The 131306-nt window shown below is 40.1% G+C and overlaps 4 protein-coding genes across 4 annotated transcripts; 2 read left to right on the top strand and 2 right to left on the bottom strand.

Moving 5' to 3' along the window:
* The first annotated feature begins 10872 nt into the window (after positions 1–10872).
* LOC127658178 (transmembrane protein 65-like) lies at positions 10873–59846 on the top strand. The gene is made up of 8 exons (XM_052147324.1): positions 10873–11266; positions 11404–11689; positions 30847–30891; positions 33499–33566; positions 34086–34140; positions 47657–47699; positions 52912–53017; positions 55429–59846. The coding sequence occupies exons 2-8, from the start codon at positions 11437–11439 to the stop codon at positions 55561–55563; spliced, it is 705 nt and encodes a 234-aa protein (XP_052003284.1). The 5' UTR covers positions 10873–11266; positions 11404–11436; the 3' UTR covers positions 55564–59846.
* A 6770-nt stretch (positions 59847–66616) lies between these two features.
* Positions 66617–101479, bottom strand: LOC127658434 (lysophospholipid acyltransferase 1-like). Its single transcript, XM_052147725.1, has 13 exons — positions 101208–101479; positions 99559–99704; positions 97117–97194; positions 94268–94363; positions 88131–88186; positions 87956–88010; positions 79274–79466; positions 78536–78728; positions 78350–78453; positions 78147–78211; positions 76109–76241; positions 75062–75213; positions 66617–68363 (listed from the first exon to the last, which is right to left on the bottom strand). The coding sequence occupies exons 1-13, from the start codon at positions 101295–101297 to the stop codon at positions 68240–68242; spliced, it is 1485 nt and encodes a 494-aa protein (XP_052003685.1). The 5' UTR covers positions 101298–101479; the 3' UTR covers positions 66617–68239.
* Positions 101480–103197: 1718 nt separating this feature from the next.
* On the top strand, positions 103198–120627 carry LOC127658193 (transcription factor E2F3-like). The gene is made up of 7 exons (XM_052147341.1): positions 103198–103650; positions 110319–110421; positions 110740–110959; positions 113955–114115; positions 114227–114339; positions 114668–114809; positions 117677–120627. The coding sequence occupies exons 1-7, from the start codon at positions 103381–103383 to the stop codon at positions 117922–117924; spliced, it is 1257 nt and encodes a 418-aa protein (XP_052003301.1). The 5' UTR covers positions 103198–103380; the 3' UTR covers positions 117925–120627.
* Positions 120628–121657: 1030 nt separating this feature from the next.
* On the bottom strand, positions 121658–129577 carry LOC127658337 (uncharacterized). The gene is made up of 6 exons (XM_052147576.1): positions 129496–129577; positions 129191–129344; positions 128233–128393; positions 127725–127931; positions 127317–127498; positions 121658–127207 (listed from the first exon to the last, which is right to left on the bottom strand). Exons 1-6 carry the CDS (start codon positions 129548–129550, stop codon positions 121658–121660), a joined length of 6309 nt encoding a protein of 2102 aa, XP_052003536.1. The 5' UTR covers positions 129551–129577.
* Between the last annotated feature and the right edge of the window lie 1729 nt (positions 129578–131306).

Here is a 131306-nt window from a genome sequence, read left to right as displayed (position 1 = left end):
CATTTGTAATAGTTCCTTCATTTCAAATCTAATTTTTTCTTTTCTAAACCAGTCTTTCAGACTCATCCTTTCCTCCTTATACTTATAACAATTAATAATTACATGTTCTACTGTTTCATTAATATTACAGACCTCACACATCCCAGTTTCATGCTTCCCTATTAATTTAAGCGTACTATTCAAACCAGTATGCCCAAATCTCATTCTTGAAATAATGTCCTCTTCCCTTTTATTCCTACTATTTTCTCTCATACCTCCTACCCTCTTCTGGATACTGTAGTACCTTCTTGCTTTTGTTTCTATATCCCACTCCACTTGCCACTTCTTTCTCATTTCTTCTTTGATTATACTTTTAACTTCCGCCTTACTATAACTTATTACCATATCTATCTCTGTTTTTTTTGTTGCATTATTGGCATATTTATCTGCCATTTCATTTCCTTCTACTCCTATATGGGCTGGAATCCAGATGAATTTTACTATTACTCCTACTCTATTAATTCTATAAACAGCTTGGACTATTTCCAGCAAAATATCCTGTCTTGCTTCTGATTCCATGTTCTTAATACTGGTTAACGCACTACTTGAATCTGACCCTATTAACACTTCCCTTGACCTACTACTTTCAACCCACTCAAGGGCTAAGAGAATGGCCAGCATTTCTCCTGTATACACTGACATTTTATCATTTACTCTCTTATTTAACATAACATTCCCTTCTGGTATAATGAATGCAACTCCTACTCTATTATCTTCTGTTTTTGATGCATCTGTATATATCTTAACAAACATAGAATACTTCTCCTCTATATATCTACTAACCTGACTCCTATCAATACTATTCTCTTTCTTCCACTCTAAAAGGTGCAAATCTACCTCTAACTCCCCTAATATCCAAGGTGGAACATTAGATAATGGCACAGTTGGACTTACCGTCAAATCTCCTAACCCTATCTCATCGACTGCATACCTTATTATCCAACCAAAGCTCTTAATCTGTCAGTCTTTCCCTTTCTTGACATGGTTGTAACACCTTCTGAGTCAGGTGTGTTTCCTTATGCCCTTTTAAATTTGCCCAGTACGTTAATGCTATCTGATTTCTTCTAATCTCCAATGGCATCTCATTCATTTCTACTTGTAATGCCGCTACTGGGGTTGTTTTAAAAGCACCACAACAGAGTCTCAACGCCTGACTTTGAATCACATCCAACTTTTTTAGTAAAGTTCTTGAAGCAGACTGGTAAACTGTACATCCATAATCAATAACTGCCCTAATTAATCCAATATAAACTATTTTCAATGAGGTCCTATTTGCTCCCCACTCTCTACCTCTCAGACATCTTATTACATTCAATATTCTTTTACATTTTTCAACAACTTTCTCAATATGTATTTTCCAGTTAAGTTTTTTGTCAAACCATATCCCGAGATATTTAAAACATTCCACTCTCTCTAGATTTTTGTCATAAAGTTTAAGTTGAATCTGTTCTTGATTTTTCCTTTGAGAAAAACAGATTACTTTGGTCTTTGCCACTGAAAACCTAAAACCCCATTCCATTCCCCAACTCTCTACCTTCCCGATTGCCTCTTGCATCTTCCTCACTATATATTCTATATTTCTTCCCTTTTTCCACATAACACCGTCATCTGCAAATAAAGCAACACTTATAGATCTATCAACTCTACTAAACACTTCATTTATCATAATTAAAAACAAAACTGGACTAACTATACTCCCTTGAGGAGTTCCATTTTCCACTAAATACTTTGTACTCAATTCTGTCCCTACTCTTATTGCGATCCACCTATCAGTTAAGAAGTTTTTGATCCAACTATACATTCTCCCTCTTATTCCCAATTTATAAATCTTAATCATAAGTCCTTGTTTCCACAACATATCGTACGCCTTCTCAACATCAAAAAATACAGATAATATACTTTCTTTATTAATTTGAGCTTTTCTAATTTCACTCTCTAAACATATAGCCGGATCTATTGTGCTTCGTCCCTTTCTAAACCCACTCTGGTAATCCTTTATCAATTCATTTGTCTCCAAATAGTACTTTAATCTTTCATTTATCATTTTTTCCATAATTTTCCCTACATGTGAAGTTAAAGCAATCGGTCTATAACTTTCTGCCAAACTCGGATCCTTACCTGGTTTACATATAGGGACAATAATTGATTCTTTCCACTTTTTGGCAAACATCCTACTTCCCATACCTTATTATATAACTTTAATAACATTTCTTTACTCTCATCATTTAAATTTTTATCATAAAATAACTTACTTGATCATTCCCTGGCGTTGTTTTTCCCGATTTTCTTAAGACATTATTCAACTCACCCATTGTAAACATCACATTTATGGTACTTTCATTATCCCCACCATCCTGTATTTCTTCAACACTATCTCTTATTGTTTTCTCCCTCTGCGTCTTTTCCTCATTACTCAAATTACTATTACTATGTATTTTAACAAATGTCCTTGCCAGCAACTCTGCTTTACCTTTGTTCTCTATTATTACTTTCTCTCCTTCTTTCATTATAGGATAACCATACTCTTTTTTATTTCCTGACATTCTCTTTATCATACCCCATACTCTATCTAATGGTGTACTTCTTCCTAGAGATTCACAATACTTCCCCAAAAGTTTTTCTTAACTTTCTTTATTGTCATCCTTACTACAGCCTGCTTCCTCTTATAATCAATTAAATTCTGGAAGTTATGCGTTCTTTTCAGGATTTTAAATGCTTTATTTCTCTCTTTAATTACCTTTGAGCATTCTTGTGTCCACCACGGAACGATTTTCTTTCTAATACTGCCTCCTCTTTTTGGTATCGACTCTTTTGCTGCACCTAAAATAATACTACTTATTTCTTCATTCAGATCTTCAACTCCCTGATTTATACAAACCTCCTTTAATTTTTCTTTGGACAATATTCTAAACTTGTTCCAATCTGCTTCCTCAAATTTCCACCTACTTACTCTCTCTTTCTTTTGCATATCCCTTTCTATTCCAATTTCTGTATATATAGGATAATGATCACTCCCTATAGTACTTTCCTTATTTACTTCCCAACTACTTATCCCTACCAAAGACTGGGACACCAACGTAAGATCTATTGCAGTCTCTATACCCTTACTTAAATTTATTCTTGTACCAGACCCATCATTTAGACATACTAATTCCTTTTCATCCATTATTTCTTCTAAAATTTCTCCATTTAAATCATCTTTTTCACCCCACACCTTACTATGTGCATTAAAATCCCCGCACCAAATAATTTTTCCTCTCCACTCCTCCAGTATTGATTCTAGTTGTACTCTCTCTAGTTTTTTACATGGGTTGTAGAAGTTAATCACTTTGATCTTTTCTTTCTTGTTCCACATTTCAACAACTATTACCTCTAATTCTTGTATTGTCTTTAACCTCCTATATACTATACCCTCTTTAATAAATATTGCACATCCCCTCCAACTCCATTTCGTCTATCTTCACGTATGGTATTATATCCTTTAATAATGAAATCCAGATTAGTTTTGAGCCATGTTTCCTGAACGCAAATGATATCTGGCTTCTTTCCTAGTTTATCAATATATCCCTTAAACTCACATCCATTTGCTATCAAACTTCTAGCATTCCATTGAATTACCAACATTAAGTTATGCTTTGAGAAGCTGTATCTGTGTTCCCTTCTCCATGGTTAAGATCAGCATGTATCTTTTCCCATGACAAATCTTTCATGTTTAGGAATTTAGCTGCTGCCTTAACTACGATTTTTATCTTCTCTGTTTTTGTTTTTGCTTGTTCTGAACAATTTATGACATATGCTACAAAAAGCACTATCCTATCCATTGACATTCCTGTACTTTCCTGTTTTGACCCCGTTCCTTCTTTATTCGTACCAATGCCTTCATTTTCTCTTTCATTATTATATATTTTCACAGCCTCTGCATATGTTACTTTCTGATTTAATTTTACTTTTTGAACCTCAACTGCCTTTTTTCGGATTTCACAGCCCCCATATGCTGCTGTGTGGTTCCCTCCACAATTACAACACTTTATTGTAACATTACTCCCACATTCTCCATATGCATGTTCTCCTCCACATCTACCACATCTCTGTTTCCCTTTACATACATTTGCAGTATGTCCATATCGCTGACATTTATAACATCTTAATGGAGGAGGTACATATTCTCTGACGTTAAAGCTCATATATCCTACCATCACTTTCATAGGAAGTACATCATCTTTAAACTGTAGCAGTACAGACTCACTATCTGTTTTTTCTCCATTTCTGAAAGCCTGCAATCGAGTGATTTCTGTGATCATTCCTCCTTTAATTACTTTCCTTAGTTCTTCCAGATTCTCTTCTACAGGAATTCCTGTTATCACTCCCCTAGTCCCTCTCTTCTCACCAATTATTTTTTTCTCCACTATTTCTTTCTTACATACTGATTGCAATTTCATAGTTTTATTTTTCTGCTCAATATTTTTGCATTTCACCAATAGGCTCCCATCACGCAACACTTTCGCCATTTCTATTTCCCCAATCGCTTTCTTCAATCCATTTGTAAGAGTGATCGGGCTAACTGATGTAATTTCATTCCCCACTTTAAATTTAAGAATGATCTTAAACTCTTCCATCATTACCTTTTGCCTTACTTCTCGAATTACTTCATCCTCTTCTAATGTTCTCTTCTTTGTCATCTGTCTATTTTCTTTTTTTCCTCCTCCTTTCCTACTCGTACTCTTTTCCCAACCCATCTGCATATCTTCATCCTCTGACAATCCACTATAGTTTGCCATTCTGATCCAGTCACAAATCAGATTATGCCATGAACCCGCAAACAAAACAAACAAACAGAAAAAAAAAAAATAAACTTAAACCAACTAAGTAAACAACAAAACAAAAACTTTCCTTTTCAGCTATGTCTCTGCTCGTCCTCGCTGCCCGCTGCAAACCTTTCGAACGGCGTCAAAACACGTCTACTGCGGCTCTTGTCAACATTTTGACGCTTTATTAGCCATGACTACAGGGGTTTCACATTCCATAATTCTCATATTACAACATATATATATATATATATATATATATATATATATATATATATACTACACACAGATACAGTTAAGTTGCATGTGTTCTTTGAAAACAAATGTTTGTGGTTTATTATCAAAATATGGTGACAGACATGTGTTACAGGACCTAATTATGGATACACGTGTCTTTTAACTGTTTTAGTTATAAAAAAAAGATTTCAAATAGTCAAGAAATCCCATTTAACCTTCATACACTGTTATCTGAGTGGTGCAAGACTTAGAGGCTTTTCCTCCATTTACCATTTGAACACATACAAAATTGGACTTGATTCAATTAGTATAATTGTTCCGGTATTTATTAATTATTATTTTTAATTAAAAAAAACACCTTTACTGTTCACAGTCAAAACTGACCGATCATAGGAAATGAATGGGACTTAAAAAAAACACTACTAAAAGACTAAATAACAGAGCAATTTCCTTTTTGATCTTTCAAATACATTCTATAAATCAGCCGCAATAGAGAACGCACAGAAATGAAGGGGTGAGACTACACTGTTAGACCTAACTGTGTTTTTTCTACAGTATCATACTGGCAACACTGTTGATTTGAGAAATCAACTGCCTCTTTATGCTGACAACCACCTGCTGCTGTCATCTAATGAATAGGGACTACATGAAAGCCTCTCCATTTTAGAAAAATATAGCAGTGATTTGGCTTTACCAATAAACATGGAGAAATCCAAAGTCGTGATTTTTCAGGAAAAAATCCCATTATGAGCAATAAATATATTTTTTACAATCGGTGGAACAATCCTTCATCATGCCAACTACTATACTGTAATTATTTGGGTCTTACTATCTCTGCTTCAGGATAATTTGATTTGGCAATAAAAGATCTGACAGAAAAAGCCCGTAGGACATATTATAGACTAGTTAACATTATTTAAACTCAACACCCTCATTAAACTGTGGCTGATATCTTTGACAGCATCATCAAACCTATACTTCTATATGGCTGTGAAATCTGGGGGCCCAAATATAAACTAAATTATAAATCATGGGATACAAGCCCTGTTGAAATGTTCCACCTAGAATTCTACAAAAACATCCTGGGAGTTCACAAAATTGCTTGTAGAGCAGAACTGGGCTGGTTCCCTCTCCTCACTGAGATCCAGAAGAGAGCAGTTAAGCTCTGGTTCCATTTGTCAGACACATCTCCAGATAACTACCATCACTGTGCCTTTACACACAGGACAGGACACCCAGAGAGTGACCCTTTGCACTATTTAGTAGAAAAATATCAACTAAATTCATCCATCCAGTTCAGTCTGGCAAAACTGAAACAGAGAGAAAGAATAACTCAGGAAGAATACATTCATGATTGGCAGCACAAAGTCACACAAGTACATTGTGGCAGGGCGGAGGGCGGGGCCGGGTCGTGATTCTACACACCCGGTCCCTTATCAGGCTAATCAAGCCTCCGAGAGGGATAAAGGCCGACTGCGGAGGATTGTGCGGGAGAGAGAGATAGTTTACGGACATGTCCGTCATGTGTGTGTTTGTGTCTTTTGTTTCAGTTTATAATTAAAATGAATTAATATTGCCAAGCTGGTGCTAGCCTCCTCCTTTCCATCTAAATCATGTTACATACATCAATTCAGCTACTTCCACAGAATCAAGACTGTCCATAGTCTTAAATATGGATCAAATATGGTGTCAATTTATAATCAAAGAAAGCTACTGTCAAAGTATCGTCTGAGTGAGCACAGTCTGTTTGTAGAGACGGGTCGACACCGGCAGAACTGGAGACCCAGAGAGGACAGATTGTGTTCACACTGTAGTAGTCTGACAGACTGTGTTCACTACAGAAGTAGTCTGTAGAGATGGGCCGACACAGACAGAACTGGAGACCCAGAGAGGACAGACTGTGTTCACACTGCACTGAAGGAGTCTGTGGAGACGGGTTGACACAGACAGAACTGGAGATCCAGAGAAGACAGACTGTGTTCACACTGCACTGAAGGAGTCTGTGGAGACGGGTTGACACGGACAGAACTGGAGACCCAGAGAGGACAGACTGTGTTCACTCTGTAGTAGTCTGACAGACTGTGTTCACTACAGAAGTAGTCTGTGGAGATGGGCCGACACAGACAGAACTGGAGATCCAGAGAAGACAGACTGTGTTCACACTGCACTGAAGGAGTCTGTGGAGACGGGCTGACACGGACAGAACTGGAGACCCAGAGAGGACAGACTGTGTTCACTCTGTAGTAGTCTGACAGACTGTGTTCACTACAGAAGTAGTCTGTAGAGATGGGCCGACACAGACAGAACTGGAGACCCAGAGAGGACAGACTGTGTTCACACTGCACTGAAGGAGTCTGTGGAGACGGGTCGATACGGACAGAACTGGAGACCCAGAGAGGACAGACTGTTTTCACACTGTAGTAGTCTGACAGACTGTGTTTACTACAGAAGTAGTCTGTAGAGATGGACCGACACAGACAGAACTGGAGACCCAGAGAGGACAGACTGTGTCCACGCTGTAGTAGTCTGACAGACTGTGTTCACTACAGAAGTAGTCTGTAGAGATGGACCGACACAGACAGAACTGGAGACCCAGAGAGGACAGACTGTTTTCACACTGTAGTAGTCTGACAGACTGTGTTCACTACAGAAGTAGTCTGTAGAGATGGACCGACACAGACAGAACTGGAGACCCAGAGAGGACAGACTGTGTTCACACTGCACTGAAGGAGTCTGTGGAGACGGGCCGACACAGACAGAACTGGAGATCCAGAGAGGACAGACTGTGTTCACACTGCACTGAAGGAGTCTGTGGAGACGGGTCGACACAGACAGAACTGGAGATCCAGAGAGGACAGACTGTGTTCACACTGCACTGAAGGAGTCTGTGGAGACGGGCCGACACAGACAGAACTGGAGACCCAGAGAGGACAGACTGTGTTCACACTGCACTGAAGGAGTCTGTGGAGACGGGTCGACACAGACAGAACTGGAGATCCAGAGAGGACAGACTGTGTTCACACTGCACTGAAGGAGTCTGTGGAGACGGGCCGACACAGACAGAACTGGAGATCCAGAGAGGACAGACTGTGTTCACACTGCACTGAAAGAGTCTGTGGAGACGGGCCGACACAGACAGAACTGGAGATCCAGAGAGGACAGACTGTGTTCACACTGCACTGAAGGAGTCTGTGGAGACGGGTAGACACAGACAGAACTGGAGATCCGGAGAGGACAGACTATGTTCACACTGCACTGAAAGAGTCTGTGGAGACGGGCCGACACAGACAGAACTGGAGATCCAGAGAGGACAGACTATGTTCACACTGCACTGAAAGAGTCTGTGGAGACGGGCCGACACAGACAGAACTGGAGATCCAGAGAGGACAGACTGTGTACACACTGCACTGAAGGAGTCTGTGGAGACGGGTCGATTGGATTTGATAGGATTGCTATTACAGTTTTTTTTATTGGATCCACACTGTGACTGAAACAATTCACCAATTTGTCAATTTCTCTTGCTAATGCATCAGAAACATATAGCCGTTCTGCAAAACGATTAATACTTTTTCATGCTTCCAGTTTGCAGTTCTCATGCATTCTATTTGCAAAACTCTTCATACAACTCTCAGAAGTCCAGAACAATTGTCATTGTAATACACCTGCTCCAAATCTAAAACCAAGGGAGTCAAACAAACAAAACTCAATGAGATAATGCAGCAAACACAATCAACCAAAACTGAATACTTCATTGTCTCAAATATATAAAAGTCAAACAAGTGCTCATTAAAACAACATGGAACAACAAAGAGCATGAGGAGGTCGAGGAAGACAAAGACACAGAGAAATATCAAATAAGATAGTAAGGGCTACTGTGAAAGATCGTCAAACATGGTATGAGCTTTAGGGAAGCAGGACAGAGAGTGCAGCCACATCTCAATTGTTATACTGTAGCTAGAATAATTAGGGCATTTCTTACTGAGAACAGGAAAATAACAGTATTTTTATTTGCACAATCACTTTAAAGATGAAAATTATCTTATCATTATCTTATCTCACCCTCATGTCATCCCAGATGTGTATGAATTTCTTATGTAGAACACAAACAAATATTTTTAGAAGAATATCTCAGATCTGAATGTCATTTCAATTTAAGTGAATGGTGACCAGAACTCAGAAGGTCCAAAAAGTCCATAAAGGCAGAATAAAAGTCATCCATAAGCCTCCAGTGGTTAAATCCATGTATTCAGAAGCGATAAAATAGGTGTGGATGGGAAACAGGTCAATTTTTAAGTCCTTTTTTAAGATCAGCCTCATCAAAATGTTCATATTCTTCTTTTGTTTTTGATGATTCCCGTTCTTTGAGCATATCACCACCTACTGGTCAGGGAGAAGAATTGAGAGTAAAAAAGGAGTTATTGGCGTGTTTCTCACCCACACCTATAATGTAGCATCAGAAGACATGGATTTAACCACTAGAGTTTTATGGGTTACGTTTATGCTGCATTTATGTGCTTTTAGAGCTTCAAAGTTTTGGTTACCATTCACTTGCACTGTGAGGACAGAGCTGAAATGTTCTTCTGAAACCTTTATTTGTGTTCTTCAGAAGAAAGGATGGCATGAGGGTGAGTAAATGATGAGGAGAATTTTCCTTTTTGGGTGAACTATTCCTTTAAGAATGCATTTTCCAATTCCAGCCCAAGTGCTACATTTAATTTTTTGGCCCAAAGTGAATTATTTAACTTGGCTGATTTTTACTTTTTTTGCTGGAGAAAACATCTTGTGTGCAGAATTAGCAATGCAGGAAATTATCCTGCTCATAACACAATAACATATTTCAAGTTCTGTCATCTGCATGAGTATTCTATGTACATCACATGCTTATCTTTACAGGAAAATGTACAGTATATTATCTCCTGTTTTCCCTGCAGATATTTGTCCACATCATCTATTGTATGGTTTGATGTATGTCAAAATGTATATTGTATATACTATATAGTGTAGCTTCTCTTCAATGCATTTCCCTTCAGGGATCGATGTTGAATATCTATCACTCAATTTCTCTGTCACTCTGCAGTTGCTCTGCAGATCCAAGATAATTAGTGCTGCCAGTTAACTTTCATCAAAGTGGGAACACATCAGAGCCAATGTGACATTTATTTGGAAGAAGGGAGGAAGCAACATGCTGGTGGATTAAGAGGTTGCATCTTTGTTTGGTGCTGATCTTTTCATTTCATTATTGTTCCAGCATATTATCCATTTATTTCCCTTTTTATGTTTTCCTCCACATAACCCTATAAAATAGCTGTAATGTTAATATATGTTATGGTATCCTGGTAGATCTAAAAAAAAAAAAATATTATGTCACTCAATAAGTCAACCACAAGTTGAAATCATTAAAATCCCACAGTAACAATGGACAAGATGAACACAAGGTAGCACAATTTTTCACCCTTTTCTTTTTTTATTTTTATTTTGAGAGGCCTTGGCATTTCATTCCACTTGCAAATGTCATTTAAAATATTATAAGAAGTAAATTAAATTAAAATCGTATTAAAGCATTAAAATCACTTGCTCATCAGCTCTACTGAAATAACCTTACGATACCATAAAGACATCATTCGCTCACAATACTAAAACAATGATTATTGGGAAATGTAGTTCCGTATCCTTAGTATGATTTAGGCCACGGATCCACAGAACTGCCAAAAGAACTACACATCCCAGGGCAACATCTCTTCACAGGGGGCGTAGCCTGCATGTTCTATAATAATAAAAACAGTCCAGTAAAGGGAGCGCTGAGTTTGCTAAGAGACAATACATGAATGACGATCGCACTCTACTGTAAAAAAGAGAGAAGAACTGGAGCGTCAGACAAATGTCGTCATCACTACGCACAGGCTTTGGCTTTTATTCCAGCGGTAAATAAAAGCTGGCGATTGAAGGGAGGACAGGACAGACATCACGCGGCAGCACGAGCAGGCAGGAGTCAGTTTACACCCTATGGACATGAAATGAGAAATGTGACAGTTTGTTTCAGTTGACCCGGGTGGAGATATATATAAATAATGGACGTATGAAACCGTGCACTACGTCAACCCAACTGTGCTTTCGGTTTTAATTAAATGCAGAAGAATTATCCATTATAATTTGTTTTGACGGGACACACTAGAGATCTCGTCGAGGTAAGCGATCTTTGACTGTTAAAATAAAATATACAACTGTCTACTGTATTCACAGTCATGTTTTATGTAAACTACACAGCTGTTGTGCACTATTTACATTACAACCGTGCACTGACAGCCTTAACTTTTCCTTCAAGGTTGCCCGACATCTCTCACCCTCCTTCGCACAAATGCTGCCGTGTTTGCGTAGTATCCTGAGGTCGAGCGCGCTGCTGGGGCGCGTCCGCGGAAAGAGTCCGTGTGCTGCGCTGCTGCTGACGCGGGTGCACGCATGTGGTTTGGGGACGCACACACACAAGGAGCCCATGGAGCCCTTGAACTCGCCGCAGGGTGCGAGAGACTTCATCTACGGCCTACATCCCACTGAACGCACATGCCTGCTGCGAGAACTGCACAAATTTGAGTCTATGGCCATAGCTCAAGGTAAACAGACACATGATACCTCATAATAACCATTTATAGTTAATGCATGAAGGACATACTTTCAGGCTGAAAAAGCTATAGCAATCACATTGAATAGAATAGAATAGAATAGAATAGAATAGAATAGAACAAAGTGGATTACAGTCAAGTGGAGGAGAATAAAGTATAATACAATTAATTAAACTGGAATAGAATAAGATGAAATAGAATAAAGTGGGATAGAATATTAGAAAAGGAGGAATATATTACAGTGGAATACAGTCAAATAGAAAAGAATAGAAAAGGTTGAACATATTAAGTGGAATGCAACCGAATAATGAGAAATAGAATGAAGAGGAATACAACTGGATAAAATGTAATAGTATAGGTTAAAGTGGCATAGAATAAATAAAGTGGAATGCAATCAAATATAATAAGTTGGAACAGAATAAAATAGAATGAAATGGGAAAAAATGGAATAGACTGAAGTGAATTAGAATAAGGTCAAACAGAACAGAATACAGTGGAATGGAATGCAGCAATGAGAAACTGAATAAAGAGGAATGAAATTGAACAAAATGGAATAGTATAGAATAAGGTGGAATATAATAAAATAGAATGGAATAGAAAAAGGTGGCACATAATAGAATGAAGTAAAATATTGTCAAATAAAGTGGAATGGAAAAATATGGAATAGACAAAAGTGAATTAGAATAAAATAGAAAAAGGTGGAATAGAATAAAGGGGTTCAGTCAAATTAAAGTGAAATAGAATAGAATGCAATAGGGTTGAATGGGATACAGTAGATTATAATACAGTAGAATAGAATAAAGTAAATAAGAATAAAGAGGAGTAGAATAGAATAAAGTAAATACAAATAGAGAGATAATAGAATGAAGAGAAATAGAAAAGTAGAATAGGGTGAAATACAATATTATGGAATTAATACAGAGGAATAGAATACAATTGCATCTGCTCTGACTCTATTTAGTGGTACTTAAAATGTAGTAACATGGTAATAATAATTACTATTGAACATTTAACGGAGGTTGACCCCTTGAGAATGGTGTTGTGATTTTAATTATTTTTGTGAAAGAATTTGATGACACAAGCAGTTGTTTACTAATACACCAAACCTTTCTCATGCACTACACACTGTGAAATTAACCATCAATATGAACATGTCATTCCTATGAGCCCACAGTTTTTTGGGGCTATAAGAATGAGTGTTCCCGTAGCATGCCTATTCTAAAGCTATTTCCTCTTCTCAGTCCGAACATCCTCTCCGCAGAGCTCATGGACAGTTGAAGGTCTGCGTGGCTGATGTTTGCTGACTGCCACTTCAGGTGTCTTTAAGAGAAGGCATGGACAGTAATGTGTGGTTTTAAAAGGATAGTTCACCCAAAAATAAAAATTTAATAATTTGCTCATCCTCATGTTCTTCCAAACTCGAAGGAATTTCTATCTTCTGTGAAATACGTAAGGAGATGTTTAGCAGAATGTCCAAAACTGCTCTTTACCGTATTACAAAAGTAAATAGTGACAGAATTTTAATTTTTGGGTAACTTTTCCTTTAAGGGTAACAGGATACAATGATGCTTACATTTGTATATTCATTTTAATTATTATAAAATAATGCATGAGTGCTCTTTTTTAGAGAAATGACACATAATATGGAGTGATGAATTTTACATATGAAAAAGCAGGTAGTTGTAGATCTATGGATCTAAAATCTGGATCAATGTTTGAAGTGCATTATGTGAAGAGCCAGTAAAAAAAAAAAATGGCTCGCTTTAAATTGTTTATACTCTAAATTCTCTTTTTGATTTAATTTTAGGTTTTGAAATGTATTTCAAATTGCTTAAATGTTGTGTTTTTAAGTATAACCATTGAACATCTGTACTGTAGGAATATAAAAAAGGCCCCATTTATTTTCTCCTGTTGTTTGGTATTTGAATTTTCATTAAATTCTTGAAGAACGAGAATTAGTAGTAGTATTAGCAGTGTGTGGTAATCCAACTGAAAGTACAAATGACTCCCTCTTGAGATGGTGTGGCTTAACGATCTGGGCTAGTATCCCAAATGTTATGTGATCAGACCTCAGAAGGTGTGGCCAATGTGTTACTTGCATTGTGCCCCTGATCAAGACATTTGATCAAACCCAAGATGCTTTTGGGGGCTCTCCCTAAAGGAAAGTTACTTGGGATATGGAAGTATCTGCTAATTGAATAACAATTACTAGATTTTTACGTTCACTGTAAAACTCGAGACGTTGCCCATGCAAAACTCGCCTCTGCCATGTTGTGAATAATTAGACTTCTAGGAGGTTGCTAGGGTGTTCTGGGTGGTTGCAGTCAGAGACCATTTAGCTCAAGATGGACCGCTGGTATTAAAATGAATGGAAGAAATTGGAACACCCAACGGATATAGAAAAGGAAGTTCCGCCTTACAGGTAAAATAGCCAATCACCTTTTAAATAGAGACATCACTTGTTCAGTCAACTCGAAAACGACCATGCACATTAGGTGAACCAACCTGAAAAATTTCAATCAATTGTTGTCAGATTTTACTGATGTTCTTTGAGCGTAATCTTGACCAACCGTTTTGGAAATTTCACTCTTTCCCTATTCAAGTAGGTAGGAGCTGTATTTTTATGCTGCTTACTTACATAGAAAATAGCTGCTCAGCCTGCCCGAGGGCATTCTAAAGATGGCCGCCAAGTGGACTGACTTGTCTTGAAAGGGACTTTTGTTGCTAGGTGGTTTTTCACTGGCCTAATTCAAAACAGCTCACCCCTTAAGTGTCTATGAAATTCTGGTCTCTGGTGCTATGGCTCGGTTCTCTCCTGTAATTGAAGTATATGCATATTTTTTATCCGTTTTATCATCCTCCAGGGGACAAATGTAGGTCTGATCTCTTAAAAAAGTAATAGCACATCGCTCCTCATCAAACAGCTGGACTTGTAGCACAAATGGTTTGTTCAATATTGATAGTATGATATTATATTATTGATATTATTAAAATCCCTGATATTATTGTTTTGAGGACTGTTATTAAAGGGAATGTGTTTGGCTAATGTAATTGTGATAAAATGTATCTGCACATTTTGGCTAATAGGACATACCCAAACATAACCCTAACCCTAAAATGACAAATTGGAAAAATGAAATGACAGCTCTAATAATCACAACAATCTTTGTGTAACAATAATCATATTTTTATTCAGCAACATATTGTCCACCTATTGGTGTGGCGTAGAAATTAGTAGGGATGTGCACAAGTAATCCATTAATTGAGGACTTGTTCATCTTTAAATATTTGACTAGTTAAAACACTACTTGAATATTTCAATTACATTTTCTTTTGTGCCTTGGCCTGCCGTGGGCTACAATGAAACTGCTTTACTCACCTAAACCTTGCGTTACAATTCAATGCATTAGTTGGCGCTGTGGATTGTACATGACATTGCTAAAGGAATAGTTCACCCACAAAGGAAATTTTGTCGTTCTGCCATAGATTAAACATAACCTGTATTTAATGTATCCTGGGTTGCATTTCATTTTATGTTGCTTATTTTTGTTCATGGTTTTCCAGTACAAGGACATGCATCAAGTGTCAACGTTTTTGTTGTCAACAACAAAATCTACAGGAAGTTATCTCGCCCCCTTTTAAAAATTGTAGAGAATATTTACTTATATGAGTCCATTATCCCGTTTGTTACCTAATATTAAATATTTGTACACATATTACACAGAAGGAAAGGCTCCTCATTACCATGGTTAGGTCAGTGAGCCAGTCTTAAATAATAGTAATAATAATAATAAATTAATGTATTTATGAAAAATAAATACTAGCTGAAACACATCTTGAAACTTTAACTACAGCTGCCTCTGTTAATATAAAATGAGGTCTAATAGATTCTACTTTTAGATTATTTCATATGAAACTGAAACATTTTGTCAAAATATAACAGTTACTTTTACTCATGTAAAATCCTGAAACAAATTTTTAAAAGTGATGGTGTGTAATATATATTTTTTTTTGGCGCATAGCACAGTGTTGCGCTTTTCCTCCTCAGTGCTGTTTGGCATGTCAGGGCTGCTACTGTTTGAGAGGTTTGAATTGACAATCTCTGTAACACTTTAAACTAGAAAAGTCTCGCTAGAATTGAAATTGGTCACAGTTTTGATGTCTGGGCTCCGTAATATCGAGGGATGCCCAGTTGTTGAACACGCGCGCCAGAGAGAAGAGCAGATCATTAGCGCGAGCGTTACACTCGCAAAAGTCTTTAGCTGTTTGCGAGATTATCATTAAATCTGCCTCGGCAGTCCTAAATAGTCGATCACTAGGGCAGCTGCCGAAATATCTTCAATGGGAGAAGTTACCATGGCATTGTTATTTCCCTGCTGTCCGCGAGCGACCCAGTCCGAATAGACCAGTTGAGAAACACACTCACACACTCATGTCAGACCCCCTTGCCTCACTTCTCTCTGACATCTGCTGCATGTGTGTGTGTGGCGCAAGTTGGCGAGTCTAACAGACAGTCGAGAAGGAAAGGTGATGCGCACGCACGTGTGAGAATCTCCGTCCGGTTGCATTTTTTTTCTCAATACCGTAGATAAGCAAATGTACATGGTATGATTACCGGCAGTTTTCAAACCGTGGTATACCGTGAAACCGGTATACCGCTGCAACCCTATTGTGTTGTTAAATGAAGTTTTTCAGTGCCAGGAAATGTGTAAATGCTGTAGCACTGGTAATGTCAATTATCACACAGCCAGTCATGAAAAGACTTTAGGGAATCATTAAGCTGAAATCAGTCTTAGTGGATTACACTTCATTATAATAAAGTGGCATTCACATTTAATTCACATCACATATGATGGAGTACAATAATATGCCATTTATTTTCCATCAAGTCATTTTCTGTAGATATTAACAAGCCTATTTTTATTATATTGCCAGTTATTTCATATTTTAATAACTTAGTGTATTTCTTAGGCCAGCAATGGATTGCTTTAGTTTCAGAAACAAGACATCATCATAATTGTCATACCATGCTATATATATGTGCAGTATGGTTGTATTGACATTCAGGCTGTCGGTTGATAGTAAGTTGCCAGTGTGTTGTTCAGAGAAATATAATTTATGACAGTCCAGTGTGAGATTAATAAAGTGTAGTGCTGATGTATATTGATTGTGAGAGATCAAGAGTTCAAAAGTCTGATTGCTTGGGGGAAGAAGCTGTGTTGCCACACAGTCATGTGTGTACAGGGAATACAGGAGTGGGCTGAGAACACAGCCCTGCGGGGCTCCAGCGTTGAGGGTCAGTGATGAGATGTTGCTGCCCATTCTAACCACCTGGCGTCTGCCTGACAGGAAGTCCAGGATCCAACTGCACAGCGAGCTGTTTAAGCCAAGAGCCCAGAGTTTCAAATCAAGCTTGGAGGGCACTCTGGTGTTGAATGCTGAGCTGTAGTCTACAAACAGCATTCTCACATATGTGTTCCTTTTTTCCAAGTGGGAAAGAGTAGTGGATGTGGGAAGGCAGAAATCATGATAACACTTAAATGAAATAAGTCTCCGCTGCAGGGTTCAGGCCAGGCTGTGAGCCTTGTTATATATGCTGCTCATTTATTAAACTGCAACGTTTTTAATGGAAGAAATGATGAGATAAAATTACAATATTTAATTAATCAGATAATAAAGCAGATTAATTAAAAAGTTATTACAATCCTGAGAGATTTTTGATTAGCTGTGAAATATTTATTACCATTGGTTGATATGTTTAGTTTACTTATGGATATATCTTACATTTTAAATGATAGAGGTGAAGTGTCATTTCTGTCCCAAACAGCATCAAATAGAATTGCAAAATATGGCACTCCCCCATCTGCCATTGGTAAAAAAAATACAGATAGTCCCATCCCACACTCACGCCATTGGTTGAGCCAATGTAGTTTTGTTCAACCCAGTCGGGCTGCTCAAATAAACAGATTGCAAATGATGTGGTTATCTTATGATTCGGTTCGATATACGAAATGAGGTTCACGATTCGATATGATCTTCATTCGATTTAATAACACTCATTTTCAAGCAAAGAGGCACTGAGTTTGAAGGTAGACCATAAAATACATCCACAGGTACACCACCAATTCAGTACACCTCCAATCAGAAGCTAATTGCCTAAAGGCTTGACTTTATTTTCTGGTATTTTCCAAGTGTATTTCACCTTAGTGTATGTAAACTTTTGACCCACTGGAATTGTGATATAGTCAATTAAATGTGAAACAATCTCTCTGTAAACAATTGTTGACAAAATTGCTTGTGTCATGCACAATGTAATGTTGTCACGATCCCTTGTTGTCCGGCCCGTGTTTTCACCACGCCTGTCACTGTGAGCGAGCCCGCGCCCACGTCAGCCACGGTGAGCGACCCAGCGCCTGTAGCCTCGACCATCCCTGAGCCAGCGCCTGTAGCCTCGACCGTCCCTGAGCCAGCGCCTGTAGCCTCGACCGTCCCTGAGCCAGCGCCTGTAGCTTCGACCGTCCCCGAGCCAGCGCCAGTAGCCTCAGCCATCCAAGAACCAGCGCCAGTAGCCTCGACCGTCCAAGAACCAGCGCCAGTAGCCTCGACCGTCCAAGAGCCAGCGCCAGTAGCCATGACAGTACAAGAGCCAGCGCCAGTAGCCATGACCGTCCAAGAGCCAGCGCCAGTAGCCATGACCGTCCAAGGGCCAGTGCCAGTAGCCATGACGTCCAAGAGCCAGCGCCTCCCGAGCCTTCCAGGGCTCCGCCTCTCAAGTCTCTCGAGCCTCCCAGGGCTCCGCCCCTCAAGTCCTCCTTGGCTCCGCCAGCTCCCCCAGTGGCCACTCCTCCTCCCAGGCCCCCTGAACCGGCCCTTGCCCTATGTCCATCTCCTAGGCTACCTAAACCTGTCCCTGTCCTGTGGCCACCTCCCAGACCTCCTGAACCGGTCTTTGCCTTGTGGCCACCTCCCTGGCCACCTAAACCTGTCCCTACCCAGTGGACGCCCCCCAGGCCACCTGACCCTGGCCCCGTCTCACACCCCATAGACTGCTTGCCTGCCTCCTCGGCCTCCCTCTACCTGTTTGCCCTTTGTGTCCCCGTGGACCGTCTCATTGCCCTTTGTGCCCCCGTGGACCGTCTCATTGCCCTTTGTGCCCCCGTGGACTGTCTCGGTGCCCCTTGTGCCCCCCTTTGGACTGTCTGTTGTTACCCTGTTCCAGCCCCTCACTCCTTGGACATTTTCTGTTGTTTCTGTTGTTGTTATTGGTGTTAGGACCGTCTGGAATCCGGTCCTTTTGAGGGGGGGCTATGTCACGATCCCTTGTTGTCCGCCCGTGTTTTCTGTTTCACTCAGCACGTCACACTCCATGTCACGTTTCCTGGTTGTCCGGCCCATGTTTTCACCAGTCCTTGTCTAAGAAAACTACACTTCCCATCTTTCCTTGCCCTCACCACCTGCCAGCACTCACTCATTGTTTTCACCTGTTTATCGTTTAGTTCCATCACCTCGTGTATTTAAACCCTGTTTGTTTTCCTTTCCCTTGTCGATCGTTGTATGTTATGTTTCATGTTTTCCAATGTTTTATGCCTGCTCTTGTTCCCATGTTTGTTCGTTCGAGGATAGCCTTGCCCTTCGTGGATGTTTCGTGTTTGTGTGTTAATTTCATTTTCCCATTGTGGACCTTTTATTTGTTCCAGTGTTAGTGTTCTTTTCACCCATGTGTTAGTTGGTGTTTGAGTTTCTTTTCCCATCGTGGACCTTTTATTTTGTTCCAGTGTTTTGTGTTCCTTCTATTATTATTTAATAAAACCGCAATTGGATCCAAACCACCCGTCTGCCTTCTCCTGCATTCCACACGTTCATAACAAATGTACACAAAAGTAGATGTCCAAACGACTTGCCAAAACTATAGTTTGCTAATATTATATCTGTGGAGTGGTTAAAAAATAGTTTTAATGACTTCATCCTAAGTGTATATAAATTCTGAGTTCAACTGTATATATAATACGAGCTGTCAATGTTTGAAGTAATGTGTACAATTTACAAAACAACATTGAGTTAAATATTTTTGGACCGTACAATGGTACTGTCACTTTAAGAGTTCAATGAGCATGTCACAGACTCACGCAGTGTCCCGATTCATTTATTAACAAGAGAGAAGTATTCTCAGAAGGGGTAAAATAATGTGATTAAAAGATGATGATATTTGATGGGTCATTTTTATTTATGATCACATGGACGGAAAACAATGCTGCAAATTGTCCACATTACAGACAGACACATTTAGATGACTGAGGTCAAAGGTTGAGGAAGGATCAAGGAATTCATGTTCTTCGGCTTTCCCTGCCTCTTTCAACCACACAAACCCATGTATATTAGCTTTCCCACTTGTTAGTTTTGCTCTCAGCTCAATAAACAGATGCAGAGCAGATGAGAGGAATCCCAGAGACAGTTTATAATAATGTGTCTCTCCATCAGACAGTCCTCTAGGGTACCTGCACACTGACTGCATGTGTTTAAGGGGGAATTCACTCAGTCCCTTCTTCTTTCAGTCCCTTCAAGCGTGTTAGTGTGTTTGTGTGTGCGTCCACTTTTTGTGGCACATCTCTCATCCTGGAATCGCTTTGAGGATGAAGGCAAACATTATTATTTTCTCCTTTTGTTTTCTCTTCCTATTAATTGGTGTCTTGGAAATATGAGGACATTTATACCTGTGAAAAGTACTGGGCCTCGTTTCCCAAAAGCAGCGTAAGCCTAAGTAGAACATAGAATCCATCTTATGATTCATCTTAGATTTGCAGCCCATTTCCCAAAAGCATCGTAACTTAAGTAGTACTTGAAAATGGTCATAGACTTACGAGTGCTCTGGAGTACTCCTACAGAGCAAAGAGCATCGTAAGCACATAGACGTATCGACACCTGCAGGACAATCACAAAATTACACCTGATACAATTTAAACACCTATAGCTACACTTTATGCTAAAACTTTAATAGCATGTTTTATTTTGTACTGTTATTTATAACTGTATAAATTGAAATCAGAGAGAGAGATGAAAAAAGTAAACAACTGCATGTAAATCATCAGTATATTGGCTCACCATTCTTGTCTTCGCTTCCTATCTGCCACCCAAAGGCGCTCTCGACAGCACTACGAGTTGTGTTGCACCGCACATGCAGATCTCCGCTTTGTCGGTGAATGTCCCAAAAGCACATCTTCTAAACGTCTCCTTATTTTGCACTGCGTGATAATATAGTGAACCTCGTAATATTCAATGAATGCTTGTAATTAGCAGGAGCATACAAAGGGCCTCTGCTGTCTTCACTAATCCTGGAAGCTTTCATATCGAGATAAATTTGTGAAAATAAAATATTACACATGCACACCTGATTATGGAAGCAGATTGTGTAAAAGAAATAGATTTTTATGCACAAAATTATTGTAAAAATATACTTAAATATGTAGTTAATTAGGTTGAATATTTCAAAAAATATTTTTAAACAAATATTAGCAAAGTAAATTACAAATTATTGTAAAGTTACGCACAAATATATTGAAGTTACAATGACGGGCAGCTCTGTACGGTCACATCTCAGCACTGTCACACGGTCAGCGATTCTCTTAAGTAGCACTTAAAATGCTTCCTCGCTCGTTCATGTTAAGTGCAGTTAGTTCTGCTTGTACACTGCTGAGATGTTGGCTTTGCCCAGAGGAGGAGATCTCAAAAGGAGTGGAAGTTGTTCAGAGCTTCGAAAATACTAGGAGAGCTTTAGTAGTGTTTACTAAGGCATTATTATTACCGTACTGTTGCTCATACTTATTATTAGGGTTTTTTCAATACACCTATCTCTTAGTATCAATCTTACCTGCCACACACTGTTTTTGTTATGGGACATGAATGATATCTCAAATCATGTGGTGGCAATCAGACTTACAATTTTCAATTTCTAGCACAGAGTGATCTCACAGTAGGTTGAAAGTTCTTCAGCTGAAATCGATCTGCGCTTACCAAAATGTAAACTACTGCCCCCAGTGGCGAGGCCGGAAGTGCTGTTAAACTTATGGGCACATGTAAGCTCCAGTATCCTGGTGAAATGTCCACAGAATGGGGCTCAAAGGGAGTTGTATTGTTAGTTGTAAATTATGTAATACAGTAAATAGGAATGAATGCTTTTTTCACTTATCCCCCAACCCTAAACTAACCATTAGTGAAATAAAAAAGTATTTTAGCGTGAAGATGCAAACTCCAAATCGCATTCAACATTGATGATATGAATGCAATTACTTCCTGGTTTCCATGAGACCAGAACCTTGCCTTGCATATTTCCCCTCAAAATGTAATTTTTGATTTAATTTGTTTAAATTTTTAAGTTTTAGCTCAATAAAAAGTAGGACAACAACTTGCTGTGATTAAAAACAGTCGTGAGCAAGGCTCTTTTTTTATGTACATTTTACTTTTCCGTTTAATGTATAGTTACTTTCAACATTGGATTGCTAATTTTAGATTATCTATTTCATGGGTCACATTTCTATTTTGTTTTTATATATTTTTGTTTTTCATTTACTTTGGATAATTTTTTTTAAATGTAATGTAAATCAATCATTTTCATTGTATAGTTTAATAAGACAAAGTTTAGTTTTAGTTTGGCTTTAGTTAGTATACGATAATAATTGTTGTAGTGTGTCTTCAGTGCATTAGCTAATTTAGTTATATTTAATATTGTCATGCTTCAATCCATATTAGTTTTTTAAATATTTTAGTAGAAAATTTTAAATGTGTTATTAGAACTAAATTTTGAGAGCTAGTCAATGTATAGACTGGCCAGTGGCTATTATGGAGGATATGTGAACCATTATAGCTGTATTGTAGGTATGTTTTTAATGATCAGCACTATTTCTCTGCTTATTATGACTTTACGCTTTGTGGAGTTCAGTGCATTGGATGACAGCTGGGCCATATAGAAACCTTGCCATTAGTTGTTTTATGTGCTTATCCGTACAGCTCTTTAGGGTTCAATTCTCTATCGATTTTCTCCATTTCAGGCTCAGAGTGTAAAAGGCTCCAGTGTTAGCCTTTTCTTTGGATGGATGCTCATTTATATAGAGATTTAACTGGACATAGAATTAGATGTGGACTCTTTGGGGTTTTTATTAATATAAGAATAGTAATATGGTATTGTAATGAGATTTATAATGAGAATTTGTGGTTTGATTTCTTGCAATTTAAGTTTGAAGATGGTGTGTGTGAGTTCTGTGCCACTAGTGTCACCAGACAGCACTGTAAAAGATAAAAGATAAAAAGAAAATGCTGTTTTCAAATGGTCAGAAGTTAACAGATTAGTCCTGCCTCAAATTCACACTATCGGTTTAGCCAAAGTCACTGTGTCAGGTTGATTGTGAAGCTAAAAAAAAAAAAAGGAATGGGTTGAAAGCACTACATTGTTTACGATGGGGAAACATTGTAGTTGACTGCATATTAAAAGGTGAAAAGAACATGCTTTTTAACATTAAACAATTACACATTTAAAAGTAAAGAGGATACCCAGAAAACCAAAAAAAACTATAAAAGGTATAAATAGCAATTCAGTGTTTTAGGCCATGATTTATTATGCCAATTTCCCTAAAGGAACAATGACAAAAACAATGAAAAAACTCATCAAGCCTTTGAGGAACATCTAAGCAAAAAATTAGCTCAGCAGTAATGGTCATTACAGAGCTATGGTGTTTGGATTGATGCACTGATCAAACTGCCAGCTAAGAAAATTAGATAATCAGGCAATTTGAATACAGATTTGTTTGTTGTGTTTACACCAGGTTGTGAATAAACTGCCATGAAATGTAAATATAGAGGAAAGGTAAGCATGAATAATCAACGACACTGCCTATGGTTACATGCACAGACTTTTTGCCCACCTGAATAAATTCAATCCAATCGCAGATTCCAAATGGGCTTTTTATGTGCACCCTTTCTGTTATAAAATGACAAATATTTAACTAGGGTTGAAGATCTATCCTCTCAAAAGGTTTTAAAGGCACTTAGAAAGTCAGCAGGTCACATCTAGATTGTATCCATTTAGGCTTTCTGGGTTTTTTCTGAAGACTGACTAGCAAAGTTATAAAGGCTGAAATAGCAAGTTTTGCATGCCATGCAGAGCAAAGTAAAAAAAAACAGAAAGGTTTAATTTCCTAATGGCCAATTCCTAATACCAAAGTAGAGGAGGAATAAAGGAATGCTGGGAGGAATGATTATGTGAAGCTCAAGACATTAGTGTGTCTGTTCTCTTTGGGTTCTTAGAGGGCAACTGTGTTTAATTTAATCAATAGAAAATGCTGCAAATTTTAGTGTGGAAGACTATTATGCCATACATAGTACAGCTGTATATGAAAAGACAGACACTCTCATTCCTGACTCTCATAGAGTTATTATCTCTAAACAGTTGTTGATTTGTTTGTTGACAGATTTCAGTTTCATAGAAAAATAACAGATGGAGTTTTATATATGCATATGGGAGTGAATCACACATTTTTCTGACTCTTGGCAGATTTATAAGCTGTAAACTGTAATGCCTCTCCTATGATTTTGGCAGATCCTTGAAAGTCACATCATTTTAGTATCACTTGTTTTTTTATTCAGTTTTCTCGAGTTTACGGTAACATTTTGTTCTTTCATTATTTAAAAGCAGAAGCAGTGTAACGAACGATAGTGAGACAAACAGACCCAAGAGCAGAGGAAACGTTCAAAGGATTTATTAAGAATAATAATGTACAGTTATTGGGTTGAGGAATGTAGAAAATCCCGACACTGGCTGCAGCAGTGGAAAGCGATCTCCAATAGTGGGCACATCATAGTTGCGCAAGAGGCAATCTGAGAAGAGTGTGTTTGTAGGATGAGTGTGTGCATTGTGGAAGTCAGGAACAGATTCGTAGAATCATCCATTGAAGTTAGTGAGATGCAAAACAACGCCCAGCAGAGATGAGCAAACCTAATTCCTGAGACGAGGTATCCTGATGGGTGTATGGTCGTGTGTCTGTCTGTGGGAGAGAGGGAGTGGTGTGGTGTGGCTCGTCAAGTTGGTTGACATGATTTCTAACTGCTATTTCTCATTACAGTGATAGTGGAGAGATGCCTTAAAACAGCCAAACACATCTCAAGGAGTGATGTGGCGTAGTGGGCTAAAGCACATAACTGTTAATCAGAAGGTTGCTGGCTCGATCTCCACAGCCACCACCATTGTGTCCTTGAGCAAGGCACTTAACTCCAGGGTGCTCTGGGGGGATTGTCCCTGTAATAAGTGCACTGTAAGTCGCTTTGGATAAAAGCGTCTGCCAAATGTGTAAATGTAGAACGACACCAGAGTGCAATGGTTGGTGCACCTTATTGTGTGTCTTATTATTAGGATTGTTGTGAAGCTGAAGTATTTCAAAAGTTACTGAGAGTTCAAATAAGAAAAGCCTGAGAAAACTGCACTCAAACGAACTGAAGGCAGAGAATAAAAGCTACCTGAAGCGTGTCACTGCTCCCCGTCAACTCCTTTTCCATACCTGAACCTGAAGATCCATTACAGCAGCGGTTGGAGGAGCCCGGCTGAGGTTTCACGGGACGTCTTATTAGTCACACAAATGGGGCAAGTGGCTACAATTCGACCTGTGTCCTGCACTAATGATGGCCACCAGAATTGCTGTCTAATGAGTGTCTGAGTGCGAGTCACTCTTGGATGACAAGTGGTGTTGGATGACTGACCCCACTGTAGGACGTGCGTCCAGGCAGATTGCAGAAAAAATAACCGGCCCACTGGGCATGTGGAGGGATGAAGTGTTTCATAGCGCCACAAGGACTTTAGCCTCCACCTCCCAGTATACCATGCCCACCACGCGAGTGGCGAGTAGAATGGTATGCGGTGGAGGTCTCAACCTAAAAGCATTGAGATAGGGAGTCATGCTTGACGGTTTTAGAGCCTGGGCAATAAGACCGCACAAAGTTGAAACATGTGAAAATAGTGCCCAGCAAGCCTATCTAGAGTTGAGTATACAAATATACTTCTTATGATCTGTCCAGACCACGAAAGGTACCCCCGAACCCCCTAACCATTGACACTTCTCGACCAAGGCCAGCCAGACAGACAATAATTCTTGGTTGCCATTTTCGTAATTCCATTTAGCTGGTGTTAATTGGTGCGAAAAAAGCACAGATGCATATTTCCATCTGTAAACAGCTTGGAGCTTGCATCCACCTCCACCACAAACTGACATCAAGGATCGGGAGTAACGAGCTTGGTGCGAAATTCAATCGCATAATTTGATACTCCTTGAAAAAGTTCAGATAAAACCATCCCTGCCTCCCGACCTTGATCCGAGCAACATTACAAACTTTGATTTGAAGCAGAACTTGTTTGAAAATTAGAAAAATTACAAAGGTACAAGACTGTGTACTTAAAGTCTTTAATGAAGGAATGAACTACTTGAAGCATTGCAAATGATTTAATAAAAATAAAAAACTATGTAAAATAGGTTGCGTCATGTGCAGTGTGTCACATGAGTGGGTGGTCGCTGCAGAGCTCTTTTGCTGTGTTTTTATGCTGCATGGCTGTGGATTTTCCCCCTCAGGATCATGGGTAATGTAGTTATTCACTAGGAATACAGCTACCACACTTAATTCTTAACAGTTGTATTAACAAAGACTGATGGCTTCAGTAAAAATGTATGCCATTGATTAACAACCTCAGGGCTCACAGTAGCTCTGCCTTTAAAGGTCCAAAAGTTATTATTAAAAATCAATTACCATTTGGGAAAAAATATATCAGCTTTTTACGTAAGGAACCACACTGTTGCACTCTGTAGTGATGCTAGTGAATTCTGCAGCAGGAATAAATAAAATAGGCCCTATGCATGCTCACTTTTGTTGCATGATTTAAAGTTTACTACAGTAAATTTAAATCCAGACAACACATCTCCACCTTTTGTGTTTAATCTGGCAGGATCTCTGCTGTGCTGAGAACCCAGTTTTCACAGGAGCCTGTTTTAGAAAGCTCAAGTCATATCAAACGTATCTTTGTACTGTGGCTGTCTCTAGAAAACTGCTGTAAACAGTGCAGTGCCTCTCGCAGGCTGCTCCCTTCAAAACACTGCCAATGCTGCTGATACAATAATGCTGAAATATCCTCAAGACAGACTCTGAAGAGCAAAGTGATGGTGTAAGCACCGGTGGCTTCTTTCAGAATAAGCTCTTTACTTTGACTGATCAATAATGTATTAGAGAAGCCTCCAATATTTGTGCAGTAGGGGAGACGTTTAAATGGTATATAATTACAACACTTAGCACCCTACATTCTACATTAGACATTTTAATAGTCATTTTGTGAGAACATCTGTGAGATGATACCAGACATGCTTTGGGAAGAGCCTGTGCCAGAATGTTTTGTGTTAGAGCATCTAAAATGTATAATTGTGTCCTGCAGTATATACATTTTATGCTTCATCTAAAAAGAATTTAGACAAATAATCTTAAACTTGATTTATAATTATTCATGCTGTTTTTATAAAATAATATGAATTGAAAAATGAATAATTAAAAGGTGACTAAAATGGTGAAGTGTGTGTCTGTGTGTTCGAGGAAAAACTCAGCTTAATGTAGCCTACAGTTTGCTGTAATGACCTGCTGACTGTATATTATTCTGCTTATTACACTGCTAATTACCAAATGATTAAACAAATGGTAACACTGTACAGTGTGTTACACATTTTACATGCTACTAATTTTAATTACTATAGAAATAACAAATACAATATGTAAGTACAAGTGGCTTTATGAAAGAAGTACACAGTCATTACATGTACTGTTGTTCATTTTTATTACTCACTAATTATCTAAATACACAGTAACATGAACACTAAAATAAAATGTGACCAAATATATTGATTTGGAATTAAATTATATTATTAACTGAGAAAAAAAGAGACTGCTGAGTGATGCAAGAGAGATGAAACTAGAACAGACATGACTGTTGCACTGTTATTATATAGCTTATTTTTGATGACTTTTTAATGCTTAATAAATTGTATGATCAGTATGTTGTCAGTTCGCGAAGTTGTTTTGTTGTCTTTGCTAAAATATAAAACATTTTCAACAGATTTTTATGTGCATGGAAGGCGTTTATATATATATATATATATATATATATATATATATATATATATATATATATATATATATATATATATATATATATATATATTCCCTCCATCAGGGAGCATTTGCGTCCATTGAGGCAGAGCTGCCTAGACTTTGGAAGCTGCAGGGGGACGCCCTCGGCGAGCAGAAACACGGCATGATGTGGGAAATGGCCTCCATCTGTTTCTTCACCACAGAAAACTGCTTGGCGTAGTTGTCGACAATGTTGCTGAAAAGGCCGAGCTGCGAGACAGGGGTGTTGAGAAAGCGGGCTTTGTCTACCTCTCGCATCTCGACCAGGTTCAGCCACAGGTGACGTTACTGGACCACGAGGGTGGCCATCGCCTGCCCGAGTGTCCGCGTTGTGACCTCCGTGGCCCGGAGGGCGAGGTCTGTTGCAGAGCGCAGTTCCTGCAACACGTTGGGGTCAGGACTACCCAAGTGCAGATCTTTGGAGGGCAGTGAAAGGACCTCTTCAGCTCGTCATGCACCTCCAGGAAGAAAGGGACCCGGTGTGGGCGTGGCTGTTAGTGGCGTCCAGACACGAGGAACCAATCATCTATCCGTGAGGGCTCGGGGAGGATGGAGGGATCCAGTCCAACCCCACCGCGACCTGGGCAAGCATGTCGGCCATCTGGGCGTCATGCCGACCTAAAGGTGGCAGTCCAGTCGAGTCTTCTGCGTTAGTTGCCGGGACAATCTCCGATGCAGCAGCGAATTCATCATCCAGCTCAGCGGGTCCGAGGGAGTAATCAGACAGGCCGTGAGGCGAGCCCCTCTCACCACGGGCCTGGACGGAAGTCAACAAGCGTTCCGGGGGATGGGTGGTTTGTGGGGATCTACCTGGCTAAACCGAGCCCTCTGCCATCCCCAAATCGCCTCCATCGTCCGCCGGGTCATCCTCAATCCTGTGGAAAGAAGGAGCGATGCGGGGGGCAGCTGGAGTGACATTCCTTTTATGTTAATTACAAATGTATTATTTGTATGTGATAAGTTATTTTATAAAAATTTTAGGTTGCCTTTTTAAGAACTGGCTCATTTACAGTAATTTTTCTGCTGATTAATAAGCGCTGTCGTTTGTCAAAATTTAATAAAAGTGCTTATGTAAAGATCCTCACAACATAATACAAAACACAACCTTAGTCTTATTTTTGTAATATAAAATGCTGTACAACAGAGCATCACATTATAAATTAAAACATTCTATTATAATTTTCTATTCAGTACAACAGCACTCTTAACGGTGAGATATACAGTAGGTTAAACATAATAATAATAATAATAATAATAATAATAGAATACATTATACTAAGCACTAGTATTATATTTCTGTTGCAATTTCTAAAATTTTAAGTGTCAAGCTTTTATTTTGAAACCAACTTTTATTTTGAAACAAACTTTTATTTTGACGTGAAGGCTTTTCCGGTTCTTTGATTGTGATGGTCATTTCCACACTTTAAGACAATGGTTATATTGTGATTGTTAAAGTGCTTAATGCTGTGATTTCATTTTATAAATATATTGTCTGCAGATGCTGCTCACTTCACAGTGTATGTGCACTCTCTTTTGTCATCTTCTGCAATAAGCACAATGTGTGATGCTCATAAAATTGGGTTGTTTTCAGTTAATGAGCAGCTTCACCCATTCACTTTGCAGTGCACAGTACATGTAGACTGTATATATATTTTATTAAATTGCATGCATTTGCAGTTAAATAATCACATTAACCATCACAATTTTAATTTGATTAATTGTGCAAGGTCTTAGTTTTAGTGTAAAACGAGTAACCGAACACATGCTTAAATAATTGTGTGAGCATTTGTATGCAGTCATCTGTATACCAGACAGCACATTGGGACTGGGAAGTTGGTGCTCGAGACTAACGATACTGTAGAAACACTGGTATAGTTACCTTTTTTTAAATTTTAGTATGAACTTGGTACCGAAGTATCGGTACTTTTAACAACACTACCCAAGAACATGTCTACTGTTGACTCCAGTACATTTTTGATCAGTTTTTTTTATTATTCTTCAGTAATTTTAAACAGAAACACAATCAGTGACCTTATTTGCCTTCCATGACAATCGTTTTACCAACAGAAAAAACATTGCATATCTGTGCATTTTAAAGGAATAGCTCACCCAAAAATAAACATTCTGTTTACTCACTGAAATGTATTTTCTCATGTTCCAAACCTGTATGGCTTTCATTCTTCCACGAAACACAAAAGCAGATAAGGTAGTGTTAGAAATAATTTTCATATAGAATGTTTGAGCTGTTCATTTTCAGACAACAAAAAATATACAATGACCAGCATTATACTCCTGCATTATATTCCAAGTCTTCTGAAGCCATACAATAGCTTTGTGTGAGGAACAGAACGAAATTTAATTAAAAATTCACTACTAATCTTTCCCTCTGCCGTAGATCTCAAAACACATTTGTGCTTTTGCGTATTCAAGCTTGCCTTGCCATTTGGTTATGAGATACACAAGAACAAGTGCATTGTCACTTCTTCATGTGTCAAGTTGCTCAAACTTAAATGTGGGTCTGTTTCTTACAAAAAGCTATCACACTAAGTCATGTGGACCCTGCTTTTAAAGTGCTTTTCTTGATTGGAAAAGAGTTTTGTGAACATTCTCCAAAATATTTCCTTTTGTGTTGCTTAGAAGAAATAAAGCCAGGAAAGTCAGGTTTAGGAACAGCATAAGGTTGAGTAAATGATGACAGAGTTAAAAAAATTGAAGTGAAAAATACCTTTGTCATAAAGCTTTCTGAGATTGATGCCTGGTTCAGGATGCAGCCATATTTGGACTCTTGTGGATGTCTTGTTGTGCTGCATGTCATTATATAGGCCTTTCTGATATCACAGCAATCAAATCCATATTCCCTGATGTCACGTGCCATCCTCCCTGCTCAGGAATGACCCTGAGGTCCTTTCATTTCTCCTTGCTGACACACAGTTTGTCTTCTCTTACAGAGCAACTAGAGATGGCACCCCCGACAACAGCACAGCTGAGATATGGTAAGTTAATGTGTGTCAGTGTTTCCTACAGAATTATTTAGTTTTTTCAGAAAAAAATAGTTTGTTGGCAAATCAACATGTCTACTTTTCTATAAATTGCTATTCACAGACAGGCTTCAGTCAGAATAGTTAACTTTTTTCAAGTGAAAAATTAGCACTTGTAAAGATGTGTGTGTGAAAAATTAAAGAGCTAATTATTAAATAGTGTTTCTACTGTTTTATCACTGAACACCTGCATATTTTCCTGCACACATCTTCTTGCTTCTGCTTATGCTTCTGTGCAACAGGACGTCTGTCTCTGATGGAAAGAACGTGGAATTGTTGCCGTAGTTACCTGCCTGTTTCTTAAAGACCACTCAGAGTGAAGGGGCTACACACACAGCAACAGCCCCTTATAGTTACTCTAATAGAGGCTTAAAATAGATCCAGACCACACTGAACTTACCTCCACAGATCTGAGGTTTATTGGCAAGTCATGCGGTCGATATGTGTGTGGTTTGGAAGACTTCCTATATGTTATCAGCGGAGAAGTCACTGTTTTGTGTTCATTATTTTATGAAATAAACAGGCACTTTTTTTTCTTTTTCAGTGTCATGACCAGACCTGTCACAAAACAAACCGACTTTACATGAAGCTCTAAATGAAAAACAGGACGATTTTGTTCATTTAAGTCCTGTCAATCACATTGCAAGGCCTCACTCCTGTGAGGGTTCTTCCAGTACCTCTCCACTATCCCATATCATACTTCTATTCAGTGGAATTTTTTTTTCTCTCCTTTTCTCCCCAATTTGGAATGCCCAACTCCCACTATTCTCTAAGTCCTTGTGGTAGCGTAGTGTCTCACCTCAATCCAGGTGGCGGAGGATGAATCTCAGTTGCCTCCGTGTCAATTTTTAAGCAGCAGATGCTCTGTACACAAGCTTCTAGCTAAAAGCTCATTTGCAGCACCTGTCCCTGATTAGGCTTTTAGTTCAAAACAAGAATAAAAAAAATGAAGAAATAAAAATAAATGCAAAGCAAAATAGGGGTTAAAGAGTATGTAATAGAAAATAAAGAGACTGTGTACAACCATCAATGTTCGCAAACATGATTTGTTTTTCCAAGACATTTTTACAGTTCAATTGGACACTTTCAACAATGTTTGTCTTTTGATTTCTATTGGTAGATTATTCCATAACTGTATGCCTATTACTGAAAATAATGAATGTCCAAAATGTTGTTTAGCATATAACTACTCTACAATTGTGACTTGTTATGTACTACATTTGATGAAAACGTATTTCTCTGCCATTAATATAGTACGTTCTTGAAGTGTGCCCGGGAATGTATTCATACTATTCACCTGCAGTGCATACCTTATCCAGGATCATGGGCATTGTCCCATGACCTGGATGTATGTTGTAGAAACCACAACCACAAAAGTACTACTTACTCTGGTTTTGTTAAAGAAATGTAATGTAACCACTAGGAATGACTTTCTTGGTCTAAGTAGCACATACAGTTGAAAAGAGCTGCCCGACTTGCAGTTTTCCACCATTTTATTGACATTTTCCGTTGGCTCCTGGAGGCTGTTTAAAGGAATGTTCCAGGTACAATACAAGTTTAGCTCAATTGATACTGTTTGTGGCATAATATTGATTACCACAAAAGTTAATTTCGGCTCGTCCCTCCTTTAACAAAAAACACAAATTGATGTCACATTGAGGTACTTACAATTAAAGTGAATGGGGCAAATGTTTTAACATTTTTAAACAGTATGTGTGGAAACATGATTTTAGTTTGAAAAACATTTCTTACTAACGTTTTCTGTGTAAAGTTGTGGCCAATTTTACAACTTAGTTGCCATGACAATGTCAACAAACCCTAAAACAACTGTAAAAATTACTTTACTACTGAAATAACACGTGAGTTTTAACAGAAGTTATTAATGTAAGTGCTTTTTTACAATTATAAGCTTCACATATCTGTTTAAACACTCCAAAAATGTGCCCCATTCACTTTAGATTTTTTCCTCTTTTTTTCTTCTTTTTTTTTATAAAAGGACTTATTCTGACCTTAAAAGTACATTTTTCTTTGTTGTTAAAAGGATTTCTGTTCTATTTCAAGCACAGAATAAAAAAACCACAAAATAACAATACATTTGAGTGATGCTGACTGTTATTTTCATGTGATGGAAATTATGTTGGAGTTGTTGGCTACAGAATGGAATACAAATGCACTGCAATAAAAATAGCAGAATGCAGTCTACTGTTTTTAATAGAATGTGAAAACAGTACCAGAAACGATTTGATCCAGTTTTGTGTAAAACGTCTTAACTCTTGGCAATCAGATAAAATAAGTTAAAAAAGAGATATTAAAAAGTCATTAATGCATCACTCTGGACATAGAAGGTCAAATTGAGCACATTACATTGTAGGATATTGTTTTCTGTGCTCTGTTTGTATACATTTTGCCAAATGTAATAGGTCATCTCGGTGTATACACGTACTGCACTCAGGATGCAAGATGCATACTGCAGAAATAGTAAGAGTAGCTTTTCCAGCTATTCCGGCTCCCATCACTTAAAATTACTCCATTCTAACACTCTTTTCTACTTTTTTATTTCAGTGCTGTTCCATAATGCCATTCCATTTATTGGGTTTGGGTTCCTGGATAATGCCATCATGATAGTTGCGGTAAGTTTCTCCATCCAAACAGGAAATAATGTGACTCTTCAGTTCTTTATTATGTGTGTGCATTGTATGCTGCTGTCATTGTGCAGTATGATTATTGAAGTCAAAGAGAATATAAAATCACCTTAACCTTCACATTCAAACAACATGGATTTTGCTGTAATCTGGCACCTGTGTTTCTGCTATTCAGCAGGTTACCAACAGCTCATCAAGCTCTTCCAATGGGAAGAAATGTTGTTTGATCACGGATCATCCCCAGTAAATTTATAAATCAAACTCATTTATAATTTAAAACTCCTTAAATACCTATTAGATGCCAATCACTGAATTGTAAAGCAGCATTCACACAGTTCAAGTGTAAAGTTCTTGTATATATCCAGAATCTAATAATGCAGCACTCACAATGCTTGACATTTAGATCTGAATTTCAGAATTATGATATCTAGAATCTCAAATAATGTCTTCTGTCAGTCAGGCTTCAGACTGGAATGAAAACTAAACCTTGGATGGTTTTCTCCACAGGGCACCCAGATTGAATTGTCTATAGGAGTAATACTGGGGATCTCAACAATGGCTGGTAAGTGATTGTACGACATGACTCGTTCCGCATGATTTAATAACTAGTGAATCTGGAAATTGTAATGTTCACAGGGATCAAGCATCTGCAGGTTAATACCACCACTCTATAATATCAGTGGTTAATACTGAATGTGGCAGGCAGCCAAAGATGGAGAGGAAGAGCGAGAAATAAATAATAATGAATTATTGACAAAATACGGCAACCTTTTAGTTCCTTCCGTGTCTGACTCTTATGTCTGATATTACCTTTATTTTGAAAGGTTATTTCAAATTTTACACAACAGATTGTCTATAAAATTACATAAAATCTGTTGTCGTAGTTTAATTCAAGAAGCTACAGGACCCACACAGCTTTCTTACACATTAACATATAGTGGGGTTGGGGGTTTCCAAAAGATGTAGGCTGATACAGTTTTACCGATTAATCAGTGCTGATAGTTGCTTTTTGGAACTATCGTTATCAGCATAAATCTATGCTGGTAGTTGCCTATCTTTTTTCAACATTTCAAAATAATAGTCCCCGCTGTGTTTCAGGCTTGTTTAGACTATACTTGAAAGTCCCACGTTATGCACCACATCTTCATGTTTTCTGGTTGTTTTAGGGATTTTGGTTGAACAATAAAATGCATTTGGCATTTTATTCATTTATGACTCTTTGTATGTCCCCATCATAGCAAGGAAAGAAGATGATTTTTATGACAGAAGAATATTACATTCTATGCATCAATTTTAAAAACTATACGGCGATTAGTCATTATCAGCCTATCCTATCACCTCAGTTGTCCGTATGGGCAAAATCCACTATCGGTCGACCTCTAGTTGTCAATTCACTAAACAGTTACCTTCATGCATTTGGCAGACGTTTTTGTCCAAATGTTTTACCTTGCATTCAATGTATACATTTAATCAATATGTGTATTCCTTGGTAACTGAACCCATGACCTTAGCATTGCTAGCACCATGCTTTAACAATTGGGCTTTGTATTTTAGCACGATAATCTGTATCATGTACACTAACCATCCACAATCTATTTTAACCTGGTGCAGTCAGTGTTTACATTTTGCTACAAAGATTGTTCCTTATTCACAAATTTCCAAGCTATTTGCCTGTTGCAATTAATGTTGCGCTATTATTATTATTATTATTATTATTATTATTATTATAATAATAATAATAATAATACATTCTTTGTGAATTTCTTTTGGGAGGTTTTTAATTCAAAGCTGAGCTGTAGGATGAAATTTCTGTTCCATGTCAGAAGATGAGAGGAACGCAAGGCCATTGATTTTTTTTAAATTATTATTCAGGTTTTTAACGCTCTGCTGTGTTCCTGCATTGTGGTGGTGCAGAGAGAGCTATTATCTCAAGCCCACAAAACACACAGTCACACACTCTCTCTGCAGTGTTGTTACCCGCACAAGAAGAGACAGTCACAATGTTGTAGAAAACTGCTTTTTATTAGAAAGAGCAGGCAAACGAACAATAGGGCAAATCCAGAAGAAGAGTGGTCAATGGGTGCGTAGGGTCGGAGCCGGGGAATCAGGATATAGTAAAGGGGCAAATCTACAAATAGAATAGTCGAGGAAAGCGGGAAGTCGTAGCCGGATAATCAGGATAAGAATAGCACGAAAACTAACGAGTAGAATCACAGGGGAACTAGGGGAACACTAGTGTGCTGGCAAAGTGCAGGGGTAAACTATACGATAACCAACACCGGAGAAATGAATGTGCCGTGGTAGTTATAGTGAAACAAACAGAGGTGCAGGTGACACGAATGACAGGTGATGGGGACTAAAGCAAGTGTGTGCAATGAGAGGCTGAAAGAGGCGAGTGCGGAAGTGTCTAATACTCTGGCGATCGGGAGCGGGCATGAAAGCTCGAGGAAACAGAACGAGTACGGGAACTCGAGCGAATGGGTTGAACTGAAGGAGCGGGGTTCGTTACAGTACTCCCCCCTCTGCTACGGACGGCTCCTGACGGCCGCGCTTGGTTGCGAGGGGCGCGACCTCTGGGAAGTGGTGCGGGACGATCGGGATGCAGGCGATGGTAGTCCAGTTTAAGGGCTGGATCTAGGACATCCCTCGATCGTACCCACGACTGCTCCTCAGGTCCGTAGCTCTCCCAATCGACCAGGTACTGCAGCTCGCCTCCTCGACGTCGGGAGTCTAGCAGAGCCCTGACCGTATAGGCGGGTTGACCACCGACATCGAGAGGTGGGGGGGGTGTCAGGGCTGCCGTGGGTGGAAACATGGGACTGTAGTGCACTGGTTTGAGAAGGGAAACATGGAACACAGGACAGATTTTGTATCGTGGTGGTAAAAGTAATTTGTATGTGACAGGGTTAATTCTTGACATGATCTTAAAAGGGCCGATATATTTGGGACTTAGCTTTTTTGACGGCAGTCGGAGACGGATGTCACGGGTGGAGAGCCAAACCCTTTGACCGGGATGGAACAGGGGGTCAGGACGGCGTCGGCGGTCTGCCTTGGATTTCTGGGCTTGCACAGAACGTTGTATCCTGTCGTGGGTGGCTCTCCAGACCTGGGCACTTCTCTGGGCCCAGGCATCTACTGCCGGAACGTCACTGGGGTTAGCTTCCCACGGGAACAGAGGTGGTTGGTAGCCCAGAACGCATTGGAAGGGGGTGAGGTGTGTGGACGCGCTGACAAGGCTGTTCTGGGCGTATTCGGTCCAGGGGAGATAGGTGTGCCAGCTGCTCTGGTTTTGGGCGCAGTAGGCCCTCAGGTACCTGCCTATCTCTTGGTTGAGACGCTCGGTCTGTCCATTGGTTTGGGGGTGGTATCCCGAGGAGAAGTTGAGTTGGATACCCAGTCTGTCGCTGAAAGCTCGCCAGAAGCGAGATGTAAACTGGGTACCCCGGTCAGAGGTGATCTCCTCGGGAATACCGAAGTAACGGAAGATGTGGGTGATTGCTAGGTCGGCCAGTTGTGTCGCGTTGGGCAACCCGGGCAGAGGAATCAGGCGGCACATTTTTGAAAACCGGTCTATGACCACCAGGATCTCGGTCCGGCCGTCGGAGGGGGGTAGGTCTGTGATGAAGTCCATAGCAATATGGGACCACGGTCGGTCTGGTACTGGTAAAGGCTGGAGGAGACCTGCAGGAAGGTGACGAGGCGTCTTGGACTGGGCACAGACCGGACATGAGAGGACGAAGTCATGAATGTCATCCTTGAGTGAGGGCCACCAATATCTCTGTGCGAGCAGCTCGGTAGACCGGGTGATACCCGGGTGGCCAGAACAAAGTGAAGTATGTACCCACTGCATCAGTTGAGGGCGAATGATAGTGGGTACGTATACCTTGTTGGGGGGTGTTTGAGGGGGCGCGGGCTCGTCGCCTTGAGCCTGCAGGATGGCTTCCGTGAGCTCCCACTGAACGGGTGCAACGACGCACGATGTGGGAAGAATGGTTTCAGACTCGGGGGGGGGTTCCGAGCCATGGAAAAATAGGCGAGAAAGTGCGTCTGCCTTGAGGTTCTGGGAGCCTGGACGAAAAGTCACTGTGAAGTTGAATCGGGTGAAGAACATAGCACACCGGGCTTGGCGAGGGTTCAGTCTCTTGGCTGCGCGGAGGTACTCTAGGTTCTTGTGGTCGGTAAAAACGACAAAGGGGAACCTAGAGCCCTCCAGCCAATGGCACCATTCCTCTAGGGCCAGTTTGATGGCCAGCAGCTCTCTATTCCCGACGTTGTAGTTCTGTTCAGGAGAGGACAGTTTGTGAGAGTAAAAGGCACACGGGTATAACTTGGCAGGAGTCCCATGTGGTTGGGAAAGCACAGCTCCTACTCCTACCTCAGAGGCATCTACCTCTACCACGAACGGGAGAGCGGGGTCTGGTTGCTGTAGGACTGGGGAGGTCGTGAAAGCTTCCTTAAGGGCTTGGAAGGCCTGCTGGGCAGGTGCATTCCAGGTGAGAAACTTCGGGTTGCCCCGTGTGAGGGACGTGAGGGGTGCGGCGATCTTTCCGAAGTCTTTAATGAATCGCCGGTAGTAATTGGCAAAACCCAGGAATCGTTGGAGCTCCTTGAGCGTACTGGGTTAGGGCCATGATAGAACTGCGGCAACTTTGTCGGTCTCCATCTCCATAGTTCCTGCCGATAGGACGTAACCCAAGAAGGAGACGGAGGGGCGGTGAAAGGCACATTTCTCTGCCTTTACGAACAGGTCATGCTCTCGGAGTCTCTGCAACACCTTTGAGACGTGGACGGTGTGTTCAGAGAGGGAGGCTGAGTAGATTAATAGGTCGTCGATGTAGACGATGAGGAAAAGGTCCAGCATGTCTCAGAAGACGTCGTTCATGAACGACTGGAACACAGAAGGGGCGTTGGCGAGGCCGTACGGCATCACCAAATATTCGTAGTGCCCCCTAGTGGTGATGAACGCCGTCTTCCATTCGTCCCCCTTACGGATACGCACCTGGTTGTGCGCACTCCTGAGGTCGAGTTTGGTGAAGAATCTAGCCTTACTGACCTGTTCGAGGGACGGCTGGATGAGAGGTAGGGGTAGGGACTCAGGCTTAACGTTCATAGTGGCCTTCATTTGCCCACGGGGCCCGAGGTGCGTGAATCTAATCAGTGCCACGAGTCCCAGCTGGTTTCAGGTAGCAGGAGCTCTCAGGAGTGGGACGGAGCTCGACAGTCCACACTACGGTGGGGAGGAAGGCTGACCTGGGTTCTCTCAAACACGTCAGTGAAGGAAGAGTAGTCAGGAGGGAGGGAGACAGAGGCTTTCACTTCGGGGCTCTCTACGGAGGTGGAAGACACAGGAAGGGAAATGCACTGTGATAGGCAATGGTTGGTCCAGCGCAACAGCTCCCCCGTGCGCCAGGAAATGTGGGGGTCATGACGCGCCAGCCAGGGGTGGCCTAAAACCACAGGGTCTCTGGGTGAGTGCACGATAAAAAACTGGATTACCTCCGTGTGAAATAAGCCCACTTGGAGGGACAATGGCATGGTCCGGAAGGAAATGAGACCCGATCCGAGGGGTGCCCCATCCAGAGAGTTAACTCGGAGAAGTGGCACGACCGGACAAAGCGGGAGGGATAGCTTCTGGACCAAGCCATCGTCTAAAAAATGTCCTGCTGCCCCGGAATCCACTAGGGCTGAGGTGGAAAAAGAGACATCGTTAAAACTCAACATAACAGGGAGACAGACTTGTTTTTGGGTTACGTTGAGAAACACGGATGTTCTCACCTGGCTTCTGGAGAGGGAACGCCGAGGGCCGGCAGGGCAGGAATCAATACGGTGGCCCGGAGTGCCACAGTACATACAGAGGTTCAGCGTCAACCGTCTAGTCCTCTCTGCCAGGGTTAGCGGAGCGCGACCAAGTTGCATAGGTTCGGCTGGGGGAGAGCACTCGGGAGTCGCGGGTTTGGACGGGTTGTGGCCAGTAGAAGGCTCGTGGATGACAGAGGGGCTCCGAACAGAACGGTCCCGCAGAAGGTTGTCCACAGTGATGGAGAGCTGAATGTAGTCCTCGAGTGTCAGCGATTCTCCGTGGCACGCCAATTCCATTTGGAGCCGGTCATTCAACCCCAGACGGTATACAGTGAGTAAAGCAGGGTCCCCCCACCCACTGCCCGCGGCAAGGGTGCGAAAATCAAGTGCGTAGGCGGTAGCAGTGCGTGAAGCCTGTTTTAAGAACATGAGACGGCTGCCCACATCTCTACCAGCTGCGGGGTGATTAAAAACCACAGAAATCTGGCGGCAAAACTGGTCATATGACGACAAAATGGGGCTATCAGCAGTCCATAATGCGGTGGCCCATTCCCGTGCTTTACCGGAGAGAGTGAAATTAAAAAATGCACTCTCTCACGGTCAGTGTGTAAAATGGGGTGATAAGTCATATACACTGAACATTGCATTAAGAATCCCTGACATGCGTCTGACGAGCCGTCAAACCGCTCGGGGGTTTGAAAGCTCGCCGCGCTGGGAAACACAGTGGGAGCCTCAACGGGCACAGGGACAGACACAGGGGGAGCAGGCAACAACTGATCGGAAATAGTATGTACCATCTGCAGAATCTCCTGAATTTGCTGTCCCTGAGCCGTGAGCGCTCGGTCGTGGTTGCCAATGGTGGATCCTTGGGCAGAAAGCGCCGTGCACATCCGCTCTAGTGAGCTGCGGAAATCCTCGGCGGCTTCCATTGTGACTGCCTTCGGTGGGGTTGGTTATTCTGTGACCCGCACAAGAAGAGACAGTCACAATGTTGTAGAAAACTGCTTTTTATTAGAAAGAGCAGGCAAACGAACAATAGGGCAAATCCAGAAGAAGAGTGGTCAATGGGCGCGTAGGGTCGGAGCCGGGGAATCAGGATATAGTAAAGGGGCAAATCTACAAATAGAATAGTCGAGGAAAGCGGGAAGTCGTAGCCGGATAATCAGGATAAGAATAGCACGAAAACTAATGAGTAGAATCACAGGGGAACTAGGGGAACACTAGTGTGCTGGCAAAGTGCAGGGGTAAACTATACGATAACCAACACCAGAGAAATGAATGTGCCGTGGTAGTTATAGTGAAACAAACAGAGGTGCAGGTGACACGAATGACAGGTGATGGGGACTAAAGCAGGTGTGTGCAATGAGAGGCTGAAAGAGGCGAGTGCGGAAGTGTCTAATACTCTGGCGATCGGGAGCGGGCATGAAAGCTCGAGGAAACAGAACGAGTACGGGAACTCGAGCGAATGGGTTGAACTGAAGGAGCGGGGTTCGTTACAAGTGTGATCCTGTAAGATGCATTTAAGAAGCATTCCTTTAAGACAGAATAATCACACCTAAGATCTCTTTAATATTTTAAATGTTTTATTTTCCTTGCAGTGATTATACAGAGAGCAAATAAACACTTTTGCTTAAGTGCCCTGTTTCTAAAATATTGCAACTGAGAAAAAGATCCAGTAATCTCACATGTCTCCTAGAGTTTAGATCAGGGGTGCCCACACTTTTTTGTGTGATGATCTACTTTTACATGACCAACTCAATAATATCTACCAACAAAAAAAACACAGTTTCATTTAAAATAAGAAAATGCTTGTTGGGACTGCATGTATCCCTACATGGAATTCATCTTCTACTTAATAAAAAAATATATAATAATGTTCAATGTTGATATCATTCAGTTTTAAAACTAAACCCAAAACACCTACAGCACAATAGATTACAATAGCCAGGGCATTTACCTTATTCTGATGACTTGCACTGAATGGAATCAGACAGTTTTGCCTATTCGGGCAGTAGCATCGCAATTTCGAGCTCTGTTCTCAGAAGTCCTTGGAAGGCGCGTATGCGTGAACCTAATTGTCATGGCAACTGAATAAACAAAACCTCGCCTGGTCAATATTTACTCGTCAAGTGCAAGTCAGACAGAAACTAAAAGAAGGAAAGACATTATATTTATTTGTATTAAAATTTTACGAAAGTACATTTACATTTTGTGCGATCTACCAGCATTGCCTTTGCGATCGACTGGTAGATCACGATCGACGTATTGGGCACCCCTGGTTTAGAGTTTCCATCACAAACATCAGCGCTCCTTTTACTATGATTATTCTAATAGTACTCACTCACGCATTGCTTTCTGAAAGGGTCAATTCATTTTGTGCAAGGCCATATCACAATTTGGAATGCCCAATTCCCAATGCGTTCTAAGTCCTTGTGGTGGTGTAGTGACTTGCCTCAATCCGGGAGGAGGAGGATGAATCTCAGTTGCCTCCGTGTCTGAGGCGTTAATCCGCACATCTTATCACGTGGCTTGTTGAGCATGTTACCGTGGAAACATAGTGCACGTGGAGGCTTCACGCTATTCTCCGCGGCATCCAGGCACAACTCACCACAAGCCCCACAGAGAGCAGAGAGCGAGAGCCATATTATAGCGACCATGAGGAGGTTAACCCAACATGACTACCCACCCTAGCAACCGGGCCAATTGGTTGCCTAGGAAGCCTGACTGGAGTCACTTAGCATGCCCTGGATTCAAACTTGTGACTCCAGGTGTGGTAGTCAGTGTCTTTACTTGCTGAGCTCTGTGATTGGCCAAAATACTCTGTTAGACTTCTCCGAAACCCTCTACTTTTCCTTGGGAACCCGGATGCTTGACCTCTCTGTAAGATCCCAATTTCTTCATTTTGAACTTTAGAATACTGAATTCTATATTGAATTTTTAAATATTGAATTTCTTCTTCAGCTGTAATTTTATAATTTGAATATTTACAACTAATTTCACCTCTAAAAAATTCAAAACACATTATTTAATATGAAACAATCAAATTTGATCAAAATATCACAAATAACTGTTACTATTGTAAAATAAACTTTATTTTGGCATATAGTGTTGCTCTGCTCCACCTCAGTCTTGTTTAGCATGTCCGGGGTGTCTAATGTTTTAAAGGTTTGACTTCCTCCATAGTGATTTAAACTAGAACAATCTCACTAGACTTAAAATAGGTTGCATCAGTTTTAATATCATGACTTTAATATCGAGTGTCCTAACCTGACGGCAAACGACATGTGATAAAATGTATATTTTCTATGTTTATCTGAGTTTTTGTCCTAACCAGCCGTGATGAGCGACAGTACATTCCGTTGATTGCTTTGTTTCAATTTTAAGCATCGCTGTGAACTGGCACCGGTCCAAAAACTTTCTCATAACATTATATTGAAGCCAGCATTTCACTAGCCGGTTAAAAATGACTTGATTTTTGACAAGAATGTCACACCTGAATGTTTTCGCTGAGGTATCGCTCTCTTCAGTCGAAGGTCTGTCACAAATACTCACGGGTTCAGAATGGAGAAAATAAATTCCCGCCTCCTCTATCTCTGTTTGGTTGAGGACTTTGTTTCAAACAAATAAGGCTGGGCATAGAAATGCATCTACTCATCAGACATATTTAGTAAGTTCAGTTCTCTGGTTTGTTTGTAGCTGTGTTGTGTTCTATTGTTAATATCGCTGTGGCGGACCTGTTTTTAGATAAACAAAATTAGTTTTCGCTTGAACACGCCATCTCACGACATGCAGTCTCATGAATACGCAGAGTGGAGCAACAGTATGTCAACATTTTCACTAAATAATTAATTCGATTTCAGTTTGTTTCTCACCAAACCTTAGCATATGCTTTTATAACAATCGTGAGTCTCATGGAATAATTGATTAGACTTCGGAATTATAGTTTTGTGTGCTTTTGTTTATTGTGAGTTAACGAATTTAGTTAACTAATGTTAATGAATATAACCAATGTAAATACTATGCTATTTTTGATGCAGGCTGTACCTTTAAGAACTTATACTTTCATGAGCTAGGTATAGCCTTTGTGATAGATTCATCCACTTTTTTTAAACTTTTTCTTTGCATCTGGGGCAGCGTGTGAGAGATATGCACTGTGGAATACAGTACCTTGTGAGAAGTTTCAGTCCATACTTCACTGCAGAGCTATTTCAAGCATCCCAGCTTATAAGAATAAGTGCTAGAGCTGAGAGGGACCAATCAATTCTGTCTCTCCCTGTCTTCCTATTCTCTGTGTGTTGGAGGAACAGGGATTGATGCAGTCTGAACATATGTGAATCTCTTTGGAAAGCCATAGAGTTGATAGATTATGCTGAAAGAGATTCTACTTGATATCCAGCCTTAAAGGGATAGTTCACTCAAAAATGAAAATTCTCTCATCCTTTACTCACCCTCATATCATTCCAGATGTGTATGACTAACTTTCTTGTGCAGAACACAAATTAAGATTTGTTTAAAAATATTTTAGCTCTGCAGGTCCTCACAATGCAAGTGAATGGAGACCAGAACTCAAAAGTGCTGCCGAGATCTAGCCCTAAAACCTATTTCACATTGACCTTGTTAAATTCAAGATGCCGTAACTCTTCAACAGTTGTAAAAATCCTACTGAAGTGAAGTCAGATCTGTGCAGTTCATTCTGGAGATTATTTTGAGCAATTGTTTGGGTAAATCAGACCAAGTTTAAAGGATGTGATAGGATGTGTGTTTAAACTGCAAATGTCATAATCTAAGGTGGCAGCCACTGTAATGGGTGGAGTTTTAATGTAAGGGGTCCATTGGAATCATCAGGAGCAGAGTAATCAGATGCAAAAATAATTGCTTTGAACTGTTCAAAAGATATCCGCAGAGGAAAGGTAAGTTTTGAACTGGTGGTAGTGCTATGTATTTTGTCCTAGAGACCAGATTTGCTATGGGTACTATTCATACCCACCCCTATCAGTGTGCCAAATGTAATAATTTTTTATTAAACATGATTTCAAATATTAGTTGTCCCTACTAAGGCAAGTATCACTATTACAATCATTGTTGCTCATATTTAGAATCAGAATCAGAATGCCATGGATGCTTACACACACAAGGAATTTGTCATGGTGACAGAAGCTTCCAGTGCAAATGCAACCGTATGTACATACAAACAGATACATTTAAACATATATACCTAACGTGACATAAAAATCTTAAAGATATAACAGATGAAAAAAGAGAAATATATAAGTAAGCAATAAGGTATGAGAGGCTGTGCTGTATGGTGAATAAGTAACGGCTGAAGGGCGTTACTTATTCACAATACAGCACTTGCCTCGAGTACCTTATTGCTTTTATAAAACGGTTACCACACAATATTAAAGAAAAAAAAATGTATTAGTGGAAATTTCATGAAGTTAAATCAATAAAAGCATTCCTTCCGCTAGAAAAAAAATAGTCCCTGACCGTGAACAACAACGTTCCAATATGTAATATGCATGAAAGCTCAAATAAAAACAACAAACCGTTGCGGAATGAGTCTGGAGTGAGTTCTCGGTTCCCCTCTTTTCCTCTACGTCCGAAGTGTAACTGCACGTCAAACCAGACTTTGTTTACGAGTCCTTCAGGTGTGTTAGGATTAAGCGCATCGGACAGATTTATGGTGCTGAAATCTTTAGTAGAAATCGGTGTGTGATGCTCCGTTTTATCACGACCCTCTCTTCTCATTGTCTTTACGACTCCAATGAAAACATTATTAGATGAGGTGAATTCGCTGTCTCTCATCAGACACCAGGACAAACTCAAAGGTGGATCATTCAGGAATCTGTTCAGACCCGCACGTAACGCTACATAGCTACTGATCCCATATTTTTTGCCTTTTGGAGCTTCTGACAGTTCCGTAGAATTCACGGAGAAGTGCATTGAGTTCCCTCTTGGTGATTTGTTTAAAATCAATGCTGCAACCCTTTTCACTACACCAGTCACCGAAGCATTTCACTGCCCATTGGGTTTGCTGCACGGTATTTTTTTTCATAACGAGTCTTCTCGAATGTATCAATGTTACATTTCAGCACTTCAGCATGACGGCTCATATTTGTAGAAGTCTCTACAAATTGTTCCTCAAACCACTTATCCATCGTCATGCCACCTAGTAAATCAAAATTTACTTGAAACATTTTAGCCTTTTTAATTCTTACGTTTTTTTCTATGTTTATGTTGATACGTGTGGTTGCTAAGGGTGTTGCTAAGGGCGCAGTGATAAATAGAACCGTTGGGTGAAGCGGTCATAGCCGTGTTTTATCGTGAATAAAGCACAGCTATTGACCAATCAGAATCAAGGATTGGAACTAACCGTTTTATAATAGAGCAATAATGTTGTTCAAATATTTCATATACAGATATACAGTTATGTGGAAGTGATGTAATGCATTGAAGAAAATGTAGCATATGTTAAAGAATATAAATGAAAAATGGGTAAAATTAGGAACAGATGGATTAAAAATTGCACATGGCTGTATTGACAAAATAAATGTATTTGTGGCAGTTTTAACTGTTCATGAGGTGGATTGCCTGAGGGAATTGGCTGTTCTGGTGCTCAGTGCTCTATAGCTAACAGTTCGAAAAGGAAGTGTGCTGGATGAATGGGGTCAAGAGTGATTTTACCAGCCCTTTTCATCACTCTGGATGTGTACAGTTCTAGCAGGGGTGGGTAGGGGAGCGCCAATAATCCTCTCAAGAGTCCGAACTATACTTTGAAGTCTTCTGATGTCTGACTTGGTAGCTGAACCAAACCAGACAGTTATAGAAGTGCAGAGGACAAACTCAATGACTGAAGAGAAGAACAGTTTCAGCAGGGCCTGTGGGATGTAGAACTTCCTCAGCTGGCAAAGGAAGTATAACCTCTGCTGGGCCTTTTTCAAAATTGAGTTTACGTGGATCTTCCACTTCAGGTCCTGTGAGATGGTAGTGCCCAGGATCCTGAATGACTCCACTGCTGCCACAGTGCTGTTCAGAATGGTGAGTGGGGTCAATGTTGGGGTGTTCACTTAAGTCCACTATCATGTTTTGAGGGTGTTCAGCTCTAGTTTGTTTTGACTGAGCCAGGTGGCCAGCTGTTCAACTTCACTTCTGTATGCAGACTCATCGGCCGATGACTGTAGTGTCATATGCTATCTTCAGGAGCTTAATAGAGGGGTCCTTGGCGGTGCAGTCATTTGTGTACATGCAGAAGTGTAGTGGGGAGAGCACATATCCCTGGGGGGCACCAGTGCTGATTGTACATGTGCTGGTGGTGAATTTCCCCATTCTCACTAGCTGCTGCCTGTCTGTCAGAAAGCTGGTTATACACTGACAGATAGAGGCAGGAACGGATAGCTGGGTTAATTTAGCCCATTGGAGAGTGTGGTTGATGTTAAAAGTCGAACTGAAGTAAAAAAAATTGTATCCTTGCATAAGTCCCAGGTCTGTCTAGATTTTGAAGTATGTAATGCAGTCCCATATTGACTGCATCATCCACTGACCTGTTCGCTCGATAGGCAAACTTCAGGGGATCCAGAAACATCCTATCAACACTCCTAGCAACATTACATTGTAGGGCCAAGCTGACATTAAAATATTAGTGGGATATTACTCAAATACTCTTGACATCAACCTGCTGTATGGCATTATTGCAAAGGCATTTTGTCATCCTGCTTTATTTCATTACGGTACCAGACACCCTTTCTCCTCCCTTCTATATTGTCACAGCAAGTTCATATATTTTGACACAGAAAGGTGTGTAAAGGCGCTGCTTGTCTGAAAGACTCCACAGGCTCCATGACACTTTAACATTTAGATCAATATCTGTTGATTGGCTAGCTCATTCCTACATCCCAAGATTACCCAATTACCCAGTCTGGGGCCATGATCAACCTCAGCATACCACAGCAGCCCTTAATAAAAATGTATTTAAGAACATGTTGAACATCCAGTTTTCTGTGATGGAGTACTTTTGCCACACAAATCTGTAAAGATTTCTGTCTTATTGTAGACATACATAATGCAAACTGCTTGTATCGTATTTCTGAATGAATAGTGTGTCCTTTTTCTAATGTGATCACCCACATTTGTGTGTTTTACTTCAACACAGATGGCATTGATATGGAGTTGGTCCTCCCAAACAGCTTCCACTTTTGGCCAAATAGTGTAATTTGGTTGGTTCTGCACCTAAGGAATTGACTAACCATATTTGTATCTTCTTGTCTCTGATATTTTTGCAGCTGCTGCTCTAGGAAACCTTGTATCGGACTTGGCTGGACTCGGGTAAGAGCTCATGTGCTTTCTTTATTAAAATAAAGGGTCTGGTGTATCTAACTTCAGAAATTATTACATACAACCTCTCTGCTCACTTTGTGACTTCACAACTCACAAATTCATCCTCACAACAGAAGTGTCCCAGTATGAGCTCTGAAGTTAAGAATAATTGTGAGGTTATTATAACAAAGGGCTTTCTTCATCTTAAATCTCAGCAGCTAAAGATCCAGTATTCTTTTGCTCAAGAATGATCTTTTTTTAGATGTTCCATTAGGAATGATGAGTAAGCATTTTATGCATTTTTAAAGTTACAGGCTTAGTGTTGAAGAAGAGAGCTTAGGGAAGCAAATATTGAGAATTAAAGGAATAGTTCACCCAAAAATTATAATTCTCATCATTTAAACACCCTTATGCCGTCTCAAACTCGATTGACTTGGGAGATATTTTGATTTGACCACATCACTCCATCTCCTCTCCATCCCCTCTGTGCCTGTTTAGCCCCCTCAAACTGGCCGAACAAAAGCTGTTTAGGCATGCGGTGGCTGGGCATCCAAGCTCACTGATGGGACTTTGTCCACATCTTTCAAGGATTTGTGAGCTCCTCATACAATCCAGCCTGGTTAAACCCAGTATGGATCGTAGGCAGACTAGCCTAAATGTTTCTAACTGGCGAAGATGTTCCATTAACGGGGTCCACATTTCGCAAGCATAGAGAAGGGAGGGAATGACCGTGGCCGAGAAAACCTGAAGCTTCGTGCGGAGTGACAGACCAGGTAGCTTCCACATAGCGTGACACAACCGATGAAAAGATAATGTCGCTCGACTGATTCGGAGTGAGATCTACGATGCTAAACCGGAGCCGGTCTTGAGCACACTGCCCAAGTATGGGAAACTCTCCAGTCTCTCCACAACTGCTTTATCATCAATTGGAAGCTAGGGGGGTGGAGTTTCCGATGGCACAAAGTACCCAGGCAGGTGCTTAGTTTTGGTGGGGCTGATGGTAAGGCCCCACCTCTTAGTGGCAAGCTCCAGGTTCAGCAGAAGCACCCCCAACTCCTCCTGAGTGAGCAGCAATTATCAGATCATCGGCATACATAACATGGTTGAGCGACAGGGAGGCATCCCTTGACCGCACCTGGGCATCGATCAGCCTCCCATTGTATCTGTACCAGATGGAAATTCCTCTGGTACAGCTATTTAAGGCTTCACAAACTACGTGGTCAAAATAGATGTTAAATAATGTGGGAGCAAGAGGACATCCCTGTCGCAACCCAAGGTATACAGGGAATGGCTCTGACTCCCAGCCACGTAGTTTTACCCAGGCCCGCTCACCATCATGAAGGTCCTTAATGATCGTGAGCAGAGGGTCAGGGACTCCGAAAGCATGAATAACAACCCAGATCCCAGGTCAATAAAGCAGATATGTAGGTCTTTTTGGAATTCCCTACACCTCTGCTGTAGCAGATGGACAGAAAATATGGCATCTGTGCAGGACCGCCCTTTCCTGAAACCGCATTGGGGATCCGCAAGCCTCTCCTCATCGTGCCTAGCGAGGCAATATTGAATAATCCTTGCAAGGACCTTTCCCGGCACACTGAGGAGTGAGATGCCCCTGTAGCAGTCTGTGCGGTCCGCTCCTCAGTGTGCCTCTTTAAGAAGGGGGACCGCACAGACTGTAACAACTACAGGGGCATCTCACTCCTCAGTGTGACTCTTTAAGAAGGGGGACCGCACAGACTGTAACAACTTAAGGGGCATCTCACTCCTCAGTGTGACTCTTTAAGAAGGGGGACCGCACAGACTGTAACAACTTCAGGGGCATCTCACGCCTCAGTGTGCCTCTTTAAGAAGGGGGACCGTACAGACTGTAACAACTTCAGGGGCATCTCACGCCTCAGTGTGCCTCTATAAGAAGGGGGACAGCACAGACTGTAACAACAACAGGGACATCTCACTCCTCAGTGTGCCGGGAAAGGTCCTGGCAAGGATTATTTAATATCGCCTCGCTAGGCACGGTGAGGAGAGACTTGCAGATCCCCAATGCGATTTCAGGAAAGGGCAGTCCTGCAGCAATTCACCTGGGAGATCATCTCTGCCCGGTGCCTTTCCCGGTCTCAGACTCTGGATCGCTTTCAGTACTTCTTTAACAGATGGCACATCAGCCAACCACTCACAGGGGGTGACTTCTTCCTCCAACATGATGACTATCCCAAGGGGCCACTTTAGCTAGCACCTGTGACAGGAGGTCATAGAAAGCATCTGACTCATCTGCCTTACCTGCATCCCTCCACGGATGTTCGTCTTCAGTGGGTTCATAAGTAACCATGACCACCACTCCTCGCCTCTGGTTGATTACAGCTTCCCATACCTCACCGTCACGCTTCCACGCCCCCTTCATTCTTTTGTTCAAAAGAAGAGCCACTCTCTGTTGTTTGGCAGTCTCCTGCCCAGAATACAGAACTGACCACCCCTCATGGTGGCAGGAGCCAGAACCGGTCCACCGGACCACCTGAATACCACAGTGATCCAGGCGATACCAGTCCAGCTCCCGACAGATGAGTGGCAGCCTCTCCTCCGCAGTGAGCGTTCTATCATTCCATGTGGCCACCCAAAGTGTTTTTTGTTGTTTCTGGAGGAGCCCCGAGGGTAAGAATTCAGGCTCCTGGTTCCGCCAAATGGGGTTTGGCTAGGAGACGTCATAGAGGCCTGTCCCCCTGGGGCCTCCTGCACAAGCTTAACACATATTTTACATCATAGTTTAGTGGTAGTTAATTGAAAAAGTGGAGGGATTACTAGCCCCTCGCATGCTTCCAGAGGCCAAACGCCATGAGGAGGAAAGGCCAATTAGAATTGAACCTCCCCCCACAGCACTGTCCACGACAGCGTTGCCCATCCGGCACCACGAGGAGGTAGGAGGTTGTTTGCCGGTTTGTCACACACACACACACACACACACACACACACACACACACACACACACACACACACACACACACACACAAACACAACCTTGCTACTCCAGTAAGTGCTTAAAACCAGCACAAGCCTATGTTACTAGTTCTAAAACAGAATACGTTTTGAGATAAAACCCTGAACAGGGTAACCGTGGGAGAAGTTGAATAATTTACTCAATAATGCACACCCATGCTGCGCGGCAAGGTATATCTTGTATAAATATATAAACAGACACAGATAAGAGGTTGATTTCTGTAGCAGTACTCTTTACTCATCACGTTGTTGCACTTTTCTGTTCATCAATATAACATCAAAATAAGATTTCCCCCAGCTTTCTCATTAAAGGGAGAGGAAACTTCATGGTGTGGATTGTTTTTAGTTTTAAAGCAAATCACTGTAATAATGACCTATTTGATCATTCTAATTATAAAACTAAATTATATCCAGCATAACATTTTAAAGGAACACATTTCCTTTTGGTTTTGGTGTCAATAAATTGGCACTTGGTAGTAGTAGGGCTTACTGCTAAGATCAGTTTCCTGCTGTACATGTCTATCTCAGAGGCAGCTGTTCTATTCCTTTGAAGGGCTGGAATGAACTTGTGCTATTTGTAAGGAATAATCAGAATTAATTGTGTAGATGGTAATAAGCTGATTCTCCTACGATCTTTAATATCCATATTAAAACACCCTTGTTGATTTCACCCCAGGTTCAAATCCTGGACGAACTCCCTTTTATCAAGGAGGGAGACACAATGGATTGCTCTTTAAAATAATTTTTATTAAAAAAGTATTTAACATAAATTTGAAATAACTAATTTAACTATGTAAAAGGTTCAGATGAGACATGATATCCAACCCAAGCATCTCATCTCCAGCACTAAACAGGTTGGATTGGATCTGAAGATTTGTTAGGAGCTCAAAGATCTTTCTCTTTCCATTTCAGTAACAATTTTTCATCATTATCTGCTAATGCATCTCCACTCCACTGACTGGTGCTCAGTGGGGTTTGCATCGAAAGAAACACCTCATCTCAGCCAAACTGCCCAGTTCCTCCTGAGTACAGAATCGACTGAGAAATATTATTGATCCAGGAGCCCCTCGCCTCCTCAATGTGCTGTTTACTGCAGGACTTGTTTATTTCCAATCACAGCTGCACCTGAGTGCAATTATTCCTCTATATTGACATGATGAGTGAGGGTATGGGAGCTTAAAGCTCTCTGGGGTAGAGTTCAGGGCCCACACAATGAAATGTGAAGTAATCTAAACGTCCCTAAAACAAGTTACACTTACTTTAAAAGCAAAAATGTTCCAAAATAATTTTACATTTGGGATTTCAAGGCCTAAAAAGATGTGTGTGTGTGTCTGTCTGTCTGTCTGTTTGTCGTATCTATCTATCTATATATATTGTTAAAAAAAAATACATTTGTAGAGTAAAAAAATTGCATTCTTTTTCTTCTTATTATTTTATTAATTGTATTTACATTTATTATTTTTTAATTACTTTTAAAAAATTATTTGTAAAATTTCTCTGAAAAAAGAAAGCAAGATACATTGCTTTTAATTAAACATATTTTGTTTTAAATACCGTTTTGTAATTACAAAATACTGATTAGGAAAATTCTATTTTGTGATGGTCGGACTTGTGTTGATAAGGTTGATGCTGATAAACTGTGGTTATTTTTATTTTTTAATTAAGTGTGATTTTTATTAGCTTGGTGTGAATCAATTTAGTTTCATTGACCACATGTTCCAATGCTGCTTTAATAAGTTATTTGGATAACACTTTACAATAAGGTTCCATTTGTTAACATTAGTTACCAAAACTAGTTAACATGAACTAACAATGAACAATATATTAAGCATTTATTAATCTTTCTTAAGTTCATGTTAATTTCAATGTATACCAATACATTTTTATATCAAAAGTTGTATTTGTTAACATTAGTTAATGCACTATGAACTAACATGACATTTTATTTTTATTAACTACATTAAAAATATTAATAAATTATGTAACATATATATTGTTTATTGTTAGTTCATGATACCTAATGCATTAACTAATGTTAACAAATGGAACATTATTGTAAAGTGTTACCATTAATGAATGGTTTCCATGAAGAGAAAGTGTCATCTGTTTGATTCTGTCATGCAGTGATGTGTTTCTGTCTTTCAGTAATGAAGTACTTTCATCTGTAAAACAGGCCAAGTTTTGTCTCTGACATAAAAAATAGTTTGTATACATATGTGTTTGTGTGTTTCAGTCTTGCAGGTTATGTGGAAGTTTTGGCCTGTAGGCTGGGGATGCAGATTCCTGATCTAAGTCCTAAGCAAGTAGATATGTGGCAGACCAGAGTTAGTTCTCACATTGTGAGTAGTTATTTCATACTTTCCTTGGAGCACATTGTTTTGAGCCGATGACAAACAGACAAATCTTATCTATGAAATTAGACACTTGAGTGTTGCAACAGAGGACTGCTAAGGAAGAGGACATTTTTCCTCTGTTATTGTATTTACAAGACCATCACTTTCGAATCAGTAACATACATTTAGTGTTTGGTGGCCTGTATTGTGAGATAAGCTGTTCTTTTTTTGGATCTGTCTACAGCGACAAAGTGCCTCTCAAAGCATCTGCCAAACTTTCTGCTTTTTTTTACTGAATGCTTTTACCTTTTATGAACATTTCTGTTTTCAGAAAATATACAGTAATTTCTCTTATACAAATTTTTAGGGGATTGAACAAAGATCCCATTTCACACAATTGAGCATAAACAGGCAATCATTGCTGCTTCTTTTTAAACCTCAGAGGACTAAAAAGTAAAAGTTATTTTATAGTCACTTTTTTCTACTACGTGGTATTTTTCTACAAAGTGGAGCCATGGTGCAGATAATTTTAGGGGCCGTTCACATAGAATGCATTCTTTCAAACCATTGCCACTGTTTTATAATTGTTGGTCTATGTACACATGCGGCAGATGGGTGTCTGTTGGTCATTGCACTGCGTCTAGCTGGATTTGATAGGTTGCGTACCATGTGCACTGCATTTTTAAGATGCATGTTAAAAATAGTTCAACATTTGGTCAATGTCGGCTTTACAACAGTTGTCCAATCAGATGAATCTGGAGGCAGGATAAGCTTCTGTGTGTTAATGGGCCAATAAACGCATCTTCTGTTCAATTCCTTTGCACTTAGTCTTGTTGTTTTTAATGCATGTTTGTGTCCCCCTAACAGGACAAATACTTAACACCATGCCTGCTACAGTAGCAATAAACACAAACACTTTAACAGAGCAATAAATACAAACAGTAGATAGAGTTGGCTATGTACAGGTGTGCCGATGAGGTAGGAATGTTTTTTAAAAGTAGTAAAATGGGATGGTACAAATTATATAAACAATGGATGACCTAAAATATAAGGCGTTTTCTTAAGTGAGTTCTTGTCATTCGAAAACACAGAATATAATTAGTTTGGTCTGCAGAGATTAATGTTATTTAGCACTCTGATATGCTAGATATTAGCAGCTCTCACTGTAAAATGAAATATCTCCATGCTTAACCACATTTATTAGAGTGGAACAGGCTAACATGACAAACCCACTGAACTGTGAAAATCGAATTAAAGGCCTTTTTTTGTCCCGATGTCTGTCAGGATGCTAGAAAAGGTCACTGTTACATGTTAGGCTAAACATAATTTGACATAGTGCTTCCCACCAGAATTAATTCTTCACTTTTATTTATTTATTTTTTGGAGGGTTAAAATGCTATGTAAATAAAGTTAGATTAGTTAGACTAATAAAAAGACACATTTTCATCTTTCACAAATACTGTCAATACTGCAATGCTGCCTCATAGGAAACAATAAAATCTACAGGGACATGTAGTTCCCTGTAGGAAAATTGTTCTGTGGTAGTACTAGACAGTCATTAGCAACTTTCATATGAAACACACTAAATTGCAATAAGTTGCCAGCTTCATTTATATATTTTTAAAGAAGAAAAAACATTTGTTAGGTTTATGCTTACAGCAAAAAAAAAATGACAATGGGGTAAGAAAATCAACTAATTCAAAGGAATATATTTATATATATTCAATTTGAATTAAGTTTATTTTTCTTAAGCCATTGAAAATGTTTTTTTTCTTGTTCTAAGCATAAACATTGCTATTTTTTAATTTTTTTATTTAATTTTTTTACATTTTAATTGAAACAAGATCTAATATAATATCTGGTTTTAAAGGAATGTTCAGGGTTCAGTACAAGTTTAGCTCAATCGACAGCATTTGTGGCATGATATTGACGACCACAATAATTTTGTTCAACTCGTCCCTCCTTTTCTTTAAATAAAAAACAGAAATCTGGGTTACAGTGAGACACTTACAGTGGAAGTGAATGGGGGCCAATCTGTAAACGTTAAAATACTTTTTATTTAAAAAAAACCTAAAATACCAGTTTTACATCTTCATTGCCATGATGCTATAAATGTCAACAAACCCAAAAATGGCTGTAAAAATGACAATTTAAACAACTTTACAGTTCTAATAATACAACATTTTTAACAGAAGAAATAATGTAAGGGTTTTTTGTTGTACTCAACATTATGTGACTGAGCTTAACTTGTATTGAACCCTGAACATTTCTTTAAGAATGTTTTTCTGAATATACTAAATATTGATATGTTGATTGGATTAGTTTAATTTATTAAAATGTATATCATGTAATCAATTTGATAATTATTTGTAGTTTATTGCCAGCTCCAATTTAATAAATTTTCTTTGATCTCTCAGGGTAAAGCCATCGGTGTGGGCATTGGCTGCATACTAGGCATGTTCCCACTACTTTTCTACAAAAACGATGAAGAGAAAGCGAAAAAAGAAGGAAAAGAAGGTCAACCAACTTCCAAGGACACCAAAAGTGCTTGAGCAGCCTGTGTATAGGGCACCGCACGTAAAGACTGACTCGCCAGGAAAACAAAATAATTCCAGTCGGACTCCTCATGCCAGCGGCTGCAGCACATACTCTGATTAAACTAAGGTGCATGAGATTTTAATGATTCTGTTAGTTGTGTTGAAACCACCCACAGCGGTGCATAAATGAAATATTTATTTCAAACAGCTCTAAAGCATAATATTTGCCTCGAACACTGTTGTAGGTGGTTCATGTTTTTTTCATTGTGATGTAGTCACTCCTAGTAGAAGTGGGTTATTAGGAGATCATAACTTAAACCACCCCCATTCATGCACCAGTGATGCAAAATTATTTAAGCCACGGAGGCCTGAGTGCTGCTTTTTAATATTAAATACTTACTGAAGACTGATTAGAGTGCACAACAGTATGTGCAGTGCTGTATTTTGCTGACGCTTCTCCTGTGTAGTGTGAAGATGAACTAATGGAAAGAATTTCAGAATCTTCCAGTCCTAACCAGACATGTGGAGTGATATTTGTGCCACGAGGATCTGAATTCGAATCTTAGGACTTTGATTTAAATTCTTTGATTGTTCGTATACATGAAATTAAATATGCAGTTCTGAACTTGAATTACATAAAACTTGAAATTCAAATGTACGAAGTGAGGGTCAAACGAGAGTGGATTTGGCTTATAATGATAACTATTGTGGAAAAACATGATGAAACAATGATTCATCGGCTGATAGTTTAAATTATTACTATGAAAGTAATGTAAAATACTGCTGAACTTTATGACAAAATTAACAATAATGACTGAACAATTTTAATCAAAAATAATAAATACATATAGTTTCATACAAAAGGAACTATAGAAAGAAAAACAGATTCAATAACACAGATCTTAAAAATTCTGATTCACATTTGTAAAACAATCATTTAGATTGCAAAATTTCAGATATTACAACACATTAAATGTGCTACACATTAAATGATGTTTTTCCTTGTGAATTTTATTGTTTTTTTATGTACAGTAATTTCAAAATTGGATGATTGCGACACGCTACAAAAACATTGAGACGGGCGATTTAAGACTAATAACCATTTGAAGAGTTGAAATAACAAGGCATTGTGAAACAGGAGATGTTAAACAGGTGAGGCAATCATGTCATAATACTGAATAAGGAGCCTCCAATAACAGCCTAGTCCTTCAAGAGCAAGGATAATTCGAGACTTGTCAATTTGCCAACAGATGCTTAAATAATCCAGCAACCTGAGAACAATGTTTTGGACATTTCACCCTCTACTGTGCACAATATAGTTAAAAGATTCAAGGAATCTAGTCAAAGCTCGGTGTAAAGGCAAGACGAAAACCACTTCTGAATGCATGTGATCTCTGATCCCTCAGACATCACTGTGTTAAAAAAACATCCTAAATCTGTAATGATTTCATGAACATGGGTTTGGGATTACTTTAGTAAACCTTTGCTAGTCAACACCATTCACTGCTGCATCCACAGATGCAAGTTTAGACTTTACTATGCAAAGCAGAAGCCCTACATCAACACGGTCCAGAAGTGCTGCTGACTTCTCTGGGCTCGGTCTCATCTTAGATGGACAGTGGAACTGTGTTTTTTGGTTCGACGAGTCCACATTTCAAATAGTTTTTGAAAAACAAAGCCATCTTGTTATCTGGGCCAAAGATGAAAAGGACCATCCAAGCTGTTATTAGTGTCAGGTCCAAAATCCAGTGTCTCTATGGGCCAGGGGTGTTTCAGTGCACTCGCAAATCGGGTCCCCCCCCAAAAGAGGGCACCATTAATTCAGACAGATATGTACAAATTTTGGAGCAGCATGTACTGCCATGCAGCACCGTCTTATCCAGGGACATCCCTGAATTTTCCAGCAGGACAACTTCAAACCACATACTGGCCGAATAAGCAGAGAGTGCGGGTGCTAAATTGGCCTGCCTGCAGTCTTGACCATCTCCAATTGAGAAAGTGTGGTGCATTATGAAGTGCACAATATGGCAACAAAGACCACGTACAGTTGTACAGCTGAAGACCTGCAGAATAGATGAATAGGGGACTATTCCACTTTCTAAACTTAACAAACTTGTGTCTTCAGTGCCCAAATAATTAATAAGTGTTATTAGAAGAAATGGTGATGTTTCACTGTGGTAAACACTCAACTGTCCCAACTTTTTTGGAGTGTGTTGCAATCATCTGATTTGAAATTACTGTACATAAAAAAAAAGGGTGAATATAAGGGTGAATATAATTTACATATCAAATGCCACGTTCATTTGAATTTTAAATTTGATGTAATTGTAGTTCAAAACTGCACGTTCAATTTCAGCATTCAAGTAAACATTTAAATCCTAAAAGTAACATTCAATTCATTCAACAGCGGCACAAAGTTTCCAGCAACAAATAATTTCTGTGAAGTATGCTCACACTGAATGCAAATATACTGTGACGAAACAGCCAATGAAAACATAGTTAATGTTTAATATAAAGGAGCAGGATTTTGGACCAATGAGATTTAACTGTGGGCGGGCCTTCCCAATGCATCAGCAAAGAAATTAAGCAGCCAAATAAATGTCCTGTTGCTTATCACTTTATCGCATCATGTCTAGTTAGGATATGGCAGTCCTGGTGCTACGATCTCCAAGGCCCTTGGAAACCATCTGACCGGGGGTGTCGGGAGGTGGGGGTGATGTTGGGTTTGTTTTCATGTTTTGGTAGTCAACCTGAGCGTTTCACCCCTGCGGAGGCCCTAGGCAATTGCCTACTTTGCATATAGCTAGCACCTGCCCTGGGACACGGATTTACGGGACACTTATAGGAAAGGCTACAAAAATAATTTCATTGTAGTGCTTGCACCTAACACTGCACTGAATTTAATTTAAATTCTGTTGTCATTTGTTGAAGTATGTTACATAAAATTGAAGTAGAATTGAAGTAACCATGTAAAACTTGCAATATATTTGACTCTCAGAACAAATGAAACAATTGGACACGAGCGCTTGTCAACCCCTGATTTAACCCTTAATGCGTTTTGATGTGTTTGTATTTATTTTCATTACACTAAACAACTTTAACAACACTTTTGTCTATGCATTTCAATGGAAACAAAAAATATACACATGGAAGGAGACATTTTATACCTGCATGCATATCCAATTATTTATTTATGTCTTTAAAAAATTAAAAACAATTTAACAATTGTTCAAGTTTATGGTTCAAATTACTTGCATGTTGTTATGAGAACTTTAAGTTGCACTGAAAATATCAGCATCATCTCCATATAGAATGCACAAGAAAACAGCAGAAAAAAGTGATATTTTCTTAAAATTGAAAACCATTCCTCAATAATTCAAGTGACTGAAGTGTTCACTTTGGTGTCTGCTTCCATTTTCTCACTGCATGTCTGCAAATTACAATAATATTTTTTCTGCTACCTATGAACAAGCGACTTTTTATATAAAAAACAACCGCAATCCACTGACATTTACTGAACTAAATGACATTTAGTGAGTCAAGCAACTTCAGCACACGATAAACTCACTGCAATCATACATTTCTTGTATTTTCATTCAATATTATCTCTGCTTAAATCTGTATTAGCTCTGCATTGCTTAATTTTTTTATTCAATGCTCATGCTAAATCAGGGCTGGTGTTTTCAGTATCTGTAGATAGTATATAAAATTTTCTGTATGTCAGTTTGCTTAGCATAAAGCAACCTTAAATAGATGTCTTTGGGAGTAATGTAGTCGTCTACTATGTACTGTTGGTGTTACCATGGCACAGTAGTTTTAATACCTCAGTAATTTAATACAATGGTACTGAGTGATTATGGTATTAACATGGGACTCAATGTACAGCATCTAAAATAAGGTACCGGTACATGCCCAAAGAACTGGCATCGCCAAGGTAATAGACAATGAAATTTTTTCAGGTGGGAAAGTGTTTCAAGATGAAAAAAATATATACTTTTTATTTAATATTGATGGAGCAACATAATTAGTGTGGGAAAAAAATACGGAAGGTAATTTTGTTGAAATTAATAAAAAACAAAAGTGGCAAGGGGCCTTTTACCCACAATTATTTAATTTACATAAACTTGTAACATTATAAAAATTATTCAATGTTCGTATGTCAGGTTGCTTTAGACATTGCATGTGATGACCCCATATGTCAATACAATATTGCAATGTATAGTAACAAACAGGTGTTTAGGAAAGTGCTGTGGTTGTATTTGTTGCTATTTAGTGTTTTCGGAGGAAATAAAATCAAAAGTGCCTTTTACCCTGGGGGGCGTTTAGCCTCCGTGTACCCAACTTTTTGACTTATTATTACTTTCAAGAGAATCTTTTTCCTCTTTTTTTTTTTGTAACAGATTACCTTCAAATGGTTTGCCAATCAGGTGTTTTTGAAGACTCCATGAGCACTAGGAAGCTTATCTGATTTTTATCCAAACATATGCTTTGTATATTAAAAATGAGTCCATCCCCCTACTTTTGACTTGCAACAGCAAGTAAAAATTAAGGTTTCCAACTACGATGAAACTAAAGGCTATTGCCTTTTTAAAGAAGAGACAAGCCCTTTGAAATGTTCCGCTCCGGTTTCCTGTTTTTAAATAGCAAATATGTCAACGCAGGAAAGAAAACTGCGCTCCTCAAATCAATTAAATGGTCCATTTTGTCTTTAAAGGGGGAAGTCATTTCATTATTATGTTAATTGTATTTTTGTTTTCGTAAGTGGCAGCTTACTGGTTGCACAGTCATGGGGTCAGATACAAGCAACATTATTTCTTTGGCAAACTCATTACAGTCAGGTGAAGCCATGGTTAGCTTCAGAATGTCTAGTGTCCAGCTTCAGATGAGGACTTTAGAATCTGAAGAATTCTGAACAAATTGTGTGTTGATCCTGTAGTTCTGAGTCAAAAAGCTTAGACTGTACAGTCAAGAGATGTATGACTGATCAACATTGATCTGTCTCTGAAATCCCCTGTCTCTTGTCAGGATGGTAATGGAGCTTGTACAGTCAGTGAGATGTGATCTCTGCACTCTCGTCTCCAGCTTCAGAGCTTCAGACTCTCCAGTAAAACACACAGGCCCTGTCCAATTTACCATGTAAGCTTTGACTGTTTCTCAAGCATGATTCTTTCCAACTCATGCAATTACCCGCAGAAGTTAACCGAGTTCAACAACAGAGCGATTTGACTTGGGACCTTGGGTCCTGTTATGCGGAACAATGTTTTGGTGGAGACAACACAGAGCATCTGTGTCTCGACACTGAAGTCCTCCTACAGATAGATGTGGGCCCCCTTTTATATATACCATAGGTTTGTTTTGGCTGACAGTTTTAAATATATGCTATATCAGATATGCTGAGGAGCCTGCTTTACCCTGAAGCACCCACGAATGCATTAACATTTTACATTAGTTGTCAGATAGATCACCTTCCTTTCTCTTGGACTTCTTTAATATACTGTTGACTTTGGATGTTGGAGTGCTTTTCCATTTGACAAAATTTAAATTGACATTGAAATGCAGCATTTTCCAGAGATATGAGTTCAAATGGAATCGTTTCTAGCAAAATTGTGCTAGCTAGATTTCTTGACGAAGCCATGGTCTACAAAGAAAATCGGTGACAGGAGGTTGACTGTTTTGTCTGCTAAAATCAGTCACTGCGTCTGTATATCCATACTTCCCTCATCTATAGTATGCCAAAACAAGTATGCTTATGGAGAAGTATGTCAGAATCTATGAAATACCTAACTGCCTCTCCGAGTGGCCAAAGTAGCACATCCGATTTTTGCCAACATTCGAGTAGTAATTAAATTATATACTCCTAACCCAATCCCTAAACCGAACCATAACAGTACAGAAACCAAAACAGCACAGAATCTGTAGAATCTGGGATGTGATGTCAAAGGCAAGGCGCGATTTTTGGGGGAGAAATATTCCCTGCATGATGACGCTTGTCCAGAATTCATCAAATTGGGCCCAAACATGCAAGTAGGTTTAGCTGCAGGCCGATGATCTCCAAATGGGGGTGGAATATCAAAAATAGGGCATGGTTTCTCTAAAAAGGGGTGGGGGTCACTCCAAAAGGGGGTTGCGCTAACTCCAAAAGGAGTCGACATCTCTGCAGTTGGTTAGGGAAACTATTAGTTAAGAGGCTCCCTATATCTTTGCTGGCAATTTGGAGCTCCCGCCCCATTTTGGAGCTCTGTGTGCAGATTTACCCTTCTCCAAATGTGGGTGGAAAAGATTCAGAACAACATTTCATGGTGTGATCATGTTGCCATTTCTTATTAACACCAATGTAGATAACCACTCCCATCATTGTTATTGAGGATTGTAATAATACACAGCAACCTTTTGTATGTAATTTGCATTTGCAATGTTTTAACATTCACAGTTCGTGACAGGTGGTTGGTATTACGGTTATAACTGGCTTGTGTGGTATACAGTAAATTTTGGACTGATCTTCAGAAGCAGATCATTCTCACCTTTCTCCAGATCCACTAGCTCATTGGCCTTTATCACAGATGTTCTAAAGATCTGAAAATCTGAAATTTAGCACACCAAAAGACAGAACTATGAAACAAAAGTTACATTGAATGAAACATGTTAAATTATAAAGTACTGGGTTTTTATTATTATTTAGTTGTCCTTTAACTGATCTGAATTTGATAGTAAATCTTTTGGTAGTTGGGCTACATTTTGACAAAGGAATTAAATATTCCCAGATCCTAATTTATAACATAGATTTTAAACTTGTGTGAGATAGTCTATCAGAGAGAAAGAGAGAGAGCTCCCTCTGGTGCCTAAATTCTGTTCTTTTACTCTGAAAAACTTTTGTACATAAGTGGGTTGTGGTTATCAGAAAAAGATGATATGGATTATAACACTGGAGTTATATGGATTCATTTTATGATGCCTGTTATGTTCTCCTTTTAGCTGTCTAGAGAATTAAGAGCACATAACATTTGTGAAAAGGTTAACTAAATTAAGAGAATTAAATGAAAAGAAAACGGGTTCAGTTACCGGAAACTTGTGTGATGGAATGAATCAGGCAGAGACAGACATGGGTTACAGCTAAATATAATTATTTTTGTAACAAATCATAGCAATACACCCAATCGTAATTACAGCACAATAGTGAAACAACAAATAACTATTTACAGAATATGTACAAATGGTAAGACAAAGACAAACCAGACAAAGGAGTCAAGCTAACGAAGAAAATAAAAATATGAAAACAATACCTAAACTACACTAACTAAACAAACATCATAAATACAGAGGGTAGCACCCGCTCCTTACCTGGTGTGTTTAGACAAACTCAAATGCTACGTAGTGTAGTGTAGCTCACGTGACATGCTACCCTATACGAGAGATAAACAAGCCTCTTTCCTCTTGTCACTTCCAGGTTTTATACAGAGAAGGCGAGTTCGGATTGGTTCCTTGAGGGGGGTGTCGTCACGTTAACTAATGATGATTAACGAGATCACAATCGAAATACACTGCAGAACGTAACAATGCCTTTATGTGCTTTTTGGAAAGATACTCATTCGAATATTAGCATCTTTATTATTCCAGAGATGAGAGTTTGACTGTGTTTGTGGGTGGAATCATGCCCACGTTCTCATTAACCCCACATAAAGTATTGCTATTCTTGCAGGTTGAGTTTCTGTCCAGGTAATATGTAATAAATAAAACCTCCTCCCATGCAGGATTTTACAACACCCTTTTACTGACGTTCGGGGGTTTTGTTGCATAGCCTAGTGGTTATAGCATCCCTTAAATACATACTTAAATATGGGACAATATGCCAAGATAGGTCTTAATTGAGGCCAAAATACGGGACGTCTTGGCAAATGTGTGACAGTTGTCAACCCTTAAATACCTGTTAAAATATGGGACAGTATACCAGGATAGTTCTTCGTTGTGGCCAAAAATTGGGGCATTGTGGTAAATATGGTACAGTTGGCAGCCCTTAAATACCTGCTTAAAAATGGGACAATATGTAGGTCAAAATGTAGGGCATCGTGGCAAATACAGGACAGTTGACAACCCTAAAACACCTACTTCACAATATGGCCAGGTTTTAATTGGGGAAAAATACAGGACGTCCTGGCTAATATGTGATAGTTGGCAACCCTTAAATACCTACTTAAATATGGGACAATGTGCCAAGATAGGTTTTAATTGGGGCCAAAATACGAGACATCCTGGCTAATTCGGTACAGTTGGCAGCAATTAAATATGAGACAATATGCCAAGATAGGTCTTCATTGCGGATAAAATATGGGTCTTCCTGGCTAATATGGGGCAGTTGACAATTTATGCAATTAAACTTTGTGAAAATATATCATGTTATTGCACCCATGCAAATTTTTTATGCTCTTTTCAGATGCCAGACAACTGTGTCCTGTAATTATATAAAATATACATATTTCTTACATATGTAATGTATATAAATGTAAATATATACACTCACCTAAAGGATTATTAGGAGCACCTGTTCAATTTCTCATTAATGCAATTATCTAATCAACCAATCACATGGCAGTTGCTTCAATGCATTTAGGGGTGTGGTCCTGGTCAAGACAATCTCCTGAACTCCAAACTGAATGTCAGAATGGGAAAGAAAGGTGATTTAAGCAATTTTGAGCGTGGCATGGTTGTTGGTGCCAGACGGGCCGGTCTGAGTATTTCACAATCTGCTCAGTTACTGGGATTTTCACGCACAACCATTTCTAGGGTTTACAAAGAATGGTGTGAAAAGGAAAAACATCCAGTATGCAGCAGTCCTGTGGGAGAAAATGCCTTGTTGATGCTAGAGGTCAGAGGAGAATGGGCCGACTGATTCAAGCTGATAGAAGAGCAACTTTGCCTGAAATAACCACTCGTTACAACCGAGGTATGCAGCAAAGCATTTGTGAAGCCACAACACGCACAACCTTGAGGCGGATGGGCTACAACAGCAGAAGACCCCACCGGGTACCACTCATCTCCACTACAAATAGGAAAAAGAGGCTACAATTAGCAAGAGCTCACCAAAATTGGACAGTTGAACACTGGAAAAATGTTGCCTGGTCTGATGAGTCTCGATTTCTATTGAGACATTCAGATGGTAGAGTCAGAATTTGGCGTAAACAGAATGAGAACATGGATCCATCATGCCTTGTTACCACTGTGCAGGCTGGTGGTGGTGATGTAATGGTGTGGGGGATGTTTCTTGGCACACTTTAGGCCCCTTAGTGCCAATTGGGCATCGTTTAAATGCCACGGCCTACCTGAGCATTGTTTCTGACCATGTCCTTCCCTTTATGGCCACCATGTACCCATCCTCTGATGGCTACTTCCAGCAGGATAATGCACCATGTCACAAAGCTCGAATCATTTCAAATTGGTTTCTTGAACATGACAATGAGTTCACTGTACTAAAATGGCCCCCACAGTCACCAGATCTCAACCCAATAGAGCATCTTTGGGATGTGGTGGAACGGGAGCTTCGTGCCCTGGATGTGCATCCCACAAATCTCCATCAACTGCAAGATGCTATCCTATCAATATGGGCCAACATTTCTAAAGAATGCTTTCAGCACCTTGTTGAATCAATGCCACGTAGAATTAAGGCAGTTCTGAAGGCGAAAGGGGGTCAAACACAGTATTAGTATGGTGTTCCTAATAATCCTTTAGGTGAGTGTATACATTTTATAGACTGGGTGCATGGGGGGTATAATTCACAGTATGCCCACCTCTTGAGAAATTACTACACCACTGCCCACACCTATCATTTCACTTCTGCAGATATGGATGAAAACAATAGAGTTGTATGAATACATTTTATGATACCTTTATGTGCTTTTTGGAGCATGAAAATTTGCTTCCCATTCACTTGCATAGCATGGACCTACAGAGCTGAGATATTCTTCTAAAAGTCAGGATTTGTGTTCTGCAGAAGAAAGAAAGTCATACACACCTGGATTGGCATGAGGGTGAGTAAGTGATGAGAGAATTTTCATTTTTGGTGAACTGTCCCTTTAAGGACAGATTTTCAGAATAAAACAACTGATAAACAAGCAAAGTAATAATCATTAAGGCACATGCTGTTCAAGTGCAACCTGTTAAATAAATAAAAAAAGAGTTAAAGGGAGATAGGGAAAAATAAAATTAAAATTGCTGCCTAAAATCATGTGTTCCATGGAAGAAAGAATGTCTATGACAGAATTTTCATTTTCATCAACTATCCATTTAAGTTCTCTTCCCATCAAAATGACAGGTGTAACACATTTGTTATCACGCCAGCAGGCAGCTATATATGAATGATCAAAGTCAAGAAAAAGATGGAAGCAATCACTTCTTGAAGAAAATGTTTTCTAACAGATCTGCTTGGATGGTTATTTAAACAGCAGATTGTGAACCAAACCCATGTTTGACATAGCTTTCGTTGTTAGATTCTTTGAAATAATACATTCCTTTGAAATGAGACAGTGCAATGCAAATGTTTACACAAGACAAGCTTTGTCTTCGCTATGGAATGAAGTGGAAGTGGGGTGAGTGAAAACAAATCTTGAATCAGCATTTGGGAGAGAAGAAACTGTCCAAAACTGGTTATTCTGCTGTTGACATGGTGTGAAACATTTGTGACAGCTTAACATGCAGTTACTGTATGTGGTTTCATGTATTAATGCACAAACAGAAACATAAGCCAATTGGTTGCTAAGAGAATGCATTATCATATACCTCAGTACAGATTGTGTATCATTATTAGCATCTTTATTATTCCAGAGATGAGAGTTTGACTGTTTGTGGGTGGAGTCACACCCACATTCTCATTGACCCCACACAAAGTCTTGTTAAACTTGAAGTGTGAGTTTCTTTCCAGGGAGTATTTAACAAATAAAACCTCCTCTCATGCAGGTTATACAGCACTTTTCTACTGACGTTTTGGTGCTTAAATATGGGACAATATGCCAAGATAAGTCTTCATTATGGCCACAATAAATGATGTCCTGTCTAATGCGGGACAGCTGGCAACCCTTTAATGCCTGCTTAAATATGGGACAATAACCCAAGATAGGTCTTCATTGCAGCCAAAATACGTGTCCTCCTAGCTAATATGGGACAGTTAGTAACCCTTAAATACTTGCTTAAATGTTGGACAATATGCCAAGATAGGATTTAATCGCAGACAACCAGGATGTCCTGGCTAATACAGGGCAGTTGACAACCCTAGACTAGAGCCATATCTATGGACCAGATCATAGAAACTTGAGGATGGGCTCTTTTCAATGGCCTGTATGTAACAACACACAAACCTCTAGCAACCACACACGGTACACGGTATGTTAAAAACGGTACAGCCATTGACCATGAAAATAAAAAAATGGAACTCCATGTCAAAAAGGTTGCCGACCCCTGCTCTATGATATTCTGATCCCCAGAATAAGTAAACATATATTAAGTAGCAGTAAATGTGTTTAATCCCCATTAATGCATTCAAAAACATGTAATATGTTTATACAGGGAACACCATCCAAAAAATACGTAATACTAATAACTGCCCTCTACATGTGTGATTAATCATCCAGTTGATCTTCGCTGTAGTATTTGCATTCATTACTCAGAACCGTTCAGTACAGCATTGTCATTTCACATCATCAAAATGCACAAGCAAAATGCAAATACAAATCTAAATCTGAAACTTCAATTAACACCTTTTTTTTATTATAAAAAAAGCAACTGAACATATTAATACATTCTCTTGTGGTGTCAATGTCAGTATAAAGTAATCACACAGCTACGTCCTAAAAAACAAATTAGTTAACATTAAATTACAATTAATGATACTTTCTCCCCTCTAGCACTCAGTTAAACTGTTTAAAAGACCCTTAAACAAGGGCAGCATTAATTTACTCACTAAAGGTGTCACATAGTCGCCTTCTTTCTTTGTACACGTACCATGCCGTGTGCAGCAAGCAGTACAGTGTCACTCAGGCTGAGCCTGATCTGCTCTTCACTTCCAAAAAAACATTTTCTTACTCAATATGTTTTTCCAGTAAAGCTTCTAATTATTCTTAAACAAGATACTTTTACTTTAAAAGCTAATTATCTCATTTTGTACTGAAATGTATGTAAAAAGAATGGGGTAAGAAGAATACACTGCTGGTAGTTTTTTTCTTCTTTTAAGTATGAAGCTCACTCAATTTTGTAACATTTCTCTGAAAACGGGACTTAATAACTTGTCATTTTGCTTCTGATGTACATGTATCTTGTTTTAAGGATGTTAAAAAAAAATACAAGAAAACAAGATAAAAATACTGAGTAAGAAGTTTTTTGTTGTTGTTGTTTTTTTGTTGTGTAGTTCCTGCATTTCAGCAATTTGTCTTTATGTATTTCAATGGAGTGCATCTCTGGCAAGTGATGCTGTGTGTGTGTGTGTGTGTGTGTGTGTGTGTGTGTGTGTGTGTGTGTGTGTGTGTGTGTGTGTGTGTGTGTGTGTGTGTGTGTGTGTGTGTACAGCTCAGTGCCGGCTGCCAGAGAGCAAGGCCCAGCTGAACTCTTTGTAACTGCTTCAAACAGAGTGGCCTTTGTCCGTCCATGCTTCTGCTTTCTCTCTCTCCACACACACACACACACACACACACACACACACAAACAGGAGAGTTCAGTCCTCCTTCACATTATTGTTGGAGTGTCGGGCAGGGCTTTCAGTCTTGGAGCCCCTGGGTTTGCTGGGCAGGAGGATCATAGCCAGAATGCTGATGATGTGCACATGAAAGTACATCGACCTGAAGGACAGAGAAGAAGCCAAAAGATCAAATAACCAGCACAAACTACATCATGAAAACTCATTCAAAGACAAATATTCTTGTGTGAATCTCACAAAAAAAGTCTGGGTCTATCCAAAAAATTGCAAAGACAAAACTTAATATATATATAATAATGTAATAATTAGAATTAAATAGATAAATATTTTGCAGCCTATTTTAGGACCACAGAAATGCTTTACATTGTGATTTTCATGACAATTAAGCACCCCCCCCCCCTCCCAAATTCTCACTACTGTAATGCATTTGAGTGTTTTGCTTTTGGGTTTCTTTTTTAATTCCCATTATTCTCAAAGGTGATTTTCATTACTTTAATATAGCAATTGTATACTGTATATCAGTAAAAAAAAATATATATATATAATAATTTAAGCAGACATTAAGCAAGACAGTACAAATACTTCCATGATGTACAATATAAATAAATATTTTAGTAGGCTATAGCTTTTTCAAAAATGAACATTACAGTACTGAGATTCTTTGTGCTTACATATCATGAAAATAATGTCAACATGCAAAAAATCTTAAACATCCTAAAAATAGGCTTTCCAATCTGATTGGGTGTTTCTATGCATTTTTTTGTAATCAAAGTGGACATGTTTTTTAACAGTCTCTGGTCAAACCAAGCTGTCACGAACATTGAGCCGTCCCTCCCCCTCCAGCCGTCGGAGATCAGATTCGCCGGAGTTTTGATTATAGACTACATTTCCCATAAGCCCACATACCTAGGTCTGATTACGCCCCAGCTGTTCCCTGTTTACCATCCACTATTTAATCAGCTCAGTTACTCACACTCTTTGCGATGTCTTGTTTTGCTCCAGCTACAATTCCAAGCGTTTACCCTGTTTATCATTCTGTATCTACCCTGCTTTGTTCCTGTACCGTGTTAGTTTGCCGCTTGCCCTTTATTACCTTTGCCAGTTCATAGTTCATTGATTGTTTGCTGCCTGCCCCGATCTCCTGCCTGCTCTCACGTTGATTCTGCCTGCCTCCTACATACCTGTTTGCCCGTGTTGACCATTGCCTGTACTACTACTGTGTATTCATTAAATACTGCTATGGATCCCAACCAGCCTGTGTCTTCGCTACAGAAGACTTCACCAAACACCAATCCAGCGGTTATTTCTCGCATGGCGGAAGAACTCACGACTCAAGCAAATCTCTTGTCGGCACAACAACACCAGCTCGCTCGACTTATGTCAGCAGTAGAAGAGATGATGCGCTCCATGCAAACGCAGCCCCAGCCTGCCCCTTCGCCAGCGCCTGCAGTACCTCAAGCCAGCGCGACTGCCGCCACTGCCCCGCACTTCATTACCTCCACCAGCCCAAGACTCGCGCTGCCAGAAAAGTTCGATGGCACGCCCTCTAGATGTAAGGGGTTCATCATGCAATGCTCGGTTTTTCTCTCACAACAACCGGCACTGTATCCATCTGATGAGAGCAAAATCCTCTTCATGAGCTCCGTACTCACAGGTAGAGCCCTCGATTGGGCCACTGCGGTCTGGACCAATCAGGGATTCGCTCAATTCACCTTCGACTCCTTCCGACAAGGTCTGATCGACGTCTTCGATCACCCAGAAGGCGGTAAGAATGCGGGTGAGCAGCTTCTGGCTCTCCGCCAGGGCAACCGCACGGCGGCGGACTATGCACTCTCTTTTCGTACCCTTGCTGCAAAAACCGGCTGGGTCGAAGCAACCCACAAACTTCTCTTTCGTCAAGGCTTAAACACAGAACTCCAGTCCGAACTGGCCTGCCGCGATGAGGGTGTGCCACTCGACCAATTCATCGCTCTGGCAATCCGCGTAGACAACCTCATTCGTTCCAGACGCCCGAGCCGTTGGGTCCCGCCTTCCTCTGCTATATTCCCAACGAACGACACAGCGGAACCCATGCAGGTCGATCGCACACACCTCTCTCCCGAGGAACGAGAACGCCGCTTCTCCAATCGCCTCTGCCTCTACTGCTGTCAGGCTGGACATCAACGCGCCTATCGCCCCGGGGTAATTCTATTGATTTCTTCTACGTTAACTGGAACCTGCCCCTTGACAGTGGCGGCGCTAGGTGGTCGGCCTCTTGGATCCGGCAGAGTGTGCTTCTCCACCTGCGACATCACCCTGCAGGTGGGCGTACTACACTCTGAAACTATACTCTTCTTCGTCATCAAATCCCCTCACAACCCCGTAATTCTTGGGTTTCCCTGGCTCCGAACGCACAATCCACAAATTTCTTGGCAGGAAGGGCAAATCACTCAGTGGGGCCCAGTCTGTTCCACTCAATGTCTGCGAGTAGTTCGACCTATCACCGTGAGAACTACCCACGCTAGAAAGAACCCTGACACACCCCCTGAAATACCCCATGCATACACCGATCTCAGAGAGGCCTTCAGCAAAACCAAGGCTGCACTACTTCCACCCCACCGCTCCAGCGATTGTGCCGTTGAGCTGAAGCCCGGCTCTACACCCCCTGTTGGTAGAATTTATCCCTTGTCTGAACCAGAGTCTCTCGCCATGAAGTCCTACATTGAAGAGGAACTTGCCAAGGCATTTATCCGTCCCTCCACTTCTCCAGCAGCAGCAGGGTTTTTCTTCGTCAACAAGAAAGATGGCTCCCTGCGTCCTTGTATTGATTATTGTGGCCTGAACGATGTCACCATTAAGTTCCGATATCCTCTACCACTCGTTCCCTCCGCCCTAGAACAACTGAGATCGGCAAAATTTTACACCAAGCTGGACTTACGAAGTGCCTATAATTTAATTCGCATTCGGGAGGGGGACGAATGGAAGACCGCGTTTTCTACCACCTGTGGCCACTATGAATATTTGGTCATGCCTTTCGGCCTTTCCAACAGCCCCTCTGTGTTCCAGTCCTACATCAACGACATCTTCCGGGACATGCTCAATAAGTGTCTGATCGTTTACATCGATGACATCCTGATTTACTCCGACTCCCTTGAAGAACACATTGCCCAAGTCAGAACGGTGCTGAAACGCTTGATCCAACACCAACTATACGCCAAGGCTGAAAAGTGTGAATTTCATCTAAGAGCAGTTGCCTTCCTCGGCTACATCATCAGCCCAGAAGGAGTGGCCATGGATAGCAGCAAAGTCCAAGCCGTACTAAACTGGCCTCAACCTAATACTGTTAAGGAGCTCCAACGTTTCCTGGGATTCGCCAACTTTTATCGGAGGTTTATCAGGAACTTTGGTACCGTCGCCTCACCACTCACTTCCCTGGTCAAAAGAGAACAAACCAAACTCCATTGGTCCTCCGACTCTCTTCAAGCCTTCCACCAGTTAAAGGAGCGTTTCACCTCAGCTCCCATCTTACACCACCCCGACCCTGACATACCGTTCATGGTAGAGGTTGACGCTTCCAACACAGGCATTGGAGCCATCCTTTCCCAACGACAGGGTAACCTGCCTAAGTTATTCCCCTGTGCCTTTTACTCCTGCAGACTTTCTTCCTCCGAGCAAAACTACGACGTCGGCAACCGGGAACTCCTAGCTATGAAAGCCGCTTTAGAGGAATGGCGACACTGGTTGGAGGGGGCCAGACACCCATTCCAGGTCTTTACCGATCATCGTAACCTAGAATACCTTCGCTCTGCCAAGAGACTCAACCCCAGACAGGCCAGATGGGCATTATTCTTCACCCGTTTCAACTTCTCGATTTCCTACCTACCCGGCTCCAAGAATGTCAAGGCCAACTCCCTCTCTCGACAGCACGAAGCTACACTTCAAAGCTCCTCCGATGAACCTATAATTCCTCCCGGGTTGGTTCTTTCTCCCATTCTGTGGGACATCATGTCAGACATCACTCAGGCCCACACCTCCGCCCCTCCTCCTCCTGAATACCCACCCAACCGGACATTTGTACCCCACAGTCTGCGAGAGAGGGTAATTCGCTGGGTACATGACGCTCCACATTCCGGGCACCCAGGCACCACAGCTACAGTTCGCCTGCTTCGGAACCGCTTTTGGTGGGAGACTCTGTCAGAGGATACAACCGACTTCATCAATAAGTGTCAGACCTGTAACATTGCCAAGACACCCAAAGAGGCACCAGCTGGCCTACTGCAACCTCTACCCATACCTTGACGTCCCTGGTCACACATCGCTGTAGACTTTGTCACCGATCTACCCAGTTCCCAACACTATACCACGATCCTCACTGTAATCGATCGGTTCTCCAATGCTTGCCATCTTATTCCTCTACCCAAACTACCCACTGCCCTCGAGACCGCTGAACAGCTCTTCCAGTACGTCTTTCGCTATTATGGTCTCCCAGAGGACATCGTTCCCCAATTCACGTCCAGGGTATGGAAAGCCTTCTTTCGTCTCTTAAATATCAATGTCAGCCTCACCTCTGGTTACCACCCGCAGTCCAATGGCCAGACTGAACGCTTGAATCAAGAGATAACCAGATTTCTCCGAACTTACTGTCACCATAATCAGACGGACTGGAGTCGGTACCTCCCATGGGCAGAGTACGCTCAAAACTCGCTACTCAAACCATCAACCAACTTAACTCCCTTCAAATGCACCCTGGGATACCAACCCCCCCTGTTTCCTTGGTCCGGCAAACCCTCGGAGGTCCCCGCAGTGAACGACTGGCTGCAACGCAGTGAGGCGGTATGGGACCAGGCCCACGTCCACCTTCAACGGGCAGTGAATCGCTCCAAAGAACAAGCTGACCGCCATCGTCGCCCTGGTCCCAACTACGCTCCTGGCCAATGGGTCTGTCTCTCCACCCGGGATCTCCGTCTTCGCCTTCCCTGCAAAAAACTCTGTCCTAGGTATGTGGGCCCCTTTAAGATTCTCAGACAAATGAACCCAGTTTCTTTTCGTTTACAACTTCCCACTAACTATCGCATTTCTCCCACTTTTCATGTCTCCCTGCTCAAACCGGCTGATGGTCCGAGGGCTGAGGAGGAGGTGAGTTCCAGGCCCCCTCCCTTGATTGTGGGCGGCGAGGAAGCTTTCTTGGTGCGGACCTTGCTAGACTCCAGACGACACCGGGGTCAGATCCAATACCTGGTGGATTGGGAGGGGTACGGTCCGGAGGAAAGATCCTGGATAAATACCAATGACATCCTCGATCCTAATCTCATCGCAGAGTTCCACCGGATCAATCCGGAGAGACCGGCCCCATGACCCCGGGGGAGACCTCGACGCAGTTCGCATCCTCGCGTCCGGAGCCGCTCACGGGGGGGGGGGGGCTCTGTCACGAACATTGAGAGCGCCTCCCCCTCCAGCCGTCGGAGATCAGATTCGCTGGAGTTTTGATTATAGACTACATTTCCCATAAGCCCACATACCTAGGTCTGATTACGCCCCAGCTGTTCCCTGTTTACCATCCACTATTTAATCAGCTCAGTTACTCACACTCTTTGCGAAGTCTTGTTTTGCTCCGGCTACAATTCCAAGCGTTTACCCTGTTTATCATTCTGTCTATTGTGTATCTACCCTGCTTTGTTCCTGTACCATGTTAGTTTGCCGCCTGCCCTTTATTACCTTTGCCAGTTCATATTTCATTGATTGTTTGCTGCCTGCCCCGATCTCCTGCCTGCTCTCACGTTGATTCTGCCTGCCTCCTACATACCTGTTTGCCCATGTTGACCATTGCCTGTACTACTACTGTGTATTCATTAAATACTGCTTATGGATCCCAACCAGCCTGTGTCTTCATTACGCAAGCAAAGTTGTTAATGTACAATGTTACATCTAATGATTTTAAGGAATAACTAGTTGCTATATTGAAAAAATGTACCAGGTCGTTTTGTTGAGAGTTGAGTGTCAAGTAAAAGGGATTTATTTAAGCACAATTGATTTTACTCTTTGTTTTCAGAGATATCCATGAAATAATCAGTGCTTAATACTTTTGGATAAATGAAAATTCTCACCCTAAAGTCTGTCTAATTTATTAAATTTTTTACCATCCACTATTTAATCAGCTCAGTTACTCACACTCTTTGCGAAGTCTTGTTTTGCTCCGGCTACAATTCCAAGCGTTTACCCTGTTTATCATTCTGTCTATTGTGTATCTACCCTGCTTTGTTCCTGTACCATGTTAGTTTGCCGCCTGCCCTTTATTACCTTTGCCAGTTCATAGTTCATTGATTGTTTGCTGCCTGCCCCGATCTCCTGCCTGCTCTCACGTTGATTCTGCCTGCCTCCTACATACCTGTTTGCCCATGTTGACCATTGCCTGTACTACTACTGTGTATTCATTAAATACTGCTTATGGATCCCAACCAGCCTGTGTCTTCGTTACACAAGCAAAGTTGTTAATGTACAATGTTACATCTAATGATTTTAAGGAATAAGTAGTTGCTATATTTGAAAAAATGTACCAGGTCGTTTGGTTGAGAGTTGAGTGTCAAGTAAAAGGGATTTATTTAAGCACAATTGATTTTACTCTTTGTTTTCAGAGATATCCATGAAATAATCAGTGCTTAATACTTTTGGATAAATTAAAATTCTCACCCTAAAGTCTGTCTAATTTATTACATTTTTTTCTTTACTAATTGTTTGTAACAAACTGTTCTCTTCCTTTCCTGTCTAATCTGGTGGTTCTTGTCCAGAATAAACTGCTACTTAGACCACTCTGTATGCCGACAGTGAAAATGATGACTATGCAAGACTAGCAGACATGTGTACCTGTAATACTGCATGGTTGGCTCCACTGCCAGCAGGAGGAAGGGCATTACAGTGTAGCAGATAGTAAGCTGAGTGGCAGCCCATGTCACCACATCATAGCAGAACTTGAGCTGGCGGGAAGACAAGAAATAGTGCCGGAAAGTTCTGCGCACCTGGACACATGACAACGAAACAAACAACTATAAAGAGTGAAGGAGTGAGTGAGTGGTTGACAGGTGTGGCTGAGAATGATGAGAGATAAACTAGTCATGTGACAGTGATTCATAAAAAATATGTGACCTACACCTGCACATGTGCTGTGAGAAGAAAGGGAAATATGTGCTGAGAGATAGAGAGTGATCATTTGTGTTCTGGTGTGTTTTCAGAATGTGTGTTAAAGTATTTTGTCGTGATTGACAGAGAATGCAGAGCAACCAGCCCAACAGCACAAGCTGCACATGTGAATGCAGATACTACTTATCAAATGTCTGGAATCACAGAAATTGTTTTGTTTTTGAATGAAACGGATTCTTTTGCTCAACAAGGTTGCTTTAAAATGATTGTGGCATGGGGGGGGCGTGGTCATGTGTCGGTCTGCGGGACAGAGAGAGAGAGAGAGAGAGAGAGAGAGAGAGCGGTAAGGCCACACGACCACGCGTGGGGGGGTATGCCACAATGACATTTCTTAAATGTATATTGTTACAATGATCATTTCTATTTCTAATAAATCCTATGTTCCTCAAAATCCCATCTTAGAAGAATCATCCACACGCATCAATGCCACGCCAGTTGGGCAGGCCTTTTAGACTTTTTAGGAGTCAAATTATTAAGATAAAAAAGGCCAGCATATATATTGTTGTGCACGTTTGATATCTTAGTGATTCCAGATATTGAAACAGTGTAGCAGTGCTTAAGCACAAACCTGAAACATCTCCAGGAAAGAGAGGAGGAGATAGTGTGTGTGTGTGTGTGTGTGTGTGTGTGTGTGTGTGTGTGTGTGTGTGTGTGTGTGTGTGTGTGTGTGTGTGTGTGTGTGTGTGTGTGTGTGTGTGTTTAAAAGAGACTCACTGCGCGGGCTGCAAAGGTGATGGGTATAGCTGTGATGAAGGTAAAATAGTATCCTGGGTACAGTCCGTGCCAGATGGCTGACAGCACAAACGTGAGGGGCGTACGGTAATAAGGCGCTCGATCGTAACACACACTGAAGCATAGCAGAGGTAAGGTTGTAAGAAATAGTCTAATATTGATTATATATATGCAAACTAATATACTATACACACAGTAAAATAAATGTCTATAAGGAGTGGGTGGTATGAATAATTTTGTATTACAGTAAAAGCTAATATTTTCATTCACATTACTAGTAATAGTTATTGTTTCCAGGAAAGTCATCGTAAAAAAAAAAAAGGTTAATATTTTAATAACCATGTGGTAATTTTTGAATAATCATGCTTTAATGATGCTTTTTTTATTGGACACAAATCAAAGATATGACTGTTCATTGATATTGAATTTCAAGTCTGGCATCACCATAAAAACAGCTTTACACTTTGTAACATTTGAGTTTAAGGAATAGTTCACCTAAAAATGATCACCACCTCAAACTCCTATTACTTTCTTTTATTTTCTGGGAAACACAAACTAAGATATTTTATAGAGATGTATTTATCTGTTCATATTCATACAACACAAGTCCATGGGTCCCAAGCTTCTAAGCTCCAAAAAGACTCCAGCTGTACAGCCAAAGCACCTCATCAAACCAACAAGCACTGCAGCATACCACAGATGCGATTTTGTGCTCAAAGACAACTGGACCGATCACAACAGAATGCAGGTATCTCGAGACTTTTCAGAGTTTCAGACTAAGTTTAACTTGACACAATGTCCTAAAAAGCACTTATGAATGGCTAAAAACTAGTGAGAAGCCACATAACCAAAGTTACAAGCTCCAAAAGCATCCATCTGATGCACGAGTACATAGATTTTACCGATTATATCCTAAATGATCTATATTTGGGAGCCTTTCTCAGTAAATATTGATATGTGATTAATTTAATTAATTAAAAGGAACATCGTGAAATGAACTGAAATAAAAATGTTAATCAATTGGCAGTGCTAATACTGTATAGACACATCATATCTCCCTCAAAAAATCTTTGTGTTCTGCAGAAGAAAGAAAGTCATACAAGTTTGAGACACATAAGTCTGAGTAAATAATGAGAAAATTATAATTTTTGGGTGAACTATTTCTTTAAAAAGACTCAAAACAGTAAAACTAATATTATAAAAGAAAAGGTCTCAGTAACTCTTAAGTCTGATTAGATTATTTCTATTGCAAAATAGCCAATATACTTGCATTGAATGGTGGCCAGAACTTTGAAGCTCCAAAAAGCATATAAAGGTAGCATAAACTTAATCCATAAGACTCCAGTGGTTTAATCCACACCTTCAGAGGCGATGTATGGGTGTGGGTGAGAGACAGATCAATATTTAAGTAATTTTTTTACTATAAATTGTAAAAAAAAAAAAAAGAATACAGACTGGTTTATGTCTGTGAGAGACAGATCAACATTTTAATTTTTTTTACTATAAATTCTCCTCTCTCAACAGTAGGTGACGATATAAACAAAGAATGTGAATCGCCAAAAACAAAAGAAGAGCAAAGTGAAAGTGAAATTTGACATTTGTAGTAAAAAAGGACTTAAATATTGATCCGTTTCTCACCCACACCTATCTTATGACTTCTGAAGACATGGATTAAACCACTGGAGTCATACTTTCATGACTTTTATGATGCCTTTATGTGCTTTTTAGAGCTTCTAATTTCTGGCCATCATTCACTTGCATTTTATGGACCTACAGAGCTGAGATATTCTTCTGAAAATCTTTCTGCTGAAGAAAGAAAGTCATACACATCTGGGATAGCATGGGATGGAGTAAATTATGAGAGAATTTTCATTTTTGGGTGAACTATCCCTTTAAAACTGATTTTGGATTCTGAAAACATAGAGGGACTCAGAATCTAAGCACTTATATTAATAGAAATAGATCAGTTGGCTTATATACGTACGAAGGAAATGCTAAATATCAAATAAAAAAAACACACCTTTTCAGCCACAAACCAGTCTGTATATTCCAATTGTCTATGAATGATTTGAAACTTGTCGCTGTCTGTGGAAAGATAGAAGACATTCATTTTAATAAAAAATATATATATTTTTATACAGGTCGACAGATAAACTTTAGGTTATGTTAGAAAATGCAGAACTGAAAACGTTTGCTTTGCAGTTTGTAAAGTAGAGAATGCACCTCAATCTGCCAGATGTGAACATTGGAGACAAGATCCCAGGAAACTTCCCCCCTATTATCCACACCACTGATTCCAAACCCTGCTGCGTTATGAACAGCATCCGCTGCACATAGAAAAACATGTACATTTACTTAATATGAATCTCGGTTTCAATCTCTGTTAAGATCCACTTCCCTTCTACTTACCGAGGGTCCATGCAAAGTAGAACTTGGGTCTGGCTGCCTGAATGGATATGAAGGCATAGGCCAGTCTGCTAAAGAAAGAGGCCTCACTGATGAAGTGTGGGTCTACATTGTAGGTTATGGGGAATGCTTTGGTGATGATGAAGAACCAGAGCAGAGAGCCAACGCACACAATTAGCTTTTTAATCACTGGCCTCTGTGAAAGACAGCAATAATGAATCTCAATGGAGGAAATGAACACTTAGCCAGAAGCACAATAGGAGAAATGCATGACAAATCTCTGCCATTGTAGTTTAATCATAACATATTGCTCACAAATCCACATAACCACAGAAACCTCAAACGTTCAAAGCATCAACTAGTAACCCAATATGGCTTCAGAAATGCTTGAAATACAGCTCATGAGTCGTATGAACTACTTTTAATGTGATTTATTGTGATTTTTATTCCTTTTTGGAGCTTGACAGATGTGGTCACTGTTGATATATGGGAAACAGCTGCATGAAGATTCTTCAAAAATTCTCATTCTGTGTTCCCCGGACAAAAATGCTGATGGGTTTGGAATGACATGAGAGTGACTACGTAATGACAGAACTGTTATATTTGGGTGAACTCTTCCTTTAATTAATTGTTTACAATCTAGAGTGTTTGTGAACTACTGCGATGGGTCTCTTGCCCAGTCTTCTGTGAAAGGCTTCATTTCTAAAGGAATGGTTGAATGAATCTGTCTTTGTGTCTCACCACAGGCGATGGCTCGGGCACTCTGTCCCACCCGTTCTGCTGCGGGCTGCTGGCTTTCACTCTCCTCAGCTTGTGATGAGCATCCTGGCCCTCTATGAACTCCACGTAGTCTTTATAGTTACTGAAGGGCCCCACCAGGACACTCAAAAAATTTATATTGTAGCTAAGATACTCCAACAGTGATGGCTTAGAGCTGTAGGGAGCGGAAATATATGGTGTTTCACAAAGTTTTACACAGCAAACTATAGCATTGGACGGTTAAAAATAATACTAATTTCATATATTGAGAAATATCTAGTTTATTGAGCATGTTAAACAGGAATCTGGTTGAACTGATAGAAAAGATAGAAGCAACACTACTACCAACATCACAATGAGAATGTTTAGTTTAGAAATCTGTGTTGCTCTGTTCAATGAAATCTTCTGCAGTTTCTACATGGACTAATCACTGTTTTAGTCCTGAACATGGTCTGGTAGTACAGGGGGTGAAATTAGTGTTGTTGCACAAACACATGGGATGCTTTGTCAGACCTCTTTGGCCAAACGTGTGTGTTTATTTTGTCTTCCTGTCTTTATTTTGTCTATTTCAGATTGTAAAGCAGTATGGAAACTGATCATTGTTTCCATTTATGTTTACATTTAAAAAGTTTAATTTAAAGGGTTTTTTTTTCTCCTCTTTTTCTCCCAATTTGGAATGCCCAATTCCCACTACTTAGTAGGTCCTTGTGGTGGCGCGGTTAATCACCATCCAGGTGGCGGAGGATAAGTCTCAGGTGCCTCCGCTTATGAGACCGTCAATCCGTGCATCTTATCACATGGCTCATTGTGCATGACTCACAGCATGGGAGGCTCATGCTAATCTCCACAAACCACGCACAATTTAGCACGCACCCCATTGAGAGTGAGAACATCTAATCATGACCATGAGGAGGTTACCCCATGTGACTCTACCTTCCCTAGCAACCGGGCAAATTTGGTTGCTAAGGAGACCTGGCTGGAGTCACTCAGCATGCTCTGGATTCAAACTCGTGACTCTAGGGGTGATAGTCAGCGTCAATACTAGCTGAGCTACCCAGGACCCAAATTAAGCATTTCTACAATGACATCGGTAAATGAAAACATTTGCTTTTGCATGATGCTGCATCCACGCCACTATACCTCCAACATGACCAGTGCAACTTTAAGTTAGAAGATTACATTTCAATTTCGAGTAGCATTCATAATAATATTCCTTTGTTGTTTAAGGTATTGTAACAGGTTACACGTTTCCAGGGCTGTCCATATGTATAATTTCCATAATAAAATGCATAAAGCAGTGGTTCTCAAAGTAAGGGGTTCGCTGAAGACTGCCCCATTCTCAAATCAAGATTACTTTTACACATTCAAATAAAATGGTAACAACACACTGTAACCCGGACACACACACACAAGATGAGACAGTCACAATGTCGGATGAAAACTGCTTTATTAAATAAAAGCAGTCCAGGCAAAAGTACAAACAAGGGGCGACTCCAGTGAAGAGTAGTCGTGGGAAGCGTAGGGTCAGAAGCCGGGGAATCAAAGAGATAACAAGGGGGGAAAATCCAATGAGGGAGGTGAACGATAGCGGGGAAAACAGTTAACAACTAGGGCGAGGAACAAGACGAGACTAGCGGGAACGAAGACAGGGGGACGAAAGGAATGGGGGGCTGGCAAGCTAAGAGGAAACAAATCAGTGGGGAGGTCAAAACTAGACGAGACTAGCAGGGGCAAAACTAGACGAGACTAGCGGGGGTCAAAACACGGGAATCTAAATACACAATAACCAACCCCCGTGAAACGGAAGTGCTGGGTATTTATAGGGGAAGGTGCAGGTGTAACGAATGACAGGTGATTGGGACGAGTGCAGGTGAAACTAATGTGTGAAGATAGGAAGCGCGTGAGTGCAAGTGGGTCAGAAGGTCGGAGGTGGAGAGGAGGCTTTAGCGAAGCCTGGAGAGCTCTGAAGTGAATAGCAGAACGAGCGTGTGAGCTCGCGAGGGAGGAAACAGAGTGTACGAGCTCAAGGGGGCGGAGCGAGGAAGCGGGAAGCGAGCACGCTCGCGGAGTGCATGTGTGCGTGCTCGTGGACGCGGAGATGGGGCAGAGGAGCGGGGTTCGTGACAGTACTCCCCCCACTGAATAGGACGGCTCCTGACGGCCGCGCTCGGCTGCGAGGAGCGCGAGGGGACAGAACGAGCGTGTGAGCTCGAGGGGACAGAACGAGCGTGTGAGCTCGAGGGCAGAAGGCACAAAAGGGAAATGAAACAGTCCATGGGGATCAACGGGCAGTTCAAGGCAAGGTCAGGGGGAACATAGTGGACAGGCGGGTGGTCGGGAGGTCTAGGGGGCAGCCATAGGGCAGAGACTGGGTCAGGAGGTCTGGAAGGCGACTGGAGGACAGGGACTGGGTCCGGGGGTCTGGAAGGTGACCACCGGACAGGAATAGGGTCCGGAGGCCAGGGAAGAGGCCACAGGACAGGTAGAGGGTCAGGAAGTCCGGGCTGAGCCGTGAAAGGCGGTGCCGTCAGAGGCGGCACCGTAGGTGGCTCTGGAGCTGGGGTCCTGGAAGGCTCCGGAGGTGGAGCCGACGGAGGCTTTATGGGTGAAGGCCTGGAAGGCTCTGGAGGTGGAGCCGAGGAAGGCTTTAGGGGCGAAGGCCTGGAAGGCTCTGGAGGTGGAGCCGAAGGAGGCTTTAGGGGGGAAGGCCTGGAAGGCTCTGGAAGTGGAGCCCTTGGAGGTGGCGCCGTAGGAGGCTCCAGAGGTGAAGCCCTGGAAGGCTCTGGAGGCAGAGCCGAGGGGGGCTTTAGGGGCGAAGGCCTGGAAGGCTCAGGAAGTGGAGCCCATGGAGGTGGCGCCGTAGAAGGCTCCAGAGGTGAAGCCCTGGAAGGCTCTGGAGGCAGAGCCGAGGGAGGTGACGCCGTGGGAGGTGGCGCCGTAGAAGGCTCCAGGAGTGAAGCCCTGGTAGGCTCTGGAGGCAGAGCCGGGGGAGGTGGCGCCGTAGGAGGCTCCAGAGGTGAGGCCCTGGAAGGCTCTGGAGGCAGAGCCGAGGGAGGTGACGCCGTGGGAGGTGGCGCCGTAGAAGGCTCCAGGAGTGAAGCCCTGGTAGGCTCTGGAGGCAGAGCCGGGGGAGGTGGCGCCGTAGGAGGCTTGGGAGGCAGAGCCGCAGGAGGCTCGGGAGGCGAATCTCTAGAAGGCTCTGGAGTCTTAGGGAGCAGAGCCGTAGGAGGCTCGGGTGGCGGAGCCGTGGAAGGCTCGAGAGGCGGAGCCCTAGGAAGCTCTGAAGTCTTTGGGAGCAGAGCCATGAGAGGCTCGGGAGGTGGAGACGTAGGAGGCTCTGGAGGGGGAGCCGTAGGGGGCTCGGGTGGCGGAGCCGTGGAAGGCTCGAGAGGCGGAGCCCTAGGAAGCTCTGGAGTCTTTGGGAGCAGAGCCATGAGAGGCTCGGGAGGTGGAGCCGTAGGAGGCTCTGGAGGGGGAGCCGTAGGGGGCTCGGGAGGCAGCGCCATAGGAGCCTCTAGTGGCCGAGCCCTGGAAGGCTCGAGAGGCTTGAGGGGGGGAGCCATGAAAGACTCGAGAGACGGAGCCCTGAGAGGCTTGAGAGGAGGAGGAGCCCCGAAAGACTCGAGAGGGGGAGCCCTGAGAGGCTTGAGAGGGGGAGGAGCCCTGAGAGACTCGAGAGGCGAAGCCGTGAGAGGCTTGAGGGGTGGAGCCATGAAAGACTCGAGAGGGGAAGCCCTGAGAGGCGGTGGAGCCATGAAAGACTCGAGAGGGGAAGCCCTGAGAGGCGGAGGAGCCCTGAGAGACTCGAGAGGCGAAGCCGTGAGAGGCTTGAGGGGTGGAGCCACGAAAGACTCGAGGGATGGAGCCCTGAAAGACTCGAGAGGCGAAGCCGTGAGAGGCTTGAGGGGTGGAGCCATGAAAGACTCGAGGGATGGAGCCCTGAGAGACTCGAGGGGCGAAGCCGTGAGAGGCTTGAGGGGTGGAGCCATGAAAGACTCGAGAGGCGAAGCCGTGAGAGGCTTGAGGGGTGGAGCCATGAAAGACTCGAGAGGCGAAGCCGTGAGAGGCTTGAGGGGTGGAGCCATGAAAGACTCGAGGGATGGAGCCCTGAGAGACTCGAGAGGTGAAGCCGTGAGAGGCTTGAGGGGTGGAGCCCTGAAAGACTCGAGGGATGGAGCCCTGAAAGACTCGAGAGGCGAAGCCGTGAGAGGCTTGAGGGGTGGAGCCCTAAGAGACTCGAGAGGTGAAGCCGTGAGAGGCTTGGAAGGAGGGGGAGCCCTGAGGGACTTGAGGGGTAGAGCTCTGGGAGGCTCGTGAGGAGGAGCCCTAGGAGGCTCGTGAGGAGGAGTTCTCGGAGGCTCGAGCGGAGGAGCCCTGGGAGGCTCGAGAGGAGGAGCCCTGAGAGACTCGTGAGGCGGAGCCCGGGAGGGCTCTGAGGGGCAAGCAGAGGCTGACAGAGCCGTGGTAGACTCTGAGAGTGGAGCAGAGGCCAGCAGAGTCGTGGAAGACTCTGAGGGCGGAGCAGAGGTCTGCAGAGCCGTGGAAGACTCTGAGGGCGGAGCAGAGGTCTGCAGAGCCGTGGAAGACTCTGAGGGCGGAGCAGAGGTCTGCAGAGCCATGGAAGACTCTGAGGGCGGAGCAGAGGTCTGCAGAGCCGTGGAAGACTCTGAGGGTGGAGCAGAGGTCTGCAGAACCGTGGAAGACTCGGGGGGCGGAGCAGAACCCGGCAGAGCCGTGGAAGACTCTGGGGGCAGAGCAGAACCCGGCAGAGCCGTGGAAGACTCTGGGGGAACCTCTGCGGTCTTGAGCACAAGACTAGACTGGGGAGAAGGGGCCCTCTTCCTTCTCTGACGTCTTCAGCCAACAGGGGATGTGGCCATGGGGACGGTCGAGGCTACAGGCGCTGGCTCTGGGGCCGTGGCGGGCATGGGCGCTGGCTCGTTGGCCGTGGCGGGCATGGGCGCTGGCTCGTTGGCCGTGGAGGGCATGGGCGCTGGCTCTCTGGCCGTGGCAGGCATGGGCGTTGACTCGCTGACCGTGCCAGGCTTCGAGACTGGGGCCGTGTAAGGCTTCAAGACGGGGGCCGTGTAAGGCTTCGAGACGGGGGCCGTGGTAGGCTTCGAGACGGGGGTCTTGGTGTGGCGCGCTGGTTCAGTGTCTGCCTCCCCCACAGTGAACGAGGAACCAGCGTACAGTAGGGCGAGGTCAATAAACTGAACCAGGTTGAGGGGGCAGCGACCACCAGGCATTAATGATGAGGTTGGCTCATTCAGTCCACATTGAAAAATGGTCTTCAGAGCCACCTCATTAAAATTCACCTGGTACGCCAGGACACAAAAATCCATAACATAAGCCTCCACGGTTTGGCTCCCCTGACGCAAACCCACGAGTTGGGCCGCTGGGTCCATAATGTCGAGGGCGGGTTATGGGTTACACAACCGCTGCCTCGCATAAAAACCCCTTGGTCAGCGTCTGAAGAGCCGAAAAACCTCTCCGGGGGTGGAGAGCTCACGGCGCTCGGACATGCATAGGACACATAAACGGGCTCAGGGGCAGACACAGGTGAAACCGGGTGAAAAAAATCAGAAACAGCGCATACCTGCTGCCCCTGGGCCGTGAGCGCGTGGTCATCACTCCCAGCTGCAACTCCGCGCACAGAACGCGCCGCGACAATCCGCTCTATTGAGCTGCGCGAATCCTCCACGCGAAACATTGTGATTGTCTGCGGTGAGGTTGGTTATTCTGTAACCCGGACACACACACACAAGATGAGACAGTCACAATGTCGGATGAAAACTGCTTTATTAAATAAAAGCAGTCCAGGCAAAAGTACAAACAAGGGGCAACTCCAGTGAAGAGTAGTCGTGGGAAGCGTAGGGTCAGAAGCCGGGGAATCAAAGAGATAACAAGGGGGGAAAATCCAATGAGGGAGGTGAACGATAGCGGGGAAAACAGTTAACAACTAGGGCGAGGAACAAGACGAGACTAGCGGGAACGAAGACAGGGGACGAGAGGAATGGGGGGCTGGCAAGCTAAGAGGAAACGAATCAGTGGGGAGGTCAAAACTAGACGAGACTAGCAGGGGCAAAACTAGACGAGACTAGCGGGGGTCAAAACACGGGAATCTAAATACACAATAACCAACCCCCGTGAAACGGAAGTGCTGGGTATTTATAGGGGAAGGTGCAGGTGTAACGAATGACAGGTGATTGGGACGAGTGCAGGTGAAACTAATGTGTGAAGATAGGAAGCGCGTGAGTGCAAGTGGGTCAGAGGGGGGAGAGTGTTTACGAGTGAGAGCTCGTAATAGCAGAACGAGCGTGTGAGCTCGCGAGGGAGGAAACAGAGCGTACGAGCTCAAGGGGGCGGAGCGAGGAAGCGGGAAGCGAGCACGCTTGCGGAGTGCATGTGTGCGTGCTCGTGGACGCGGAGATGGGGCAGAGGAGCGGGGTTCGTGACACACACGCAAGAACATCCTACGCGTGCAGCTCTTGATAGCCCGAGGCATTTACGTGGTGTCAGGTTCACTCACGGCGATGTGCTTATTTAAACAAAGATGTTCTCGCATGCATGCCATGTTTAAATGGGTGAAAAGGCGAATTAACACTTAAGTTTCTGTCTCTTCCTGACACAACACATATGGCTTCAGAAGAACTGAAATAAAGCACACAAGTGCTATGGTGGACTTTTATATTGCTTTTATGTGCTTTTGGAGCTTGGACAACCACAATCAACATCCCGTCATCCCTCAATCTTGTGTTTCACGGATGAAAAATGTCAGAGTAAATGGTGGCAGAATGTTATTTTAGGTGAGCTATTACACACTGTCTGGCCAAAAAAAAGTTGCTGTTCTGATTTAAATTAGCAGATACTAAGGAGCCTATGATTGAATCAATAATGCAGTAATTAATATGTTTCAGCTGGCAACAATTATTTTAACCCCAACTGATGCAGTGTGTAGCTTCTCATTTCTTAAACAACCATGTCAGGAGACTTACGTCAAATGATGTTTCTGTGCTTCAGAAAGGGCATATTATTGGCCTGCATCAAGCAAAGAAAACAACTAAGGAGATTGATGAAATTACTGGAATTGGGTTAAGAACTGTCCAACACATTATTAAAACCAGGAACGATGGTGAACCGTCAGCTTCGTGGAACAAATGTGGTCGTAAAAAATCTTGAATGATTGTGATCAGAGATCACTCAAACGCTTGAAGTCATATCGTAAACAAATGACAGTAGAACTTGTTTCATAGTGAAAGTAAGAGCATTTCCACATGCACAATGTGACAAGAACTTACAGGATTGGCACAAAACAGCTGTGTGGCCTCAAGAAAGCCACTTGTTAGTTGGGCTAATCTGAAAAAACTATTTATATATACTAGGGAGCATAATGATTGGACTGTGGAGCAATGGGAAAAGGTCATGTGGTCTGATGAGTCCAGATTTACCCTATTCCAAAGTGATGTGTGCGTCAGGCTAAGAAGGGAAGCGCATGAAGCGATGCACCCGTCATGCATAGTGCCCACTATACAAGTCTCTGGAGGCAGTTTTGATCTGAGGTTGCTTCAACTGGTCAGTTCTAACCTCAGCAACGTTATGCGACAATAAAATGAAGTCAGCTGACTACCTGAATGACCAGGTTATCCCATCAATTGATTTTTTTCTTCACTGACGGCACGGGCATATTTCAGGACGACAATGCCAATAGTCATCAGACTTAGATTGTGAAAGAGTGGTTCAAAGAGCTTGAGGAATCATTTTCACACATGGATTGTCCACCACAGGGTCCTGACCTTAACCCCATTGAACATCTTTGGGATGTGCTGGAGAAGACTTTACAGAGTAGTTCATCTCTCACTTCATCAATACAAAATTAATGCAAATCTGGACGGAAAATAATGTTGTGACATTGCATAAGGATGTTGAAACATGCATGCCATTATCAAAAGCTAAAGGTGTTCCAACGAATTATTGGAGTATGCAACTTTTCTTTTGGCCAGGCAGTGTATATTAACATTGCTCCTGCAGCAGGATCACTTTGTATTTATTCTATTTTTGGATGTTTTGAAAGTACTGTCTATAGGTATAATTGTAAAATGTTCAATTTGAAACTTTCTGTACATTTCTGTGCACAAAAAACACAGAAAGTATACACAAAATAACGATAAATTGTAGGCCTAGTAACACAAAGTTCATTTCGATTTCTTTTCAATGAAAAGTGTAAGTGTTTCATTATTTAGCAGAACAGTGAAGACTGAAAGAACACATTCAGTTTTCATGTAAACTTTTTTCATGCCATGAAGCTGAAAGAAAATGCAATTAATCTTTCAAAAGCATTTTTTTCCTATAATTTTCGACACCATATAATTGTGTATAGTTAGGACAGGAAAATCTGTAGGTTATTTAAAATGAACTTTGTAAAAGCTAGTCTTATTAAGAAGATGCCCACATGGACATGTTGTGTGACACCCTTTTTTAATGAAAAATCTTGAAACACTGTGTAAGGTAAAAAGAATTACAACCCAGACTACAATAAATATGGGCGGTGGTTTGTGGCAACCACATTGTGTTATGTGTGGTGAATAACTGGCTGCCGAGAGCAATTAAACCAATGATTTTTGTGGTTACTGGTGAGATAATAGGATTTAAAAATATTCCTACTGTACTGCCAGACGCCTCTGATCCTCCATTAGGTCCTCCTTCTTTCGACACATCCCTGAAACATGAAGAAAACTATGAGTGCTTCTTGAACTGATACTCTGAACTGATTTTTAATTAAGTGTACTGCAACATATTTATGGGAGATTTTATAGATTGAGAAGCAATGATTTCTCACCGTCATGCATCTGAAAGGCGAGTGTGGTGATCTTCTGTGTTATTATCATCAATGGACTGAAAAACGGAACACACAAAACAAGTCAAAACAATGGAGAACAATTGCAAGGCAATTCCAAAAAAATATATACTCAATCAAACAATTGCCTGACTGAGAATTATTTTACATTATAAAGAAAAGCAGTTGGTAAAGGGACCCCACGTTTATTATCAACAGAGATATCATATGGTTAGGGAACAGTTTCATCAGTTTCATTGCAACTTGGCAAAAGGTGACTGGGGCTGTTGTCTTGCCGAGCATCTCTTTTTTTGTGCATCACAGAAGAAAGTCATCCAGTATTGGAACAATATTAGGGTGAGTAAATGATGACAGAATTTTTATTTTGGATGAACTATCTCTTTAAGTGCTGAAGTTTCCATCACTGACACAAGCAACTCCTGCTTAATCTGCTGTGGCCCATTCCTGAACTATCACACTAGTGTGGGTTGATTTGCAGTAATAGGCCAGCATATAGTGTGCTCTCTATCCTGCCTGCATAATGCTGACTTTGTGCAAGATTCTACAAAAATTGAGAGTTTGTGGAAAACTTTTCACAAGCTCATTTGCATGTGAAAATAATGAGCAGCAAACTTGTGGCAAATTTGCAGCAAGTTTAGATTTTTGGTAAGGGTATTCATGTGACACTGGCTATATTTGGCACAAAACAGCATTGCTAGCACATGATGGTTGACAGAGTGAGAGAATGTGCCTGTTAAATATCAATGTCAGGCAGTTTTTTCTAGACAGTTAATTCAGGCTTAAAACTTAAAATATATAGTTTCCATCAGGATATGACCATAAGGCACCATAAACATCTCTAAATTATGTAGTTCAGTCATGACAACACTTGAAAAGATTTTGCATGTTATGGGTATGACATATTGATAGGATATTGGTCTTGGCGGACTACATCTGCTGCTACTGCAGAGCAAGTACAGAGACTTGCTACTGTGAGAAAACATGAAGAGTTCCGAAAATGATACACTGGGATTAGCATTTATTGATCTTCTCAACTCTGTTGGTGTTAGACTAAATGTGACAGGTCCAACCCATCCCAAAAATCATATGCTATATTTAATTCTGTCTTCAATTGATGTTGATAATACAGATATTCCATATGCAACAAAATGATGATATCTCAGATTATTACCTCATCACTTATGCTGCGCTTATCATTCAGGTAGAACTATTCTTTCAACTACTAAAGATAGCTTTACGAATAATCTTCCAGACTTCCAGTTCAGAAGAACTTGATGTTTTCACAGAAAATATGTATACATCTTCTCTAGCACTCTAGATATTGTCACGGCCCCCCTTAATTAAAGAAAGATAAAGATAAATCCCACACCATGGTACAATGATTACACTCAGAAAATGGAGTTCAAGTGGAAGAACACAAAATTAGAGGTATTTCGCAGTGCATGGAAGGATAGTGTCTGTAGCTGCTAACAGGCTTTAAAAACTGCCAGGTCAGCATATTTGAGCAAACTCATAGAAAAAAACACAACAATCCTAGGTGGTTATTCAGTACTGTGGATTAATTTGTTAGGAATAAAACTTCTATTTGGAATTATGCAATCATCTGCCAGAGCAAACCAGAAGACTAAAATTATTCCCTATGAGCAACTTTAATCCTTCGCAGTTATAGTTCAGGATGAGCTAAAAAAAAATAATACAAAAATTAAAATCTACAACATGTTTATTAGACCCAATACTAACTAAATTCCTAAAAGAGGTGTTTCCGGTAATCTCAGAACATCTTCTTAACATTATTAACTCCTCATTGTAATGTATTTATGTATTTTGTATTGTAGCTCTCTTGCAGTACTTGCTAAAGCAACTTCACTTTTACTGAGGATAGTGGACACTGATTTGTTGTAACCTGCCCAGGGACTACGGATGAAAATTAGCTTATTAGCTAACTCTGATACATTTACATTAAAGTGTAAAACTGAAATGTTGATTAATGTGCATTGTCCTTGGTAAATAAATAAATATTGCAGAGTTACGACACATGCTCTCTGTTGATGTTGCCAAAAAACTAATTCATGAATTCATGACCTCAAGACCATATTATTACAATGCATTACTAGTTGGATGGCCTGTAAGTAAAAAATAAAATTCAGTTGGTTCAAATGCAGCAGCGAGAGTGCTAACTAGAACCAAGTAATCTGATCATATCAGCCCCATTTTATCGCCGTTACATTGGCTACCTGCTAAGTTTCGTATTAATTAAAAAATTCTGTTATTTACATTTATATTTACATTTCTGCATTTGGCAGACACGTTTATCCAAAGCGACTTACAGTGCACTTATTACAGGGACAATCCCCCCGGAGCAACCTGGAGTTAAGTGCCTTGCTCAAGGGCCCAACAGTGGCATCTTGGTGGTGCTGGGGCTTGAACCCCGACCTTCTGGTCAGTAACCCTGAGCCTCAACCACTGAGCAACCACTGCCTCTATTTACTTACAAAGCTTTGAATGGTCTAGCTCCAAAGTACTTAAGTGACCTTCTATCACACTATAATCCATTACACTCACTACGTTCGCAATACTCTGGCCTGTTAACAATACAGAGAATTTCAAAATCCACAAAAGGAGGGAGATCATTTTCATATTTGGATCCTAAACTATGAAATAGTCTTCTTAGCAGTGTTTGGAACTCAGACAAACTCTCCCAGTTTAAGTCTAGACAAAATACTTACCTATTCAGCCAGGCATACACCTAATTTATCCTAATTAACCCTCAATTCATAGTTATGCTGCTTTAGTTGGGTCTGCCAGAACCGAAAACACTTCTTTTATTCTTTAACCCTGCTTTAAAGTGAAAGGCATCTACGCTAATTTTATTATATTTCTTTCCCTGTCTAAACCTTGGGATTATATCCTTATATCATATAACAACTTCAAAGAACCTACCAGCTTGCGCAATGTAGAGTTTCATGCCTGAACTTAAAATGGTCTTAATGGTCTGCACTTATATAGCAGTATTCAAAGCACATTACACTGTGTCTCATTCACCCATTCACACACCAATGATGGCAGAGCTGCCATGCAAGGTGCTAGCCTGCCATTGGGAGCAATTTGGGGTTCAGTGTCTTGACCAAGGACACTTCAGCATGTGGAGTCGTGTGGACCGGGAATCAAACCGCCAGTCCTGCGATTAGTGGACAACCCACCCTACCAACTGAGCCACAGCCGCCACTTCAGTCATATTTCTGCAGCCAAATGGCATTTATTTTAAAGAAAGATAGTATAAGCATACTTTTCAAGAAAAAAAATAAGTTTGTAAGGATTCAAAGATATTTGAAGGATTCGAAGATACACTCTCAGAAAAAATAAATGGAAATGTTTAAAGTACAAGGCCATCACTGGGATGGTACCCATGTCTTGAGTACATATTTTCACCCTCAAGGAGACAAAAATTGTATATGTAAATGTACCTTTATAAAGTGCACGATAGGTCCGTACGGTGCAAATGAGTTAAAACAATTTTAACTAGTGATACAGAGAAGGTCCCCATTTTTTTTCTGAGAGTTTTAGATATACTGATCAACATAATGTATTTGGGCACTTTCTGGTAGTCAAACATTAACAGATCATGTCCATAGTTAAACCTGAAGAAATAAATTAATATAGTTTTGATGGCATGATGGTGAGCAAATGATGAAAGAATTTTTATTTTAGGGTAAACTATTCCTTTAAAATGATGAACTTTACTTGTGGTTATTCCACTTGAAAAACTGTGTGAACTTATGTGACTGACACACATCCACAAAAATTGACCATGTGACCAATTAGCAAAAAGTATTATCCAAAATGTAAAATCATCACGACATTTGAAATAAATAACACAGTCAGCATGCTCTCATTGGCTGCACACATGTAGAAAGCAGTGAAAGACAGTAGCTATGAGAAAAAGAGTGAGCAATTGTGCTGGCAGAGGGATGGAAGAGCAAATAAACAGGCAGACGAGTTCAACAGGCTAATATAATTCAGCTGATGTGACCCGTGCATCCTCGTCGGACAAAACCCTGTCTGAGAGATATGACTGAGAGGCATTGACTGTCTGGGCATTTACACCACATAGCTCTCAGTCCTATTTACCCAAAGGTGTGTTAGAAACCCTCAGCAGAGGAAAACCAACAGAACTAGTAGATAAGAAACTAAGCAAAGCCCTGGGGAGGGTCAAGTCAATAGAAATGTAGTTGTGCGAGGAATTAGGGAATTAGGGAATATTTGTGTGTACTCCTTAAACGGATTATTCACCAAAAAATTGTAATTCTCTCATCATTTACTCACCTCATGCCATCAAAGATGTGTATATTTTCTTTCTTCTGCAGAACACAAATGAAAATGTTTAGAAAAATATCTCAGCTATGTAGGTCCATACAATACAAGTGAATGGTGGCCAGACATTTGAAGCTCCAAAAAGCAGATAAAGACAACATTAAAGTAATCCATTCAACTCCAGTAGTTTAATCAGTGTCTTCTGAAGTGATGCAGTTGGTTTTGAGTGAAAACAGACCAAAATATAACTTATTTGTCACTGTACATCTTGCCACTGAAATCTCCAAGAACGATCATGGTTTCAAGCTTGATTATACGCATTACATTCTTGATGGCATTACAGGAAGTGTAATCAAGCTTGAAATCATGATCGCCAAGAAGACTTATTGATTTATTGTGAAAAAGGAATTACATTTTGGTCTGCTCTCGATTGGATCGCTTCAGATGACACTGATTAACCCACTGAAGTCTTATGGATTACTTTTATGCCTTTGTCTGCCTTTTTGAGCTTCAAAGTTTTGATCACCATTCTCTTGCATTGTATGGACCTATAGAGCTGAAATATTCTTCTAAAAATCTTTGTTTGTATTGTGCAGAAGACAGTACGTTATACACATTTGATCCCTTTAAATAAAGAATTAATGACAATAAATATGGTCCAATGCACACTACATAAAAAATTTCACTTTATCTCACCTCACGGACTTCACGTTACTTATTAAGGTTCCAAATAATTCATATCATTGTTTATAATGTTATCTGATATTAATTACGGACATATTCCAGGTAGAGAAGGATTGTGGCCTAGAAAACTAAAATTGCTAGTTTATTTGCAATTCGGACTTTGACGTTGAACCCCTGACCTTTCAACTGACCCAAATCCACCAAAACTAGCCTCCGACTATGCATAAATCTCTTCAATGGACACAATTAACTATTACTCAACCATTTAATGCTATTAAGCTTATGGCTACAAAATTGTTAGTGTTAGCCTAAAAACGAATTCTTTAGAACAGTGGTTCTTGACATTGGGTCACACCTCAAAACTTGGTTATGATTGAGTTGCGGACAGAAGCGGGGAAAAAACAATGCCAAATAATTACAATGAAATATAACTAACCATATAAACATGCATAGTTTGGACAGCAAAATAAATAGGGTTATTAACTTCCCACATTGTTTGCTGTTGACGTCAAAGGCTGTGCATCCAATGGTATTTTTATCTCAAACTACTCATCTGTCCTTTAGAAGAAGCTAGCAAAAATTCCAACATGGACATGTTGGGTGACATGCCCTCATACTCGAAAACCATGACCAAAACTATGCATCATAAAGGAAAATATTGGCCATTCTACATTAAATATGGGTTCAATTCCAATGAGGATGAAAACTGTATGGTTTGTGACAAACACAATGTGTTTTCGTTGTGAATAATTGGCTGCTGAAAGCATGAAACCATTGCAATAAAAAAAAAAAATATATATATATATATATATATATATATATATATATATATATATATATATATATATATATTATTTTTTTTTTTTTTTTTCACAGATACTGTGTTTGATCCTCACTTGATGTCCAATGTATATCTGGGTCTAGAACCAGAAACGAAACCAGTTGAGAACAACAAAGCATCACATCTGAGAGCAACTCACCCATACAATTTAAAAACCCACGCTTTGATTAATGTCCTAAAGCTTGAGTTATTGAACCCTAGGTTTTGTAATATATACTACATTTTTAAAAATACAATCACTGAATTACACAGGAGAAGGAAATGACAGTGATGAAATCCTCACCCTGAGAAATCCGTGGACAGGATGCCATAGTTGAATATGAAGACTCTACAGACTTGGCATAATGTGAGGTATCCAACTGATGCAATCATGGTATATCTGGAATAGGAACATAAAGAGTTTCAATGTTTCAACTTGAGACAGGTGTATGGGTTTCTGGGGATTGGTTAATAGGTCAAAATAATTTACACATTAGTATTGCACGGTTGTGACCATTGGGCTCATTATTCATGAACTTTTAGAAAACAAAATTCTAATGTAAGTGTAACAAAAGTATTTTAGTGGTGACAATGACATAAAAAGCATTTCTTTATATTGGAATAGGACATGGGTGTCATCAGTTTCCTGCATCCCTCCTAATAATGGTTTTTCAAACTGCTTATCCAAAAGCATTCACACTAACATTGCCACTGTATGAATATGTTAATCCAAACTGTCTACAACTTGTTTGCCAGCCTTGGTTTTTTCTTTAGGGGGCATGGTTAAACAATATAAAAGGAATGATGGGCTGGGGCCAGTTGGCAGGTGTCACCAAGTTATCATTTTCTACACGGTTTTCAGACCTTTTGACCAATGAATTTCCATGATTTTTCCATTTCCATTTTTTTTCTCACATTATTGGATAAGAATTAAAAAAATTATTTTAAAGAAATTGCACTAGGGCTGCACAATTAATTGTATTTTAACCGTGATCATGGTTTCTACCTCTCATGGTAAATTAAGCATAAATGTCTGCAGTATTAATAAGCTAGCAAGCAAATTAGCAGTCAGGTAAATTGTTGTTTTTTGCATTATAGACTGTGTCTACAGATGATAGACCAAATCACAAGCTCTTTCAAAGTCCAATTTCATCTCAACTGTCCTATCAAGCTCTGAAGTATGCAGCACCATGTGTCACATGGCTCATATGTGCATTGCTCAGTTCTGTCTGTAGTGTATTAAATATATTCGGAACACACATGAGGCTCATGATACAAGTGTTTTCAGTGGTCTCAGAGTGGTTCTTTGAATAGATGTGCTCAGTTTCCATCATGAGGTTTGCTTTCATGTGCTGACTGCGTTATGTATTGTAAGTCGCTCCAGATTCACTTTAATTGCAAATTATCATAATAATCCAAATATGCCCTATTTTGTGGACCCAGGAGGAGATGAGAGTATTTCACCATATCTGGAATGAGAAGCACAAAGCTGTTTTCAACAAAAAGTAACTCAGTTCTTCCGAAAATCTCATGAATGCATAGCAATGCTGCGTGCAATTTAAGAAATTACTAAATTAATTGGATTTCAAAATATTTTAAAAAGTGAGCTGAAACTGTTTTCTTTATTTTTAATTTCCTTATTTTTAAATACAGTGATACCATGTTCTTTCTTTGATTTAGGCTAACATAAAAGTGTAATAAATCTTTTGAACGTGTGTTAAAAAAATCTCAAATGACAAAATAATCCTGATAAATAAAGGTGATTATAATTTTGAGCAAAATAATATTTTAACCATTATTGAACTCTTTCTTGTGTGATGACTAGCCACTAGATCAAACTAAACCCACCATATCCTGAAACACTACTTTGAACAACCTGCTGAACCAAAAAAGGTTAACGTGCTTTGGGTGATGTGTAGACAATATTGCACAAGAAAACTCATTGCTAACCTGTGAACATTATGGAGGCTCGCTTTGAGCATAATTCCATAGCAAGCCAACACAAGGATGATGCAATCCCAATACAGCGTTACCGTGTTTTCTCTTTGATTTGGGCTAACATGAATGTGTAATAAATCTTTTGAACATGTGTTAAAAAAAATCTCAAATGACAGAATTATCAGGATTATCAATTTGAGCAAAATAATAATCACAGTGATTATTTTAGCCATTATCACGCAGCCCTAGATTGCACAGACAAGGAGCAATTTCAAAATTGAAACCCCAATTATCCCCAATTTTAGAGGGGATCATATATATATATATATATATATATATATATATATATATATATATATATATATATATATATATATTTTTTTTTTTTTTTTTTTTTTTTTGTTCTATATTATAATTCTAGAAGTCTTTATACTTTTTATAAATTTCTGTGAATTTTCCAATGAGATTTAATGAGATTTAACTCGTTTCCAGGATTTTTCCAGGCCTGTAAATCCATATTTTAAAAATATTTCCATGACCGTGGGAATTCTGTATCTAGCTGGCTAACATAGATAATCTTTTGTCAAATTTGCAAGAATGACTTGTGATCATCATGGAAGCATCAGATAGAATGAGTTTAAAAATATCAACAAAATCAATATTATCAGATCAGTAATGTTTTGTACCATTTACCATTGGTCTTTTAATACATTTCTAGCTGTATCATTTTAAGTCAATCAATTCCAAAGTAAACTCCAAATGCCAGTAAATGATTTGTTGTACTTTTTTATGAAAAAATGAAAAGAAATGGAAATTATGAGTATATTTATTATAAATTATAAATAAATGGACATTTTTTGTGTGTGATAGGGCCATTGAAAATATTGCCAGATTAAGTAGTAATCTACATTTGTAGCAAAACAGTGCCAGCAAAAACAATCCTTATTGTTTTTCCATGAGGGAAACAGGTAAAAAACAAAAAGCTCCCACCAGTTCTATTTGCACTATTCACCAAATTCCACAAAAGTAAAAAAGTTGTGAACAACACAAGACAGGTATTACAAGAACTCTTTCTTGTGTGATGACTAGCCACTTAGATCAAACTAAACCCACCATATCCTGTAACACTACTTTGAACAACCTGCTGAACCAAAAAAGGTTAATATGCTTTGGGTGATGTGTAGACAATGTTGCACAAGAAAACTCATTGCTCACCTGTGAACATTATGGAGGCTTGCTTTGAGCATAATTCCATAGCAAGCCAACACAAGGATGAAGATGTGTACCGCATACCTGTGAAGACAAGGACATACGGTGCAATCAGAAGAGAAATTATTTTAGATTTCAACATAATTAACATCTCTGTTTTTTAGCCAATATGTAGTTTCATTATTATCATTAGCGTCTGCCAAGAATCTCACCAACACAACGAATGTTTTACACGGCTAAACATACTGTGACATTACCATGCTTTTTTGGACATGTACCTTAGTAATTCCACAGTCTTCTTTAAAGAAATGGTATTCTAATATTGTAATCATTCAGTACCATAATAAACTGTATATCATATAAATACACTATATCATTCAAAAGTTAGGATACACTTGACTGAATTTATGTTTCTCAAGACCCTAAAGGGATAGTGTGACAAGGAGGAGGGCATGGCCGGGCCATGAGTGTGCACGGCCGGCGATGAATCAGATCAGCAGGAGAGTGAGATAAAGGGGACCCGGAGACGCTAGATCGAGAGAGAGAGAGAGAGAGAGAGAGAGAGAGAGAGACGCAAGCGGCCGTGCTCCATGTGTATGTGTCCATGTTTGTTTTATGTTGTTTTAAGTTGAGTTTAACATTAAACCTTTATGTTGACTGTTCAGCCGGTTTCCCTCCTCCGAAACACGAGTAGGAGGAGGGATGCACTGTTGTGGATTCTTTGCCACTGCCATCCGCCAGAGGAGAAGCCGCGGCCGTCTGCCTGGGGCCGGAGGGGTCGCTGCCGGCTGCCAAGAGCCACAGGAACTGCTGCCGTCTGCCGAGAAGGGGAGAAGTGGTTCCGTAATCCAGAGGATGGAGGAACGGTTGAGGATGGGTGACAGCATGTCCGGGAACCAGCAAGCATTTTTTTCTCTCTCTCGCTCTCTTCTCTCTGTGTGTCTCCCGCTCGCCCTTTCCCTCTCCCCACGTCTCCCCTCGTCTCTCCCCCAGGTTCCCAGGGGGCGGGTGGACCACTTCCAGAAGGGCAGCTGGGAGGGAGGGGAAGTAGGTCAGTACGGTGGTGTCCTGGCCTGAATCGGGCAGTGGTGGAGTGTGACGAGAAGGAGGGTGTGGCCGGGCCGTGAGGGTGCATGGCTGGCACTGAATCAGATGATCAGCAGGAGAGTGAGATAAAGGGGAGCCAGAGACACCAGTTCAAGAGAGCTGTATAAAAAATAAATTTTTATACCGCTTTTCACAATGAATATTTCCAAAGCGGTTTTATGTAGAATATTGCCTAATGAAGCCTAACCAGTCTTTAGAAAGGTAAAGAAGAACTGGTAATATCAAATTTAATATTAATATTTTATAAATATTAAGCTTCTTATTATTTTAAGCACATTTAATTTCTCTAAGGGCCTATTTACACTTGTTCACTTCATGCGTTTTTACTGATCGGATAGCTATCCGATTCAATTAGCACATTCCATTAACAACTGACCACATCAGAATGAGTTTCCGTTATTATGCTAATTCCAGGCAGCGATTTTGAAAGATGTGATTTATTGTTTGATTTCAAGTATCTTTGCCCAGCACACGTGTGTCTATGTTTCCCCTCTGGGGAAAAGGCAATGTTAGTTTCAGATTCTTTAGCAATCTGCATCAAACAAATTAAGAAAAAAGTTCCGTCTCTCCTACAACATGCATACGTGTCTTAATTTGTAATTATTTATTGTGTGACACGAGCCATATGCAAATATTTGGTAATGTTATGTTTCACATTTTCCCTATGCTGACGCAGCGCTGTTTGGGTGGAGTAAAGTTTCAATATGCGTCTTAAACAGCCAGATGCATTTACACTTTCCAGTTTCGACTAGAATGCGTCACAAACCACCTCCTGAAGTGGTTTGAGTGATTGGATTCCAATCCGTCTCGAATGCGTTTCAGAGGGCATTTACACCTGGTCTTTTCATGATCGGATAGCTATCCGATCTCTGAAAACGCATGAAGTGGCCAAGTGAAAACAGGCCCTAAAAATTCTGTGGATCCCCTAGCACCACCTCTTGTGGCCCCCAGGGGGTTCCCAGAGCACAGTTTGGAAACCCCTGATCTAGACAGAATGGCTATTTTAAAGAAGCTAATATATGAGATAGATTTAATATAACATGTGTTACATTATGTAACATAATTTGCATACTTCCATTTATAAAAAATTGGGGAATCTAGTAAAAAGAAAATGTTGGTGTATCCAATCTTTTGATTGGTACTGTATACCGTTGCATCATGACAGCACCACAGAACTTTTTGAAAGGGATTAACACTTAGCAAAACACATAAATTCATGAACAAGGGCCATAATCATTATAGACACTGAGGGCGACACGTTTTTCCCCAGATGTTTAAATTAGAGGCTGATCAATAGTGTATGTTTTTCAATGGTTTCCCATTATAAATTGTCTCTATTACCAGCCAAAGCAAAACATGATGATTGAAGCTCCAAAGAGGGCAGCAACAGCATGTCGAATCTCAATGCTTGCATGCTTAGGATTGAGATAGAGACGAAACCAGAATGCAGCTGCAAGTCCAAACACCTGACATGCAATAAAATTGACCTGAAAAAAAGGCAAACATTGTACATATGAAATAAAATACAGGATAATCATAATTATCTGTTAGAAGGAATGTGTTGTCAATGTTGATTATTTCACTGTCAGCAAGGCAGGGGCATCAGAAGTTTCTGGGGGACTCGAGGCATATCTTAGCTCTGTAGGTCCATACAATGCAAGAAAATTATGACCAAAACTTTGAAGCTCCAAAAAGCATATAAACGTAGCACAAAAGTTATCAATATGACTCCAGTGGTTTAATCCATGTCTTCAGAAGCGATCTAATTGGTTTTGGATGAGAACAGACAAAAATATAACTCCTTTTTCACTATAAATTTTGGCAATTCATGATTTTAAGCTTGATTACATTCCTAGCGCCATCTAGCGCTTTGCCCATGCGTCAACCACTAGGAAATGTAAACTTACGTATCCAAAGACTGCCATGGCCAAATGTACAATTACATTTAGGTCTGTTCTCATGCAAAACCAATTGGATCATTCTAGAAGACATGGATTAAACCACAGGAGTCAGGCCTGTGTAGCTCAGCGAGTATTGACACTGACTACCACCCATGGAGTCGTGAGTTTGAATCCAGGGTGTGCTGAGTGACTCCAGCCAGGACTCCTAAACAACCAAATTGTCCCAGCTGCTAGTGAGGGTAGAGTCACATGGGGTAGCCTCCTTGTGTACGCTATAATATGGCTCTCGCTCTCGGTGGGGTGCGTGGTGAGTTGTGCATGGATGCCGCGGAGTGTAGCGCGAATCCTCCACACATGCTACTTCTCCGCGGTAACGCACTCAACAAACCACCTGATAAGATGTGCGGATTGACATCTCAGACGCGGAGGCAACTGAGATTCGTCCTCCGCCACAAGGATTGAGGCGAGTCACTATGCCACCACAAGGATTTACAGCACATTGGCAATTGGGTATTCCAAATAGGGGAGAGAGAAATAACAACAACAACAAAACTCTGGAATCGCATTGATTACGTTTACGCTGCCTTTGTGTTCTTTTTTGAGCTTCAAAGTTTTAGTCACCATTCACTTGCATTGTGAGGACCTACAGAGCTGAGATATTCTTCTAAAAATCTTAATTTGTGTTCTACAGAAGAAAAAAAGTCATACACATCTGGGATGGCACGAGGGTGAGGAAATGAGAGAATTTTCATTTGTGGGTGAACTATCCCTTTAATGCTGCAATAACTATCAAATGGGCTTTCATTAGGAGAGGGGAACATATGAAACAAATTTGAAAGGAAAATTGCTTTATAGCCTTATCATATTTGTTACAGATATTGGGGTACTGGGACAACAAACATCAAATCAACACTTATCTAAACTCAAAGTGATGGTTAAATGTCCTACCAACTATCTAAGTCATCAAGACGTTGATTTATTTGTTACTGGTCCTGTAATGAATTTTAATCATAACCAGAGGAAACTCGTATAGCGAAAGCTGGAACCCTGAAGTTTTCAAAGATACAGTCGTCTTCTTTTCAGACTTACCTGATCCAGTGGTACTCCAACCAGATCACTGACTGGACTTAACCAAGAGCATCCAGTGGTTTTAAACGCGATGTTTGTATTGCCGTCCATTCTACATGCTGAATATCACTGTTTCGAGAACTATTCGTTCCTCTGCGCGATTGAGTCGCTAGACATTACAGGTGAAAGCGTCGCGTCGCGTCTACAGCATTCATATTATATGAGTAGCGCAGCATCTTGACAGGATTTCGCGTCGATCCGAGGACAGAAACTAAAGTCGGATGGGTTAAAGCAGACTGTCAAGGCGGGGTTGATGGAGCTGTCAGATGGGCGTGTGTATCGTGCTGAAATCTCACCCTCCCACAACTCACACACTGAGCTCATGCACAAGTTGTCAGTAACTTCACTTTGACCGATACTAAAAGTTTGAGAGAAGAGCACTAAAGCAAGGAAAACAGTGAATTATTGAAAAAACTTCTTGAATAAAAAGTAACAATCTATTCTAGTCCATTTGATATAGTCAACACTTTCTACATGTTTTATTCAATGTATATACTCTAGTCCAATGTATATATTTTTTGCTCATTGGTTGGGTTCATACGTTTTTATTTAAACAAAGGAATATACATAATAATATCAAAATAATTTAATATTAATAATTTACAAAATAAGCTGTCATTGAGTCTTTGGTGCTTTTGGTGGAAAAATGATCAGATTTAGACGCGCTTTAGGTGTGGGCAGACTGTTATACCCACATCAATCAAATAAACAGAGCCATCAGACGCCCTTGGAATAAAAAAACAAAACACCATGTTAATGACATGTTAAGATTTGCCGTGATTCATTGCCAACTGTTTTCAGTGGGTAGTAAGTAGCACATGACTGTTAATGAGCACTCGTGTGTTTTTTTTTTTTTCACGTTTCTTTTTTTTTTTTTTCACTTTATTGAAAGTAATCATCAATACAATCAAAGTAGCAAAAGTTTTTTAAAAAAGATACATACAAAACATAAAAATAAATAATAAAAAAAATATATATATATAAAAAAGAAGAAAAAAAAAAAACACACTAAAACACAAAAGAATTAATCAAATGAACACATTGAATATAGTACAATTAACCACAGTCTTAACAGCTTTTTGCACTCGTGTGTCATTGGCCTCTTTTTTATGATGCAGCGTCATCTACTGATTCTAGGTGTTAATGCATGAAAAAAAACGGAAAATTACAGAAAAATAAAATCCTCACATTTAGATTGAGTTCAAAGATTGACCCTAAAAAGTACCAAAAGTACCATGGTAATACCATTAGGTTTAAAAAACAAATTTTTTTTTTTTTTTACATATACAATTGTTATATGGTTTATGTAAAAAATGAACAAGGTATTATTTTAAGTATCTTAGAGTTTTGTGTAAAAATCTTTGTAAATGTATATGGTAATCTTTTAGTATGGTCAAAAAAAAAATAAATTATAATAATAATATATATATAGTTTATATTTTAATACATTTTATATGATTTTATTTGTGTTCATGTAGTCTTTTTCATTGAACATTAGCAAGAAAAATAAATGGCAATAAATAATGAGTCATCCTAACTCTCCACAGATACGACAAAAAAGGAATAATAAAAAGACGAAATACAACAAATTAAAATAACAAACCCTGCCAAAAACCAGAAGCGGATCTTTAGACAGTTTGGTGGAAAAGGAAACAGCTTTACATGTGACGAGTGACATAGTGGCGTCATTCGCATGTGTTCTCCGATTGACCAATTGCAACTTTGGATCTACGTTGCCGTGTTCTCATTGGCCGAACTGCCACAAAGAGAAAGTAAACAAAGGCGTGGCCGTTGTTAACGTATCCAATCCCGTGTTTTATGCAAATACCATTCAAAAATTACCCGGGAATTCTGAGTTTCGCGGGAGGGCCATTCGCGCGTAAACTGCATCCCCTCATTCATTGTTCGCTTCCTGGTGCCATTTTTCAGTTAGGTGGTAGTGCGTTGCGTGTCTTTCTCAAAATCCAAAGCATCTAACCTTCATAAGCCACTAATATAAGATCACTCAAAGCTGGATGGACAGCTGAGACTTTAACCTAATGTCCGCCGTCAATATTTGTACAGTAAACGCGACGGATTAGCAGAAAAACGAGTTTAAACAGAAGGAGGGACAAAGACACCAGGGTCCACAACGATGAGAAGAGGCATCCCATCAGCCCCGGAGAAAGTCATAGTCGCAGGGGTTGGTGGCTCTTCGCTGGACAAAAACGTATTTTTAACAGCACTGTCCGATCGCTTCACCTCTAATCTGTCCACTACCACATATATACAGATTATAACCCCGCCGCCGTGCGTTACACAGATCTCAAATGTCTGTCTGTCCGACCTTCCAACAGCCAGTTTATACACGACTCCAAACGGAACACATGGAACCGGACAGCGACCCACTTTAGGACGACCACCGGTAATATCATATACACAATTAGAAAACAATTATGCTTTACCCGCAGATAGTGAGGCGTCGAGCTGCTTAGCTAAAGCAGCTTGCTAATGAGCAAAACGACTACACATCTAGTCCAGCTAGATCACTATTTCAGTGTGCTGAAATGCGATTTCTAATGCGTTGTTCGCTACTGTGCTTTTGTCATATTGCATTTAACGCACTGAAAACGCTCTTTATTCCAGACAGTTATTTACAGTTGACCATATTTGGGGTTCACGCGTGCATTGAGATGGTCAGTGACTTCAGAAGCAGGTCTGAGTCTGTCTTTATTTGGATCTCAAGTGTATGTGGTCACATCAAAGCATATACATATCACTATTATATTGTCGTATCAAGATGGCATGCTGTCTCGATGGCTTGTATTCGTGTTTTTGGAGTGGATGATGGGGGAAGGGTTGCTGAGTTGTTTTTTCCTGAGGTAGCTGAACGTAATCGCCTTAACCTGTTTCCCACCCAGCCATTTGGATATATTATTTACATTTGTGCATTTAGCATATGCTTTTATGCAAGTGAGGAATAAACAATCAAATGACTGCTGCAGTGCTAAGTTTCTTAGTCAAGAAGAGTTGGAAGTGTAGATATGCATACAGTAGTTTATTTTTAACGGGGTTAGTTTCAAAAGGAGGCGTATAAAATGCTTTATAAAAGAAAAACGAAAACACCCAGCACGATATTTATCTATCTGCATTGATTTACGCCAAACATGTCGAGTTCACACATCTGTGCATCAAGTATTTCATCAAAGACAGACATAATGTATAACACAATGTGAACAAAACCACCACATTACTAGTGCTTTAATACTAAGTGCAAAGTTTGCTGTGAAGAATAAAAAAATAATATTCAGATGCTGTGTAGACTGTATAAACTTTAGACTCTTTAATTTCATTAGAGAGCACAAAAAGTGCAACTAACACCACATTTACTCATGCGTTTATTTACTGTACTCATGTAAATTGAGTTTTGGAAAAATACACATTAAGTCCAATAGAAGCAGATGAAGTTAATGTAACTATGTACATTGAATAATGCAGTTGTATACTGTAAATGTTCCCCTATGTGAAGAGGGGAAAAAAGAAATGCTGTGTGGACTGCTGGTTGAGGTTTGGTAGCTTTGCTTATATGAGTTGCAAATGAAAACATTCTCGTCCTTCCTCTTTTTGTGGTGAGAATGAATGCAGACCTGAAAAAGTGCTAAAACACTCAGCAAATGTCTGTTGCATTGAGTTTCAATTATGAAGGCAATGAAAGTTGTTGGTAAAGTTAAACTGGTTTGACTTAAGTTGCGTTATTGTTTGCCCAGGCTGAAATGTTTGGCCTACATACAATAATATTTGAATGGGGTGAACTGGCTTTTTGAGAAAGCAACTGAAATCTCTTTGCATTAAAGACTGTTCTTAATATACCCTCATTTTTAGTGGTGTTTGGTTTCTTATTGCAGTTTAAGTTGGCTTTCTCCCAATCTCATACATGTATGTAGACAAATGCAAAGGGAATTTTCTAGTTCATTCTGTGCTGTTAATTCAGGGCTTTTGGTGTTTGTCTACTTCAAAACAATCATTTTAGGAGTTGTGATCTCTATCGTACACCGATTTCTTATAAACATTATTTGAAACTCAATAGATGCAGCCAGTGAACTAAAATATAATTCAAACCATTTGTCTGTTCAAAAAGGGGCCTTTTCCTGTGTGCTTCATTTAAGGCAACACATGCTTTGTGGCTCAAAATGGCTGTTCATTCTTCTCAAACCACACTGACATTAAGATAAAGGAGGTGGAATTTGGACAGGCCTGTGCTAGCATTTTTTCACAGAAATTGCGATGGTTTTCGTGCCGAGCCTGGAGCCTATCCAGGGCTGGATTGGTAATCTGGCATTCTGGGCATTTTCCCAGTGGGCCGACGCACTTTGGGGGCGATCCGTGGCAGACTGGCCATCTGAACTGTCCGAGATAAGCTGAAATGAGCCGCCGCGTTATGCACAACGGGCCACAAAACGGCGACTCGATATGCCGAAGGAGGCACCGATATGCAGAAAAGGACAGCAACCCCATAGCATATAATATTATTTATTGAGAATCCCACTGTTTTACTTAACAGAAAACCGCGATCTTTAGAAGATTGTGAGTAGCTGGTCAAAAATCCCCTTACAGAACAAAACAATGCACAAAATAAGAGGACAACAGTGTAAGCAAAGTTGACAAATATAACAACTTACAGCTGCAGAGGACACCGGCGATTCACTGTTTATCAAGAGTGTTACTGGCTGAATTCAGTGCCCTGGTTAGTTAGCAGGTTGATCGTTGTCCAAGTCCAAAACATTGTTGCTCCGTCCGCTTTTGCTTATGTCTTATGGTCCCTGGACTCCCTTAACTGTTCTTCAATTTGTTTATGATTTGGTCAATTGTCTGATTGAAGGTGGCATGCTTTTCTTGCTGTATCTTCATTCTCGTATAGTATTTTGTTCCTTTGTGATCTCTAGTTTATCTTCGTAAATGCCATATTGCAAATAGAGCATTTGTTTTGTCATGCTACCTGAATGCTTTTGATGTTTGATAACTTTGGGTTTTATTGTTGTTATAGAGCGAAGAAGTACTCCTTGCTGCAGATGGTAGCTACTGTTGTTTATGTTATCACGGTGACTAAACATTATCCTGCCTTCCGTCCCCTGATGTAATCTGTTCCTGCGTAGAGACCAGCAAGCTTTTGGGGCAGGTGTGGAACCAGGTTTTGGGCCCTTGAACAGCCTTTTCTGTGGCGGAAATATGCAGAACAGTTCGAGAATTCGCACCGGCCAAGAAACCCAAACAATGTCGGAAAAAGGCTATGACTCGTGTTTAATTCAGGGTAGATGGCTTTTAAGTTCTTATGGGCAATTCTTGCGATTCTTCCACAATAAATGGAGGACGTCTGGTCTTGTTCACTGTCCGGGCGTGAAATCTGTTTAAAGTTGTCAGGCTGAAATTAGGGATGTACAGATTCTGGTGTCTGATACAGCGCTCATGGACTTGTACCTGTGCTTTTAAAAATGCTCTGATACCTAAAACTAGGGCTACACGATATAGAGGAAAACAGCGATATGCCATTAGCTGCTGGATAATGCAGTATGCGATTCAATATTCCTATGATGACGTCATTGATGTGCGTGGAAAATCTGAACCCCCACTGCAAACTGAATTTTATTGGAATCAAAAAATGTACTGTCTATCCCAGTGATCATAAATGTAGTTGTTTTTTGTTGCAAACTGCATAGACTAACTGCTTATAATGTAGTTTACATTTAACATTGTTGCAGATATTTAAGCTAACCAATGTAACTTTTGGGCCTCCTGCAGTTTAAGCAGAGAACTGCAAGTTACTTGTGGAGGAACAGTGTTTTGGTAATTGACCCTTTGATAAGCCCCGCCCACCTTGGATATGGTTGCTCACTCTGCCAAGCTCTGCAGAACTCCCCATTGGAATGAATGGGAGACTGTCATGAAGGATGCAATTTTTTACAATATTCTCCAAAGTAATGGTTCTTATTTGTATGTGGGCTGGTATGAAGAGTGACATTGTAATGCATATTTATCTGAAGTTTTTAATAAAATAAATTGTTAAATTACACTAGTGGTCGACAGATATATATATATATATATACTTATAACTATATATACTTATAACTGTCTTGTCTAATGATAAAAAGGCAAATATCAATAAAAGTAATATCATATACCCTCTGCAAATATGCACATATCTCATTTAGACAGATGTAATAAACCAACCTCACAAAACTTCAGTCATTGTCAACTGTCATCGGAAAATGGCAAACACATGTCAGAGTAATGGCAACAGTTGCTAAGACAGGATTGGTCAGAAGTGCTTTTAAGGCAGGGCATAGTGAAGGGTCAATTGTGTGAGTTTGGCTCCGCTCTCCTGCGTGGATGAATCTGATGGTTTGAGGAGTACTGATGTAACCATGGTTACAGGTGATCATCTTATCAGAGCGAATGTCACTTACAACAACAAAACTTGCCCCTACCCTCAAAAAATAAAGTAAATAAATAACGAAAGGAAGAAAAATATGGATGTCCATAAAATAAGTCTTATTAGCAGGTAATCGCATATCTTCCACTGTTGTTTTGACGTACTGAAAACAATTGTTTTAAAATAAATAGCATTACAACAGATGGCATTAGAAATACCAATTGCTAGTCAAATCAGAAAGTCAATCGGTGGCAATTATAACTTCGCTAGCAGGCAAATAGTCCAAGGTAGTAACTGGTTTAGAGATTGTCATTGTTACCAGCATAAATTTAACTGGTTACTTTTTTCCATTGTCCTTCCTCGAAAGTGAAATTGAAAAGCACTACAATACACAATCCATGATAAAATGTCCCATTAGAGTGGCTAACACTATCTAACGAAGTTCCGTACTAAGAAAGCTACCTGGCTAACTATCGGTACAATAAAATATCTTACCTTTCAAGCAAAAAAACAACATCTCTGCGTCTGTTTTTAATCCTCGGAGTTCTCGCAGTTGTCGCCACATCTGAAAAGCCAATCTAGTGTTTCGTGTTTTATTATTAACACGATTTCCCTGTTGCTTTCCCTTTTTTCTTGCAGACTCTTCTCAGTTCTAGGTTTGTTTTTATTTTGAAAACGGGTGATTTCTCTGACTGGTTGCCTTTTTGAATGATCCATGGTCAATGTTGCTCATTTGTTGTGGCTACAAGCTTTCAGCTTCAAACTACTACCACGCCTTTCTCCACACATTTTCATGCTCCATATAGCTGCACCTTATTTTCTTTTAAGGACATAACTTAAACATGCATGGACAACTGACAGAATTATGCAATTTCCCACCAAATCTGTCCTGACTGCTCTAAAATATAAACAATTATTATTGGCTGACCATATTGAATTGGGGTAAAGGCCAGAGTATACTTTGTGCGTCCACGTTGCGGATCGCTCCGTGCACAGTATGCGCAACGTAAATTGTCAATCCGGATCACTCAGCTCATCACCGATCCTCCATCAAATTTCACAGTGAGTACAAGACACTTTAGCTTGTGTGCCTCTCAAGGTCTACGTCTAACCATTAGATGACCAGGTGGAGGATCGGTGATGATCTGGGGGTGCTTCAGCAAGGCTGGAATCAGGCAGATTTGTCTTTGTGAAGTAGGCATGAATCAAACCATGTACAAGGGTATTCTGGAAGAATCAATTAAGGTGTAGATGGAAGACCACCAGATCAACAGACCTGAACCCCATTGAAAACCTCTGGAATAGGATTAAGAGGGAAGATGGATGGTCACAAGCCATCAAACGGATAATTTGTGCGCCAGGAGTGGCATAAAGTCACCCAAAAGCAATGTGAAAGACTGGTAGAGAGCATGCCAAGACGCATGAAAGCTGTGATTGAAAATCAAGGTTATTCCACCAAATATTGATTTTGAACTCTGCCTAATTTAAAACATTTGTTTAAAAATGAATATGAACATGTTTTCCTTGCGTTTTTCAAGGTCTGAAAACTCTGTGTTTTTATTTTTAGGACCAGTTGTAATTTTCTGCAAATAAATGCTCTAAATTACAATATTTGTTTTTGTAATTTGGTAGAAATGTTGTCAGTACTTTTATAGAATAAAACAATAATTTTCATTTTACTCAAACACATACCTATAAGTAGTAAATACAGCGAAACTGATAATTTTGCAGTGGTCTCTTAATTTCTTTCCAGAGCTGTATTTCGCTTGTGGAGCATGCTTCAAAGTAAATGTGTGATGACTGCTGTTCATACATGTAAAACCAAAAAACACCACCATGAGCATTGTTATTTTTATTTGTTTGACATTCTGATGATAAAATTGAAACAAATGAAGTATTGGTACACTTATTCGTTCTCCAAAAATTTTTTATACTAAATTTAGGATTGCATTTAGAACCAAATGAAAATAAACTAATGCAAAAAAAAAATAATAATTCAATTAAAGTAACCCTACAAGTTTAATTTCAAATTAACAAGTTTATTGATTTGGGTTATGCTGTGCATAAAAATATACCCAATAATTAATCCTAAAAGGAATTAGTTTCAACTAGTTTTGAGAATGGAGCACTTCTCTGTCTTGTTGCATGAATAAGACCCACTGTCTTCACTTGTTGCTGTGATCAATCGTGCTCAAATGCTCTGGAATGGGATCAGAAGGCACTCTTTGACTTTATTGTAGGACTAATTCTTCTGATTGACAGTTTAGGGTGTTGCTGGAAGGGACAATGGCAGCCTTTGACTTTGCACCGGATGCACTTTTACAGCACAAGTGACCATCTGGAAGTTTATTCAAGTTTTGGTGTAAGAATAAAGATAGTCTCATGGTTGAGATTCTGTTCTAGTTCTTCTACTGCCATAATAAGAGATGGATACTATAAGTGGTCATGGCCAAATACTCTCTGTTAGGCTAGTTGTGTGAGGAAGTTACATGAACCTCTGCTTGATAACACTTTTGATATTTTGTTGATCTCAAACACATTCTACCACCATTTACAGCACCAGAAATGATTACGAAAATACAGTTATTCAGTGGAGCCTTTTGCCCTTTATCAGACATATTCCAATTCTGACAATTGTTCTAACTGATGGATTTCCTTATCACCAGGCAAAAAGGCGGTTGGAACTGGATGACAATGATCACCTTTACATGACTGAAGGAGCCAAAACCCCCAAGACACAAAATGGAACTCCACTTGGCATTTTAAAGGGTAAGAAAAGTAAGAAATCTCTTTTTTCTAACTCTCCTTCCATTTGTTCACTTTTTATATGATGTAAAATGGAAAATGTACAGTAATTATTTCAAAATAAAAATAACCTGAGGTATTAGGTCCCAGATGCTAGTTTGGGTCATCCTGAAGGTTTTTTTTTTTTTGAGGCTCAATGTATATATACAAAATATTTTACTGCAGAATGCCATGATTGAACAATCAGCATCAAGTATTCCAGACAGAAGTGTAATATGAGAACCTTATTATGAAACTTGGAACATATCCAAGGCCATCTTTTAACCGTTTCTCCATTTGTAGCTCCGAAGTCTCCAGCAGAGAAGACAAGGTATGACACCTCCTTGGGCCTCCTGACGAAGAAGTTTGTGGAGCTTTTGGCCCAATCGTCTGATGGTGTGGTGGACCTGAATCAGGCCTCTGAGATCCTCAAAGTCCAGAAGAGGCGTCTTTACGACATCACCAATGTTCTTGAGGGTGTCCACCTCATTAAAAAGAAATCCAAAAACAACATTCAGTGGATGTAAGTACAGATATACTGTATTGGCTTCCAAATTTGAAATTTGTTCTCGAGGCACACAGAATATTATTATATGCTTTGTAGGGCTGGGGGATATATCGAATGTTCATTGCGATGATTTTGCTAATGATGTAAAATTTAGCAATATCATGAATATTGCAATGATTTTAATTTGCTTTTTATTTGGACATTAAGTTTCATAAAGAGGTCATCAATAGACTAATTTCACAATCCTTCAGAACTTCAGAATTAACTTCACAATTTACATTTATGCATTTGGCAGACGCTTTTATCCAAAGCGTCGTACAGTGCACTTATTAGTGGGACAATCCCCCCGGAACAACCTGGAGTTAAGTGCCTTGCTCAAGGACACAATGGTGGTGGCTGTGGAGATCGAACCATTGACCTTCTGATTAACAGTTGTGTGCATTAGCCCACTAAGCCACCACCACACCAATAACATGATAATAATATGGTGGTATGTGATTATAAAAAAGGCTGCGATTAAAGACAGATAAACATGGTCTGTCTGCGCTTCAGTATAAGCGGTCGATGCACTGTTCTGTGCACCAGCTCATGGGCTCGTGATTTTAGCGCTTTTAGAGCAGTTTGCAAGCAAAGTGAAAGAAGAGTACTGCAGGTTCAATCATTCATGCAATTCCAAACATTAGTTACCACTACAAGTTATTGTACAAATCTACGAAGACAGATTTGTACAATAATCAGAAAAGCAGATGAGTGTTTAACAAGGTGCATTTGTCACACAATGATAAACGTCTTTGTGCATTTGTCACACAAAAGAATAGAAAATCTATTACATTTATATATAACAAATCTAATCCTCAAAACAATAATGATAAAACAGCATTATAATATAATAATAAACCTGACTGTGTCCCACAGTAATATTTTAATAAAAGTAATATTAGTTTTAGTAAATATATATGAAGGTAAATAATGCTATTTTAATTTTTTGTATAGGAAAATATAACAGTGCATATGAATGATTAAATATAATGTTCCTTTGTGTTTATTTAGTGAAAAACATGTGTTCATTATTTTTTTTTAATAGATTTTTATTCAACGCCTTTAAAATATGGAATCAACTTGTCAACAGTGGCTGTTTGGATGAAGTGATGGTTCCTCTGATTTAAAAAACAAAAAAAACTTTTGTACTATTTCAGAGCAAATACATAATTATCGAGAAATATATTGAATATTGTTAGCAGGTTGAAAAACAATTGAGAAATAATTTTTGCAGCTGTATGGCCCAGCCCTAATGGTTTGTGGAAACAAATGTTTTTATTTAAATCTGAGGTGCTTTAACTTTTCAATAGCATTTGGCAGTACTCTACAGCCACAGCGTACAGGAAGTTGTCTTTGAGGTGGTTGTGTGCAGCATAGCCGAACTGTGCAAAGGTTTCTTTAAGTTAGCTCTTACAAAAAAGTTCTGGCAAACTTGCTGCAATTTTGCCACTCATTCAGCACATGTTTGCCAGAAGTTTGCAGCTCTTCACCGGTAGTGGTGAACCAGCATTAAACCTTTTGGCAACAATGGACAATTTCCAGCAAGTTTGCCATGTGAAAATGATCAATGGTGAATTTGCAGCAAATTTGCCATGAACTCGCGATTTTTGAAGGATGTACGCTAATGGGGATGAAACACTGACTCTAAACGCATAGCAGTGTAGTGGTTTGTTGATTCAATTTGTGTAGCTGTCTTTAAGGTGTGAATGCTCATGACAGTGCCTTTTGTAGCTTTTATTACATGTACAGTAAGCTAAACTCAGCTATAGAAGAAACTTCCTTTTTTCAGGACATTGTATTTTAAAGATAATTTTGTAAAAATCCAAATAACTTTACAGATCTTTATTGTAAAAGGTTTAAACAACATTTTCCATGCTTGTTCAATGAACCATAAACAATGAATGAACATGCACCTGTGGAACGGTCGGTAAGACACTAACAGCTTACAGACGGTAGGTAATTAAGGTCACAGTTTAGGAGAAAAAATTAGGACACCAAAGAGACCTTTCTACTGACTCTGAAAAACACCAAAAGAAAGATGCCCAGGGTCCCTGCTCATCTGCATGAATGTGCCTTAGGCATGCTGCATGGAGGCATGAGGACTGCAGATGTGGCCAGGGCAATAAATTGTAATGTCCTTACTGTGAGACACCTAAGACAGTGCTTCAGGGCAGACCACTTGTAACAACACCTGCACAGGATCGGTACATCCGTATATCACACCTGTGGGACAGGTACAGGATGGCAACAACAACTACCCGAGTAACACCTGGAAAACACAATCCCTCCATCAGTGCTCAGACTGTGTGCAATAGGTTGGGAGAGGCTGGACTGAGGGCTTGTAGACCTGTTGTAAGGCAGGTCCTTACAAGACACGACTGGCAAATAGTGCTCTTCACTGACGAGTCACGGTCAGACTCACGTTTATCGTCGAAGGAACGAGTGTTACACTGAGGCCTGTACTCTGGAGCAAGATTTAGAGGTGGAGGGTCCGTCATGGTCTGGGGCAGTGTGTCACAGCATCATCGGACTGAGCTTGTTGTCATTGCAGGCAATTTCAATGCTGTGTATTACAGGGATGACATCATCCTCCCTCATGTGGTACCCTTCCTGCATTCTCATCCTGAAATGACCCTCCAGCATGACAATGCCACCAGCCATACTGCTTGTTCTGTGATTTCCTGCAAGACAGGAATATGCCCAGCGAAGACCCCAGATCTCAAACCCATTGAGCATGTCTGGGACCTGTTGAATTGGAGTGAGGGCTATTGCCATTGCACCCCCAGTTGTTGAATCTTTTTATGGTCATGCAAATATTCACACATGTTAAGTTTGCTGAAAATAAAAGCAGTTAAAAGGGAGAGGACGTTTCTTTTTTGCTGGATTTATTAGTGGAATCTAGGACATTTTACTTCGAACCTGGTGAATGTACATGGCTGAATCTTTCATTTATTTTCCTACTTTCCCTCAGGGGCTGCAGTCTGTCTGAGGTAGGTGGTGTTTTGTCTGAGAGACAGACCCTGAGCAGTGAACTAACTCAACTCGTCCAGGAAGAGCACAGACTCGATGAATTGATACAGAGTTGTACTCAGGAAGTCAAGCGTATGACTGAGTCATCGCATAATCAAAAATATCCTTACACTGCTTAGAAACATAGTTTGTGCAGTCTGTTTAGTTGTGGCTGCTGCTGTGAGTGCAAGATCTGTGGAATAAACTTTGAGTCTTCCTTAACCGCCTTCACATTTGCATATGTGACATATCAAGACTTGCGCCAGGACCGTGGCCTGAGGGATCAGACTGTAATCGTGGTCAAAGCACCGTCAGAAACAAAACTGGAAGTGCCAGATCCCCAAGAGGTGAGCAGTGAGGAACCACAAGTGCTTTAGATCAACCTGTTTTGCTACTGACTTTGTAATAGCAGATTTGCAAGGCCTGTGTTTTAGTTATACAATGTCTGATTTAAAAACAAATAATAATAATTGGCACTCATGTAACCCTGATGTCTTATGATGAGAATGTATGCATTTGTCTATATTAAGTAACCTATATTGTCAAAGCGAGATGATCTAGACATTTTGCAATATTTATTTAGAAATGCACCACATTTGCACACTTGATCACTTGAGATATATATATATATATATATATGTCATTCACTGTGGAATGTTGCTTCATTCTTTACAGAGTCTACAGGTGCACCTGACCAGCACAAAGGGTCCTATAGATGTCTTCCTGTGTCCAGATGAGAGCGCGACTGACAGTCCTGTAAAAAACAGCAGCTTTGGTGTCAAGGAAAGCTCCTCACCTTTCATGAAAGTATTAAATGGTGAGTGTCCTTTAAATTTGAAAAGTTTATTTCCATTTTAGGTAGGGATGCACCGAAATAAAAACTCTGGGCCGAAACCGAAAATCCAGGATGCACTTGGCCGAAAACCGAAATGTACTGAAAGTAACACCAATATTGGACAAAAAATATATTAAAACATTATTATATATTATTCTTCTTTCAGTTCTGTAAAAATCTAATTTTACAGATTTTATTAACAATTATCCAAATAATGTAAAGTTTTAGAAAACTATTATATGCAAAACAACAGTCAAGTAATGAACTTAGCTAACATCTTTCAAAAAGTTTAAATATGCAACAGTAATTTTAATTTAAACAAAAAGGCAGAACACAGAATGGCAGAGGGCCTCTATTCCACTGATCTATATATAACTATAATATATAATTATATATATAGATCAGTGCTCTATTCTGTTTATGTAAACGTATGTACACTTTAAGTGAACATTATTGTGCAAAACAACAGTGCAAAACAGCAGTAATTGAACTCAATCCAACCTCAACTGTAAACGACAGTTGTATCCTCAAGTGAAGAACAAGTGGAATGTAATTGCTATTCACATCATATTGGACCGCTTTCTATTTAAGTACAAGTGACAGGTTTCTCTTCAAGAACAAAAGTTGCTAAACGTTCTGACAGTCTCTCCTGTCAGAAAGCTCATCAAGAACATGAGATTCTGCACAGAACATTCTCTCACTCTCTGTGCTGGTGCTTGGGCAGATAAATACCTGTGCGCAATCTGTGCAAGCAAAGGAAAGCCATCTTTGTTTATGCGACCGTATTCAAGGGGATTGTCGCTTCTGGCGTAGTTCAGCTAGATACGTCTCAAGTTGTGGTGTAGCTGCGCTAGTTGTGGTACTGCTGTGGATCGGGGCGCTTTCCTGTAGAATCTCTTGCTGTACTCTGTATATATATATATATCTTGAAAGTTCTGCTGAACAAACACTGCAGATCGCAAATGTGATGTCCTTATCAGAAACTTTGAAGAATTTCCACACCGCTGACATGGTCAGCCTTTGTTTGGTAGCGCCGTGATAAGGGCTAGATCGATCCAGAGTGAAATCAGAGCACTAAGGGGCGGGGCGAGGAGGTATATACTTTTTTCTCTTTCGGCCAAAAACCGAAAGTGCCATTTTCGGCCGAAAATTTTCGGCAGCCGAAATTTCGGTGCATCCCTAATTTTAGGTTTGTCACCTTCCATTTTGTGCCATCATAGTGGTGTGCGACTCATTTCACTGACGTTTAAACATACATTTTGGATACTACTAGTCGACTAGTCTATAGAAGAAGAAACCCTAAGAAAACAAAAAACATTGGCTTTATGTGACACTTAAAATATGTAATTTTTTTCCACAGCCAAATCCTTTGCTAAATTCTGCTGAAAAGGGGCATTTATCTGCAAAGTGCTTGCCTTGTATTATGAGCATTGTACATTAAATATAGAACATGACACATTCACTGAATCAACGTTAGCGAATACAGGCAAAATTATTTAAAACGATTTTATGAACTGTACAGGACCAATAGAGCAACCCCAATAGCCTGTTCTAAACAGATTATTTAACATTAAAGCAGTCAGGACATTGTTGAAAACAATTAACAGGTAAGTCAAATCTACAAGAGAGGACAAAAATGTGCTGAAAAGTTGCACTTATTTCACAACGTGCATTAGCCTATGATTTAAACTGACAGCTGTTCGGTAAAGAATGTTAAACAATAACAGTTACGATGTAAAAAAAAAATAGGCTTGTGAGAAATGTCCAATAAACCTATGTTTTGTTTTAAACATGTTGGCACATAAAATAAAAGATAGTTTAACCAGATAGGCAGTCGTCACAATGTTGAAAATGGCCGCCTTAATCAGTAGGGTAAAAATCATTTGAAAAAATAAATAAAAAATGGCCAAACCTTAGTCAAACTTTCATTTTCTAGGCTACTTAAAAGCATACATTTTTGATGAGCAAATGAACCTGTCTGCATGGTCCGGTGAAAGACGGGAAAAAGGTGAAAGAGGTTTGAAGTGTGCGCGGCCTGAGGTGAAATAAAACTTTGTGTACATGTGCTCCAGATACTGTATCCTTTTTTTTATTTTTATATATTATTTCTTATATTTAAAATGTAACATTAATGTGACCGTAATTTAAGCGCAGCCTTTGGGAGTTATAAAGCCAAACGTAAATGTGTAAAAATGTTGAATAGTTTATTGGGGGTAAATATTAACCAACAAGTAATTCCAGTGTCGACTAGCAGCACTAGAACTATTTAGTTGACTAGTCTCACACATCCCTCGTACCTGCAATCTAGTCGCCTTTCGGAGGAATTTGCTATTTTGTGTCCAAAATAGTTAATTTACAATTAGTTATTTTATGGAGGCTAATGGGTGTGAAGTACCCTATACATCCATGTATTTGTATTTTATGTACATCCATAAAGTTTACCGATTTGGTAAATGTTAGTGTTAGATGAACAAACAAATTGTTCAGCCAGTCTCATCAGTGATAATAGCGGCACAATGTGGGCCACCTCTGTGTTTTAATCTTGCTTCCAAACCAGGGGGAAGGTATCCTTACTGATTTTCTAACTGTATTTGTGTCTTTATATACTCCACAGAATTGGTTACTACAGAACATGACTTTAAAATGTTGTAAGATGGCCACAACGTTTGGACATTAGTAATGCATAAACTTGCTTTATGATGTTTATCTGTTCTTTACTGTCAGTTGAAAAACAAAAAAGACACATTAAGTTCAGACTCACCCCTAGTAGGAGTGTATGTTTTTTCCTTGATTAGGTCTTGTGCAGGCCTTTCATATCTCTCTCCTTATTTTTCTTTCTCCATTTCTAGATGCCAGTTCCAGTCTTTCTGGCCCAGCCGTAACTGTTACCAGCCTGTCCCCCATCACCTCCCCATTCACCAGTCTCCTTCAGCAAACAGAAGATCAGATCCCCTGCAGTGAAGGACCCTTCATCAGCCTGGGTTCCCCTCCGTTCAGTGACGATTACCTGATGAGCCTGGAGGAGGAGAAGGGCATCACAGACCTCTTCAATGACCTGGACAGGCTTCCGAATCTAGATGACCTCTTGTGCAATTGAGGCCATTCCTACCCCATTCTTCAACCATCAGGTCTCAGGCCTGTCCAGATCAAGCGTCTGCCTCTCTTGAGGGATCCAGGTTTGTTAGCAGCCTTAAAGATGGAAGAGTTCTTGAATCATGAGTTTTTTTCTCCCCGGAACTCATCCATCCACGCATAGATCTGCCTTACAGAGTCTTCTCCCCAGCTGTAATTAACATCGTTCTCTCTTTAGTGTTTACCGTGTTCAAAGTAAATGGGACAGAACTAGGGCTGTCACGATTAAGAAATGTGGCTGACGATTAATTGTCAAACAAATAATTGCTATTATGATGATTGTCTGTTTTAGGGCTGTTATGATTAATTGTTATATAAGAATTCATTTAAGAAGACATTTTTACATATTTAACTTCAAATACAGTATAAAATAGTAAAATTGTGATAAACTATGATTTCCTTTTAAGGCTTTAAAAATGTATAAATTACATAAAATATGGTATCAAACAATTTCTAAATAATTAAAATGTCTCTTTTTGGTCAACTTTAGTTTTGGTCAATTTTAAATTCACACTTGTTTTTTGAACTTTTTGAATATAATTTATAATTGTTTTTAATCAAATATATATTTTATATTCTAATATATATATATACTGTATATTATATTTATATTATGCAATAGTAAAATTTCTTTACTAATTTCTTTTCACCTTCACACTTTATTTAAATGCTCTGATTAAACCCACAAGCCCTTATTTGTCATGAAGTAAAACCTTTGTGATTATGTTTCATCATTTTATCACTCCACAGAATAGTGTGTGTCTCCTCTGTGTCACTGCGTGTCATTAACACAGTGTGTATGAACCAGGAACATTTGCCATTACGTGATTGTTTAAAGTGAACCCGAGTGCTCTGCGTTCACTATAAAAGTTTGATAGTTTGGCGCAGGCCTCTGCTGACAGCTTGCGCCTCAGAGTGCGTCACACACTCTTCAGGACTGGAGCTGTTTTGGTTCAGTGACGCTCCGACTCGTGTCTGAGCTTAGCTGGTTGACACAAACGTGATGTTCATGTCGTTTATACAGTACATTACCGGTAGCTTAAAATTCCCACAATCCACGATCAGACAGTTATTTAATAATTGCGAAAGGCCTAGACTTAATTATTTTACATTTCAAATCTTCGAAGGGAAGAGTCCCTGTGGTCTCATTCTGTGGTCTCATTGGTTCCTTTAGAGATTGATGTTGGTTGCTTGGTGGAAATGTCTGGTCAACCTTATTTACTATATTACATAAGACACACATTCATACTGACTAAGCAAAGTTTTTTTTATCCACACTTAAACCATTTTGTTATACTGTAACAGAAGTCTTGTTTGGATTTATTATTATTTTTTCCTGCTTGATCTGCTTTTAAATGTAAGGCAGGTGCCCTTTTTTCCCCTTTTCTTTAGCATGGTACACTTTTTACTGTCAGTGTAATTTGATAAGGCACTAGGTACTATATTCTACCTCCTGAATTAATATTTATGGTATGTAACTTACAATGCTGTTGCTTGATATTGTATTCATATCTTTAATTTAAGTCCACATAGGACTGTCAACCCACTATCTGTAGTGTTTATTTGGATACATTACTTGGTGAGTTTGTTTTTTTTGAAAAATCTGTTCTTGATTTTTGGTTGCAATCATTTTGGGATAAAGATGATTAGAAATTGCTGGTTGAGGTCATGCTTATTTGCATTTGGGCAGCTGGCGTGTGGCTTGCAGCATTTAGTTCTTGCACCAATCATAATTATTTCCCCACTATAGGATGGGTTGAGTAATAAACTTGCATAACTGAAGTTAAATACTTGAAAAAGGAAAGAGATGGAATATTAGTACTGATCATTAGTCTAGTAGAATTTGCCCCAACCCAATATCTGTAATATCAACTTTTATATTGGTCTCAAAGCTGAAAAGCTAATAGCACAAAACACCTGATATATTTAAAATATTTGATAATCTGTGGTAAAATTTTCTTATGTTGAGTTTTTTCGCCAAGATTCATCAATGTGTCAATTATGCAATATTGCTGTTGTCATCCATATGTCATGCACAATGTTTTTTTATTTTTTTTATATATATATAAAGTTATTGATTATAATCATGAATGTAACATTTTTACTCTTTATTGCACAAACTCAAATTGGGAAAAATGTATAATTGTAAATATCCACAAGTGATGGTGCAGCTCTTCAGTATTTATTTCACACGTGAATTTAACCTGAATTTTACCTATTTAATTTACTTACATAAAAACTGTACTCAGTTAATATCTTTGATAGTCTGCGCAGTTTCTGTAAATGTTTGTCCCGTTTGATATTTTCTCTTCTTTTTTTTTTGCTAACGTCATATATTTTTCTCATGTTTGTTGACATGGTAGGAATGGATGAGACAAATGTTTCACTCGGCTATGCGTAATGAACTATTCTATTCATAGTGTATTTTCTTTTGATATACTAGCATGAAAGCGACTGACATGTGAAAATGTGTAAAATATTAGGTTGGTATTTCTAATGTTTATTTGATGAGATTTAGCTTTGTATATTCAAGTTTATTGACTGCTTTGATATCAATTGAACATAAATATTTGAACAGGGGTGTTTTGGGGGAAGCCATTTGAGGGTACTTTGTCCATTCTGATGGTTTGGAAATTCTCAACATAATAAAATTAAAGCAATACCACATGTGGCAACAGTGATTTATGTTGTGTTTTTGCCGTTATTTGATACTTGGAGGTCTCATTCAGCCTAAATCAGCCTTTGTCTATTCAGAAACGCTGGTAATATATTACCATTTGTAGGTCATCATAAAATAGCTCTAAATCGTGTATGAAGGTTAGTAATACTACTATATTGATGAAACGGAAGTACTTACAAAATGAAACAGGTCAATAGTCCTGTTGTAATATAAAGTGCATGCCTCTGTGCAGTTCTCAAATCATTCAGGTCATTTATTGAGACATTGAGGGTTTGAAAATATCTAATCAAACAGTTAATTGCAGGGTGAACACTAAATTAGTGTAATTGTAAACCAAATGGTAATAAAATAAGTATCAACACAAAGCTTAATATACTGATAATATTATAAAACAGAATTTAATGCATTTCTCTGATCAAAACTGATTGCAAATGTTATCTAACATGGTGATCTCTTTTGCTAGAAAAACAAAGATGCACTTACAATTTACAGAACAAAAAGCTATTAAAAGACTGATGATACATTTCTTTGTATCTTTTAGAAAATCAATGACCATGAATACAATTAATTAGTTCTTTATGGAAAACACATGTAAAGCACCATGTCCAGTATGCACTCTTTCACACAGGACCATGCTTTGAAGAGTAAATATAAAAAGTATCTGGTCTGCTGGTTGTAGAATTCCAGTAGGGGCCACCAAGAACTAACAGTTGCTTCTAAATGGGAAAGTTGTTTAAGCTCAAGTGTATTTAAAAGTTCCTGTAATTAATGTAGTTTAAGTTAAGGTACTTTTAGCCCACATGAAATTGATCTGCTAAATGCTTTATTGATCAATATTAACTATTTATCTTAATTATAAGATTTAATTTTTGTCTTAAATTTAAGGGTGCAGATGGATATAAATAAATCCATGTCTAAGTTACTTCAGAAGTGTTATACATTTCTCACAGAGTTTACAAAATGGCCACTTTTGTGAAATGTTTACTATGGCTCTGTCCACAGGACATAAAATTAATCATTAGAGGTATGTGGATGTGCTCCCATCTTCGCTCTGATATTCTCCAACACAATTCCCTTCCAGAATTTTAATGAGAGTTGACAGTGTACTGTTTGGATCCAGCAGAGTCACTAGAGGAATATTCACAGCTCTTTCCTTGAAGATCACATTCTGGAGAGTCATGGCTAACATTGAGTCAATGCCCAAATTGAAAAGATGCATATCATCATTCAGTTCATCTATCGCAATCCCAATCGTTTCACTGATCATGTACCTTACATATTCAAGTGGTGATGTGATGGGTTGCTCAGGTCTAGCTATGGTCAGATTGGCATTCTTCATTGCTTCCTCTATTAGTTTGAATAACCGTGCATTCAAAGACTTGTTTTGACTGAGGACGTTGTTCCAGTTGTTTTTGAAATTGAATTTGCAGACAACCTGTTGAGGTTTGTTGATCAAGAGGCATTGCTCAAGACCTTCAAGAATTTCTGGGACTTCCAGTAGCATGATTCCCTTTTCCTCCAGAAATCTCTGAAAATGCACTTTGTTCAATAGGAGGCCAAGATTCAAAGCCCCCCAGTTGATAGACTGTCCAGAAAGCCCAAGGTTTCTGCGGTACTGACAGAAAGTGTCCATGAACGTATTAGCAGCAGCATAATTTGTCTGAGAGGCATTCCCAATGAAGGCAGAGATGGAGGAATAGCACACAAAGTAATCCAGATTGCAGTGTTCAGTAGCATGGTGAAGGTTGAGCACTCCATTCACCTTTGGTCTCATAACTTTCTCATAAAGAGATTTGTCAAGGTTTTCAATCAGCCCATCGTGCAGGACAACTGCACTGTGAAAGACTCCTTTGATGGGACTGGATGGAAGCAATTTTCCAATGTTAGCAATGGCCTGCTGAACTTGCTCAAATAATGAAACATCACACTGTAGAGACTTAATGACAGAACCAAAATGATTGCTCAAATTCTTTATCTCTTCTTGAATCTCAGGGCTTGGATTACTCCTAGACAAAATGACAATGTTCCCTCCTTTCTGTGCGATGAACTTCACTGTCTCAAACCCCAGCCCAGTGAGACCTCCTGTTACAACATAGACAGCATTTTTCTGGAAAAGACTTTGTTTGGGCATCACTGGAATGTCAGACAGCTGGTTCTTGGGATCACTATTCAGTATAATAATTGGCATAATCTGGCATGTGAAGTATGATTCTGATTCATATACAGACAGAAGCTCACTGTCTTTAGATTTCACTTTTTGAAAAGTTGTTGTGTCCAAAGCCAAGGACTTTCCACTCAAATGCAATGATTTTAGCCAGCGATACATTTTAGGAATCTGTACCTGCAGATACGATTGCTGCATTATTCGAGACATGAAGAGAAAATGAATGTGGACTTTATAATTTGTCCCTCTGTAAGTTTTTGGATTAACAGTGAAGTTTGGTTGGTTGTCATAGACTAGAACAATGTCCTTGATGCCAGTGACATTGTTAACTTTTTCAATGGTCTTCTCATTAAAGGGAGGGAAAATGACTGCTCCATCAACCTCACTAAGATCACAAGACATCTGATCAGCCTGTGTGCTCAATCTTACATTCCAGCCTGATCTTTTTGCTGTAGAAGTTAAGACTTTCACCAGTGCTGAGTCAGGGACAAGGGAGAAAATACACAATTTCTTTGGTTGTTTCACTTTAGGTAGAGCTCCATGCAAGATCTCCCATGCCAGTACCATGTAGGATACACAAGGAATGTCCTTCAGGAATGAAAGTTTTTTTGTTTTATAGCAAACGGATGCTGGGAGAACAACTTTGGATGTGGCAGCCACAGGGTAACATGACACAATGTGATCCCCAACTTTCAGTTTGCCAACATCTTTACCAACAGCTGTGACAATCCCACTGCAGTCAAATGCTAGAATCTTATGGTTTTGAGTTGTGTGCTTGTTCCAATACATTGTCTGGCCATACTTAAAGTCAGAAATGCTGACTGGAAAGTAGTCTGATGAATGCACACAGATTTTACTGAGGTGAACTTCAATACTTTCTCCTGGGATTGGTTCAAGGGATTTATCCATTTGAGTAGCTGATAAATTTGTCATTGTGTATGGATCAGATGTTTGCAGGATAAAGACATCATCATGCAACATATCAATGCTCCTTGCAGAGTTTTCCACAACTGGCAATGGAGTGTGGGTGATTTCAGGTTTGAGGATCTTGCCATCCTTAACCACCAGCTCTGGATATTTGCTACAGGGGTACGATCTTAGGACCTCAGCCAATGCGCTGATGTCTTCAGAAGAGACGGAGCCCAAGTCAATCAGCTGGAAGGAGAGTTCTGACAACTCTGCTGCACAGGCTCTTGTCATGCCTAACAACACAAAGCCAGGACTGATATAGTCCACTAAACTCTCTGAGGACCTATGGGTTATTACTCTGATGACGCCTGGGAATTTAATAACTTTGAGATATCCAGTGATTTTTCTGAAAATCTCACAACACCCTGCCATGCTGTCCAAGACAACCTCTGATTTGTAGAGGGTTAGGTCTGCAACACCCCACAAGAACAAAATTTCCTGGAAGTTTTTCTTCACATTTGATATTTTCAGTTTTGACAAAACCGGTTCAAGCCCACATTCCAACAGTGTGTTGCTGTGTGATGAAGATATATCTCTAGATGTTGGGTCCAAGTACATTTGCAAAGCTTCAGAGATCCCTACCTCATCAGAAAAGACCAATGCCTTGATTGATTTATCAGGTGTGGCATCTTCAGAGATGATACTGAAGCTATTGTGGTAGAAGTATTCCTCAACTACCCGATAATGACTTCCAAGCATTCTGATCTTCACATGCCTGAGCTCAATCAAAACCTTGCCCTGTTTGTTGGTCAAGCAGCCACAAATTTCAAAATAATCTTCACCCATATGCATTGCTCTCAAATATACAACCATCTCCTCTTGCAGTGGTTCAAATACTGTCAGGCCACCTATTTGTGCTGGAAAGTGAGGTCTTGGTGAATGCCCTTGTATTATAGTTCCAGTAATAAGCTGCATGACATAATCTAAGACCACGGGATGAATGTAATAGTCATGAAGCTCGGGTAATAATTCCTTTGGGATTCTCAGAAAAGATATACACTCCCTAAATTCTTCTCCACAATAAACATCTGCCTTATTTCGGAAGACAGAGCCATACTCAAATCCTGTCTGATTAAGGTGTTTGTAAAGCTGCTCAGTACTCATGATGAATGTGCATCTTTTGAAAACAGAGTCCAGGGAAATGAACTGCTCTTCAGGTACTCTGCCGGGTTTTGCTTCTACTAAGCCAGATGCATAGATTGCAGAGGTAGATTGAATTTTGAAATTAAATGTTTTCTCTCTTGAATTGTCTGATGGATCCAGCTGTATTTTTATGTCTGGTGCATTCGGAGTGAATACGAATGGACTCTTAAATGTGATGCTGAGCTGCAGTGAACTGAGTGGAACCTTAGGTTTTACATATGTCATGACAGCTGCTAAACCCAACTCTGAATAAAATGCCCCTGGTATGATGGCAATACCATTATGTTTGTGGTCCTGCAGGAACGCAACTGAATCAGAGGATAAATCACAGTTGAACACTGGGCTGTCTGAACTTGTTTGTGTAATTACTGGATGGTTTCTGATGGCACCAACCAACTGCAAAGTAGAAGGAAAGACATCTCTTCTCACACTGTCAAAGTGGTACCTCGGGAAGGGAATTGGTTCAGTTTCAAAACCTTTGTAGAACATTTCCCAGTCCACACTGACCCCGAGCTCAAACAGTTTGGACACATTAGCAAGCATTGTCTCATGATCGTTATCTGGTTGCACTGAGGGAAGCACAGTAACATCATTTCCCAGAGTCTCAGTGATGTACCTCTGAAGAGATCTTCTTGGACCAATCTCAACAAAGATCACATTCCTCTTGTTTTTAGCTGCTGACCTTACAGCTTGTTCAAATGCAACTGGCTCCCGGATATTTCTTGCCCAGTATTCACCAGTAATAAAATCGGAGGAACATGAACTTTCACCTGTCACTGTTGAGAACAATTCTGTCTCCAAACTGTGTGCATGTAATGAGCCTATGCTCTCCTTCACTCTGGATACAATGGGATCCATCATGTGGCTATGATATGCAGCAGGTACATCTAGAATGCGGAGGAACAGATCTTTTCCTCTGGGTGAGTTGCTCAAATTTTGATGCAACCTGTCAATGTCATCTGCCTCTCCTGAAAGGGTGCATGACTGTGGGCTGTTGAAAGCAGCCAGACAAACCCTTCCTGAGTAAGATGGAAGGTTTTTCAAGACTTCAGTCACAGCCATATTACTGACAACAAGCATTTTCCCTCCTGTCACAGTGCTTTGCAGAGAACTGCGATAGTGGATGACCTTTACTGCATCCTCAAGTGACAACAAACCAGAGCAATGAGCTGCAGCGACCTCTCCAATGGAGTGCCCGAGAACAGCATCAGGACTTATGCCCCAGTGTTTCAAAAGAATAGCAAGAGCAACCTGAATAGCAAACAAGAGAGGCTGGACAATCTGTGGATCAGAGAAATCATCACTGGTGTCAGATTCACTTTCCAACCTCTCTATCAGGTTCAAACTTCTGTAGCTTTGCATCATAGTTTCAATCTTAATGACTTCTTGTCTGAAAACAGGTTCCATTTTGAGGAGCTGCTTGCACATACCACGATACGCCACACCATTTCCACAAAAGACAAAAACTAACTTGGAGTCTGGCTTTGATAGTTTAAAATTTTTCTCCAGAGCAGAAGTCAGTCTCTCTTTTAGATCTGTCAAGGATGATGTCTGAAAGACTTTCCTATATTTGTGTTTCAAGTGACTCCTTCGACAGGCAGATGTGTACACTAAAGCCTGTAGATCTGATATGTTTTGTTCATTTATCTGTTTAGCAGTGTCTTCAATTATATTTTTCATGGATTTTTCTGAGGCTGCAGAAAGCACAAAATACTGATGTGATTTACTGAGCTGAGCACTTGTTTTTTTTGACTGCACATACTGTCTGACAATTGCATGTGCATTTGTTCCACCAAACCCAAAGTTATTGATTCCTGCAGTCCTCCCATTGCCATCACTGACCCATTTCTCTGCTGTTGTTGGGATTTTTAGATTGAGAGATTTAGCATCTATGCTGGAGTTTTCTGGTGAATAGAACACTGAAGGCACAACGGTTTCATGTTTCATCATCAAGAGAACCTTTATGAGCCCAGCAACTCCTGCTGCAGATTCTGTGTGTCCAATATTGCTCTTAACAGAACCAATGAGGAGAGGTCCTGTCTCATGAGGTCTCGTTTTGGCAATGACTTTTGAGATACTACCTGCCTCTATTGGATCTCCAACTGGAGTCCCAGTCCCATGAGCTTCAATGTACTGAACACTAGTCAGGTCAGAATCTTTTGAATAGATTTTTCTAAGCAGCTCCTCCTGCTGTAGCATGGATGGCTTGGTGATTGGGGTAACAGTGTGGCCATCTTGGTTAACTGCAGTTTTGCTGATGATGCCCCAAATATGATCGTAGTCTTGGAGAGCCTATGAGAATACAGATAACAAAGTTGTTGGTTGGAGTAGTTTTCAAATGGTGAATTTCATTATGTCTTTGTGTGAAGCAAAATAATTTTATGAAATCATTTTGATTTACTTTTTTCAAAGGTTTTAGCAGAATAACTCCACAGCCTTCACCTCTTCCATAGCCATCTGCTTTGTTACTAAAGGGTTTACTGGTGCCATCAGGGGAGATCATCTTTGCCTTGGTGAGAGCCACAAAGACAGTTGGCTCTAATATGCAAGTCACACCTCCACACATTGCCATTTCACAGCCATCTGAGGCAAAGACGAGTTTGAAAACAATCATTATTCTTGCAATTTCATTTGGTGCTGCTAGTGTGCAGTAGAATTTAATCCAAAATATTCCTTTAAAGTAACAATTCAGTATTTCAAAAGTGGAATGTGACAATCCTTTATAATTATTTAGTATTAACATAAAGTGTTGTTTCAAAACTAAAGATAAATGTTTGTCCATAATTTATTTAATATTTTAAAAAACTACCTTGTCTTATGGCTTGACAGGCTAAATGAAGGGCAACAAGTGATGAGGAACAGGCACAGTCAATGGAAATTGAGGGACCAGTAAAGTTGAATATGTAGGAGATGCGGTTGGCAGCTATGCTCATAGCACTACCAGTACCAAAGGAGTGGTTTATGTGTTTTGGGCTGACCTTTATACTGCTCAACTCAAAGTCTCTGTTCATTAGACCTGAAAGAAAAATGTCATGTTAAACTAGGTGTTGGAAACAGTGATTTATCATTATTATTTTGTTTTTGTTAACTTTAGAACATAATTTAATAATTAATGTCTTGAAAAACCCCTGACACATATTTGTTTTATTTACAATTCATGATTGTCATGGCAAACATTTATTTTATTCCCTTTTGTAACACGAATTATGACACAAGTGCAATTGTTGAGACTGTGAGTATAATAAGCGATTCCAAAATCTTCAGACAATAAACAGCAATTTTACAGGTGGATGTATTAATTAGATAGGTCATGTTACCCAAAAACACTCCTGTTCTAGTTCCACTGGCCTTTTCCATTGGCATTCCAGCATCCTCTAGTGCTCTGTATGTGCACTTCAGCAGAAGTTTGTGTTGAGGGTCCATGTTTATTGATTCAGCTTCAGTGATGCCAAAGAACTTGTGGTCAAACTCATTTAAACTACACAAGATAAAAAGTAAAGATTAAGAATTATTGCTTTGGGAATTCGGGTATGATAATAAAATGTATTTCAATGAATGTTTTGAAGCATTCACTTTATAATTTTGAATATTTGAGAATTAAAATAAAAAAACAAATTATTTATAATATTGATCCCTCCATTAATAATTTCTGTATTCATTTTTGTTTGTACATTTTAGTATTTATTACATTTTATTTCTGTATTTTTCTTTTTTGCATTTATTTTCTATTTGATTTTATGTATTGCTCTGTGCATATGACAATGAGGGACAAAGTATGTCTTTAGCCCCATTGGCTGATTGATATCAGAATGCGTAGTTCAAGATGCCACAAGACATTAACAATATGCATGTTAACATTATTTTAGTCAGATAAAATCACTTACTAGCCATTTCTGTGTGAAGTTATAGCCAGTTTTACAACTTCATTACCATGACATTGTAATGTCAACAAACCCTAAAACGACTGTAAAAATGACAATTTATACTTTACAGCTCAAATAATACACAAGTTTTAACAGAAGAATTCATGTAAGTGCTTTTATAAAGTTATAAGCTTCACACTTCTGTGTTTAAACACTTACAATTGTAAAAACTTCCATTGTAAGTGCCGCACTGTAACCTTGATTTTTGCTTTTCTGTTTTTTTAAAGAAAAAGAGGGACGTGTCAAGTTTAATTTTTTTGATAATCAACTTTATTCCACAAATGCTGTCAAATGAGCTTCACTTGTACTGAACCAGAACATTCTTTTAAGGCAATATGATTTGAATTCTTACCCATCAATAAGTGCTGCTTTCGCTGTGCGTGATCTTCCTGCCTTACTGTCATCTGGATCATACCACTCAGAGAGTTCAAACCTTTCATTTGGTATTTGCACTGTACAATTCTTGCCCTGAAGTAGGACCTTCCAGAAATGTTCAAGTCCTTCACCTGAAACAGAATATACAATGGGAAAATGATATCTGAAAATGAAGTCCAAAGCTGCTGAAGTCCAATAGTACACTGTCTAAAGTAACACATTATAATGATACAAGATTCATAATATTAATAAAATACTGCACACTGTTAAACAAACATTTACCTCCAGGAAAATGGCATCCAATGCCAACAACAGCAATGTCTCCATCATCTGTCATGCTTCATGAGTCGTGATTGCAGTTCAGCTAATTAGGGTATATTTTATGACATTTTTTTAATTTTTTATTCAGACAACAATACATTAAAAATTCAAAAAGTATTTGATTTAATAAATAAATCTCAAACAGAAATGCAATTCCTATAATCAGTCAAATTAAATATTCCAACTTACCTGGATAATCATCTCGGCTGTTGCCTTAATGGAAATGATCAGTTGAAATCATAAGTCACCTCATATATGTGAAGTTCTAAAATGTAATGATTGACAATCTGAAATGATCTTCTTTGATCTGCCCACTTTCAAGCATTTTTTGTCGAAGAAGGCTGTGCCTACTTCGAGGCACATGGCATCATTCAAGTTCACAAAGCAAACACATCAATGTGATTGTAATCTCTCTTTTACTTAAAACAAATTAATTCTAGAATCTTAAATGGTTTCTTTTTAGTAGATCTGCTCAACATAAAATGTTTTTGAAAGGAAATATTAAGAATTTTAGACATTTCATTTGTAGAATTACTATTGTTGGATATTAATATGCAAATATAATGTTAATACTTATGGGATTAAAAGGTTATGAAATGTCTGGTATAGAATATGTTGCTAATATATTAATCTGCATCACATAAGCCTACAGCCATGGCTAAAAGTATTGGCAGTGAAATACATTTTGTGTTTTGCAAAGTTTGCTACTTCAGTATTTGTGGATCATTTTTTAACATGTTTCTATGGTATACTGGAAAACAATGATAAGCGTTTCATAAGTTTTGAAAGGACTGCAATTCACTCTGGCATGCTGGATATTTTTATTTATGCATTTGGCAGACACTTTTATCCAAATCAACTTACAGTCCTTATTACAGGGACAATCCCCCCCCCGGAGCAACCTGGAGTTAAGTGCCTTACTCAAGGACACAATGGTGGTGGCTGTGGGGCTTGAACCAGCATCCTTCTGATTACCAGATTACCAGTTATGTACTTAGACCACTACACCACCACCACTCCATATCAGCTTGAAATCCTGACTGATGGCGATCCATTCTTGCCTTATTAGTGCTCTGAGTTAATCACAATTTGTGGACTTCTGCCTGTCCACTTTTCTTTTGAGGATTGACCACAGGTTCTCTATGGGGTTAAGATCCGGGGACTTGCCTGGCCACGGATCCAAAATTTCAATGTAATGATCTCCGTGCCATTTCATTATCACTCTTGCCTTGTGACATGGTGCTCCATCATGCTGGAAAATGCATGGATAATCACCAAATTGCTCCTGGATCATTGGGAGAAGTTGCTTTTGCAGGACATTTTGATACCATTCTTTATTCACGGCAGTGTTTTTGGGCAGAATTGTGAGAGCGTACACTCCCTTGGATAAAAAGCATCTCCACACATGGATGGTCTCAGGATGCTTCACTGTTGGCACGACACAGGCCTCATGGTAGCGTTCACCTTTTCTTCTCCGGACTATCGAGTTTCCAGATGTCCCAATCAGTCGGAAGGGGGCTTCATTAGAGAAAATATTTTTGCACCAGTCTTCTGCTATCCAATCCTTGTACATCCTGCAGAATTTCAGTCTGTCCTTGAAGTTTATCTTGGAGAGAAGCTCCATTACCTGCTGGACAATCTGGGACGTCCTGAAGCCTTCTTCTCTGCAGTTTAACCTCTCTCCTTGAATTTCTTGATGATCTGGTAAATGGTTCTTCCAGGTACAATATTCTTTGCTGCAATTTCCTTGCATGTGAGGCCATTTTGATGAT

This window comes from Xyrauchen texanus, chromosome 17 (assembly GCF_025860055.1).
Source record: "Xyrauchen texanus isolate HMW12.3.18 chromosome 17, RBS_HiC_50CHRs, whole genome shotgun sequence".
Taxonomy (NCBI): domain Eukaryota; kingdom Metazoa; phylum Chordata; class Actinopteri; order Cypriniformes; family Catostomidae; genus Xyrauchen; species Xyrauchen texanus.
Note: the sequence above shows the minus strand (reverse complement) of the source record. Positions and strands in the feature narration are given on the sequence as shown.

Coding starts and splice junctions, on each gene's coding strand:
- LOC127658178 (XM_052147324.1), top strand. CDS start 11,437: ATGCTGCCGTGTTTGCGTAGTATCCTGAGGTCGAGCGCGCTGCTGGGG. Junction 34,141..47,656: donor GGGGATCTCAACAATGGCTG/GTAAGTGATTGT, acceptor ATATTTTTGCAG/CTGCTGCTCTAGGAAACCTT. Junction 47,700..52,911: donor TCGGACTTGGCTGGACTCGG/GTAAGAGCTCAT, acceptor TGTGTGTTTCAG/TCTTGCAGGTTATGTGGAAG.
- LOC127658434 (XM_052147725.1), bottom strand. CDS start 101,297: ATGGACGGCAATACAAACATCGCGTTTAAAACCACTGGATGCTCTTGG. Junction 94,364..97,116: donor AGCCTCCATAATGTTCACAG/GTGAGCAATGAG, acceptor TTCCTATTCCAG/ATATACCATGATTGCATCAG. Junction 78,212..78,349: donor TTCACATCTGGCAGATTGAG/GTGCATTCTCTA, acceptor ATCTTTCCACAG/ACAGCGACAAGTTTCAAATC.
- LOC127658193 (XM_052147341.1), top strand. CDS start 103,381: ATGAGAAGAGGCATCCCATCAGCCCCGGAGAAAGTCATAGTCGCAGGG. Junction 110,422..110,739: donor TCCACTTGGCATTTTAAAGG/GTAAGAAAAGTA, acceptor CTCCATTTGTAG/CTCCGAAGTCTCCAGCAGAG. Junction 110,960..113,954: donor AAAAACAACATTCAGTGGAT/GTAAGTACAGAT, acceptor ACTTTCCCTCAG/GGGCTGCAGTCTGTCTGAGG.
- LOC127658337 (XM_052147576.1), bottom strand. CDS start 129,550: ATGACAGATGATGGAGACATTGCTGTTGTTGGCATTGGATGCCATTTT. Junction 127,499..127,724: donor CTGTCAAGCCATAAGACAAG/GTAGTTTTTTAA, acceptor TCTTTGCCTCAG/ATGGCTGTGAAATGGCAATG. Junction 127,208..127,316: donor TGCTAAAACCTTTGAAAAAA/GTAAATCAAAAT, acceptor GTATTCTCATAG/GCTCTCCAAGACTACGATCA.